Source organism: Melitaea cinxia, chromosome 6 (assembly GCF_905220565.1).
Source record: "Melitaea cinxia chromosome 6, ilMelCinx1.1, whole genome shotgun sequence".
Classification (NCBI taxonomy): domain Eukaryota; kingdom Metazoa; phylum Arthropoda; class Insecta; order Lepidoptera; family Nymphalidae; genus Melitaea; species Melitaea cinxia.
Window position 1 is genome coordinate 8,401,076 of NC_059399.1, and position 134,641 is coordinate 8,535,716.

The 134,641-nt window shown below is 33.4% G+C and overlaps 8 protein-coding genes across 8 annotated transcripts; 4 read left to right on the forward strand and 4 right to left on the reverse strand.

Annotated features, from left to right (window-relative positions):
• Positions 1–287: 287 nt before the first annotated feature.
• On the forward strand, positions 288–68,427 carry LOC123654550 (synapsin). The gene is made up of 14 exons (XM_045590449.1): positions 288–306; positions 784–910; positions 2,265–2,401; positions 3,420–3,626; positions 4,909–5,069; positions 9,964–10,049; positions 10,266–10,392; positions 11,785–11,889; positions 62,021–62,113; positions 62,806–62,918; positions 63,666–63,762; positions 64,228–64,395; positions 66,320–66,578; positions 67,764–68,427. Exons 1-14 carry the CDS (start codon positions 288–290, stop codon positions 67,952–67,954), a joined length of 1,890 nt encoding a protein of 629 aa, XP_045446405.1. The 3' UTR covers positions 67,955–68,427.
• On the reverse strand, positions 11,984–52,113 carry LOC123654317 (tissue inhibitor of metalloproteinase). The gene is made up of 7 exons (XM_045590228.1): positions 51,785–52,113; positions 17,380–17,500; positions 15,779–15,861; positions 15,568–15,676; positions 15,121–15,242; positions 12,994–13,112; positions 11,984–12,625 (listed from the first exon to the last, which is right to left on the reverse strand). The coding sequence occupies exons 2-7, from the start codon at positions 17,489–17,491 to the stop codon at positions 12,568–12,570; spliced, it is 603 nt and encodes a 200-aa protein (XP_045446184.1). The 5' UTR covers positions 17,492–17,500; positions 51,785–52,113; the 3' UTR covers positions 11,984–12,567.
• Positions 68,428–71,047: 2,620 nt separating the features above from the next.
• LOC123654551 (UPF0691 protein C9orf116) lies at positions 71,048–72,933 on the reverse strand. Its single transcript, XM_045590450.1, has 3 exons — positions 72,765–72,933; positions 72,088–72,174; positions 71,048–71,234 (listed from the first exon to the last, which is right to left on the reverse strand). The coding sequence occupies exons 1-3, from the start codon at positions 72,931–72,933 to the stop codon at positions 71,110–71,112; spliced, it is 381 nt and encodes a 126-aa protein (XP_045446406.1). The 3' UTR covers positions 71,048–71,109.
• Positions 72,934–74,267: 1,334 nt separating this feature from the next.
• Positions 74,268–90,294, forward strand: LOC123654318. The gene is made up of 14 exons (XM_045590229.1): positions 74,268–74,642; positions 74,755–74,858; positions 75,675–75,760; positions 76,646–76,798; positions 79,237–79,373; positions 80,551–80,676; positions 81,480–81,571; positions 81,645–81,738; positions 81,824–81,980; positions 83,177–83,348; positions 85,714–85,927; positions 86,367–86,459; positions 86,695–86,837; positions 86,918–90,294. Exons 1-14 carry the CDS (start codon positions 74,448–74,450, stop codon positions 89,709–89,711), a joined length of 4,560 nt encoding a protein of 1,519 aa, XP_045446185.1. The 5' UTR covers positions 74,268–74,447; the 3' UTR covers positions 89,712–90,294.
• LOC123654552 (glycine dehydrogenase (decarboxylating), mitochondrial) lies at positions 90,238–100,643 on the reverse strand. Its single transcript, XM_045590451.1, has 19 exons — positions 100,625–100,643; positions 100,066–100,181; positions 99,405–99,483; positions 99,152–99,287; positions 98,119–98,283; positions 97,814–98,042; positions 97,514–97,737; positions 96,832–97,007; positions 96,525–96,754; positions 96,253–96,429; positions 95,333–95,517; positions 94,665–94,866; positions 93,228–93,377; positions 92,950–93,062; positions 92,593–92,740; positions 91,400–91,607; positions 90,838–91,010; positions 90,688–90,768; positions 90,238–90,439 (listed from the first exon to the last, which is right to left on the reverse strand). The coding sequence occupies exons 1-19, from the start codon at positions 100,641–100,643 to the stop codon at positions 90,329–90,331; spliced, it is 2,922 nt and encodes a 973-aa protein (XP_045446407.1). The 3' UTR covers positions 90,238–90,328.
• A 4,339-nt stretch (positions 100,644–104,982) lies between these two features.
• LOC123654553 lies at positions 104,983–106,030 on the forward strand. The gene is made up of 2 exons (XM_045590452.1): positions 104,983–105,841; positions 105,960–106,030. The coding sequence occupies exons 1-2, from the start codon at positions 104,983–104,985 to the stop codon at positions 106,028–106,030; spliced, it is 930 nt and encodes a 309-aa protein (XP_045446408.1).
• Positions 106,031–109,106: 3,076 nt separating this feature from the next.
• LOC123654618 (fas-associated death domain protein) lies at positions 109,107–110,059 on the forward strand. The gene is made up of 2 exons (XM_045590512.1): positions 109,107–109,556; positions 109,672–110,059. Exons 1-2 carry the CDS (start codon positions 109,247–109,249, stop codon positions 110,028–110,030), a joined length of 669 nt encoding a protein of 222 aa, XP_045446468.1. The 5' UTR covers positions 109,107–109,246; the 3' UTR covers positions 110,031–110,059.
• Positions 110,060–112,606: 2,547 nt separating this feature from the next.
• LOC123654619 (phosphoribosylformylglycinamidine synthase) lies at positions 112,607–132,315 on the reverse strand. Its single transcript, XM_045590514.1, has 23 exons — positions 132,038–132,315; positions 131,579–131,892; positions 130,783–130,919; positions 130,591–130,703; positions 130,245–130,498; positions 130,018–130,149; positions 129,786–129,914; positions 127,495–127,623; positions 125,667–125,741; positions 125,394–125,585; positions 124,633–124,806; positions 124,410–124,558; positions 121,237–121,440; positions 119,903–120,098; positions 118,678–118,807; positions 117,144–117,259; positions 116,719–116,987; positions 116,313–116,445; positions 115,908–116,009; positions 115,508–115,654; positions 114,439–114,649; positions 113,322–113,557; positions 112,607–112,952 (listed from the first exon to the last, which is right to left on the reverse strand). The coding sequence occupies exons 1-23, from the start codon at positions 132,313–132,315 to the stop codon at positions 112,783–112,785; spliced, it is 3,990 nt and encodes a 1,329-aa protein (XP_045446470.1). The 3' UTR covers positions 112,607–112,782.
• Positions 132,316–134,641: the final 2,326 nt, after the last annotated feature.

Sequence of the window (134,641 nt, forward strand, 5' to 3'; positions counted from 1 at the left end):
ACTCAAAAAGTGGTTGTTAGATCTCAAATTAATTTTAATGGGACCAAATGACACACACCACCTTTCGATTAAAATTTTTTTTGTCGAAATCGGTCTATCAAAAGTCAAAAGTCGTCAAAAGTTCTGATGTAACATACTTAAAAAACAATATGGTTGAATTGAGAACCTCCTCCTTTTTTGGAAGTCGGTTAATAAAGTAAATAAGGAAAAAAAATCATCAGTAATTTATTTTTATTTGAATTTAAATTTAAATTGTGGTACAATATTTTATGATGATTTTATATAAAATGTTTTATATAATAATAGGTTATATATCATGAGATAGCTGTGCCCGCGACTTCGTCTGCGTGGAATTTAACAAAATGGTTACTATTTAGTTCGCAGAGTTATTAAAAAATCTAAAATAAAAGTAGCCTAAATTACTCCCTTTTACATCAGCTATCTGCCAGCGAAAGTCCTGTCAAAATCGGTCCAACTGTTTCAGAGATTAGCCGGAACAAACAGACGGAAAGACAGACTAAAATTATAAAAAGATGTTATTTTAGTATATGTACCGTGTATACATACATATGAATTTAGTAAAAAGCGGTTATTTTAATATTACAAACAGACACTCCAATTTTATTTATTTGTATAGAATATCAACTATCATGAATATCTTTACGAAATTTTATTTTTTTCAATAATACATTATTTCTTACAGGAAATAATTTTAACTTGGTTTATTTTGTTGAAACCGGTAATAATGAAGTATTAAGCAAATAATAAATATCCTTGTACTAGGAGCGGTCAAAATAGATCGTTCAGGGTGCCCTGGAATCTGTGGCCCGCAGGCCGCGACCACATCAACCCTGTCTTTCTCAAGCTTCCGGAATTCATTCACTTCCAATGTCAATTACCTGAAAAGAAGGTAAGTTTCGTGTTTATAAAATGATCCAGGTATCATCAAGGGAGTCATTAATTTCATCAGAGGCATTTACAGAGGTCGTACTTTACAGCCAAAAGCAATTTTACACAAATCTTAATAAGGCATAATTTGGGTCTCGAGAAATGACTCATTCGAGCCGTCATTTCGTCTTTTGTTTAAAATTTGACGATGTTTTGTTAATGCTTTGTACCCTTGATATTTTTCGTTTTTTGCACGATTCAAAGCACAATTATGTTTTTTACATTATTGTTATCCTTTATATTTTGTAATCATTTATTGTACTACAGATGTTTAGTAAATTTTAAAATGTAAATTAAACGGAAATAAATAATATGCATTTGAAAAATAGTTGATTTATAAAGATTTCTTAAATCGTGCTGCTCTGAAAGTGAATGTATTTTTCAATTGTGATTACTTACCATCATTCATCATCAGATTAGATTTAACTTTATGGTAACAACTGATTCATAATATCGAGAAACAATTTTGTTTTATTTGTAAAGATTAATTTAATATGTAATACTTATATAAAATAAGATATAACTTTATACTTTACGAATATTAAGTTTATCTACTGTGATCTACTTAAGTTTAATCAGTAATATTTTAATTAATTTTTTTTTATAAATTTGAGAAAAATTAGTTTACTGTGATTTTTTATGGCTGGATTATCAAGTGTACTGCACGCTTGATAATGCTTTCACCATCAGCTTAGATCCTGTGCCCCAAATAACGTAACTATTAAGAAATCACATCCAACTCCATTCCTATCCATTAGTTCTTCTGTTACATGAAGTGTGATTTCTAGATAGTTATGATATACCTTTCGATTCCTTGTACCGCATACCGTGTAGCACTCTTAAACTCTCGATGATCAACAAACGCCCTAGCGCTCCCGACGTGGTTATTTTGATGTATTAAATAAATATTCTTTCATCAGTGCATGGCGCTTAATTCCCCGTCTTTGACGTCATTTTTTTTTCCAATTATACAGTTCTCAATGAAATTATATAGTGCGTTAGTCTTTATTTGCATTTGCTTTAAATAAAATAATTAAATATAATAATATATCTGTGGTCTGTGAAATATAATAAAAATGAAATGAATGTATATATATGGATGTTTTAAACTTTGATTTGATATGAAATTATTATTTTGCAAAATTCATAATTTGAGAACATACCCTCTTATTTTAATAACTAGAGTCGTTTAAATTTAATAAAAAATCAGACAGACTCATTGGTTAGTAGATATATAAGAGAGAGGGCGTGGGTGGCTACATTGTGTGTGTCGGTTTCGTTTCCCCGCCCGTCCCTGTCCCGGCGGTGGCGCGTAGCTCAGCGGAGGCGTTGCGTAGATTCAGCTCGGGGGACCTGCAGTCCGAGTGTGATGAAGGCGAGGTGGACCCCTACACCGGCCGGCCGGCCACCACCAGCCAGCCGAAACCACAGAATCAGAGGCCAGTTTCGCAGGGTAAGAAAGTTTTATGATACGTATTACGAGTATAACTAAGGCATATTGTACGCCTCCAAGGAGGCTGTGCTTTACTCTCACAAAATGAAAAATATGGGAAGCGTTTACTTTTAAGCCTCTATATTTTTACTATTACAATTCATACCAACCTGATATTAAATACAAAATTTTATATAGACTACACATACAATTACAAATTAAATGTTTTATAAATACTATTACAGTAAAAATAATTAATTTAATAAATATTATGTTAGACGTCAAGAATTTGATGTACGGATGCGCAAAAGAACGCAAGATCCACTTGTATCGACGAAATAAGCTGGTTTTCAAAAGTCAGGAAATATTGACTAAGAAGCCTATTGGATATGGAGGCTGAAAAATTCTTCAATTTATTACAATAAATATTTTTAGTTTCTACCATTATAAAATATCGTGTGACGTGAATGGGTCAGAGAAATGTGTGTATTCGCAAGATCCAAATTAACTAATCGAACTTAAAATCGTTGTATGGTCGATCATTAGTTCCTAAATAAGCTACAAGCGGGCGCTGCTAAGTATAAGCTGCAAACAATAGTTTAAAAAGGATCGCATGGAGGCGTGCACTTTTGGATTTTCCAAATATTTTTATTTTTTAATAAATATGCAAATCATTAATTTCTACCTGACATTTTCCAAATTATGCAAGTACTTTAGACTAGATTAGATTTAGTAATTACTGTCTGACCCCTGCATCGTAGTACCTAACCCTGAGAAAGCAACGAATACGAGTATTAATAATTTAATATGTAATAACAACCGAGACTAACACTTTTAATTGCTCTTTTTGCTTTTTTGGGGTGACTAAAAAAGATAAGCGCTTAAATTGTTTATATAACAAACAACACATACAAGTTGTAAACAGCGCCACAATAATTACCCGTAAAATTTAGTAGTTCCACCACTAATAGTAGTCTATAGAAATTCACGACACTAATGTCATGAAAATTTGTGATCATTTCAACTTATGCTTGTTTAGCGACGGGCGGTAGCATCGGTAGTGGATCAGTACCACCAGCTCCTAGCGCTGGAAGCGCAGGAGCTAGTGGAGACTTATCCTTGAACCTTCGCGGCGGGTCTCGAGGCACCTCTGCTCCTTCTTCACCCGCTAAGTCAAGAGAATCGCTGCTGCAACGCGTACAATCTCTCACAGGCGCTGCACGTGACCAGGGAGCTAACTTGTTGGGTATACAGAGACACTAAAATAATATTTACTTATTTGACAAATTTCCTACAACAAATCTCGGTAAAGCTTTAGATTAGGTAAAACCGAATTTCGGGACCGTGGGGGGATGGGGGGGGGAGAGGGTGGGGAACGCTACCCCTGGTACCACTGTCACACCTCGGAACCCCATGGTTATGGAGATATCCATGGTTAAAGTTTTGAGGTTAGAAGAAGAATTTCGAAAGTTAGAGGAACGCTTGGCTCCGGCGCTGCGGGAAGTGCAGCCCTTCCGCCCTTGCGTGCGAAAGCACGCTCACTCATGCTCCGTTCCGCAGCAGAGGCTGGTCGCCTTCGGCGACCAGCCTCAGCCGCTCCTCTACGCATTCGTTCGCGCGCTTTCGCACGGCGGGCGAGGGCTGCCCTCCCTCCGCGCCTCCGCGGCACAAAAAAAAACACTCTAGGGGTAGGACAGACCAAGACCACGTGGACAGTGGGGTGCTCCGATTCGGTTTTGGGTATTTTTCGAATTTCTAAACCTATATTCTAGCACGCAATGTTACTAATTTTATTAGAATATTATGTCTGACGCGTTATTTTGTTTAAAAATGTCGATTTGTCAGTCGTTAAGCGTCAGTTCGTATCGTTTGTTGATCTTGCAATCGAGATCGTTTTTACGTAAATTTGTTCGAAAATAAAATGTGAAAGTTGGTGAATGGAGCATATGAGTGCACTTCCCGCTGCACCGGAGTTAAGGTGGAGTCAGACACGGAGCTCTAAGGTATTGTAATATCTCTGAATCACGTAAAGTTAACCCCACAACTTCAAACACGATATCTTCGAAACCAGGGGGTTTACGCGAAACGCACACTACGGGGGGCTAAAAAACCCACCCTCCCCACCACCCTTTACCCTCCCACCCCATTTCACCTCATAAATTGGAGGCCACTTAACTAACAAATGACCAATTCTTCTTCTAACCTCAAAACTTTAACCATCGATATCTCCATAACCATGGGGTTAAGAGGTGTGATAGTGGTACCAGGGGTAGTGTTCCCCACCCTCCCCTCCCCCATCCCCCCACGGTCCCGAAATTCGGTTTTACCTAATCTAGATCTTAGCCCAAATCTCTTCTTAGAGGTGTGTTTGTAAAATATAAAATATCGACATGTGATCAAAGCAATTAAATTTAAAAAACGAACTTTTAAATATTAACGTTTTTAGAATGTCTTGACATTTTCCCATATACATGTATATAGGTCACTGTGAACTTGTTTTATAAGTTATTTTATTACTTTTGAAACAGGAAGCGTGACATCTGTAGCATCGGTAGGACGTGGCTACAACCGCGACCGTTGCGTTACCCTGTTAGTTGTCGACGATCAAAACACCGACTGGTCAAAGTATTTCCGTGGACGACGCTTGCCCGGTGAATGGGATATTCGCGTTGAACAAGCTGAATTCCGTGTAAGTAATAAGCAAGCCATACGAGTAGGTACATTAATCACAGCGCGAGGGTTAAGTTAGAGTGGGTTTAGTTTCTTAGTTGAGTTTGTGGATTTTGAGCTAAACGCATACTAGGAAATTGTTGTTAATCCTAATCATTTACAAAATATAACAAATTGTATATAGTATTTATCATCAGACTTTCAGGCTTACACTGAGCATTAATGACAAGCTACTTAGCACGCCTTAAAACCGCATAATGGGTGAAAGTTATGTTATAGCTTGAAAGATTTATTGCGCACGTATTTACTATTATCTAACACACGCTAGCCTGAGCTAATTTTTGCTGCCTTCTTTATTCGACTAATTTAGCCCTGATCAAATGATAACAATTCAGCGATATATTATAAATTATACGTTTGAATGGTTCATAACTTTTTATCGTTCATAATCTAAAGTGCCGTGTTGATTGATGTATTTGCCTCTCCCACATTGAAATGATTATAGATATAGTAGGAATTGTAATAGTAGTTAACTATGTTAAATATAACTATTTTGTAACATTCTTCATAATAAGCGCATTCTACGCTACGAAGTCATAAATCGATACCTTCTTTTAACTAGTGTTTATTTTCGATAAATATTAGGTTTCTTTACATGCGTCATGTTATTATTAGTTACCAATCGATTACTTTATATGACATTACGTTTACGTATCTGTGTTGTATAATTGAAACCAAACAAGTACGATTCAATCAACAATCCTATCGTAGTCATTTCCAGTATCATGTAATAACAACAAAATACTTATTATTAATATAAAATTTAACTGAGGTAGAGCATAGCAGGGAATATCCTGCTCAAATCTGGAGCAATCTAAAATATATAATACTGTTTTCAAGCAGTGTTTCGTTCCTGTGGTGATTAAGGTAACCAGAGGTTAGAGGTAGGGTTCGTAATGCGCTTGCGATGCTTCTGTGATGCAGGCGTCTATAAGCTACGGTAATCACTTACCATCAGATGAGCCGTACGCTTGTTTGCCGACTTAGTTGTATAAATATATATATTATAAAATTTTAGACATACATAAGATCTATTTTTTGTAATATAGTTCCAGTTAAAGCATAAATGAAAGTAAGTGTACCATTGTAATTTATTAAAAAAATGCGACTCATTTTTGCAGGCAATATTGTTAGACCATATTCATACTTCTGAGCAATTTCTTTTTTTCACTTCGTTAAAATATAAAATGATGATATTTAAATTGTATTGGTATTTACAGTTTAATACAAGTACAATACAATAGGTGCGTGTGATAAGTGTATGTATGTACTGCATACTGTATTTTACTATCTTCGTTTCATTGAGTTATTACATGGTCATTAAACGTTAAATTTCAGTAGCACATCAGGAATAACCATCACTTTCCATAACAATTATTAGTCCCATGCCAATCATTTATTAACATGGTTTTATAAATGCATTATCCTATCTAAAAGTGACTAATGTTTTATTGTCAGTAAAATATGTAAACGCGAGCGTATAAATGTTATTAAACTAACATTTCCTATACTCGTAGTACATAGGTATGTATACATGTAGATGTGCGGATACACGGAACACGTTGGCATTAAACAGATTTATTTATTTGTTTGGTCTACCCATATCAATAAAATCATAAATAAATAAACTTTTTCTTGACTTACATTTGAAATATTATTTTGTCTAAGAAAATTATGTAAATTTATTTACAAAAAGCTCTAATTCTTTTCTTTTTTTTTTTGGAGTTCGTATCACAAATTCACGATTAAAGTCACGTATTTTTAGAAACTTAATCCATGGTAAAGATTTTGTTGTACATATTATATGTTGATACTAAATTAGATCTTTGTTACTAGTCATTATAGGTGCTTAGAAATGATTCAGGTCTCACTCTATAACTATTGTAATTTAATATAGCACTATTAAAATAAAAAAAAAATTGACAAGTTGGCATTAAGATTATCTCTGATTTTTGTACATTTTTTTCTTTTTTAAAGTTACTTGTCAATTCACAATAATACTTTTTAGCAAATCAGCTCTGGAGAAAGAATGTTTTTCTTGCTGCGTATTGCGCTGCCTAAATAGTCAAAAAGAGTCAGATTTGTAATGGAGGTTATCATATCATCGTACAATGTTTAACACTAAATGCTTAACATATGTAACATGCTCATTTTTCTATTTTTATAATCTCAGCCGTATAATAAAAATACATTATCTGTATCGTATCTACATGTCACGATTCCAGATATATAGCTCTTTACGCATAGCGGAGTTTTAATAATAGGGTTTCGTTGGCACCCTAAAAGTATTGTTGATTTAGGTACGAAACCCTAAAACTGTTAAAGTTTAATTTGCTACGTGTTAAAAAATTGCTTGCTGGGTTAGAGAGACACCCACAACTCCTAACACGAGACACAAGAGAGAGAGTAAAAAAAAATCCTACAGAAACTTAATCTTCTTTTTCAACAACTCACAAAATCAACTTACACTTCAGCAAAGCTTAAACCTATAAGAACTACAATGACTCACCCACACTCAGATCTTAAGACGGCGAGAGAATCCAACCCAAAAAAGAAAAGAGCAAAAAGGGCCGCAAACACTCGCCCTGAGGCTTATATACAGCCAACCCAGCGCGTCGCGACACTACTACCCCCTAAGGTGAACCGCGACGTAATACAATACGAGGGTATTCCAAAATTAAATCAGTCGCCTAGAAAAAGTAAATAGCAACGCCAATGCACAACTGCGCTATTATACATCAGCAGGAACGAAACCAGGCGCTATTAAAAATATATGCTACAAATTAGATACAAAATTGGATGTATTATTTATATTAATGTAATCATTTACAATACGCGATGATTACTCAAGTGGCTCCCGATTCGTCTTCGCAGGAATACCCACGTACTTACTCTACTCTACTGTGTTCTTTTTAATCCTAATGCCCCTCATTACCTCAAAGAACGGCTTACGTTTCTTTGCGATTCCCATGAACGTTCCCTTAGATCTGAATCCAATTTGTTTCTGAAAATTCCTCCCCATTCTACTTCCTTTTACTCCAATTCCTTTACTCTTAATGCTGTCCGTCTGTGGAATTCTCTTCCGCTTTCAATAAGACAAGCACCAACGCAAGCTTGTTTAAAGCAACGCCTTAAAAAGCATTATACGTCGCTCATTAAGTCACAACTGTCGTGATTTGTAGTTTATATGTATGTATATATTTATATATGTTTATGTATATATGTATACGTATGTATATGTGTTTTATACATTATATACTAAAATCTTTACTTATTTATATATAAGTTTTTTATATTTATGTAAGTCTATCATATCGTAGTTTATTCTACGTATGTCTGATAATGCCTCGTATTTTTAGTTACCTTATTTAGTATTGATTTTTCCTCCTTAATATGTGCACACTTCTAACCGCTGCTACTGTATCGTGTCCAGTACCCAAAGGTTATCTGGAAGAAATCGCTATTTAGCGATAAGATCGCCTTTGTACATCTTATATTGTATCTTTCTTTATATGCGTCAGTATTTTAGTGTACATTAAGAATAAATAAATAAATAAATAGATAATTATTACGTAAACATAGTTAAACATTTAGGTACAAAAAATGATATTAATTGAGATATAATTATACCTATCTGTTATAAGTATCACGTGGGTTTGACCAAATCCAAATGAGATCATACTAAATAAAATACTTAAAGCTAGAAGTGTTAAATACTGTCAAATCAAACTAAGTATTATGGATGACAAATAATAAACTTAGTACCTTGGGTGACCGAGCTTAGCTCGGTATTCTTAGTAAATCGTGTTTTTTGGAAATCATATTTAAGTACAAATTACATATTTAAAAAATATGAATAATTTTTTGTTTTACCGACAATAATAAAAAATATAAATAAAAATAAAAAATCAAAATAAAAAAAAAATAACTAAAAAATAATAATGATAAAATATGAAAATAATATTTTTTGATTTTACATACATTATTAAAATAAAAAATAAGGAGTGTAATTAGAAAAAGAAAAGAAAATATGATAATTGAACTGGATATTGAATGAATTGATCCGTGGTGTTTTCGGTCGATCGCGACAGGCCGAATTCCCACCTGAGCTATTACAACTTTATTGACAAGTGCGAAATTTACTTTCGTATTCTAACGATATTGTAGCCATTTTTTCACTGTCTAAGAACTGGGATAAAACGACATTTTCTAAAAATGAATCGTAGCTAGATTTATTTATCTCCCCCGAAACCCCCGCATACTAAATTTCATAAAAATCGTTGGAGCCGTTTCCGAGATTCAGATTATATATATACATATATACAAGAATTGCTTGTTTAATAGTATAAGATTAGAAAGGTAACGTAATCGCATACCATCAGGTGAGCCGTACGCTTGTTTGCTGATCTAGTTGTGCATAAAAGAAATAACTTCATTTGAACAGGACATATAAGAAAAATCTATTTCGGATTTTATCTTACTAACTGGTACAATATTCATAAAGATGTTTTCAAAGTTGTTTAGAAAATAAGGAATTTGTATATCTGAAAGTGATGTTTAAAGAACATAGCTACTAATTCAAATTTTGGTTTAGCTATGACTTATATTATTTTTTTTCTCTCGTCGTCCTTATAGATTTGTGGTCACTCTTGTCCCGGGTTCCGTGGTATTCTGTCTGTCTGTCTGTCACCTATAACTTGCTTATATACCACCACTCATTATTTCACCTTACCTTCGCAGACAACATCTACTAGCAAATCAGGAAGCGTTAATCTCCACTAATCCGGAGAGTATCAATACTGTGTCAAACAATAAAAAATTAAAGAAATTATTGAAATAATATTATCCCGCAGGAATTGTCTGTGACGGCGAGTTCCGACGGCGCTAATGTGTCTATGTCGGTTTACCGCAGCGGAACGAAAGTAACCCGTTGCTTTAAGTAAGTAAATATATAGCCATGCATTATATAATTTGACGCTTAAGCATTATCTGCTTGACCATTGATAGCTTATAGTAAAAACAAAAGTATATTTACTTAGAGAAAACTAAAAACGAAAAAAAAAAATAGCTACTCTTGCATATCATTTTGTTCTGTAAATGTTAATCCGAAAAATATGCAGGAAATCATTTTTACGTTTGAAAAAATTTGAACTAGGCCGGACTTCGTGCTGGTGAGACAAAACGTGCGAGACGCCGGCGCTGACCACCGTGCACTGCTTCTGGGACTTAAGTTCGGCGGAGTGCCTTCTATTAACAGTCTTAATTCAATCTATCATTTCCAGGTAAGAAATTAAAATAATAGAGCAGACTAATATATACACTATCGTTTTTTTATACTTGTACATTTACAATTTGTTGAGATTTATGCCGCTGTGGCAGATTAACATATTTCCGTTATCAGAAAAACGAAGGGTGCATATACTATTAATACATATCTGACGCGGTCTAGTACCTATTTCTTTGTGACTGACTACACGTTCGACTAGCTCGTTAGCCGTCGTATCGTTAGCGCGGGTTGCGGGTTCGATCCCGCCTGTAACTGTGTGTTAAACATTTGTATTTATATATTTATAGTTATATGTAATATTTGTATGTATATTTATCAAAAAAAGCATTTAGCTATATCAGCCGGATGTTGCCTATAACACAAGCATTAAGTTTCTTACCATAGGAACAAACGACCGTGTGTGTATGTTATAAAAAGGAAAAGAAAAGAACGTTCTCCCCAACGCTAGAATATAATACATCATATAATCTATTTTGTCTATAGCATCTAATCTTCTCAATCCAATAGGTCCCCACAACTTTCGAATAAATTAAAATTTAGCTTTCTTGCCTCCACTACCATAATGTATTTGTTTTTCTTAATAACTGATATTTTAAGTTAGGTACGAAACTTACTTTTAAAATTAAAAGTCCTGATATTATACTTACTTTAAATGTGCAGCCCTATTATTTACCACAAGAATTTAATAAAACGAGTAAGTAAGTCGAGTTATAAATCAGGCGCTATAATGGTTGTAGTTGATATTGTTAAAAGTAGAAAAAATAACCAAATTTACATAGTGATAAATTGCAGTGCTCCCTGGGGCAAGGTAAAAATGTCAGAGCCACGACCACTGAGTTCTTATGTAAACGAGTTTGTTAGAAGTGCTGACAAATGACCAAGTTTTTGTGTTCCCTCTACAAAAATGTCTACTTTGTTTTATTAGAAATTATATAATCGTCAATAAGTATGTTGTTTATAAAACATTTTAAAAAAATTTTTTACACATTTCGTTACAAATAATTAAGTTTTATTTCATTTGTTATTGCGAGTAAATAATTTTATATTCTAACACCATGAGTATTACAGCCTTTCTGGTATAGTGTGACACAGTGGTAAAGTTCAATAAAACCAACGGTAGGAGATACGATTCTCGCTCTGAACAGATATTTGCATTTGCAGAAATATTTATTTCTGCTATGCTTGTAGTCCTCCTAATCAGTCTCCTAAAAGTGCTTCGGAAAAGATTAACGTCTATCTAACCAGATATATGTTGCTGTCGTAAGTATATGATGACGACTGTTATTCTACTCACAACTCTTATCCTATACTGACAGTTCTTTGGCCAGCGGTAGGAAGCTACTTCTGTTTAGTTCATATGCTAAAATAGACATTTATTTTTTGTAAGGACCGGCCATGGGTGTTTGGACATTTGCTGCAACTGCAACGGCGTCTCGGCAGAGAAAACTTTCCTTTGATAGAGCAAACCTACTACCATAACCACACAGACATGGTAAGTTTAAATTTTAAAAATGTATGTAGTATAAAACGCGCGATAAAATAACGCTACTTAAAATTATTGCTATGTTATCGTAAAAGGCGTTGAATGAACAGTATTTTGGTTTCAAGTCTTTATTTTAATTACTTACATCACTATTTTTTGTTAATTTACAATATTTAACTTAAATATAAATATAACTTAAATAAATAATACAAAATAACATCAAATTTACTTTTGTCAATGAGACAAAACAACAATTTAGAACCGCCAAAATATTTTAAAAGAATAACAATTGGTAATGATTCACAGTAAATTCGTCACTAAAGTCTTACGTAGTCATAATTTCGTCGAATCGCGTAACAATCTCTCACAAAATCATAGCCATACACTTGCTGCCTGATTTGGGTCTTAGTTATTTTGTTAGACATCACCATGACTAGCCGGAACGTTAATCATTCAACTTTGAAACAATTTATACACAAACACTCTGTTACTGTGTGTAATTAACCACAATTACGAGAACTAACCTAAAGGCGTGTTAGGATAAAGATTTTGGCTTAGTAACTCATTGCGTTTCTACAAATTATTATTAGTAACAGTTTAAGGTAACCGGAAAATCTATGGATTCGATTCAAATATACAAATGTTTAATACGATTTATGTTTACGTTTGATCGAGTCGTTTGATGAATCAAGTCATTGTGCTGTTGAAGTGTTGTTTCTGCAGACATCTCGTGAGAGCCGGGGCCCTGGAACATAAAACATTGTTGAATCGATTGATAACCACCGAAGCACCGCGCGAAACATCAAAGAGCTTTATATTTAGGATCGTAAAGAACATGAACTCTGCTCTATAATGAAGTTGCACAGTTTCATGTAGATAATTTACCTTTTATTTGCTCTTTGTCGCATAATGTAAACCATTTACAATAACAAGGTAACAGCGTATACTTGATTTTATATTAAGGCGAATATTATATTTTAAATACTAGAAAGTTTTTATTTTCAACATAAATTAAAAAGCAAACTTTCAATAGTAGAGGCGTTTTCTCCGTCATTTCGCCGCTTTTTACGTGACTTCGCGCATAAAGTTTGTTATTAGAACATTGTAAGTCACCTGGTCCAACGGCAGCGCCGTTCGCGGTCGTGCAGGCAGATGCCGTGTCGGTCGTAGCATTCGTCGTAGCCCGTCACGCAAGTGTTAGGCGACTTCGTACTGCGTCGGTTTACGTGAACCTGCAAAAACACAGTTTTTACATTACTGTAGCTGCAATCGCTGTAATTTATACGAAATGTATTAAAATAAAAAATAAGCTACATTTTATCTATAAATTATAATAAGTAAATTTAATTATGACTAGATCGTTTTTCTATTAAATTGCTTAGTGATGTTAATTTTAATTGGTTTTAAATGTTAATGTTTTAAGTTTTTACGAAATTAACTTTTTACTGTACGTCTGGTACAGATAAGAACTATTAGCGACTTATTTAATTTATACAAAAAAAAAAGTGGAATCAGAGTCCGTGCAGTGGGTTTTTTGTTATACAACTAAGTCAGCAACCAAGCCTTACGATTACCGTAGCTTATAGACGTCTGTAACATTACAATTATCGCAAGCGCGTTGCCGACCCAATCCCCGCAGGAGCTCTGGTCACCTTACTTACCACAGAACCACAATACTGCTTGAGAGCAGTATTATTTAGATGAGATCTTCTGTAGGATCGAGGTACTACCCCAGTCGGGCTGCTCCAGATTTTGAGCAGGATGTTTCCTGCTGTGCCCTACCTCAGTTAAGTCTTTAATATTGTAGACACATATAATGTGTAATATTTTCAATATATTTTAAGTATGCTTTTGTTTAATACCTTAAGTAGAGAACACAAGCCTAAAGTTAAAATCAAACAATGGAAGCACGTAATGTGAGCAAGGCAGAGGGCCGAACAAGGCCTTATTTTATTTAAAAGTTGTATAAACGGAAGGAAAACGTGCCTCGTTTACTTAAAAACTTTACAAAATATTGTCTACGCTAAACATATATAGCATTAACTCTTAAGTAAATCTAATAAGCTTAGTAGAGTTAAGCGTCGCCTGTTACGTTCATGCTTTTTACGGGCTCTTTCTTTCCCATGGTGCACTTGTAAAACATTCACATTTAAAAAATTCTAAACACGTTTTAGTTTTCGTGTCGTAACTTATTATATCTAATAAAGTTGTCTGCATTTGAAAAACATTGTTGTCCTTCGATGTGTGAGAATTTTAAGATAAACAAATACAACATTAGCGGCTAGCCCGTTGGCGCAGTTTGTAGTTACCCTGCTTTCTGTTCCGCGGGTATCGGGTTCGATTCCCGCCTTAGTATGGGCGTAATGTTTGTATTTATATATTTATATATGTATTTATTCTATGTATCAAAAAATAATATATTGAGCTTTAACAGTCGGCTGTTACCTATAACAAGCATTAAATTCTTTCCGTATGAACAGACGGACTGTGTGTATACTATAAGATATTACATTATTATTATTATTTTAAAATGGTGATGGATCTATCAACAAAATCTCCACTTTTCTATCTGTCTTTATACTTTCACACCATACTAAAATTATAATACAAATTTAGATGCGGTTTTATGTGTTTGTGTTTATAGGATGTAGATTATAGGTATATCTAGACACTGACACGAAGTTTAGTGGTTAAATGAGTAATTAATAATACGTCTAACTTAAAATTCCTTGTAGTCAAGTATATAATAAATAAAATCATAATCACAATATAAATATCATATAAATCCTACAAATAACGTCATGTAATAAAACTGTAATTTTTTTTCAAAAACAGTTTTTCGTCTTATTTTTGCTCTTATGACTTGCACTCCCACAAAGCCTTACACAAAGCAGGCCTAACTTAACAATTTTTATAGCGTAAACTAAGCTTCTTCAAAATTTAATTTGCCAATATCTGAGTGAAGCTTCTTCTTGAATTGGCAAATCCTTCAGGGAGCCAAAGTAAAAGAAGAAGTAGTTTTTTGTCCTTGTTGTAAACAATAATTCTTAAGGATACGGTACTATTGTTTAACATACTGTAAGTATAATATAATAATATTAAAAATTAAATTATTCATTAATGTTGTATATCGCTAATATCGATTATTAAATTCCCAAACAAAGATCTTTTCATAGTGAAAAAAGTTCCAAATGACCATTGTTTAAAAATACTATACGACTATATTATTATATCGCCTACCTTGCACGTGCAGCCTTGTTTATAGAGCAGTCTGAATCCTTTCCGTTGTCGTGGAGTAACTTCGCGCCATTTACTGACGTAACCGCAGAGGTGTATGTGTGCCTGCAGGTGCACGATGCGGCCTAAAAGTTTTAGCTGTATTTATAAACTATATCATCAGAAATATAAATAGATAATTAAGCGGCATAGCTACTTAAATTGTGTTTGAAAATTAATAAAAGTTGAGGTAAAAATGTACAGAAGTATAAATATTTTCAATATGGGCTACAATTTTTGAGGTTTCGATTTTCAAAAATCCCTCTTATCTCAGTTATATTAGAAAAAATGTATGTAAAATATTACGTATCTAGTCAAAGTTGAATCGGTACACATATACTTCAATCAAGTAACAAGCTATCCTTATAAATAATTAGATTGAAAATTCTATTACAACTTACAACTGCTTACCTGTTATGATATATGTTTCTCGAGGCTGAAGTGCGACTCCACACAAGGAATCTTGTGAAGGCGTTAATATTCGCCCAGCTTTAAGCGCTAATGCTGCCTTCGGGGTTGCCTATAAAATAAATGTTCAATTTGTAACAAAAGCAGGTATTGATAAAGTACTGGTTAGGCCAATATTTTATGTCATTACTTAAATATATGCTAAATGACTTACTTTAAAAACATTTCTGATTTTAACTTTGTACGCATCATAGAAATCACTTCCCTTGAATAATTTCTGTACTCTACCAACGATCACTGAAATAAAATAGGAAAAGGATTATTGTTATAGAATATATAACTTATTTAGTTACAAACATAATTTTTATTTAACAATTTTTCTTATAATGGAACGTGTTAATAGAAACACATCTAGTAGTGGTGGTCTAGAGTGTAGTAATTAAAAGTTTTAACTTAATAATGTTAAAACTTTTAATTTAAATTAATTATGGTCGAAATTCGACCTCTGAGCGATCACTAGTATTTTTAAATACCCATCACTAATGTAGCACCAATAAAATATGAAAAAACAAGTTGGGTATCATTATTGGAAGAAAAAGCAGGAGACTATAAAAATATTTATTCACATAGCCCTGCTTGAGGGCAGTATTATTTAGATCTATGATATTCTGTAAGGTTCCCCAGTCGGGCCTCTCCAGACTTGGAGCCAGGATATTACTTGCTAGATGGCGAATGCCAGCGCAACCCCATCTCGCCCCACCCAGGGATGACTGCTCACACGTGATGTTTTTTTTGTCAGTAGGATTCTGATACAACCCTCCGGCGCCCGCGCGCTGGAGGGTTATATCAGTCAATTTCCAGGGGTTATCCATGATGGATTTTCCCCACGTAAAAAAAATGAATATTACCTGCTGTGCCCTACCTCAATAAACACTCCATAAACACTATTGCAAAAGCCATAAAAAATAGTATGAATTAAAATAAAAAGGGTGTATACTTATGTACGCACGTAAGAAGTTATACTTCATAGGCTAGCTAACTTAAGGTGTCGGTTTTTTTTTCGTGATCGTAAAAATTTACCGTCATAATTTTTCCATAACGCGTCAAAAGAAGTAGGTAGGTATAACTTAATAAATACTTCCATAGATTACAGCGCAAGATATATCGTGTTCAAACATTAATCTAAGATGATTAATTGTAATTGATATTTATCTCTTGTAACATATAAGGAATAACATTGTACACAATTCATATACGTTGTGGTGACATATCATAGATCATCTTACTAAATATGATAAAATGAACATTCTGCCGGAAGTAAAAGAATATATTATTAAATATGTTACGAGTATATTGTCAAGGGATGCTTTTGACGTGGTTCTGAGGTGCACGTTTTTATAGGTTTTAAGTGAGTAATCTTCATATCGGACTATAGTATAATATTGAAAAAGTCAAGAATGTATTTAATGTGTGGTAAAACGCTACGTATATAAATTTATAAAATTTAACTTATTGTAGCAAAGTTTTTGCTTAGTAAGCCCCCTGAATAAGCGGTTGCTAATTACGTGGTAATAACAAAATTACAAATGTATTTTTTCATCGACTAATAATTATGATTCTTTGTTATAATTTTAATAATACATACAAAATTACGAAATTACGTTTACCTACAGGTTGTTCCAAGAGATATTTATTAAAATTATCACCATTGTGCACTTAAAGTGGTAGCTCTCAATAAATAAATAAAATAAATTGCTAGCAACTAGTTAAATATATTAATTATTGTAAATAATATATGAGTACTGTATGACATACCAAAATCACTTTTGCAAAAGTGTGTCTGTGGGTGGTCGAGAGAGCAGGTGCAGGCGTCGATAGCGTGCCAGCTCGCCGCCACCAGTGCTAGGGTCAGCAACCTAGTCAGCATGTTCTTCTTCTGTTAAAAAATAAATAAATTTAATAACAGCCTGTACACATCCGCAAGAGAAAGACTTAGTATCACGAGCGTAATGCTCAACACTCTAATTTACTTCAAGATACAAACTAAAAAAAATAAGCATGTCAAGGTTAATAAGTTGTATCTTGTTTTTAAATTGAAAACGCGAAAAATTCACACATTGCTTACTTATAGTTTTATTTTAACATATTTTTATTATAGAAGGGCTATTTAAAGTTTAATCAAGATATTTGTATTTTCCTACATCAGTTTTTACGATACATTGATAGGTACCTAATGCAAAGATAATTACGATTTATAACATTTATGACGCCGTGTTGGCGCAGCGGTCACAGCCATGGATTGTACCTGTTGCGCTGGCGGTTGCGGGTTCGATCCCCGCACATGACAAACATTTTTATTGGGCATACGGGTGTTTGCCGTGGTCTGGGTGTTTGTGCAGTCCTAGTGGGTCTCCCCACCGTGCCTCGGAGAGCATGTTAAGCCGTCGGTCTCGGTTGTTATCACGTACACCTAATAGGGATCGTTACTCATAGTAGGGAATATATCCGCCAACCCGCATTGGAGCAGCGTGATGGATTAGGCTATGATCCTTCTCCTACATGGGGAAAGACGCCTATGCCCAGTAATGGCATATTACAGGCTGAAGCGATATAACATTTATAATACAGGTTAACTTATACTACAAATTACAAACAAGTCCTGGCGGGTAATAAAATTCGACCGTGAACATTTTCGCATTAAAATTGCCTGCAGTTGTTGAGAGCGCAATATCAAAGACGCGAAGAAATATTAATTTGTTGATGCAAAACGGTGTGCTAAAGCACTTGTTTACTCGAGGGTGGTCTGTCTACGCTTTCCATTAACTAACCCGACGTTTACGAGCAGGTGTCATCATCTCGATTTAAGTTTATTAAACTTATGATTTCATCATAATAACTTTACTTAAATAGTAAGTATGTGTTTTTAAACGGTTTTATTTAGCTCACCCCGTTTGTTTTTAATAATATTTTTTTTAATAACATAATATTGAAACAGTTGTGTTTGAGTCCTTCAACCTTGTTTTGTGATCATACACAAATACATTTTGGTATAAACGTGATTAAGAAGACAATGTCATCATAAAATTGGAAACCAACGACCCAAAGCAGAAATAAATTGGTGATTGTCCATTATGAACCGAAAATTTAATCATGAAGCTCCTAATATACCGAGTGCAGCGGCGCATTAAGGTAACGAGGCATTCATTTGCCAAAAATAGTGCGTCAATGGAGATGATGTCTGATCGTTTGATTTGTTTTTTGTTTGGTGCAACTGGTTTTGAATGCCTCTAATTATAATGCAGCTTGCATTTCTTCTCTACAGTTCGTGATCGGATCAGATGGCGTACAACAAAATTACCATTGTGAAAACAATTTGAACTTACTTTTAAAGAGCTATTTTGAAATCCTAATTTGATAATTGGACTCTAATTTCTTTGTGAAATACTTTTTGTATTCGTAAATTTTCTTTATTTTAGATGGTCTCAATAAGGTCATTATTACAGCCTATACAGTCCACTGCTGGATATAGGCCTCCACAAGTTTACGCCAAAAATAACGTGAACTCATGTGTTTTGCCCATAGTCACCACGCTGGGCAGTCGGGTTGGTGACCGCAGTACTGGCTTTGTCGCACCGAAGACGCTGCTGCCCGTCTTCGGCCTGTATAACAAATTGCATGTAGTGAAATTCAAGATTATATCTTTGATCTTTGTAGGCAGTACCTAATTAAAAATTAGATGTCAAATCATTGATGCCTTGAAAATATTGGTATCGAAATATTTAATTCTAGTTGATGTTCGCTAGTATTTTTATTCGGATTGTTTAATCTTTACAGGAAGATGAAATAGGTAGTTAAAGTTTATGATCATTTATTTAAATATGGTGTCTCCATAGTTAAGTTTTTATTGTCACGGCCCTTTGTAAAGATTTGATTATTTTACGCGTCAAAGCTTGACAAAGAATAATGATACCTTTATTAGTGACAAAAGAAAATTTTCAAAAGCGCAAATGAGTAAATAAATTACATGCCGTCGTGAGACCTGTCTTAATCCGATTTACTCGTTTTATCTCACGTCCATTGATATTTACATTTTAATATTTATCTCGAGCAGCCTAGAGAGCCTGCTCTTAAATTTTTTTTTGCTGTACCATAAAAGCACATTCTCAGGTGTTGAACAACAAGGGCTCGTCGCCTTCTTATATTAAGGAAATAATGATGCTGGCTTTTTAATCTTTTTCCTTCAATAGGCTGATGAGCTATGCGAGATTAAAAAACCCAACGATTTTATAGCAGTGCCTCAAAGACTTTTTCGTCACGATGTCGTGACAACTGGAATAAAAGACGGATTAACGTTTTGTTATCGATAACATCAACATTCCTGATTAAATCGGATACTTTTAAAATAGTTATTGTAATAAGACGCCTACATATGAATACTTTAGACGAAATTAAAAAATTCGGAGAAACGAAGTCAATTTCATTACGTTCTATTTAGTACAACACACAATTTAAAAGTTTTGCCCTAATCTAGATTTTGTTTATGAAAGCATAAGTTAGTTACTTAGAATCTGAAATTATATATGTATTTTTTTTTGTAATACCACAATACATTTTCAATTAATTTAATTCGCTCATTTTGCTATGGTAACTGGACAACCGACAACTACAATCTTCCTCAATAAACCACTTGATTTTTGAGAAAGTATGTACTGCTTGTTATTCCCGATCCGTACCTACCAAATACCAATACTTTCGAATAATTGCGTTTAGCTATTTTGGCACTTATTAGATACCTTGTTTAAAGCATAGTGATAAGTAGCGCTTAAAATAATGAAAAGCGTAATTATTTTTATAAGTACACTTTACACAATTAGAATGTATGTTTATTTTTTCATATCGTTACTAAACACTATTGCATAGACTTTCTCTAGTACAATTTGTAATGGTGTGTTATATTCAAACACACTAACAGTATTAGAGAACAATAAGCAAGCTATTAAGCCCGGAAGGGCGTAGGTGTACTTGCAGTACCTCTTTACAAAGGCAATACACCAAGTTCTCATAAAGGTTTTTACGGGTGTTATTGACGTTTAAAATTCATATACATTGTGGAATAGAAGTTTGAATTTCAATTCGATTAAATGTGAAACGAATACACCATGTGATTTTATAAAATTTATATTTTATTTGTCACCCTACATTTGATTATTACTCAAGCTGTATTGGTAACATAAAAACGAAAATAAAACAGATTTTTTTAATAAATAAGAATATTATCATGGAACTTTATGTAGCTTTTTATGGATAAATTTGAGTCATAACGTGAGAACGAGTGAGAAAAATTTCTCGAAAAAAAATAAGATTATGTTATCAATAAATTTACTTTTTAACCGGCTCGAAAAAAGGAGGAGGTTCTCAATTCGATTGTGACTGTTTTTTTAAATATATGTTACCTTTCTGATGCTTTTGACTGGGTGGACCGATTTGATGATTTTTTATTTAAATCGAAAGGTGGTGTGTTTCATGTGGTCCTATTTAAATTTAACTGCGATCTAACAACTACTTTTCGAGTTATATCTAATAATGCGTATTTAATTTAGTATTTTTTCGTCGACCTACGTTGTATTATACCGCATAACTTTTTAATGGGTGTACCCATTTTGATGATTGTTATTTTAATCGAAAGCTAATGCTTGTCCTGTGGTTCCATAAAAATGTGATCGAGATCTGATGACCAATTGTTGTGTAATCTTTGATAAAGCGCATTTACTTGCCTATTTTTTCGTCTACTTATGTAATTGAAGTCGGATTTGTTTTCATTTGCGAGCAAACACAATTAAAGTATGTCAAAACATCAATACCACATATATATACATTGTACAATATTTAACTTAATCATATCTAACTCATGTGTATTTTTTAATACAAATAGTTTCATATTAACAAAATAAAAATATTATTGACGTAACAACCAATTTCTTAAGACAATTATTGCTTTCGAATAAATTATTAAGGTTCTGCACGTCTGTGGGTGTCATGATATTTAATATCTCGTTTCGCTTTAAATGCAGACGATGTAAGGCAGAGACGAAATTATCCAAAATGAGACTGACAAGACGTGAGATTGACACCAGGGATGTGATAAAATATTAGCATAATTTAATCACGATTCCTTTTACGGGCTACTGAAAAATAGAAAACGGTGATCGATTTATCCACGTATAGTATATAATTATATAAGTATAAAATAAATCGCTAAAAGTGTTGCTGCTGAGTACAAAACCCAAAAATGACTGGAACAATTCTACCCGAATTTGTTTTCTATACATAGTTTATTTCTTGTAAATTATTTGTACAAAGTTCTTTTGGAATGAAAACTTAAGAAAATTTCAGCAAACGTAAGGATTATTTCAAATGCACGCGTTTACAGTTCACAAGATATTACAACGTTGATCGAATTAGCCAGTAAATAAATATTTAAACTCGATTGTTTATGGAAAAAACATAGTCTCACCAATCGCGAAGCTCCAAATATTATTTACTTAAGTTGAACGGTTAGTTTAAATGCAATAGTCGGTTCAGTTACAATGCCGGTGAGCTCCATATAATTGGAACACATCCCTACACAGAATCCTACAATGCGGTTAATGGAGTTCTAACTGCATATAGTTGTCACGTTTTTTATGCAATCCTTTTTAAAGAACACGCAACGATTTAAATAATGCATGTATTTCTGAACAGCGAAAATAAATTTAGTTACTCAAATAAGGAAAAGAAATGCGTTTATATTTTTTCGTTTAAATATATAGTTTATAAAATATTGAAGATTATATGTTACTCAGCAAGAATGAAAATATGTTTATTTTTACTTGGACAAATTCTGAACGTAATCATTACAAAGTAATTTTAAAGGCACGTAGTCTCTATTAATGCTTATAATAGAGGATACAACGCATAATTTGCGGTTTGTCAAAGCATTAGGTTTTCCGAATTGTTGTGGCGACAGATAAAGCACTGAATGGTTTTATTGTTTGTTATTTGAATGAATCCAACAAATAAATTTATGTAATTAACCACATTTTCAATTGAAATATATATTTTGTGAAGCGATAATCTTAGAAAATTAATAATGAATAAGGTTTACAATTGATTCTAAAAAGTATCCAACAATATACAATTTTTCCAATAAAAAAAATTATTCATTTAATTAGTCAGAGGAAAAATATGATGCTAAGAATGTGTTTTGTATGAATTATTGAGTTTATTACAAGGTTACGTGCACTTTTAAAACACTATTTAGTCTTAGAAACTAGTTTGCTATTTTATGGCTTCGAAATTTACCTCTAAGTGAATGTTTAACTCTTGCATAATCTTTTGATGGCAGGCATCAAATACGTTACATATACAGTTTCGTTTAAGTATTCGTAACAAAAAAATTAGCGATCGAAGTATTTCAAAATTTAAAAATAATAAATCTTTTGTAGAATATAAAATAGCAAAATACATAATGAATAAAATGGACGCTAACAATCTTTGGCGACGCCGTCAGTTCTGTCAGAGTAGCGGTCTCGTTAAATAAATCTTTGCTTGCTACGTGACACATCAATCATTACCTTAAATAAATCAATCAATCCAGCCAGTTAAAACTATACATCAATTAACTGAAATGTTGGATAGGTGTGTCCATGGGAAGCAGATTCTGTAGCTTACGTGAAATTTGTTTTTAAATTATGTTGCCATAATGTATCTATGTAATTACTAAATTTTTGTTTTAGCGATTGTTTTTATTAAAAGTCATTACATTTTCATAAAATTTTTGACTGGATAGCATGGCTTTGTTATAATAAAACTTCTTAATTAAATAGCACACGACAACAGATTGATGTTCTCTGAATTGTAATTCGTCAAAGTGTAAACGCCACGACATGCTTTTTGGAACAATTACTTTGCATATTTTATATAACAATGTAGATGCACACGTGTTTAAAATCTGTTGGTATTTAAGTTCAACGTGCTGACAGATGCAACACCACCAACTCAATCGTGTATAATTGTTTGTGTATATAGATAGTTACTTATAATGAATAATTGCAGCAATGTAAATAAACACCGTTTTGTTTAACGATGTCTGCAAATAAAAATCATAAATATATTTTTAAGTACGTTCTAAAACCACTTACGATTGGTCATTTTATAATTTAACTATTTAGTGCTTAATAAATTAATTACAATAATAGTGAAGCTTCTACTTCTCTCTGCGAATCCAAATGCTGTGCTGAAAAAACCTGCTTACAATCACAAATTTAAAACTACAATATTTATAAATGTAAATAAATTATGATGACAAAATTTGCTAATGTTTCAAAAAACACATACATATATTTATTACTTTACCTAATAGCTTAATAGCATTAAAGAATATAGCCAGCCCCTCTCTTCCCGTGGGTGTCGTAACAGGCAACTAAGGGATAACACAGTTCCACTACTACCTTGGAACCTAAAAAGCCAAAAAGCCAATCGATGGCGGGATAGCCATCCAGCTGCTGGCTTTGAAATACACAGGCCGAAGACGGGCAGCAGCGTCTTCGGTGTGACAAAGCCAGCCCTGCGGTCACCAACCCGTCTGCCCAGCGTGGTGACTATGGGCAACACACATGAGTTCACGCCATTTTTGGCGTCAGCTTGTGGAGGCCTATGTCCAGTAGTGGACTGCGAAAGGCTGATGTGATGAACTAAACTAGTAATTGGAATTTTTTGGGCTCTTACTTTATTTATTTATTTATTTATTTAACAATTTATGTACACTAGGAAAGCAAAAGGAAATAGCTCTTATAAACAATGCTGGTACAAAGGCACTACTTATCCCATGATGGAATCTCTTCCAGTAGTCCTGCTACAGGAAACTTATAAAACAGTCTTTATTTATAGACAAAATAAAATCATATACAAATTAAACAGCATTTCAAGCACATAACACTCATTGTTAAGTAAATAACTGCTAAAATTATTTTATTGTTGAGGACAACTAAGAACAACTTGATTGGTTGTTGCCAGTATAAAATGAATTTCCCTGTTTATTTGACCTACACGGAACAGTAATCAATGGTACTTATAATACGCGATTGTAACAAAATTATTTAAGGACACGTTAAACTAATATATAGATGCGGTATGTTTTCTTTTTCCCGATAGCATGATGTTCACATTCCACGGTTATGACAGCGCGCGGGTTTCAAACAATAATGACAATAATTTTTAATGAATCAGATATTCGAAGGCGGTAACTTTGTAATTATTTGTTCATCTTGAACTCTTAATATTTATGATTAATTCACTAACGAGATAGTATCGATGGTATTTATTTTGATAATTTTCAATTTGATTAAATTATAATAAGCAAAAAATTAATTTTAATTAAATTGAGAACGAATTGATCCAATTAAAGTTAATTTCGCAAAAAGCAATCAAATTTTTTTGTCACTTAAAAAGCTGAAAATCGCTTACACAACAAGATAAAGAAATTATTATTGGTAAAATAATTACAGACACATTGAAATATTCAAAAACCTCAAAACATTAACATAATATGTTAATTAGATTTTAGAATACTTTCTATTAGCAGTGTGCAAACATTTCGAGTTTATAACATTTTGTATGCATGCATTATAAAAATTTGTATGCATGTTGTTCAAAATTAAAAACAAATAGTCAGTTGGATGCGAATTCATAGAAATAGTACATTTGTACTTTTTGTACAAAAATACGTACATAATTCAATTTCATTCGATTTTGCCATTTGACATCTGAGATTTGAGTTAATTTTCCAAAGCACAAGTTATCAGAGTAATCCATATAGGATAGGAAGTATATAACTTTAGTGTAAGATATTATTTGAAAATTTGTATTCACTATTGTGCTCTTTTTTATTTAAGGAGTATTTGACGAAAATGAAGTATAAAATTAAATTAGCTGATACGTAAGACATAACTAACTCTTCTACTCCTACTAAGAAAAGATTACGATACGACAAAAAACTAATAAAATATTCTAATATGGTAAACAATATTAACAATACTAAATAGAAATAGTAAATATATAAAATGTCATATTAGTCGAATTAGAAAAGTCAAATATGCCATTTAATTTGTATGCAATGTGGACATGTTCAGATAATATATCCACGTACATCTGAGAATGTTGGAGCCATGAAAGTTTGCAAAAGTACATAAACTTGTACGTTTTGTGCAATGTTTTGTCAAGCAATGAGTTTATTATGAGTGTACTTGGTGTTCGGCCAACTCACGTTTAATCTAGTGACGTTTAGATCTTCGAAATTTCCTGATCAGCACACATAAAAACTCTTCGTCATGAATCACTTATATTGTTTGTAATAGATTTTTACAAACTTAAAAAAAAATAAATTAAGCAAATTAATTTAATAGTGTTGAAAACAGTAGCGATGTTGGTTTCCTTTTTTACACTAATGAGGTTTAATTTCGCGAAACTATTTTATATTATTGATTTATTTTTACCTCAATTTAACCGCATCGAGTTTAACCAATTACTAGGAAATGCGACAATATAAACAACCTGTTAGTTAAGGAATAATTTTATGAGTCATGTCGGTCTCTCTGTTGTCTAAGAGGCAGTGAACTGCTGACCCCACAGTGTTACAGCAGACTAAGAAAAGGAACTCGACCGCCCACATGTATACACTTTCCTTAGCAGATAAAGCAATAACCATTTGTTTTAAGAAGATCCAAATACTACTGTGACTAAGCGGAAAGTTTCAAAACAAACTTGTACATTTGTATGATTACAAATAAATGTTATATACCTCTATAGTTAATTTCTAATGTCACACGTAATATAATTGTCGTATAGCAGTTGTTCATGTTGTTATACGCGAGTACGTTCATGTACATATACCTTTTGTACGTACATAGTAGGTACATACATTACCTTAGCTTAAGTTCTATTCAAGTATCGTTAAAGGTTTGATCCTATTTTGAAAACTTTATATACGTAAAACAATGTTAAACAATGCAAGAGTAAATGTATTAAATAATATATATTCTTAATAATTATTATAAATAAATTATTTTTCCAAACAAATAATATTATATGGTAACGAGGAAATGAACAACAAATGAAATCAATAATTACAAGCCAAAAAAGTTTCAATTACGAAAACTGTCAATGTGTGATACGAAATATAGCACGATTCATTCATTGTAATAGCTCCTCAATATTAATAAAACCCTATCGGTTCTTGATTTAGAACACAGCTTTATGTGAAGCTATCAGTGATAACTATTGTGCATCTACACATCGAATTAATTTCGGCACTCACATTCACAATAAGTACAGTAAAAACGTTTAGCTATTATTATTTTTTTTCGATTAATTTTAGTGAAAAATATATATATCGTCTGTAGGTATATATTTCTGTTTTTTTTTTTAAAGTTTGAATATCGAAATACTCTGTTTAATTTTAATTAATTTATCCGTGATTTATCTCTATATTTATAGATCAGATTTAAAAAAAAAAACTATTGTTGAATGATAATTCATTAAAAACATTACGTAAATGTCTATTATAAAATCAACGTCAGGTCAACTTATATAATTTGTAATAAATACTCTTTGAACTGTTCTACGTTTGTAATTATTTTTTAATCATCAGTCACGTTTATAGAGAACGATCATAGATAAGTACCTATATTAATAATTGGAGAATTAAAGAGTAATCGCAAGATATAAATAAATTTTAATTACAAATGGGATATAAAGTAGCATTGACTACTTTCATCATCATCATCATCATCACTTCAGCCTATCGCAGTACACTCCTGGACATAGGCCGCCGCAAGTTCCCGTCAAAAACGGCGTGAATTCAGTGTTTTGCCCATAGTCAACATGTTGGGCAGGCGGGTTGGTGACCGCAGGGCTGACTGTGTCGCACCGAAGACGTTGTTGCCCGTCTTCGACCTGTGTATTTAAAAGCCAGCAGTTGGATGGTTATCCCGCCATCGATCGGCTTTCGGTGGTAGTGGAACTATGTTATCCCTTAGTCGCCTCTTACGACACCCACGGGAAGAGAGGGGGTGGCTATATTCTTTACTGACGTAACCACACAGCATTGACTACTAACTTATAAAGTAGTTGTTCAAATATCTAAGGGGTATCTCAGGGGAATTGAGGTAAATTTTATTATACTAATCTAATTGTTGCCACATTTTACACGTACATATATGAAAGTTATAAAATGAATTTGTTGTTTTATAAATGTAAGGTAATAAGTTATCAATCAATACCGTAAGTTATATAATTTCCATTTCAATATATAAATAAGTCATATTAACGTCTATATTTAAATATTAAATATGAGTAATCGTTAAATTAATTAACTATGCAAATTTTTATTTTTCAAGACAACTTTTTATTTTTTAGCATGGAATATGCACATCTATTTGACTGTCATGGTCAACTAAGTACATCGTTAGCGAAAGCAGTATTAACAGTAACATTTGCGCCTAACTTAATCTTTCCAATACCGACGATACTGCAACATAGTTTTTAAACTATTACTAAATGTCATTTTAAACATAACTTTAATATCTTTTATTTTAATATTTAAAAAAGGATAAATTTAATTAAACTTACGTTAGTATGGATACAATATTTACCGATAAGGAGCTGTAAAAAGTTGATATAAATTATTATTTTATACAAATTTTCTTCTTTCTTTGTATGATATCCTCTGATATTCCTACGAATGAATATATAATTATTTACATGAAAGACAAAAAGTCATCCGCCTTCAATAGGTTACCTACAAACTGTAATAAATATCGATATCTCGTGAACAAAAAATATGACAAAATCTATAAACAAAATTAACATACATCAATGTCACCACACCATGCTTGATGCAGTCATAATATTTACAAATAATAAATTTAGAAAGCGGCAATACCTGCTCATAACTTTTTTCTTTGTGACTGTTGTACAAGTACAGATTATGCAAAAGTTTATACAAAAAAAAAACAAAGCTTACAATTTTATTCAGTACTTTATATATTGAGTGTAAGATATGTTATATTAAAATTTAACACAAGAGAAACCGTAAAGGGTCGCCTAGTTTTAAAATATAAGCAAGCTAATTTCAAACTAGCGGGCGCCGTTTATTTCAATTTCGGTTAGTAAAAGGTTATCGTTGGTAATAAAAATCATAAACAGTAACAAAAAAAAAAACTTTTTTATGTTTTAAACGATTAATAAGTTACTTGTTTAAAACATATAATATATTTTACTTTATATTATCTGTTGCTGCCGTGGTTTCGCTCTTGCTGAGTTGCTTCATATATGTAGGTATGCACAAATTTTAAGAATTTCATTAGGTAAATTTTTTCTTGATGATGATGAAATTTATTTCAATTTTATATTATGCTAGCGACGCACCCCGGCTTCGCACGGGTACAATGCTGATGCTAAATACTATCTACAACAAAAGATACGTTAGAAACCTTTGAAATTATCAGTGTTTCTGTGCCATACATATTCATGTATTATACGTATAAACCTTTCGATTGAATCACTCTATCTATTAAAAAAAACCGCATCAAAATCCGTTGCGTAGTTTTAAAAATCATACATAGGGACAGTAAGCGGGAAGCGAATTTGTTTTATAATATGTAGCTAAAATAGGAAAGCTCTTCATAAAGTCTATTATTTACCCTATGCCTGATATGTTTTTACACTTCTAACTTGAGAAAAAACTTGTACGAATATTTACAATTCAATTTTACCTATAGAGTGTTATTTGTATATCTTAGAATTTATTAATTAAAATAAGTAATTATGTAAGTAAAACTGAATAAATATTACAATAACAAATAATTAATATTAATAATGAATTATTTTAGGAATAATCATAAACAATGCTTTATATAGAAAGTCGTCGACCTTGACATGTTCGTTTCTATAAATTTCCTGTAAAGTTGTCTCATTTTTAACCGACTTCCAAAAAAGGAGGAGGTTCATCAGAACTTTTGACTGGGTGGAGCGATTTCGACAAATTTTCTTTTAATCGAAAGGTGGTGTCTGCCAATTGGTCCTATTTAAATTTATTTGAGATCTAACAACTACTTTTGGAGCTATATCTAATAATGCGTTTTTACTTGACGCTTTTTTCGTCGACCTACGTCGTATTATACCGCATAACTTTCTACTGGATGTACCGATGTTGATAATTCTTTTTTTGTTGGAAAGGAGATATCCCATGTTTAGTACCATGATAAGGAAACCAGGATCTTATGATGGGATCCCAGAGAAATTGATGGAAATTCTTGAAAATCCGCAATAACTTTTTTAGGGTGTACCGATTTTGATAATTCTTTTTTTGTTGAAAAGAAGATATCCTTAGTTTAGTACCATGATAAGAAAACCAGGATCTGATGATGGGATCCCAGAGAAATCGAGGGAACTTCTTGAAAATCCGCTATAACTTTTTACTGGGTGTACCGATTTTAATAATTTTTAATTTAATCGAAAGCTGATGTTTGTCATGTGGTCACATATAAATTTTTTTGAGATCTGATAACTACTTTTTGAGTAATCTTTGATAACGCGCAGTTACTTGACTATTTTTTTGTCGATCTACGTTGTATTACTCGTCGATGTAATTGAAGTCGGTTTTTTTTCGTTTGCGAGCAAACACAATTATATAAAGTACAAATACTTATGAATTATCAATCTCCACATGTTAATAATTTAGTATGTATCTGCATACATATTTCACAAATATAATTTTAACGAAAATACAATAATATTTATGTTTACATAATTATATTATCCACTAATCATAATATGAGGAATCCCGCGAAGTAAAATTGATGTGTATCCAACGTAATTCGTAGAAATGTCCTTTTATCGTGGCGGTGTGCCGTAAAGCTGCGTCATTCCAGTCCCTCACTGAATGGGCTATGATTCATTGTCATATATTTTTAGTATGATGCGGTATTCGTGTTATTTACTACGGAATACGATAATTCCCACGCCCGTTTTTATTTTTAATTAATATGCTAATAGTTTATATTAACACGACTGGTATAATTTCTTACTGACGCATATTAACTTGAAAAAGTTACAATAATATATGGATATTGTATTTCGAGCACGCGGTTCAATATTGAACGCGTAAAAATTACGTGTGGTGTCGTATATGTGTTAAAAAATAATTTATGGATTACTATCTCATTACCTTAATATTGGTTTCGTACAAAACAATATAATTATCATAAATTGTTTCCTTGTTGTTCCAAAAAAGGATCTTGTTTAAAAAAACGATACTACTGCCCATTATACTTCGAGGTCTCTAAAAAATGTAGACTCTTTCCACATAGCTTACATTCAAGTGCCATTTTCGTAGGACATATAATATTGTGAATTTAAACAAAAGGCTATTTTTATTTATTTCTTATCGTCTGGGAGCCTGAGTTAACCCTGAAAGCTTGGACGAAGTAAAAATAAAATCGTGCCCTATCTTGCATGAGAACCCTCTATCTGCTGGAAGTATCGTTCAGTTTTTACATCTTTTATTCATGGGGTCCCGCTCTCACTTGTTCTTGTATTGTCTACGTGTCTGCAATTATGAAATTTATGCTTTAGACCTTTAGGCAGAACACATTAATGGAGCTGAGTCATCGTCGTGCTTGAATAATCAAGGCTGTCCACTTGTTCAACGGACTGATGCTGATTTATCGGACTCCTATCAATGTTGATCGATGTGTCTGGAAGTACGATCCAGCAGTCAAAAAATTACAAATTACTTATAATGACAATAGTGTAATTAGCTTCGGAAGTGACAGTCTTGACCACATGCCGTCTACATATTATGTTGCCATTGGTAAAGCTTCCTTTCTTTGACAAATTATAGAAATTAAAAATAAGAAGTAAGTTTCAAATATCGTTGAGTGCATTGCAGTGTCAGCTTTTAGTAAGTTCATAAGATACGCGTCGCCTCCTGCTTACTATACGAGTATAAAACAAAAAAAGGAAACACCATGTTTATTTATTTAGTTTAAGATGGATTAAAAATGAATAGCATTGATTTCGAAAAATTAAGTATACTCACATTATTCTCAATTATTTTGTCAGCGAAGTCGACAACCGCTATACCTCTTCTATTGAATTTGACACACCTTTTAAGCGTTTATGTATTAAGTTAGATAATGGTTTCTTGAATCATCAACCATGGCAATTATGATTTGAAAGAACAAAAATAACAAATAAAAAATCATTTTTAGTAAGGAAAAATAAAAACATTTTAATATTGAAGTTGTAAAATTACGGAATACGTTTGCTTCTTGTCGTCTCCTTCAAGTCATAGATCAAACATTTAATAAACGAATGTGATGTCAAGTCAATAAACTAGTATTGGTCGTACATGTGAATCGCACTTGCAAAACGAATAGTGTCCACTATCAAACGTATCTATGCGAAACATATCCGCATTTCGATTCGTAAATATTTCGTTTGATGTCGACTAAGCAGTCGTCAACTTTGGTGATTTGTTACATTTATGTAGTTCAATTATATTCGTGAAAGGATTTGTATCGCTCAAGCCATATTGGCATTTAAAAATATTTGTGATATGATGTATGTATTGTAACTTTTTATGGAACAACACATCGTTATGTTTTTGAAGTAAAACTTCTTTACGCACGCTTGACTTGGGGAGGATGCATTGACATGCATTACGAAAAGTGTGATCGGGCGAGGCGAACGGAAGTTGAGAGGGATATATAAGTTAGTGAAGATAGAAAGAAAGAGAGTTAAGTTTCTTAAATTTTACTTCAGTCGTGTGGTCTAAAGCACACTCGTTTTTTTTTTACTTTTTTTTTGTATCAATTGAATAAATATCTGCCAAACCGTAGTGGGGAAAGAGGCCCAGCAGTAAGATGTTACAGGATGAATCCTATTAAAACAAATATATCTTAATTTTTCCAATAAGAATTTATCACGCAATAAGTTTAATACACTTCACAGAGAAGAAAATTATTATAAAATCTATTACACGTATGTTAAAAGCATTAAAAATCTTGTAATATCAGGATGCATAAACTAATTAGTGTGTCAGTTACAAAAATTGAGTGTGAACGAGCGCTGTCAACAAATTTTATCAGCTCATCAAAAATTGTATTAGATCTGGTCGTACCACTGCTTAAAGTAGAAGCGTCTTCGTTATTTATAATAAGATTTTATAGTCATTTTCTGCATTACTCGAATAACGTGAATATTGTATAATAAATAACCAATTATATATATATATATATATATATATATATATATATATATATATATATATATATTGTTATAATATTGACGAGAAAAATAATAATACTTAACTTTTTTGCACTAGCATAAAATTGTTTTAGTTTTAAATTCTAGAAATGCTTGTTTACGTAACATCTATATTAAGAGCGATGACTTCGAAATCTGCCGACATAAACTGAAGTTTATGATAGCTTGAGTCTTTAAAACGAAATTTAGTTTATGAAAGAGTGTTCGAAACTATAAGAAATGCGCCTGCACATAAAACCAGGTGGGAATAGAAATAAACGACGATGTTGAAGCTCTTGGTTTATTTGTGATGTTTGACGTCGGAAAGAAAAGTGAACGTTAGACCCCACAGTGACGCGACTTGACCTGTTCAAAATGCTGATTTTAAGATGTATTGCCCTTTGTTAGACGGTCAGGCCTTTGAGATGTTTTGTACAGAATTTGAGAGACTGCAAATGCGGTGGCAACCTGTTATTGTATGTGTGAATGAATACCATTGAAGTATAAAGAATGACTTCATTTTTGTATACACTGGCGGTTCAACTCGTTTAATTTTTTGTAAAAATTACAATAATTATGGTTAAAACACTGCAAGAATATAGTACAATACGCCCTGTATTGTAAATAATACATAGCTTGTCACATGTTGTATAGAGCGTATCCTTTTTAAATTTCATTCATAATGACTCACTGTTTTTCCGCTTTCCCAAGTGTCTCATATTCATATAGCATTAGCATAGTTTCACCAATTCGCAACGCTTGCGTTAGGTGGTAGGGCGTAGTTACGACGTGTCGTTTAGTCGTTCGCTAAATGACTAGGTACTCGTTGTTGCAGAAATTCATAGATACCCCTTATACGGTTCTAGAGTAGATATCTATTATAACTTTATCGTAATTATTTGTTAAAGAGGCTTTAGAAAAACTGTAAGATTATTAAAAAAAATGTGTATAATAATATTAATTTATTTTTAAATAGTAAACAATATATTTCATTATTACTTTTCAATTATTGAGATTATAATGTAAATTAAATGGAATATTGAAATAATTATTATTAGATAGGCATCACAAAACAAAACTATTATTTAACTTTAAGCAAGCAAGTCAGCTGCGATGTAATGTGCTGAATATATTACATCGATCCTTGACTTTCACCTTAGCGAAAGAGGATAAAGAGATGTTTGCACCTGTGGAGTGAAATTAATAATTCGTTACAACGCTTCGTACGTTAATAATAACGTGGATTTTTTTCACACTACCGTAGAAAAACAGGAAAGTAAATCTCACACATTTTCTGAACGCCTCGATGAGTCAGACGTTTATTACTGTAAAAACTAAGAATAATATTCCTAATTACCGCCTACAACAACACGTAAAAGAACTTACGCAGTATTTTGTTTACATTTCACTATCTGTCTGTTTGCGTTACGTGAATCTAATTCCAAACAGTAACGTTTCTCTAGGTCGTAATGGACTCGACCTCGACCCAATTTATTAACAGACACCTCGTTTAGATATTGAGAGCATTCAATATTTTGAATAATAAATTAGGCGAATGAGGCGAAGACCATTAATAAAGATGCGTAAACCAGTCGAGACTTGAAACGAATGCGCATCCCTTGCATTGTGTACAACCAATATTAATAAAAAAAAAAAAAAAAAAAAAAAATTAGTCATCAACACATTTAATATTTTTAGCACTCACGTTTTATTGTAATAACTGAGTTCAATTCAATAATATATGGTAAGAGTTAGCATACAGAGTTTTAATATTTACTTGCAATCTCTTTCTCTTTCGTATAATGGCAATAAGGAATGTGAAACCCGTGTTGCGTGACCGGTCGACACCTGGCTAATGTAAAGTAATCTGTTTCACGTCTGTTCTATGTCAAGGCTCGGTCGCCTTTGATTAGGGTTATACCTTAATGTATAATCTAATTGCCATTGTAATTAGCTACAGCAGAATATTGTGCACTGTTACATCCATCAAACGAATGTATTTTTTTATATTATGATAGGCTTGCGTTTAACCACTATTTCGCCTGATGTTAAGTAAAAATGCGGTCTAAGATGGAGCACGCTTACCTAGAAGTAACCTATTCACTCGTGACTTAAAGATCCCCAGGTTGTATTTATCCGGAAACAGACATTAATTTTAATGATGTATGTAAAATACACCATTAAATTAATGAATCGATAAAATCCGCAATGGTTAAGTTTTTCATTAAACTTTGTATACGATGACAAAATTCATATAGGTGCTACAGTGATAGTTTAAGCAACATAAATCTGTTTTATGTTACGGCTGCTATTTTGTCTAAGATCAAATCTCAATGGAAGCAAATGATTCATGTTACAAATTATTACACAGTTACTTTGGTCTGCAAATGAATCCAAGAATTTCTATGAATGATGTTTTAACGGTTCGAGGAAGTTTAGCTCAGGGCGACAAATTGTTCGATATGAATCACGAACCTTTTATAATTTTATTATATTATTGCGTTACGCCTATTGTGTAAAAGATAAACTAAAAACTGAAAGTGCCGAAACATAAAAAAAACTCATACATGATATCTATTAATAGCAATAAAATATTCAACTATAACGAATTCAATTTTTAAGTTTGAATATTAAGTGTGTTGTTTTTATTTTTTTTATACATAATATATCAATGTCAAGTAATCGATGATTTAATCATAATCCTTGATATTAAAAGAACACTGGTTACCCGTTTCAGAAGTTAATTACAAAAGGGTGACGTAACCTGTAGTTGTGACATTTTGTTCTTTATATTGTAGTAAACGTACTAAAATACTAACGCCAGCAAGACATATGAACCGATATTGTGATATCTCGTTGGCTGGTCCGTGTCAGAAATCATGTCTCTCGAGAATTGGTGCCAATTTATCTGAAAATAGTGATTATTACTGACGTAACATTACGCAGAACCGTCTATTGGATCTTCGTTTTGTACAACACATTGTTAATCAAATAAAATCTAACATTAAGGCAATGACTTCATACACCGCTGCACCTAGTGCATTTGCTGCACACAATAACGCAGTTCGTTATTTTGCGATTGATGACTCGATAGTGTATTTCAATTTATGGCGCCATTGAATACTTAAAGCGTACGATCATTACCCCAGTTTCTATGCGACCATGTAGAATAATGTTGCTAGATACGGTTAGCTCGAGGAATCAGTAATGAATTTCACTCTTCAATAAAAATATGTCAAAGTTATAATTGAACGTGATTCATTATTGTTTTTGTTTTTTGTACGGTAAATAACTAGTATATTTGTACAGATTTTGAAGCAAAAATAATTCTTCGTCATAAATCTAATAATTAATATATGAGGTAACAGTCATGATGATAAATTTCATCATGGAACTTCCTCTAAACGTATCCTGAGACAGATTAGCTAAGCGATTGTTATCATGTTAATCTTATGCACGTCGAATTGCTTCTATCGCTCTTGCGTTGCCTCGCTCGGTCGCCACGTATTTTGCTTATCTTAACTCGATTACAGGTAAGGTTAGCGAACAATAAGATGTCAATATAGTTAACATTATGAAGATGAAGAACGTTTCACGGTAGAATGAATAATTTGTATGCATAGATGAGTATGCAACTTCACTGATGTTCTGTTATCAAATTACATTTTGAAATGTTTAAAAAAAATATGTTAAGAAACATTGAAGCAAGGAAATTAATTATAATAAATTCAGTTATATTTATTGAAATCTTTGACTGAGCTTTTATTTCTGTCTTTTCAAAATGTATTGAAATCAAGGTCTTAATATTGCTGGTAATTTACTACAATGAAGCTTATTTAGGTATTAGCTATTACTAAGTTTTGGCAACTGTTTGTTGTAAGCACAAACGATTCTTTTTAAGTCGGTACATAAATATCGTTAGTTAATGGCACGCTACGTTGACGTATCGGTTTAACGCAGAAAATTAAATTCGTGGATAATTTCCGGTCTTTTAATATGACTTGTTTGTTTGTAGGAGTTGTGTTGGTGGCAGTGCCCTACATTCCACCTAATCAGTGTCATAAACTAAAACAAACTACCTTAAAATTATAATTACAAACATTTTGAAAGATACATAAATCTTTAGAAAAATATTTTGTAACACTTCAAAATATTTAGTGGCAGTAAAATTAATTCGAAACTAAACATCACAGTAATTGTACAGTAATTTAAAATTAATTGAAACATATTTACTGACATTGTCCAAGAAGGTCTAACTATTTTTATTTTGTATTTGAATATTTCAATTTTAGTCTTTATAAATTAATTTGCCATGACGGATTAACCGATTACGTCTCTTACAGATTTGTTATCGTCAAGATACTTAGTTATATGTAATGATTACAAGTTAATCTAGATATTAAAATTAAAAGTAACAAATATTTTTATAACATACTTACTTTTTTTCTGAACGTATTTTTTCATTAATTTTATTGAAAATTTTACGCTTCAGTCTGTAATATCCCACTACTGGGCATAGGTCTCTTTCCCCATGTAGGAGAAGGATCAGAGCTTAATCCACCACGCTGCTCCAATGCGGGTTGGCTGATATATTCCCTACTATGAGTAACGATCGCTATCAGGTGGGAATTGAAAAATTCTGTGGGAAATTTGGAAATTAAATGGGAGTAATATCCGAGGTATGAGTAACAGTTTGTAATGTGTATATCGCGTATTACGTATGGACATATTAGCGTAAACTATGATACTGTTCTGAACTATTTTAAGACGGTTTTTATAAGGTCGAAATATTATTTATTTTAGAGAAGTTTCGATAACAATTTTATTTATAAATATATTACAAATTTGTTAGTAACACGTTTAGATCGTTGCATAAATCAAGTGTAGTTAGTATGTGCATCTATACTCAAAGTAAGACAAACAAATCTAGTTCTGTAGTTTGAATTTACCTACATTAAAGAAAAATTACGAATCCACATATTACATAAGAAGACTTTATGACGTTAATGGTTATTAAATAAGACATAAACTTAAACAGTTCACGTCATAAAACTGTCGCGTTCACTCGAACGACTTCTATTGATTCATGGCTGGAACCGCATTCTTGCGCCTTTTATCTTGTACCTATGTTTTATTATAAACTTGAAAAGATGCAAAACATAACCAAAGTCTTTAAAAAGTATAAAGTCTGAATATAAAAATAAATTCCGAATGTCTGTATTAATTTAAAATTGCTTTTTCAGATATATTTCATAGAGTACATAAGAAGAAAAAATGTAAAAAGCAGTTTCCTTTTACGTGTGTGTAATTAGATGCTGATAAAACTTCCATAAAGAAACTAATATAAAACATTAAAATAGATGTTGATAGTTTTATGGTCTATAACTACTAATATCACCGGTAAGCGCATTGCTTTTTGAAGTGATAATAATAATACGCATATTCATTGAAATATATGGGCCAAGTATGCAGTAACGGTGCGTATAAGCAATCTGAGTCGTGGTCTAATTATAGTGCAGTAGTAAGTTGTGACGCGTCATTTGATGCTCAATGAATTAATTATTATTTTTAATTTACGAATCATTGAAAGATTGCAATATAAATTTCTATAAATATTGTTCTATATTTTAACTCGCATGACGTGTAAGTTACATTCAGAATGACGTAGGTACATAAAGTTGTAGACTTTGCCGTCTCTTTCACTACATCTTCTTTGCATTCATTATGCAGGTTATTTAAAGTCAGTTACAATTAGATTGCATCGAATAGGATCGCAAGCTTTTAAGATAAAATCTGGTCTACAATATAAACACAGTTTATATTAAAATTAAAAGGTAAGTGGTCATAAATTTATTTCTTGTTAAAAATACTTATAAATAATATGAATGCATTTGAGGCATAATTTGTTATCTTTTGATTACTGTATCAATACTTGATAAAGAAGATAAATATATGTGCTTCAAATATGAAGTGCATTTCTTTTTTAAAACTTATCAAGATATACAACAGAGTAGGTTTTACATAATATATCTATTTATGTTTGATAAAACGTGACAAGCCACTTGGTCACGATCATATTGTTATCGATTGAAAATATTTGTTTAAAAAACGTGTTAGACAAGAATCTGTTAAAGCAATACCCAAAACAGTCTCGTTGGCTTCGATTAGCACGTCAGTATTTCGTCTTATATTACATCTGACGTAATATTGACGTGCTAATTAAAATCTAAAAACGACTTTTAGACTTTTTTGTTGCTGTTGCTTTGTATTATGTTTTAAACTATGATTAAAGATACTTATATTAAGAACTATATTATGTTTTAAACTATGATTAAAGATACTTATATTAAAAACTTGTTTGAAAAACTGCCAATTTCTAAGTAAACAAGAGGCTTAACGTTTGATTACTTATGAGTTATTTTTGTAAAAGAAAACATCGTCAAGTTTATTATTAACGACTTATGAAAAATATAAATCGTTTTTAATTTAACAATTACGCCGAGAACATAAATCATCTTCATAATTAGCAGACGCTGTTTATTTGGGCGAGGTTTTAAAATCGCTTACTGCATCTTCTCACGGACCATGGCTCATCGAATTGTCCAACACTTAGATAGTTGTGTTAAATCGAAACATTGCAGCTAACCCGTTTTTAGAAAGTTTTGGAAGAGTGCCAACGGTCGTTGTTCTGTATTGAACACTTGCATGAATTTTTGGTTCAGTACTAAGGTCAAGGTTAATCAAGTGGACGATTAGGTCCACTGCGCTTTATTATAATTTCACTTTACTTGTCATTGTATAAGTTGTAGGCTCATCTTATATATGACTTAATGTTTAGTTTTTATACTTTTTTACTATGGCGGGATTATATTATTTTCTATATCGAAATATTTTTGTAAATCTTACTAACAAACGTGAAAAAAGTATTAGATTTCTGAAAATTAGCATTAGGATAGAAATATCTATCTATATCAGTAAAGGCTAAAAAATAATAGAGAAAAGTTATTTTACCTACGACTGGTACAAGTACCTACCTACCTACCTACCTACAAGCCGAAAAGTTACGGTCATTTTATATGTTTTATTAAAGAAACAATATTAAAAGCATCAAAAAAAATTCAATTACATAATAATATGTTAATTCCGAAGTATCTTGATAAATTTTGATGGTTAAGTTTATCGTCTCGAGAACATTACGATATAATTGAACGGATACACGAATATTAATTACGTGTATGGTAAATTGGCTGAACAGTAGTAGGATAGTCTTCCTCAATATCAATAGATTTGTTACATTTTTAATTAAATATATTTATGCTTGTGTTTTATATTAAGTGAAACCGTAACAGCTTACTTGTATTATTTCATAGGACTAAAACAATGATAAGGCGATATAAATTGTCATAATATGTATTATAACAGTTTTTATCAACATGATATGAATAGGTGTATCTATAAAATTTACATGACATAGGTACTTTCGCGTTGATAACAATGGCATTTCTAATATAAAAGTAATTTTATGCGTACTATAAACAAATGGGAAAAATAATACTAGCTTATCTTTCTAAAACGTGCATTCCCAAGATGTGCCAGATATTAAATCATACATCGTCCAATCTATTCGTGATCAGGGGTAAATTAATTATTGTTGCATATAAAATATTATGGTGGCTATCATTGACAGTCTTGTAAGTATTGATTTTATTTTACTAAATACACTAAAACTCGAAAATAATAAATTAAACCTTGAAATATCTAAAAAATATTTAAAGAAAACAACAAACAAAGTTCGAAATACTGTGACCATAAAATTAATGTGTTCAAGTTAAATAAATCATCCATATTTAAAGACAATATTCGAAGCTAAATGCTCAATGTAAACTAGCCTATAAAATGCAGGTAATCAGTATACTATGCCAAAAATCAACAGAGCTCAACCTTGGCCGACTGGAGCAACATAAATTGTGTTTTTCACAGGATGTTTACACAAGATATCATTTGGATAGGATGACGTTTATAACATATTTTATGGAATAACCAATAGCATTATTTAATAAAATAAAGTTTAGTTTTTCATCGGAATCCGGGTGTTCCTCATATTTATAATATGTAAATGTTGGCAAAGGGGAAATTATGTAAACAATAGCAATAGCGATCTCGACCTTGAACGTTGTAGCAAAAACGTACGAAGTAAAGAACTGTGCTTATCTCGGAATCAACCTGTAATTATTACATCATGCTACTTGAATGTAGTGACCACACTTTTTTTACCTTTGACAAGGCTATAAATGGGATTTTGCGTATAAATATGTTATGAAATCATTTTCTTTTTTGCTTACTGAGTAAAATGTGCGCTAACGTACAAATGTATTAAAACATTTTATTTGATTCTTCGTAATACTTGTGAAATAAACTCATAACATAATTGTATATCGTCCGCTTTCTTAAAATTACATTATTTTATATTCGCAGAATGTTATGTAATTGTTACCTATATATTACAGGTTGCTTCATATGGGATGACTGTACATTTACAAAATAAAGATGAGCAATAAAAGCGAAAAGAAGTCGTAAAAAATACGTCGGGGTCGATACGAAACGACTCCGAATTCGTTTATTAATTAAGCGTATAGTAATCGAGCTTAAATGAAAAAAATGTTCGTCATTTAATCCGACTACTGTTTATTTATGAGACCCAGTCAACATTATCGTTTAGTGTGTCGTCTTTCCTGAAATCTTCATCGGTCATGTTTATTTCTGGAATGACTGTGTTATTTATAACACAAGTCTAAATTAACTGTTGTAATTAGTGTACACTATATAGACAAGAGACTGCAGCTATATGTTCGATATCTACCAGGAATCAAAAGAATTCATAGATCAAAAATTTATTTGAAGCATCTTTCTCAAGTTTTACAATAAAAACAGTTAAATAATAATTGTTATGATATATTAAACCAGGAATGTAACCTTAACGAATATATCGAGAAATGACTATTGATATGTTGCAAGGATCAATTTCTGAACCTGGCCATTATATGATATCACAGCCCACAATATCGGTAAACACAGCATGCAGCGGTAAATAAGCGTAAAATATGGAGGCATATTAAAAATACACTTGGCTCTGTACTTCGCAGACGATTTGGCAAACACTGCACTCATAACTTACCTACCCTAAAGAATGAGGATTCAATGTAATATTTTTTTATGAAATGATATCAGTATTTTTTAGCTACGTTTTCGAAATTTCAATAGTCATAATATTATGTTTTGTATTATAAAACGGTGTTTACGTTTTATTAAAAAAATGGCATAAACCTGTGATAGGGGTCTAATATAGATGTAATTTAGATAGTATTCATGATCGTTATATAACCATTACATGTGTACGTCTCTAAGAATAAAAAAATGCAAAAATGCAGTAAACATATTATGTTTCTTTTAAAACCACCTTTAAAGCCTCGTAGTTTAAAGTAAAGCCCTGTTTATTCTCATTCATACTTTATATATTATACTATGTACAAGTTACAAAATAGCTACAACTTATAAAGTGTGCAATAAGTGTTTTATTGGTATAAATTGCTTAATTGATCCAGTACTACCAAGACAGGATTTTTAAAAAGATTTGCACCCAAAAAGGAAATGTAACTTGTCACAAAATTGATCTTTTAAAATCCGCTATAAAATAAATTATAAAATGAACGTAATGCGGAGATTAAAATGCAAGAGTCGTAACGCCCCGGATTCATTGTGATTACAAAATAAAGGTGTCTGATGCTTAACGAATATAAGAATTTCCGACTATTTAATGACGACTAACTTTAACATTATTGACGAGAACTTAGTGACAAATTGACATTATTTTCATTTCCTTGATAGACTGATTATAATCAGTATTATAATCAGTATAGTAGTATTTATAATACGTAAATAAATTGTGTATTTGCGGACTTTGAAAAAGATAAGCTGTGTATTTAAGCGAATTTTCATTCTAAAATATTGAAATTTTATTTCAGTATACCAGTAATGTTTTTGTGCTGTTATTATCGCGTTAATAAAGGTAAACAACAAAGTTGTGTGAAGCATGATTTAATTGCAAACGCAGCTGTGACGCGCTCCTGCGCAGAATCGTTTCACAATGCGTTCAGCTTAAAATATGCATGATTTTGGTCGTGATTCAACTCCTGGTTATACTTTAATCACAAAACTTTTAACAGCACTATTGAGAATTTCCATTGAATTTTTTTTCCTTGTCATTATAACTTTTTCTTAACTTTATTTCAGTTCTTTGATTTGCATAAACAGTGCTTTAGATTTTATTGCGTTAAATTTATTCCACATTTTAAATAAATGATAAAACCAATTAGCTTTATCAAAAATTAGAACTAATGTTTTAATTTTACTACAGGATAAATGTCGGATTCATGTTACATTTGAATTTTTATACGTAGGTACACGAAATAAAAATATAAACGTATGATACTAAATGTAATTTCATGGTTCAGATAAAGAAGTGTTAAGTTACCTTACTCATCGTCACATTCTGTGTTATTTATATTAATAATGCATCTTGCTTTATGTCTAATTGTGCACCTCAGCACCTTCGTCGGTCTAGCAGCTCTCATACTAGCGCAGCACAAGATGGTCTCGAGTGAACTCGAGTTAGGCTTCTCGTATTACCGTTACCGTCGAAGCGGCGCCAGCTACACGCTATGGCGCTAGTTCATGTGTACTCATAATATAAATACTCATATTTTATATCATAAGCGATATTTGATATAACACACCTGAATATTTCTTACGTGTTTGCAGACGGCCAAAGGTTGTACAAGAAGTACTGAACTTTACACAGAAATACATGTGTTTTATATTGAACCTTGTTTATACATGCTTTTTACTATAATTTTTATTTTTAAAGTTTTTACGTATAATAAGCAAATAAAATCTCAATTTAACAAGTAATTTTATATTATATCCCAGTTTTAACAAGCAATAAAGATATAGCAGAAGGATAGGCGCCAGCCGCTGATCTCTCATTAATAAATCGTAGGTTGGCGTGGGTTGCTATTGTCGGTTAAAGATAAATTCCAAAGATGGCCCCGCACGATGAGTAGGTAACAAATAGAAATGTAATTATAAAATTTTATTTAAAAAAAAGGGAGAGAGAATTTTGTTAGTCAGTAACACTATTCAACTAATAAAAATACTGACTTATTTTTCAAAATCCGGTTAAAAAGTGAGAACGTAATGCTTAATGCCATTACAGTTTAGTAGTTTTATTTTATTTTCTCTTATATGTTTTAAATAGAAATTCGCATACAACCACTCTGCGAGTAGTTGCTTAAAACAGCGACGGTTTGCGGGTTCGATTCCGATTCGGGATGGATATTTGTATTTGTACAAAATTTCTTTCCGGTTTGTATGTCTGTCCTTGTGGGTTTCCTCACCTTGCTTCGAAGAGTATGTTAAGCCGTATGTCCCGGTTATTATCATAAATACCTGATAGCAATCGTTATTCATAGTAGGGAGCATATCCGCCAACCCGTAGTAGAGTGGCGTGTGGATTAAGCACCAATCCTTCTATACGGAGAAAGAGGCCTATACCCAACAGGGTGATGGTACAGGCTGAATGTGAATTCGATATATTTTAAAAATCTTTATAAATTGCTTGATAACATTTGATTTACCGCAGGGAAAAATTCGAGTTACAAATGGCTTTTAATGCTAGCATTCTCCACGATAGTTGGAGCGTTTGAAGTAATCAGAGACGCTCGCTGTGCTCAATGCAATGATGCGTTACATGCCGTTTGAATATCTGTTTTTTTTTTAAAATAAAACATAGTTTTTTTTGCATTTCTCATATAAAATTGTAATAAAAATTAAATTATATAAAATACTTAATGTATGTCATAATAAATAGGAGTTATTTTGTAATCTAAAGCAACCAAGATTAAATAACAATGTCTCATAAGTGCGCGCTCCAGTTCCCTTTTAGGAATAGTCGTATTGCTTTGAAATGTAAATGACATTTAAATATACATAGTATCAAAATGCAATCATAATACCATTGTTTATGCCTTTACTGTTATAATGATTAATTAAAATATATTAAGCTATAATATATCTTTCCCCAAGAATATATCGTATTAAAATCCACGAGTGTTATTTAATACTTAATTAGTAGGTATGGTATATTTTGATGCAACAGAAAGTTAGACGTCGGTCTGTTACCTAAGTGTCGATGAATCCATTGTTTTCATTCCAGAAAAGTAATGCGAGTCGTGCGCACTTGCGGCTGAGTCTAGACCAGCGTAATATCAAAGTACACGCATAAATATTGCCTCTATCATATCAAACGTACATGTAATGTTAGCTAATACTTGGTTTCTATAACACATATCAATTTCAACTTCAATAATTTCAATTCAAAGATTGTGATTGATGTTAAAAAAAAAGGGATTTATCAGTGATTTACAATTATTTAAAATGTTCTGCTTATCTTTTAATAAAATTATAGTAAATGCTTCCTTTAGTAGCCGTAAAAAATATTATAGGGATCGATTTAGAAGTGAACTAGGCTCTTGTTGGTATATTTAATTGTGAAAGTCTCGCTTTGAAATCGTCGTATCCAATTTAATTTTTAATCATTTATTTTCAGTTTTTATCTATTATTTTATTAATTTTTATGTATATTTTTATCCTCGTGTTTGTTCATATGAAAGAAGCGGAAAAAAATTAGAGACTTAAAATAAATTTGTATACCATATTATATTTATGGGTAAACTGGTAGAAATCTCTTTAGAGATAAGTTCGTAGACCATTGTACTAATATTTTTGTATGTGTCTTTTAAGTGCAATAAAGAATATGTATTCTACTTATATATTTATTGTTCCCTAAAGTATTAATTTTTATTAAAGACAGAAAACATACTTTTAAATAAAGTTCAATATTGCAGCCGTTTGTCGTTGTTGGTCGTGTGGTCTTATCGAAGTTTTAGAAAGCAACATGAACCTGAATAAACACGCTTTCCAGTCTATAGTTAATTTACTAGAAAAAAAATTCAAGATTGGAACAAATAATCCACAGCTGAATATATAAATGTTTCGGTAATCATAGATTTGAGAAGCAGAAACATAATGTTAAAACTTGTGTTATTTTAAGCTTATTTTTGACTGAAATATACAACATAAATTGAAAAGCAGTAATTAATTTTAAATATCTAAAAATAGCAATACACCTTCGCCAGATATTCTGCAAACAGAACTTTAATGTGTTCTTTAAGTGGACGCTCGATCCTTATCTGTCTTCTGCGTACTTACAATATTTTAAAACACAAGATTACAGTGTTCACGCGGACTCGATATTCTATTCTTTCGATTAAAAAATGTTATGTAAAACTAGAAAATCTTACACAACAGAATATAGTCTGCTGTTTATTTTTATGAGGCCAGTCATAAATTTTGTAATGATTTATATTTAATAAATAATAATTAAAATGTCTACTTAATAATACGTTTCGATATCCGACTCACTCGGTTTTTACACATTTATGACTGTGAGCTCAATTGAAAAACGTCGCCCGCAGCATTGAATTAAGATAACAGTTTTATTAGGCTCTCATTCAATTTGTAAAATGTTTTCCTCTATCTCGACTACTTATGCGCGCTTTCTCCATAGATTTTACATATTTCTCGAAAAGAATGCATGTAATCGATTTGTTTCCATTAAAGCTTATCAAACCTGCTTATGTTGTGTAATGTGTTAAGAAAATATACAATAATAAAGAAGAGTAAACATTTTCAATTTAAGTGCATGAAAACTATTTGGTTTACATTTCATACGTGTTTTTTTTATATATAACTAGCTGTGCCCGCGGCTTCGCCCGCGTTGAAATCAGTGTTTGACGCAAATTATTTTTTTTATTTCAGTCACTTGAAACTTTTTAAGAAACACAATTTTAATTTAATAGTTATTTTTATAAAACCTCTCTATACACCACATTTTTAGTTTATTTTTAGGCTGCAGTATAAATAACCTATCAGGCGAACTTATAGCTGCTGTATATGTTTCATACAAAGTATCAACCCCAATCAAACCCCTTAGCGGTGGAAAATCACAAAATCCGTTCTTAGCGGACGTTTACTAACTATGATCTACCTCCCTGCCAAATTTCATCTTTGTCCAGTGTGACCATCCAGCGGTTTTTGAGTTCTCGTGATGAGTGAGTCAGTGACCTTTCTCTTTTATAAATATTCTTTCTCTTATATATATATATATATATATATATATTTCGTAATAAATTATTTCGTAATTTCGTAATTTTTTTCGTATTATTATTTCGTAATATATATATATATATATATATATATATATATATATATATATATATATATATATATTACGATGCATTATTTGGACACTCCCTCACCATTTATAGAGCATATATTTTAAATTTCAAGTCTTTTACTTCAAAAACATATGACTTTCATACAAACTTCCAACCCCCGTTTTACCCCCTTAGGGGTCGAGTTTTGTAAAATCCGTTCTTAGCGGATGCCTACGTCTTATAAGGAGCCTACCTGCCAAATTTCAAGTTTGTAGGTGTTACAGTTTCGGAGATTTCTCGATGAGTGAGTCAACCCAACATCACCCGTTTTAACCCTAAAAGGGAGTTGATTTCTAAAGAAACATTATTTGGACACCTTCTCATTATCTATAAGACATACATTTTAAATTTCAAGTCTCTTACTTCAAAAACATGGGACTTTCACACAAACTTTCAACCACCGTTTTACCTCCTTAGGGGTCGAGTTTCGTAAAATCCGTTCTCAGCGAATGTTTTCGCTCTAGAAGGAACCTACTTGCCAAATTTCAAGTTTGTAGCTGTTACAGTCAACCTACCATCACTCGTTTTAACCCCAAAAGGGAGTTGATTTCAACAGATACATTATTTGAACACCTTCTCATTATCTATAGAGCATACATTTTAAGTTTCAAGTCTCTTACTTCAAAAACATAGGACTTTCATACAAACTTCCAACCCCCGTTTTATCCCCTTAGGGGTCGAATTTCGTAAAATCCGTTCTTAGCGAATGTCTACGACCTATAAGGAACCTATCTGCCAAATTTCAAGTTTGTAGATGTTATACTTTCGAAGATTTCGTGATGAGTGAGTGACCTTTCGCTTTTATATATATATATAGACAAAAACATAGGACTTTCATACAAACTTCCAACTCCCGTTTTATCCCCTTAGGAGTCGAGTTTCGTAAAATCCGTTCTCAGCTGATGTCTACGCCCTAAAAGGAACCTACTTGCGAAACTTCAAGTTTGTAGCTGTTACAGTTTCGGAGATTTCGTAATGAGTGAGTCAACCTACCATCACCCATTTTAACCCCAAAAGGGAGTTAATTTCTACAGATACATTATTTGAACACCTTCTCACTATCTATAGAGCATACATTTTAAGTTTCAAGTCTCTCTTATATATATATTACGATGCATTATTTGGACACTCCCTCACCATTTATAGAGCATATATTTTAAATTTCAAGTCTTTTACTTCAAAAACATAGGACTTTCATACAAACTTCCAACCCCCGTTTTACCCCCTTAGGGGTCGAGTTTTGTAAAATCCGTTCTTAGCGGATGCCTACGTCTTATAAGGAGCCTACCTGCCAAATTTCAAGTTTGTAGGTGTTATAGTTTCGGAGATTTCGTGATGAGTGAGTGACCTTTCGCTTTTATATATATTATAGATTTATCAAGAATCTTATAAATATTTGATAATTTTAAATAGTACAAAATTCTAGTGAGAATATAAAAATAATACCTAAAACTTAAATAATTTAATTAGTATCTTAAAACTCAAATTATTTTTATAAAAGTGAATATTAAAAAAATAATAAAACTCAAATAGGTAATTTTTTAATATTTAATCAGTATCTTGCATCTCACGTTGTCGTTATCTATATAAACAGACAAATCACCGTGTAATCTATTACGTCGTGACATTAAAATTTCGGCGCGATAAGAGGAAATTTGTTTACTTTGAATACTATTTGAAAAATAGTTTCCGTGTCTACGCTCTTAACTCGTACATGAACTTGGCCTCTGGGAATTGTCGAGATTGGGTCAAGAAGATATTATGGACGATTGCTCCACGTTCTATGTTCTATATTCATTGAAACAATTAATATTATAGCGTAATAAATCTAACTTGTGTACTCAACTTGCTTGCTTTAATAAGGATGTGAATTGAAGGAATTAAGGTTTATTTTGTATAGATTGTTTTAATGCAGTATCTACACAACAATTTGAATACAGTGGTAATATTATATAAAAATATTTACGTGCTCGTATAAATTCCTTTTCACAGAATGTATAGTGGACATTTATTGGTCCCGAATTACTCATACCATATTCAAAACATCTTACTACTTAGAGAAAAAGGGTTGCTCTTTCTTAATTTTTTTGTACGTATAATTTGATGTATAAGTCGCATTTGCCACACGTTTTTTTTAGAGAGGACTTTCTAATAGCAGGATTATTAAAATAAAATATTAACATATACCTTATATACATTACAGTAGGAAAGGGATGTGAAACAGTATCGATGTCATCGTAATTCATAGTTACGTCGGAGAGGAGTGCGGGCCTAGTTCACGATTAACTTCTTCCGTGTACAGGGTCAAAATCAGGGGTCACGGCGATCGGTGGGTCCGAGGAATATTCGAAATACCGTTAATATATATGCTACGACTTTCACTATCCGGGAATAAATTGAATACTGAGCCTATCAAAGTTAATTTTACATTAGATTTCTTGTCATATGTAGAATAAATTTTTCTCCTATTTTGATTCTCTTCAGGTTTATAAATAATTTTTGCTATAACTTTATTAAATATGTTCGAAATAATACAAAAAATCAGGGTCATTACAAAAATATGAATTTCAACTACAGTTTTTGTATTTCTACGTTTTTACGTGCTTGGTCATATTTTTTCCACGTGACATAACATTGTGAAGTCTTCACACACAGTAATTTTCATAAGCGTTGTGGGAAGGTTTTGGTACTAAACATTTTAATTATTTAGTAGAATGAACATACCACAATTTATTTACCTATGATAGATTTTTATAAAAATACAAATTTAAATACACTTAACAAACATATATAAAAGTGATAGAAAGACTTATATATTTGTTGTAATTTTATTTAATTAAAGATAATAAACAAATGAAGAGATTTAATACCGGATATTTCAAATGTATACTTTTAATCGAAGCACCTCACTATAAATATAGGGTTCTGTTAAAATGGGTCTCATGAATTTTTACATTAAACATATTTTACGAAGTACAGTAATTGGCACTATTACGGTAAAAAACTGGTATTAAACGTAAAATATATCGAATAAATTTTGACTCTACATTGTATGAGATAAAATACTTTCGCAGGAACTTAAAAACGATATGTTTCTTTATTGCTTGTACCGCTTTATAAAGGCATAAAAGGTAAAAGTATAAATTTATAAAGGCTTTTAGGCTTAATAAAAATAGAGCAACTAGACGAAGAGACCGTGGCTTGTCGGAGCTTTGTGTAGGGCCACTTTTATAATTTGTAACGCCTGTCTGACTATCTTTTCGTTGTTAAGTTGACAACCGCTTCATGTATTTTATAAAAAAGCAGTGTTATAATTGTATAAAATGCTTATCCTAAGAACATATTGCCCGATTTTTTCTTCCTATAAATAAACAAAAATAAAATTTTTAACGTCTCGTATACATTTTTAATAATTATTCATTTCTTTCAACGTTTAGAAAAGCTTTACGTATTTTTTCTTTACAAATTACTTTTAGATATTCTTATGAGCAAAATTGAAAAATTAAAACTTTTTGATTTTTCTTAAATTCGGATTTTTTAGAGATAAAATTATTAATAAACTATAACGAATTTTTAATACTAAGGTTTAATAAAAAATATACACTAATAGTTTTTTTTTTTCTAATAATGAAAAGATAAATTTTAAGTTTAATTTTTACGCGAAAACTTAGTTTTTAATGAAACTTTTTCAAATTTATATATTTGTTTATATCTGCAGTCATAAATATATAGTACCTATATCCCCGAAAACTACACGAGAAGATTCCACTCAACAAGTCGACAACAATATCATTATGCAATAAAGTCGTTTTATTAATCAATAGAGCACAGTGGGTACTGCAGTGTGTTAACGACACTCTTCCTTCACCTCTATTGCCTCTGGTCTTTGCACTTTTGCCGATTTGATACTATTTTACTCATAATTGATTTACTCAAAAGTTCTTATTGATAAATATATTTTTTAAATCAAACAGTTTCATATTATAAAAGATTTTTGTACATTCATATGTAAAAGTAGCTAACAAGTACGATTTTGTTGACTTATTATTTAAAATGGAAGTTTCATTTTGAAAATTTGTATTAAAATTATTTTTATAACTGAACACATAAATACAATTTTTACGTCAGTGTCCCAATAATTATTGTTATTGGCAGGTCTAACCTACTTAACGCTAGAGCTATTCTAAACCTGGACGCAGTAAACCCGCAGTTATCGTATGGGGACGCTAACTAAACGCTAACGATGTTTACAAAATGTGTCACGTTTGTTATACAAGCAATACATAGTCGTTATTAAGTACTCAGCAAAATGTTTTGAAGACACTAACTCAAACGTCCGTCGGGAAATTACCTAATATTAAACTATGAACACCGGCCCAACATTTAGTACTATTGAGAATTCTGAGTAACTTTAATTCGCAAATATGATCATGGGAATAACAAATACAAAATAAACAAGACATAATAAGTAAACATTGCACCTGCACTCGGCGGTATTTTAGTTTCACTTTCAGTCTTTAGAACTGTGACTATCCAAATCTTTAGGATACACACTGTAACTCACAATCAAAGGTCCAGTTTATATCGAACTATTGTAAACTAGATAATAAAATGTTTATCGTATAAGCTCCCGCGCAATACCGGCTTCGCATTGACAACGACACGCGCTCTGCGTTGCGGGCAATCAGTGACTGAACGTTTCGTTGAGCCGGACCAGTTATTATGCGCCCACTGTTGCCATCAATAACTTCAGTAACACGTGGGACTCAGTGCGCTGAGGGACTCGCCGTGATATCACACACGCAGGATACATCGCTTATCGGTGCATCGCGGTAAAAGCAGATGAATCATCATAATTAGATTTCGCGCATGACATCAACGGATTGCATTCCATGTAAACTAGAGATTCTACCCGGGTCGGCACTTCGAAGTACCTACATGCTTGTAATCTAAGCCGCTCGCGGTCTACACCGGTCTCGATAGCTATCAGTATAAAACAATTTGCAACGACCGTTACTTGGAATACCGCTGAAGTACGTGGATGCGAACTGGCAGAAAAGGATTTTTTATTATAGCGACTTAAAAATCGTCGACGTTTAAATCGTCCTTACAGCATGATATCAACATGAAATATTGAAGTTACTGATGAAGTCCCTTAAAGATATAATAGGAATACATAAAACATTAATATTAATTTCTTATCTTGAAGATTTTACACTTAACATATTTTAACCGCAATATCACTTATACTTTTAAATTGAACAGCTTTATTACTATTTATTTGGCATTAAAATTTCAATATTACATTTCGTGTACTAAATAAAACATATTTTTATGTACAATTTCAAATTAAAAGGCTATGTGCGATTTTGATTGGCATATGAAAGGTCGGTTTAATTTTAAAATATCATATTTAACGTTAAATGTTAAATAAGACAAATTTGTAGAGACGAAAATCGAGTTAACCAACTTCGCAATACGTTTCGTTTAAATTTCATTTCTATTTTATTGCTGTTCTTTGTCTTTGAAGTGACCGCAGTACTATATAATTATTCTTTGAGAATTTTAAATATCCATCTATTACGGAATAGAGGTACCGACAGCAGAGTTATAGTAAGAAGGAACCGTTTACATCCGTCAGTACTCTGAAAACGTTAATTAGAACTCTGCCTCGGGGTACCACACGCGTATATTAAATTAAAAAGGCCTTCTTAATATAAATTTTTAAGTTGTTGTAACTAATTGGTGGCTTAGTGGTAAATTTGCAATGTTAATATACCACTAAGTAACAATAATTAATTTAATACAGTACGGTGTAAACATTACCAATTAATTTTCTTGTACATAGCACGTGTGTTTATAGATGCTTCTTGTCCTTATCAATGTGGGTCGACTGCGCTGGTGCAATGTTTTCTTTTAAAGTCAAACACTTCAAAGAATTAGCTCCATAATGACATTTAATTTCCTCACTTTTGTCCTTTAAAAAAACTACTAGATACTAAGTTTATTTTAGTTGTTTCAAATACTTTTATAAATTCGCTATGAAAACATTAGTATCATTGCATAAGCGGATAACTCGAAATTTGTGTTATCATTTATATAATACCTAATGTTGTACCTTCCATTTTTTCGTGTGAAAAAGAATATTTAATGAGAACGTATTTAAAATAAGACTCAAAACGAGTGCTCATAAAAAACGCATCGGGAAAATGTATAACAGATTTGGAAAGTATAAAATAATACAATGAAAACGTTAAGTAGATTATAAAACAATTAATTTGTATTGTACAAGTGATTATGATGGACGTCTAACTGATAAATACTAACTACCCAAATTTGAGATTTTTCGAACCTCTAAAAATTCATATCTCTAAAAATATTAATCTTATCGTGAAAGGTTATAGGACCTTTTTTATTTGTATTTTAATAAATTATATAAAAAAATTGTCTGGTTGAAAAATAACAATCCCTCGTAATTGTTTAACAATTTCGGTTTAAACAATATGGCACGGGATTGCATCATGGCAACATGCATTTATATCATCAATAGTCAGGCAATTTGAATAGGATTGCATAAAAAAATGGAGGTGGAATAGTTTTCGGAACTCATGCACCGATTTCTCCTGGACTACCTATATAGCAAACATACTTTTGATGCTTTGTACAAAATTACATAAAATTAATTTTTATAATATTATTTACCGAACATATTTTTGGTACTATTATAAAATAAAAACAAAAACTATTATAAAAATCTCAAGTCAGTGTTAAAACATAATTTTACTATCAACGAAAAAATAAATAAATAAATATAATAAATCTGTATTGATGATAAGCTAAAATCTTATAGATTTGACACCAAAAAAAAAGGATTAAATCCTAGGGTTGACTCGTAGTTTAGTAATAGGAGAGAACTCGTTATTAGGACACATTCACTATCAAACCATAGCATCTAAACCATGTAGAGTAAATCCGCGTTTTTCATAGTTACCTCACAATAACCTCACACATTACCAATTTTTAACCGACTTCAAAAAAAGGAGGAGGTTACTCAATTCGACCGTATATATATATATATATTTTTTTATGTATGTTCGGAGATAACTTCTTCGTTTATGAACCGATTTGGATAATTCTTTTTTTGTTGGAAAGGAGATATTCATAGTTTGGTACCATGATAAGGAAACCAGGATCTGATGATGGGATCCCAGAGAAATCGAGAGAAACGGGACTGAAAGGGTGACTAGTAAATTTAATCATGTTTTCATTAAGTACTATAAAGCACTACTATTTAATAAAGGTCTGGAGTCGATCTGATGATGGAGAAGAAAGATAGTCGAGGGAACTCTTCAACAATTTATAGCAATTACCTGCTATTTGAACTTAATTCGTTTCTATTGATGAGAACTTTGCACCTATATGAGTTACAAGTGCCATTAAAGACTGATGATGGAGACGAAAGATAGTCGAGGGAACTCTTTAACGATTTATAGCAATTACCTGCTGTTTGAACTTAATTTGTTTCTAGTGATGAGAACTTTGCATATATATGAGTTATAAGTGCCATTTCAGTCTGACGATGGAGACGAAAGATAGTCGAGGGTACTCTTCAATGACTTATAACAATTACCTGCTGTTTGAACTTAATTCGTTTCTATTGATGAGAACTTTGCACCTGTATGAGTTATAAGTGCCATTACAGTCTGATGATGGAGACAAAAGTTAGTCGAGGGAACTCTTTAACGATTTATAGCAATTACCTGCTGTTTGAACTTAATTCGTTTCTATTGATGAGAACTTTGCATATATATGAGTTATAAGTGCCATTTCAGTCTGATGATGGAGACGAAAGCTAGTCGAGGGTACTCTTCAACGACTTATAGCAATTACCTGCTGTTTGAACTTAATTCGTTTCTATTGATGAGAACTTTGCATATATATGAGTTATAAGTGCCATTTCAGTCTGATGATGGAGAGGAAAGATAGTCGAGGGAACTTTTCAACGATTTATAGCAATTACCTGCTGTGTGATCATCTGTGTCGCAAGACCAGGTTTGATGATGGAGCCCATAAACACTCGAGGGAATTTCTCAACAATTTACAGCAGTTACCTTTTGCTGTTTGACGACCGCTTTGATATAATAGTCCATGTGCCGTGTCGGCGGCGCCTAAACACCGACGGTCGCGGGTTCTATTCCCGCTCGGAGTGGATATTTATGTTTACACAAATATTTATTTTCGGTCTAGTTGTTAATCCTTGTGGTTCTCCCAACCTAGCCTCGGAGAACACGCTAGGCTGTCAGTCCCGGTTGTTATTACGTACACCCAATAGCGAATTTTACTCATAGTATGTCGACGCGTTAGCGCAGCGGTCACAGCACCGGCTGTTGCGCTGGCGTTAGTGGGTTCAATCCCCGCGCACGACAGACATTTGTATTGGCCATATAGATGTTTGTCATGATCTGGGTGTTTGTGCTTGTGTATTGTGTATGTTTCCGAACCCCCGACATAAGAGAAAAAGCATCCTTGTTAGGTCTACCCATCACTAAAAATTGTAAAATAAAATAATTTTTAACAAAAAAAAAAACCGACTTCAAAAAGGAAACTAAAAAGTGAAAAATAAATTTACTTAGTACAAAGTAATTCGTATTTTGATTTAGTTAATCAGAAATGATTAAATAAATATTTTATAATTTTGAAGTTGGTGCCAAGTAAATACTACAACAACCTGGCTACAATAACAAATACAAACAACACACACACACACACACAACAAACAAATACAAAAAATATTATTAGATATGTCATAACAATAACAGAATAATAACAGTATTCAACCTAATAGTCAATGAAACAAATTATGAAAGAAAACTGAATACAACTTACGAGTAGATACTAGAGTAGTTATTGTTTTACTTGGCACCGACTTCAAAATTATAAAATATTTATTTAATCATTTCTGATTAACTAAATCAAAATACGAATTACTTTGTACTGAGTAAATTTATTTTTCACTTTTTAGTTTCCTTTTTGAAGTCGGTTTTTTTTTGTTAAAAATTATTTTTTAATACTCGCGTTTGGAGCATGGTCAACTTAAAAATTGTTCCGCTTAGAATATTTAGATAAATAAGAAACTTACCTGTAACTTGTATGACGAACTTATAGCTTTACTATCAAGTTAGTTACTTATTTCTTAATTTAAAGGAATCGATTATGAGGTTCGGTCACCAACCCGCCTGCCCAGCGTGGTGACTATGGGCAAAACACATGAGTTCACGCCATTTTTGGCGCGACCTCGTGGAGTCCTATGTCCAGCAGTGGACTACGATAGGCTGAAATGTGTGTATGTGTGTGTGTGTGTGTGTGTGTGTGTGTGTGTGTGTGTGTGTGTGTGTGTGTGTGATTATGAGGTTACTCTGGGAATACGGCCATTGCCGTGGGTATTTCCAATCGCCGACTCTACAGAATCCTAAATGTTATCCACTTTTATTTTAATAATATTTCAGCATTTATTTTACCTCTGAGAGACAAAAATTAAAACACCATGTACATACCTTTTTTTTATTTATAAAAAAACATTTTTCTACATTGTGAATAAAAAATAATTTGACCATTATTACCTATTAATTACATTATATTTGTATATATACTATGTTAAATCTCGTGACATATTTATTAAAACGAAACATTTAGAACTAACTTTTAAGCTCTTAGCTATTTAATTACTTGGTGTATGTTGAGTTTTTTCTTAATATAATTGCTTAATAAACATGTTACGTTGCATGATTATTTTTTGTATTTCTTTTTTACATGCCACATTCATATAATTTATGCAATTATTTCAATGACACGTCTTATAACTTCTTTCAAAAATAAACTTAATTAATTATCTATTAAATACAGGACAGTAGTGCCTTCATAAATATTATTATACCGTCACGATAATTTCCCTGCAATATTTAGACTTATGTAACAAGGCAACATACTCCAATAATTGCATATTGGGAGAATTCGTGAAAGAAGTTGTAAAATATATCAATGTACAATCCTACACGACTCGTACGACTTTCAGTCGTAGTCGGGATGTTACCTGTATGCAACTTTTGAGTTTTATAGCCTGTGTTATCACCTAAAGTAAAATGACAAACTAACACATATTAATATTGTTTCTATCTTTCCATTACATTTTTAAACTAGGATAAAGTATAGACTTCGTTAACGTTAGGTATATAAAATTTCAAATTATTAAAAAAAATTATGTGTTTTGTATCTCAATTTACGTTAAAAGAAATAACATGGACCATTAGTTGTATTATTTACTAATATATATAATATATACATATAATATGATAATTTCATCGAAAGCGATTAAGTGCTCATTCTCCGAGAGTGAAATCAACAGCTTTAAAATTAATTTAACTTAATACTTTGGACGCTGCAGTATAAAACACAACTTTAATAAGTAAAGGCTGTTTTGGATTTCTTTTAAAACACATTCATTTTATGTTTAAATTAAGACTGCAGATTAAGTACACTCGTACTTTAGTATTGGCGCCTAATGTATTGGATTATTATTATCACATCATGCACGGATTGGATACGTATGCGTAAAGGTGTTAATTTTGTCGATGAATATACCACTCGCCTTGGTTAAGGTCAATAGCAGTGGTAATGAGTTCACATTCTTATTATACTGGCAAACTTACTCATTTAACTTGTGTGATTAGATAACGCCTACATAACTATTAGGTATAGTGTGAATTTATCAAGTGTCAATTTATAATTGTACGCTCTTATTATATCTTGCCACTCGTATGGCGGAAAGATAACATCAAAGGCAGTCATTATAGTGATAAATGACAATTGTCTTGTCCTTTGAACACAATGTATGCCATCGAGACTTGTGCAATACTATTCTTCGCCTGCTTATAGTCATTAAGAATTATTGTCAGCGAAGGTATTGATATTTGAATTGAATGCTTCCATAGACGCCGCAAAGTTATCATAGAGATTGATCAGTAGATAAATATTCTTGTTATGGTGCAAATTATTACCGGTCAGCACCATGGCGCCAATCAGTTAAATTGCCTTTCTGTAAAATTCACGTAGAGAATACCGTCTGACTTCATTACAGAAATATGTGGTTAAGTGTTTTAAAAAAGTTACTCATCAATCTTTGCATGCAATGTACCTACATTCGAATACGTTTCAAGAGCGATGCGTCTGACACGTAACAATGCGTAAACACGAACTACGAACGCAAATTATATTACGATCGAGCTGACAGCGACGTTTAATCACTATATGTCTTATGCCTCGAGTTGTGGCCAACCATAAATAGTAATATACACAAAGCGATGATGCCTGTTTCTCGAAGTTGACAGGCGCTGATGCGTCATCAGCACATGCTGTGAAGTACGTCTTACGGAATCTAACACTTGGTCCAGAGCCACCCACGATCGCGCCTCCATTGCTCCAAAACATCGCCATAAAATATTTAATTCATAGCAAACTTGAGTCAGTCAAGGTTTAAAATACAAATGATTACATGAAAATTTTACAAAATCTATTTAATCGAGTAATCGATAATTTAAATTGATTTTTAAATTGTTTGTGTATCTGTTTCTTCAACCCTTTGACTTATTTTGATGTAGTAATAATATTTATAGACTTTTCCACATTAAACCTATTTTGCGTCTCTTATATTAGCTTAATCTATTCTACTTAGTCATTTAGCAAACTGCAACGTTACGTGTAAATACAGCAAACGAACATGAACTTCTTTCTATTTTTTTGAATTTCGTTGAATTTCGTTTTGTTTATTTCCATATTATTAAAAAAATTAAGATTATTGACTCTACTCTATTCCACTCCACTCCACTCTACATTATCCTACTCTACATTCCGTTCTTTTCTGTTTTATTCTGTTCTTCCGTTTCGTTTCTATTCCGTTCTATTTCGTCCTATGCCGTCCTATTCCGTCTTATTCCGTTCTATGTCGTTCTATTCTGTTCTATTCCATTCTATTCTATTATTTAATCTATACAAATAAAAAAATTGGAGTGTCTGTTTGTAATATTAAAATGATTGTTTTTACTCAATGCATATGGATGTATACACGGTACATACACCAAAATAACATTTTTTTTACAATTTTTGTCTGTCTATTTATCTGTCTGTCTGTTTGTCTCTCTGTTTTGTTCCGGCTAATCTCTGAAACGGCTGGATCGATTTGATGGGGCTTTCACTGTTAGATAGCTGATGTAATAAGGAGTAATTTAAGCTACTTTTATTTTAGAAATTTATTTATATTATGATTACGAATTGAATAATAACTTTTTTGTTAAATCCCACGCGGATAAAGTCGCTGGCACAGTTAGTTCAGCATATGACGACACATTTACATTTGTGTATCAATGTTAACCTGTAAAATCTGGATTCTAGGAAAATCTTACATCACAGTATTAAAAATTCTAGCGCCATAACAATAAAATGATTATAAACACATCCAGTCATTTTTATTCGAAATTTATCGATCATCAACAGTCTGAACTTAGGAAATGATAGATATTGAATCAGTGCCAATATTGCCCAACTTTCTGACACATGCACGCGGATGAAATTCACTCGAAACGATTATTAGATATGACTACTTTACATCTGCTCAATTATAATGCTTCAAAAATATTATTTTGAAAAAAACATTGACTTAGAGACTTGAGATTAATAATCCTCATTATAATTCGAGTTTAAAGTTTATTTCGGGTTTTTCCTTGCAAATATTTGTATATGGCATAGTTAAGTAAAGTCAATCTGACTAATTCTTATTAAAATATGAACTAAACATTAAATTATTTAATACATTTAATAATAATATCATTTTTCTCAGTTAAAATAATACATAAAACAAAACGTTTAATGATTCTCCCTAAACCATGATACCAGGAAAGCTGACACAATTTCCTTTACGATAAGTGGGACTAAGTCATAGGCAGATGCTAATCTAAGTCGTATCACTAATATGCAAAAAAAAAGTTTGTATAAGAACCTATCAAATACATATTTAATATTATTAAGTTTTAAGACTTAGTCATAAATATATATAAACTGTATGTAATAAATGGATTGTGCCTGTTGCGCTGGCGGTTGCAGGTTCGATCCCCGCACATGACAAACATTTGTGTTGGCCATACAGATGTTCTCCATAGTCTGGGTGTTTGTGCAGTCCTTGTGGGTCTCCCCGCCGTGCTTCGGAGAGCACGTTAAGCCGTCGGTCCCGGTTGTTATCATGTACACCTGATAGCGATACTCATAGTAGGGAATATACCCGCCAACCCGCATTGGAGCAGCGTGGTGGATTAAGCTCTGATCCTTCTCCTACACGGGGAAAGAGGCTTATGCCCAGTAGTGGGATATTACAGGCTGAAGCGATATGTAAACTCCCGCAAAAATTTTGACACAGACATACACTGAATTTAAAATAGCTATGGACAGGAAAACTCAAAACATGTATTAAAATGTAATACATATTTACAAAGTATTAATATATATGCACATTGTTTCGAATAAATTAATTCATATCACTATTTTTAAGTAGAGAATATATTATGTACTTATGTTTAGTTTCACGTGCTTTTTTTACATTATAGTTATATATTTCATCAAAAGTCACAAAGGATATTATCATGTTCTTCTACAAGGTAGAAACAATATCTGCACCGACATTAACTAAAATTACTTAAGGTGCTAGGAAGTGAAAACAAATAAAGACTCACATTATGTACACATAGTTTTGCAGTTGTGATTGTAAAATGAGCATGTATTTTGTGATGACAATTTTTTTATTATTTTTTAATTTGACACGAACAGTAACAATACAATTTAAAATTCTACTCCAAAGAGAAATTATAAATGATATATTTATAGAAGAAATAATGTTTTTAATAAGAACCCCTGCCTGAAATATCTTAAGCTGATAAGAAAAGAAGAAAGTAAATAACTGCGAATTAATATTTTTACAAGACAAAATTTTAAAAATATTAATAAAATATACAATTAATATTATTAATTAAATAAACTAAAGTTAAGTAACTGGGCACTAATGGCTTATAAAATAATTACAGTACCTACCAATTAATGAAGTTTAAGTCCATCACTATTGATCATGAAGTAATGACTATTAAATGACTTTGATTATAGTCTACTTGTATTGTGTGAATGTTAGTGTTAGCGATATATATATACAGTTTAATACAAACAAAAACACCCCATGTAAACTTTGCTTATACTCCTAAATAAATACCTCTTGCTTTTATAAACAATGATATATTCAAATATTTACATAATTTCCTGTGACTTACTTTTTTAATATACTTACGACTTTATGTAAACTTCTTATGAACATATTTTTTTTTTTTTATTTTCTTTCTCACAAATTGAATTCAGAACGTTATCACTATACTATTAGTCTAGTCTATAGAAGAAGCCTAGGTCCAGCATTGAAATGCTTAAAATCTTATAGTACTGTACAGTAAAAAATACTAATATCAGTATGACTAGATCGCAATATGAAATCAACTTCTATAAAATGACAACGTTAAAAGCGGTCACGCAAAACAGAATCCCTATGAACGGTTTGCATCACGATCGAAACATACGATGACCTTTAGTCTTCACAATAAGTGGAAATAGTAAAGGGAAATCTGATTGTCGAGCAGGTAATGGCGCCGAAGTTTCCAGTGGTGATCAAGATCGGGCATGCGCACAGCGGCGTGGCCAAGGTGAAAGTGGACTCTTTGGCCGACTTCCAGGTAACACTGCACATTTATAGCCATTATCTGCAAACTGCAGTTTCAGTTGCACCGAACAATGGATTGATAATGCACTATAGACGCTTTGTTTTGCGGTCACGTTTAAGATTAGATATTTCAAAAACAAATGTATTATTTTTGATTTTATTTTGTCGAACCCGTGTTTATTTAAGTTAACAATAAAATATTAACATCTTTGTCGTTATCAGTTAACTGGCGTTAAAGATTAAGAGAGTTTTAAATGGATAATATTTTTGAAACAATAAATGTTATAGTAAAAATAAAAAACCACTGATGAGAAGAATGAGAAGTGTCTTAGCAAAAACAAATGACGTATCTCTCCTTTGGTGTCTCTTTTGGCTTTTTGATTGTGTTGTTCATTGGAAAAAAAAAACAATCAATAAAACCCATGCGTTTGATCCTGATTCATCGCATACAGATGTTTGACGTCTAGGAGTTTGTGCTTACACAATCACAATACACAAGTTGTGTATTGTGTGTGTTGCTGGACTTCTGCAAAGCCTAGTTTCGTGTGAGTGTTAGTGTTAGTGACCGTTTATTGTAAGGCGTATATTTTATATATTTATTTCGTTCATTGAGTAATGATCGGTCAAACATACAAACAATATTTACTAATATTTTAGTTTATATGTAGAAATAAATTCTGATTATTAAAAATAATCGATTTTTAGGATATAGCAGGTGTCGTCGCTATGTTGGGAACGTACTGCACCGTGGAGCCGTATGTCGACGCTAAGTACGACATTCACATCCAAAAAATTGGTACTAATTACAAGGCTTTCATGTAAGTATGAAGGTTCAGAGACAAATTCATCGTTTAGCTTAAATAATTTATTTCTTTGGATCATCTTACTAACATGAGTGATTTTTGTTATTGTACGATATTTTACCAAGTTTACATAAAATATAATTGTTTGCTGGCAAACGAAAAAAATCGACTTTAATTACATCGACAAGTAAATGCAACGTAGGTAGACGAAAAAATAGTAAAGTAAATACGCATTATTAAAGATTACTCCGAAAATTGTGATCAGATCTCGATGAAATTTAAATGTGGACCACATGATTAAACATCGGCTTTCGATTAATTTAAAAATCATCAAAATTGGTACACCCAGTAAAAAGTTATGTAGACTTTAGAGGGTTTCATTCGATTTCTCTAGGATTCCATCATTAGTTCCTGGTGTCGTTATCGTGGTACCACACTTAGGATATGTACTTTCCAACAAAAAAAAAAGAATTATCAAAATCGGTTCATAAATGACGAAGTTATCCCCGAACATACATTAAAAATATACATACATAAATATATATATACGGTCGAATTTAGTAACCTCCTCCTTTTTTGAAGTCGGTTAAAAAGGTTGAAAAATGAAATATAAAAATATAAAATTTAATAAATCGCCTGACGGAATATCATAATCGTTTCATGTGTACTACAACCACACATTTCCCGCAGGCGCTACACGCGATTTATGCGAACGTACCTGTAACTGCCTATGTTTACTAATTATTACTGGAATTTTTGCAGGCGTAAATCCATTTCCGGAAATTGGAAAACTAATCAAGGATCGGCCATGCTTGAAGCTATCGGTATGAATGATAGATACAAAATGTGGATTGACGAGGTATTAAAATTTATAAACATTTTTCTTGCATTCCATTACTACACATCCAAAAAACTTTAATTTTTCTTTACAAAGGACCTCTTTCACTGGTTGTGGATAAAGTTTATCCTGCACATAAGCTACGAATACACTTAAACAGCAGGAAGTATAATCGGCCACTAAGACCTGTTTCACCTTAATTAAGAAACTACAACTTTTAGATTCACAATTGCGCATAGAAATATGCTACAAATATAGTGGAATTCGACAGTGAATAAGAATAATAAATCGTAAACTTTTATTCGTTGGATACCGTCATCTGTCAAATAGCTTCAACAGTAACCAGTAAAACAGGCCCTACGTAAATTATTGAATTAAAAAATAAACTTTCAAAGTGATTGAAATTTTGCATTTCATATTTTTGGCGAAGTATTAATCAATGATTTATTGATCTAAGCAAGGTGTTTGTGTGCAAAATATTTCCAGGTGAGTGAGATATTCGGAGGTCTGGAAGTTTGCGCTCTAGAGCTGGTAGTTGGGAAGGACGGTCGCGAGCACATTATAGAGCTGAATGATTCTGCAACTTCGTTTATGGGAGACACGCAGGAGGAGGACCGACGCCAACTCTCAGAACTTGTCTTCCAACGAATGCAGGTATGATTGTAATTTTAAGAATTGCCACACAATTAACAAACATTAGCAAAACCTATAAATAATGCGCTTGACTTTTTAGATGTCGCCGTTGCTTACATAGATATTTATTTATTTAATAAAAAGGTTTGCCAACGGTGTTTGCACTAATACATTCATAAAATTAAAAAAAAACTAAAAACTAACACTAAACACAAAAACCATTTAAAGGTAAACACAGCATGCAAGTATACAAAAAAAAAAAACGATTTTCCGAATATCAGTCTCTACCTATCTGTCACTGTATGCTTTCACTATAATCTTAAGTCACTATTGGTGAAACTTGGTCAAATAAAACAAGCTCTTCACGTGACTAAAATTTCGTGTTGAGTATGTCAATACTAGTGCTATAGGGGTTGACTATTCTACAGAGTCTAGGAATAGCGGAGTTGGCTCCTAGGACTGTACGCCGAAGTGGAGGGCAGAGTGGTGTTATAGGTTTTCGTGGGCACCTACGGGGAACTCTAAAATTATTTTTTTGTAACAGTGGCGGACAATCTATTTTATTTTTAACTAGCTTCTGGATGAAATTAAAATCTATGTACCTATTCAAATCTTATGACTAACAAACACTTTAATTTTTACGAGAATTACTGCGATTGACATTTTGTAATATCCGATATTTCGGCAATATTGTAGACGACATGACAAGGTTGACGCGTAAAATTATAATTGTGCTTGTAGGCAAACGAAGAAAAACCGCCTTCAATAATATCGACAAGTAATACAACGTAGGTAGACAAAAAAAAAGTCAAGTAAATACGCATTATCAAAGATTACTCCAAAAGTTGTTATCCGATATCGATGAAATTTAAATGTGACCACATGATAAGCATCGGCTTCCGATTAAATTAAAAATCATCAAATCGGTACACCCAGTAAAAAGTTATGCAGATTTTCGAGAGTTTCCCTCGATTTCTCTGGGATCCCATCATCAGATCCTGGTTTTCTTATCATGGTACCAAACTAGGGATATCTCCTTTCCAACGAAACAAGAAGAATCAAAATCGGTTCATAAACGACGGAGTTATCCCCGAACATACATTAAATATATATACATATATACGGTCGAATTGAGTAACTTCCTCCTTTTTTTGAAGTCGGTTAAAAAGTGTTCGTAATGCCTGTGCATGTTTAAAAACTAAATATTACGTATTTAATTAGTAGTTATAATTAAAATTCATTCTACGTATAGATATTTTAAGGCCTGTGTATTAAGATAAGTTTATTTGATACTAGCTGATCCGGTAAACGTTGTTTTGCCGCTAAATCCAATACTATTAAACGACCAATTCTTGTGTATATATACATATATAATCTGAATCTCGGAAACGGCTCCAACAATTTTCCTGAAATTTAGAATGCAGGGGATTTCGGGGGCGATAAATCGATATAGCAAGGATTCATTAAAAAATGTTATTTTATTCCTGATATTGTAGATATTGTTGCAATATTGCTGTTGTATGATTTTTGCCTTTAGGCAATGAAATAATTGCTTCAATATCGTTAGAATACGAAGGTAAATTTCGCAAGTACAAAATTTTTGCTTCACGTATTAATAGATCGATAAACTAAAAAAGTGTTTTTTTTTTATGTCACTAGGTCGGCAAACAAGCGTACGGCTCACCTGATGATAAGCGATTACCGTAGCTTATAGACACCTGCAACACCAGAAGCATCGCAAGCGCGTTGCCGACCCAATCCCAAATCCCCCAGGAGCTCTGGTCACCTTACTCACCAACAGGAACACAATACTGCTTGAAAACAGTATTACTTTGCTGTAATTTTCTGTAAGGTCGAGGTACTACCCCAGTCGGGCTACTCCATATTTTGAGCAGGAAATTCCCGCTGTGCCCTACCTCAGTTTAATCAATTTTTATCACTGCAGTCGGTGTGCCGGCCCGGCGTCACTAAGACCACGTCCCGGAGCTCGGTGGCCGGCAGTGGCGCGGCGTCGCCCGAGGAGCGCGCCGGCGCGCCGGGCGGGCCGCCCAGCGCGCCGCCCAGCGCCCCGCCTAGCGCGCCGCCCAGCGCGCCGCCGCCCGCGCCTCTCGCCGCCGCCACCAGCATCGACCGCCCGCTGCCGCCCATCCCCGCCGAACCCGCGCAGCCGCCTCCGCCGCCGCTCGTCCGCCGAGATTCTCAAGGTGAGTTAAATCATTGTGTTTGCTCGCAACGACCGCTCAGGTATAGTGGGACGTGTACCGTGTAGGTGCCTAAGGCCAACCCAGCAGTGGGATGTTACAGGCTAAAGTTTGCTTGCAAACGAGAAAAAAAAAAGTTTTACTTTAAAACCGAGTGTGCTTTAGGCCACACGACTGAAGTAGTACCTACCTAAAACTTCTTTAGCTCCATCTAACATATCTCCCTCTCAATTTCCATTCACCTTGCCCGATCACAATTGTCGTAACGCTCTCGTTACGCACTCACCAGCTTACTCCCCAAGTCAAGCGTTCGTAAAGAAGTTTTCCTTCAATAAAACACTAAACTTAACCTAAACATTTTTGAATATCATATCAAAAATTGACCGTTCCAGCGGGGATCGAACCTGCGTCTCCGATTGACCGTGTTGGCGCTCTAGTCAATTAAGCTAGGGAACGTAGTACCCGCTAGATCAAAACTCTTGATATGATGATTTTATTTTCGGTTTAAGCGAACCAAAAATAAAATCGTACATATTAAAAATAGCATGGTGTCGTCTCCTGTCAAAGATTTTCATTGTAATATGAAACTTTGAATAGTTACGGGTTTCTGTAAAGAACTCACTATAGACGGCGCCACGGTTCGCTTAAACCGAATTTTTGATATGATATTCAAAAATGTTTAGAATTCCTAATGTGGGTAGCACAAAAATAAAATCGTACATATTAAACTGAACCTATTCTAAAATTTGTTGATTTTCTGCCGATCTGTTCGCTAATTGGCAAAGGTCTCCTTCAATCTTTTCCATGAATGTCTCTTGAGCCACTGTTCCACACGATGCCCGCCACGTGACCCACCCTTATCCCATAGTCGGTCCGCTTCTCTTAATTAAAGGCCTTCTATACGGTTGGGATCGACCGCCGACCGACGTGTCCTTGGTCGGGTCAACCAATTTTTGTATTCATTCTACACGGTCGGTGGTTGACTCAACTTGTCAGTTCTTCTTTGATGAGATGCGCTCGCGACCAAGGCCGTTGACATCAACCAAATATTGGTCGAGTCAACCGTTTTCCACACTGTCCATTTTTATATCAACCCGACCAAGGACACGATGGTCGGCGGTCGATCCCGACCGTGTATTACCGGCACACGCGGCCTTTTATTACCGGCACACGCGGCCGTGCCCCCAGCGTCCCAGTCGTCGTCGGTGTCGTCGGCGGGCGCGGCGGGCGCGCCCAGCTCGGCACAGCCCGCGGCGGGCACAGGCGCGCGCGGCGGGTTCGCGCGGCAGGGCTCGCTCAGCGCCGCGCTCACCGAGGACGCGGAGGACACCATGAAGAACTTGCGCAAGACCTTCGCGGGCATCTTCGGGGACATGTAACGCGCCGGCTCACTCCCAACCTGTTACATCCACTTTGTTACCTAGCGGTTATCCGATTTGGCATTTCAATGCTGACCGTTATTTTTAATATCTAATATCGTAAAATAAATAAATAAAAATATGCTCCGGGAAGTCGTCGGCGACACGAGGGGTCCGCTAGGCTTCCTCGAGGAGCTAGGCTGGCGTGAATGAGGCCCCCAGCCTACCACGCAAAATAGGCGCACTGAGACGTCGAGTTGCGGAGAATAGCCCGTGGAAAATCAATCAAAATCAAATCAAAATAAAAATATGCAATAGACACTAAATACACCAAAATGCAAACAGAAATGTGTGTTAAAAACAAAACTGTCAAACTATTGTATCTTAGAACTCTTTATTTTCATGAATGTATTTGTTTTATAAAGAGATAAAAATGCCAGGTACGATTTAAAGTGAAAGTAAAAGAGTTGTTAATAGATGAATAATTATACTGAGGTAGTCTTATTATTTACTTCCGTTTTCGTGTCTCGTAAAGTTGACTAAATTTGTACGTACTAATAATAAAGTTTACAATTTGAAATTCGTAGGGACGAGATTCCTTACAACAGATTCCGTAAGCATAGTTTAAATGTAATGTAATGATAGATTTTTTACAATAAGTTTATTATAAAAGTACGAATCAACTGAGCTACATTGTGATCGAACTCGTTCGATGCGTTGCGCGTCGCAACTCGCATCTTGCACTCTGTGTGTGTTAGAAAACTACTACTGTAACTAACTTGCAACTTTCTTACTAACATTAATGTGCGCTGTTGACGATATTTATTGTAACTTTAGTAGCATCATAATAGTGTATAGTTGTACGTTGTACTATTTTTCATACAGCTAAATATCAAATTATTTTAATTTTAAGTAATCGCTAGTTTCTGTAAAATTATGCAAAGTTATTTTAATGTCGGCGATATTGAAATAAAATGAATAAAAAAAAAATAACGACATCAAACAAAATAATCAAAATAAAACACTATTTACCATTGTATTGGATATACCATTAATACCGTAAATATGAAAAAAGAAAACATTTAAAATAACAAAATTCAACTATTACAAGTTACTGTTCTGTTTGTACTGTTCTTTACTACGCCACAAGTTCTTTACGGACTTTATAAAAGATATAGTATAAACAAAAACAAAGTGTGAGGTCATCGAAAAATGTTGCGATGGCTTTAAAACTGTTATAACAATAATTATGATATCATACTGTTTGTCTCCTAAAACAAATATTATTAAGTCACAAATTATTTAAACCAACGTTGAAAGGGTCAGTGGACGTTGACGAATGTTGAAGAAATGGTAAAAGCAATGCTATTTAAGACAATATTGTTGAATGCAAAAATTTATCCACATTTTATATATCTTATTACTAGTTGTATCTCGTAGTTATAAGGTTAGTACTGTTGTATTCGCGTGTTTCATTATGCAATAACTTTAGAACCAAGCTTAGTTAATATTTTAGAAGTGGTTAATTGTTTAAGCGTTGCGATATCATATTTCACGAATAGTTCAATGTAAAATTAATTTTAAAACAAATATGGTTTGTAAAACCTACTTAGTTTTGAGTTTATTAATTAGTTAATGTGCATGTCGTCATATCGAATGAAGTCTATGTTGTTGATGAGTTATCTCTTATCGCTTATATTGCGCTGCGATAGTAAAAACGACTATATTACATTTCAATATTGAGCTTTATATAGCAAATATCATTAGTTCATTAAGCTTATAATATTTAAGTATTATTATTTATTAGAAAAATAATATTGAATCAGCTCGAAAACTACAATCCTATAAAACAAAATATTCAAACAAACGTGTAATACTTTATCGTAACCGTTTTTCACTTGTTATCATACAACGAATATAATATATGTAGATGTATGTAGAACGAACGATCCGAAGGCGAGAAGGAAATGGTAATTGCAGAAATTTACGACGCAAAATAACTCTAAATAATTTTAAGCTCGCTAAAGGAATTTTTCCCTTTTAAAGTTGGATAATATATTGTACACTCGGTGTCATATATACGTAATTTATAAAAGCTTCGAGCTCATACATCCTGTAACGCTTAGACGATATCAATATATACGCACTAGTAGCAAAATTTAAACACGAATATTTTAGCTATAATATTAATATATGAAATGCGCAATTAGATGACTATAATAAAAATATTGATATCACGGTACGTTAAACGATTGAACGTTGATTTTTATGATGTATCGATTATGTTAATTTAATATTAGACTGTTCTGCGTTTAATACTATTAAGATAAATAATATAAACACTAATTATAATGCTGTTGTTGTTGTTGCTGAACAAGTTGTACAATGTATACTTACTCATATGAACGCGATCGTACGATTGTTCACGACGAATTATGACTAATAAATAATTACAAAATTAATGTAATAAAACTCCGCTTTGTACTCCTACATTAGCGTATTATTTCATTATTTATAAGACAAATCAGACTAAACGATCAAATACGAAATTGTGTTGTATAATTATTTTATATTACAAGACCTAAATTAATTATATTTATGTACAAAATAATTTCTTCCTGATGAATACAATGTGAAAATATATACAATAGATAAGTACGCACTTATTAAATGCAAATATTAGTAGTAGGAGATAGTCTTAAATTCGTCGTGATAATCTGCGGTTAAGGACATGGTGTGTCACATTTTTTTTCTCTCAACTTACTCTAGTTCTTCTTTTCTTTATAATTTATTAGCAATTTAACAGGTGATCAATCAACACTCTTTACAGTTATGTTTCTTTCATATAAAATAAAAATAAACTAATAATATCGTAATACTATTCACAACTTATTTTTAATATTTTTTATTTAACATGATGATGGTGACATCCATGTCCACTCGAATGTAAGATTATAATGGAATTTGAATGCATGTTAACCTATATTATAACGAATATAATATATTGAATAAATACCTCTTTTGGTAAGTCAATAATGTCTACGAATTTTATTTTAATCCCTTACCTCCCTAAAATAATCACAAATAAACTAATTACAATTTTAAACAAAAGCATATTTTTGTTCATTTATTTTTATAAAAACTAAATTAAAATGAAATAAGAAAATTGAATATGATTAACGATAGCCGACGGGATCCATGCCAGTGTTAAGGCTGTAGTTTCTGTACATTCCCGCGGCTGCGAGGCGGTTTGTAAATGTTTGGCCGGCGGGAAAGAACACTGAAGGCACAGAATAGAATCCTGTGGGAATATGATTTATTTTAATAATAGGTAATGGTTATTTTCAGTGAAAAAAAAAACAACAGATTTTTTTTTTATATATATTGATTTATTTCAGTTCATAACATTTTTTTGTTTATTTAATTACAAGTAAATTGTATTGTATGGATATTAATTCCTTAGTTCAGGTGACTTTTCTTGATGCGGTTATTTAATAATTTACAATAATATTGACTATTGAAATTATAATTATATAAATACAATTCGATTAGCAAAATGGAATATCAAATATTTTTTACTATTATATTAAAAATTAAATTCATGAATATATACGGAACTAATAAATAAAAAAAATCATATCATATCATGTTTATGAAAATGAAACATATCGTAATAACTCGTGTCTTTTATTTTTTAAGTTAAATTAATAACGATTAACATTAATGATTACACAACAAAATTAAACATAAAGAAAATTACATTTTTTCGTATATTATACTTAAAAATATAGAAAGTAAATATTATTTTCCCTTTATTTCATTTAAACCTTATTTCAACGGTGGCGGATCCCTGGCTGTGTTTAGCGAATAATTGCGGTACATGCCTGCACTCGCCAGTTGATTAGAAAATTGTTGGTTCTTTGGAAAATAAGCCGAAGGTATTGTGTGCCAGCCTATAAAATAGGGGTACAAGCACATTTCCTTTTAAAATCATGTAACATATAATTATATACATCTATAATGATTTGCCCTTCAAAGAAACGGTTTGGTAAAATATACAATATTGCAAAATCGTTTTTATCCGCGTTGAAATAGTTTGAAATAGTCAGTAACTTAATCAGACAATATGTAAAAATATATAAAAAAAATATTACCCGGTGGATAAAATCCGTATTCGCTCGATGACGTTCTATAAAATGGATGCTGCTTATTTACTTGACATCCGTAACCGTTGAACCAATCTGCATCAAGATGTACGCAAACATTTGCTTAGATGTGCTAAATATAACCTAGGTTTTTTTTATTGTAAACATATATTAATAAATTAAAAAGAGCATTGCCCCTAAGTTTAAGTCAATAAAACAGCCCGCATAGTGGGTATATAGTGTACTTACTGTACGCAGGTATATCTTTAACAGTAGTAAAACACATTACTTCTTTGTTAATAGAGACCAATGTATGGAAATCGGAATTTTAAGTGATTTCTAGCTACCTTTAATTTTTTTGTGTAAACTAATAAAAACATATTTTATTTTATTTAAACGAATTAATGTCATCAATGTTTCCTAATCTTAAAAAGTAAATAAAACTATTAGAAAGACTAAAGAACAAGCACCTAGTGATCCCTAAGTTCGTACTAATAGAAGAAAATTGCAATTTCCATTTCATAATAGTTTTATTTTATTTTATTATTTTTTATTATTATTATTTTTAGGAAAACTTAGACAATTATATTATAGTTTTGGAATTACTACTAAAAGGCCAATTACAAGTTTTCACTGTTAGGATAGGCAAAATAAATAAATAATTGTAGAAATTATGAGACACTTACGTGGATGTTCAAATCTTTTTGGTAAGTTACAAGTAGCAAACATATCTGAAGTCTTCAGTTCAGGTTTGTTTATTTCCTGCTGAAGACTAGTTCTGTCAATACATGTTGCAGAACAAAACCCCGGTGGAAGTTGTTTATTAGATGCACTTTGAGATTGTCCCTGATTCATCTTAAAAAATTAGCAAAAGCCATAAAAAATAAGTAAGATAATACGTGGAGCCATTACATATACGAAATCGTTGCCTCAGTAACAAAATAATCGAAACTTCGTCACCATGGTTACGATTAACAATATTTTTATAATAATTTGTCAATATTTATAAAAACATGGGAAGCTTAATCATTTAAAATTAAATTTTCTTCTAAAATATCTTTCTTCGCTTCATTAATAAAATTTAATTTGTATCTAACAAATATACCTTAATGCTAAAATAAAATGTATACATAGAGTAATTATTATTATAGAAGATACTTTATAATACTTTTGACTTAAAAATAAAAATTACAAAATAAGGATTATTTGAAATTGTTAAACGAAAAAAAAAGTATATCGCTTCTGCAAATCCACTGAATACGTCACAGTTATCTAAAGTAAATCTTACACTAAATTTTTATTTTTAAACATTATTGTACTTTTTGTTTTTCGCAAAGTAATTTAATCACGTTAAATTATTGTTAACTGACTTCAAAAAAGGTTAAAGGTTATCAATTCGACTGTATTTTTTACGTGGGTTGTTACCCTATAACTTTTTACTTTTTTTTTGATATCGCAGGGTAACCCATTTACGGGTGATATCCAGGATGCCCGGGTAGGCATTCCTAGACCGTATGTCGGCTTAGCACTTGGGGGTGCACTACCGACCAAAACCCCTGCGGGAGCCTTCAGACGCTTTAATTGGAGGGTCCCGGAACTGCAGGCAACAGGATCCCTCCAGCGACAGGCTGGCCTCGGCGAAAAGACCAGACTTCTCCTCCATGGGACTGTCCGGCTCAACCTATAACTTTTTACTAGACGAACGGATTTTAATGATTTTTTTTATTCTAAAGATATGTATATTGGTCCTAGTACATATCTATTAAAACAGTAGTGTACGTGTACGATCCCGATAGGATTCAGTACTAGCTACGAAACTCTTTTACTTACACCTGTACTTTGTTTGCTGTTCACCTGTCCGTCACTAGGCTTTTTTTGGATCCGGGTGTAGTAGTTTTTTTTCATTATTTTGCTACTAATGAAATTATGTTTAAATTATGAAATGGAATGACGAAAATTGGTTGAATTCTAATAATTATGTATTGTGTTTATCTGTTATCTGTACCTATGTCTTTATAATCCAGTGATGAAAAATTAACGAAAATAGACAGTAAAAACACAGAAAAAAAGTTCAAAACACTGACTGTAAAATATACAGTACTGTTGATATCTCAGCGTACGTCTACAATTAGATCATATGGCGTGCTTTCAAATGAATATATTACGTCCTTATCAGTGGTATCGTTACAAACAGGCAACAAACGAGTGGGTGACTATCGGGAGTCCCTGCCACCATTGCCTAGTTCAGCACGTTTCGTTGGATTGTTATGACACGTAAAATAATCACAAAAAATAAACCGTATCAAATATACGAAGAAATTCGAAAAAAGTAATCTGTCTTAATTTTAAAGTCATCTTGACATATTAGAATGAAAACTATAACAATTAATGAACCGATAAACTTGCGAGTAATAAAATTTGAACTTGACTTCTCATCATTGTATCAAGACAAACCAAGAACGCAGAAAGCATTGAATAAAATTAAAATACCAATACAAAAAGTAAATAATACAAAACAAACCAGAAATATACCACCGCCACCGCAGATCAAGAGTGCTAAGCAGGTATTGTATCACTCAATTATTATCATTTAATTCATAATTGTATGGTATACATTTTTGTATTTTTAAGTGACACAACTGACCTTTTTAGTGAAAGATGTTTATTTATTTTCAGAAGCGTGATGTTAAGGATTTAATAGAGGAATTATTAAATGATATTTATGCAGATCAACGGGGTTGGAGTACTCGTAGTAATAGCGTCACTGATTACACTCAAGAGTAAGAAGCTATAATTATTTCGCTTATTATATATTTTTTTCTACTATTCTGTTCTTCTACATTTATTTTATCTATCTTAAGTACTTTGAGTCTTAAAATAAGATCTTTAAAATAAACGAACACGTTTAATTTTGAACAGTTCAACATATTGATAATACTGCTGTGTATTATATACTATCATATGTATGTGCTTATTGTTAAATAATATAATAATATACATATAATTACAATAGAGCTTTAAATCAAAATTGAATACGCGTCTTCTAGGCAAACGCGAACCATCTTAGGCTGCATCTTCACTTACCATCAGGTGAGATCGCAGTCAATCGCAGGTCTATATATTTAAAAAAAAGAGAAATAAAAATATGAGCTTAAAGAGCAAATAATTTTTAATAGCCTATTTATAGTTTTGCAATTAAATATTGTTTTAAACTTTTATACGAATCGAGCATTTCTTTTTCGAATCGAATTTGATATCTAGTTTAAGAAGTCTTTTTCATTAGTGGGATACTTAGGGTGTTATAGGCCAATAAACTTTTTGGTTCAAAGATGAACTCATTATACAAGTATCGCTATTTAATTACTTTAAATTTTTACGTTTTTCATTACGAGTCCTTTTTCGGAGTTAGGACTAAACAGAAAATAAATCCCAATAAACACAAAATAAATTAATACTTGTTAAAATATACAATACATAAACCACCAGCCAAATATATAACACACAACATATAACAACATAATAACAGCCAATACATAAACCAGTGCAAACAAAAATATAGCTAAATATATTAAAGTAATTGTTTAATTTGTATTTAGATCCACAGCTGCATCCTTTACATCATCACATTCGAACTGCGGAGAACAAACAGACGCCATCGAACGGAGTTACCTAGAATCCTTAGGTAATATAAAATGTTACAAGATGAAAACAATTTCTGAGTAGACATTATTTATTGGTTTTCATTACTTCTGCGCCTCCTGTGCTAACTGATATAAGTCGAGTTCTACACTTTTTGTAATTTTACCGTAGGCATTATGAGAAAAAATTGCAAATTTTTTGGTCTAATTACAAATTCGTCTATCTGCTATAGTTACGGAAAGAACTTTTCTCCAAAGTGATATAACTCTATTAAAAAATTCCTGAAAATCGATATTGTCAAGTTTTTGTCAGTAATCAATCACTCGAAGTATTCAACACTATTTTTTGTGCTTTGTGGTGTAAATGCGATTGTATTGAATTTTACATTTAGTTTTCAGTACACTTATCATTTTAAACCTAAAACTTTCTTAAACAGGCAAATTATGTTATTTACACAGTATTTAGGTAAATTTTGTTATCAGGCGAGTGATAACAAAAAAAAAAAATTAAAGGGTAGATATTTATTATTTTTATCTCTGCTTGAGAAACATTCAGCTGTGATCATTATTTTAGAATTTACACAAATACAAGTTATATCTGTTAAGTAATTAAACTGTACAATTATCATTTGTTACATTATTTAAGCACTTAATAATTGTGAAAAAAGATACAACTCAAAAGTTTTTTTTCGTAAACTAACTTTAATATTAATTAATTACCAAAAAAAAAATTAATTGTTATTGGAACATGTGTCTCTACTCTACAAAAGAATTAGTTACAAACATGTTTTTTTTACGAAAAACCTTGTTTTTGCTTTCCTTAAAAAAGATGATTTTCGATTTGTATCACTTGTCACAGGAGGCACAGTTTTCATCTCTTTCTAATGTATTATTGTCTTAATTCTTAATATTTATTTTCTTTTTTGAAGATATCGAAGAGCTCCGTGAACAATACATTGACGGAAAAAACAATTTACAAATAGTTGGAGAAAGATTAACAAAATATTTGCGGATTCGAGATCGAATTCACCGTCAACAGAAGAAACTATGCGCAGCTTTCTCTGTGCTTCTCCGCCACATTAGTATGTACGAAAAAATTAATTAGTAATATATGTAGAGAATAAATGAATACATATCCAGAGCCAATTTGATACTTTAGGTCAAATTTTTTGCGTCCTTAATAAAATAAATCTAGTGTTTTGCTCGTTTTCTCGTAAGCTATTAAGTTCACTCACTCACTCACTTACTTCATCCTAATACAGTCCACTGCTGGACATAGGCCTCCACAAGTTCCAATAGTTATCACGCTGGGCAGGCGGGTTGGTGACCGCAGAGCTGGCTTTGTCGCACCGAAGACGGTGCTGCCCATCGTCAGCCTGTGTATTTCAAAGCCAACAGTTGGATGGTTATCCTGCCATCGGTCGGCCAAGTTCCAAGGTAGCAGTGGAATTGTGTTATCCCTTAGTCGCCTCTTACGACACCCACGGGAAGAGAGTTAAGAATAATTAAAAAGTAAAAAGACCGACTGACTAAAATATTATAATTAATATTTTTACTACATGGCTTATAACTAACATGACCAATATACTTTTTTCTTCCAATTAATTAATCGATAGATATAACATTTAGAATACAAAATAAATAATTAATAAAAATATAAATAAATTATGACTTAAAATATAAATAAATAATAATGAAGTAAATTATATGAGATTTTTTATAAGAGACTAAAAGTTTTAATGTTTATATTTTCACTTAATGAAATTAATCCATTGTTAGAAAATTCCATTGTTAGAATTAGAAATTAAATATTGCTGGGGATTTGTACGTCGATTCTATATTATTTTCTGTGAATGTTTGATATACTCGTAATCATTAAACCCAGTTATGATATCATATGAAAGATATATAATGAAAGGTATATAATAAAAGGAAATATGAATTAACTTAATAATACTAATCTTATATATAAAATTCTCATGTCACAATGTTAGTTAAAATACTCCTGAGAAACGGGTGGACAGATTTTTATGAAATTTAGTGTGCATATCGGGTAGGTCTGAGAATCGGCCAACATCTATTTTTATACCTCTAAGTTATAAGGGGAGGGGGATAAAGGGGGCTAATGATATATATGCAAAACAACGTTTGCGGGGTCAATTTGTTGATTAAAATAATAATTTTGTTTAAAAAATCATCCGTGAAGACTTTACAGTTATATTATATAACACTCTTCTTAGTGTTATTGCCATTGTCGGAGCATACTATTCATTTTATTATTACCCCTTTTTAATAATATCAGCCGTCAATCAAAATCAAATAATACTGATAAAGTAAATCTATTATAATGAGTTAAATACGCAATGTTACTGATATTACTACTGTCTCATCTTTTTATTTTATATGAAGAATGCGCCAAACAAACAACCATAGAAACATATTTATAAAAATGATAGCAAAGTAGTCACTAAATATTTACAGTTTTTTTTTATATTGCAAGAGAATAAAAAAGTTGTTTTATATAGACACATGATCTAAGTATATAATTTTTATATGAACGAGAATTACGTCACGCTTTCATTCAGAAGACTAAAATAATTTTACGCACATTGAAGTTCAGGCACTAGCTGCACAGGTGCTTATTTCAATACCGTCGTATCTCTAACTGACGTACACAATACTGCGAATCAATAGACGACGCACACAGATAAAGCTCTTTTTCTAAATTGCGCATGCTCTAAGCAGACATCTACCATGATACGCTACATAGGCATTTTGACCAGTTTTGCCTTTACTCCTATAGCAGAATCGATTTAAAATAAACCCCTTTGAAATGAAGTAGTAGAGGGTGAGCAACCCCACCACACTAGTCCGTGACTCGCCCGGTAAACACCGCATCAGCTGGTTTGAAACGCAGTACTTCATAAATGTTATGGACAAATGGCATATTTAAATTCGCGCAGTGTTTTTTCATCGCTCCGTTGTGTATATTTTATACTAATCATTAAAATTTCGATGTATCAAAAATAAAGATGTGCTGATATAATAATATTGACCGATCATCGACTCTATATTCAGTGCAGTGTAAAGATATGCAGTTAGCATCAAATGTACACGTTGTACGGAACAGATGAGTGCTATTCTGAACTCTCTCAGGAACCTTGCGAGTTCTTCAAGGACTGCGTCAGGTACAAATATTTGTGGCATGTGTTTCTGTGTAAGATTGCGTTGTAGTAATACAATAGTTCGCGGTTCATTGATAGTCGCATTATGTCTCATATTGATTTATACATTTCCTTGTCGTAAATTAAATTAATGATTGCTCCATACTTATAAATCACCACAACAAAACATTTAAAACACCTTATTACACACTAAACACAAAGTGACAATGAAACACCTAATTATTTACGAAAACTTGATTGTTATTTTGAAAACATATTTTAATTTATCAAATCAACTTTCTTTAAGTCATATTTGTAGGAAATAATGAAATAATTATTTATGGTGTATACATAAGCTGGCGATACAAGTGCTCGTTTTGGTGTCACACCTGGCAACGAAGGCCCCGGCGAGGGAGGCTTCGCGGAGTGGCTGCATGCGATGCGCCTCGTCGCACGCCTTCCTGCCGGGGTTCCACAACACTTTCGAAGAAAAGTTAGTATAAATATAAACATGCTTTATTACGTATTACAGTTGGAATATTGTAATACTACATTTTAACAGATGTTTATTTCATTAAAGATCGCGCCAGACATCCCGGTTTATTCAATATTATTAATTGTCAACTCTTCAACTTTTTATCTTTAATAATTTGTAGTTTAAATTGATACTAAGTTTATTTTCAATTTAAAAAGATGAAAGGAGTACTATTGGTTATTTTAAAATAGCGTCGGTGGTTATGGGTTCGATCCCCGCACAAGACGAACATTTGTATGGGCCATACAGATGTTTGCCATGGTCTGGGTTTTTGTGCAGTTCTCGTGGGTCTCCCCACCGTGCCTCGAAGAGCACGTTAAGCCGTCGGTACCGGTTTTTATCATGTACACTTTATAGCGATCATCACTCATAGTAGGAAATATATCCGCCAACCCGGTATTATCTTTTCTCAATAGACACGTTTTTTTTCGCAATTTTGGGATAAAAAGTAATCTATATGTTGCTCCACAACCTCCTCATCTCCTAGAAATGGTCCCTTAAAAATTAGTGCAGTCGTTCCGAAGATTAGCCCGGACAAACAGAAAGGCAGGCAAACAGACAAATATAAATTTTAAAATCGTTTGTTTGTGTTTTAGTGTCGTGTAAATAACCACGTGCGTTTGAAAAAAAAAACAGTTATTTTGAAATCACAGATAGATACTTCTATTTTGTTTATGGATATAGATAGTTATTATATGCGCAGATAACGACCTTGAAACCATAGGTTAGGTTAGGTTAGGACTAATTTATCAATCTAACATAGTTTAATTTGTAGGTGTAGGTTACTCGATTCGACCGTATATATATTGTTGACCTACGTTGTATTATACCGCATAACTTTTTACTGGGTGTACCGATTTTGATGATTTTCAATTTAATCGAAAGCCGTCGTTTATCATGTGGTCACATTTAAATTTCATCGAGATTTGATCACAACTTTTGGAGTAATCTTTGATAATGTGTATTTACTTAACTATTTTTGTCTACCTACGTTGTATTACTTGTCAGTGTAATTGAAGTCGGTTTTTTTCGTTTGCCAGCAAACATAATTATTCATTCTTTTTATGTATTTATAAGAATAAATTGAAATCCTTAATATCACTTGATAGTTAAAATTTAAAAAAAATAATTTCAGCTATGGCTGACGCTAGCGGATCGCCACTTGACCGCACGGGGTATCGACTGGCCGGTCGCCGAACGGGCTTGCTTCAGAGGGACTGCCCAGCCCGATGATACTGAACTTAGTGCTCAGATTCTAAAGGTACACTTTGCCAACCTACGAAAAGCTCATCATTACAGCCTATACAGTCCACTGCTAGACATAGGCCTCCACAAGTTTACGCCAAAAATAACGTGAACTCATGTGTTTTGCCCATAGTCACCACGCTGGGCAGGCGGGTTGGTGACCGCAGTACTGGCTTTGTCGCACCGAAGACGCTGCTGCCCGTCTTCGGCCTGTGTATTTCAAAGCCAGCAGTTGGATGGTTATCCCGCCATCGGTCGGCTTCTTAAGTTCCAAGATGGTTGTGGAACCTTGTTATCCCTTAGTCGCCTCTTACGACACCCACGGGAAGAGAGGCGGTGGCTAAATTCTTTAGTGCCGTAGCCACACAGCAGCTACGAAAAGCTCATTAGGAGCTAATCTTTAAGAAATGGAACTAAATTTGATCTGGTTATTGTTTTTATTTTCCCAAGTTGCTTATTCAATCCCCTTTTTTTTGGTGTATCAAACTCTTACTGCATATTTCGAGTTTATTGACTACTATAAAGATTCCGCTCAGCGGTGACATTCCCACGTTAACGAAATTATCTTCGCGTATCTCTTAGTTATCTACATTAGCAGTGACTTTTTAATGCCATTTGTACATATTATATTTCTTATAGCACACGAAACTACAAATCTAAATGTATCTATAAACATTAAATAATATATATAATAGAATATTTATTATTAAGATTGTCGTTGAAAGAACGTTAAAAAATAATATTCTTCATACTTTTCTTTATTTAAAATACAAAAATTTATTTGAGCCTTATATATGACAAAGTCTTATATTTTTTCAGGATCTTCACAGAACTGGCTGTTCTCTTTTCTGTGGAGCAGAAGGTCGAGAAAATCAAGCAATGCTTCGAAGAGTATTATTAGCTTATGCTAGGTACTTGCCGCTAGTTAATTGGTGTTTAGTAATTTTCTACTTTCGTTCAAAATATAATGATCATTAATTTCAGGTGGAACAAAGATGTCGGTTATTGTCAAGGTTTTAATATGTTAGCAGCCATTATTCTAGAAGTGATGGATAAGTCAGAGTCAGATTCTTTGAAGGTAAATTAAATGATTTTCAAATTTAATTTAACGTAGGTACTTTCAATATTTTATAACATAATAATTAATTCATCGAATATTTAAGGTGATGATATACCTAGTTGAAGCAGTACTACCAGAAGGGTATTTTGCCGACGATCTTCGAGGGCTATCAGCGGACATGGCTGCCTTCAGAGATCTCTTACGAATTCGACTACCGCGGCTTGCTCAACATATGGATCATTTACAAAGAATATCCGATGGTATTACCGTATTATTTATATATTAATGTATGTTCGGGGATAACTTTGTCGTTTATGAACCGATTTTGATAATTCTTTTGTTGTTGGAAAGGGGACTTCCCAAGTGTAGTACCATGATAAGGAAACCAGGATCTGATGATGGAATCCCAGAGAAATCGAGGGAAACCCTCGAAAATCGTAATTTCGACTAGTGCGTTTGTTAATTGTTTTCGTCTACTTACGTTGTATTACTATTGTCGATATAATTGGTCGGTTTTTTTTTTCGTTTGCGAGCAAACACTTCGAAGATTTCGCAATGCTTGAAGACAAAAGTCTTCGAGCAATGCGTCCTGCCTGTGTTAACATACAGAGCCGAGACGTGGACACTGACGAAGGGACTGGTCCACAAATTTAAAGTCGCTCAATGTGCAATGGAACGGGCTATGCTTGGGGTATCTCTCAAAGATAAGATTAGAAATGAGACTATCCGCGAGAGAACGAAAGTAACCGACATAGCTCATAGAATTAGCAAGTTGAAGTGGCAGTGGGCTTGGTCATCTGTGTCGCAGGACCGATGGCCGTTGGAGTAGACGGGTCCTGGAGTGGAGACCGCGTCTTGGCAAACGAAGTGTAGGACGTCCTCCGGCCCGTTGGACCGATGATTTACGGAAGATTGCCGGTGTAGGCTGGATGAGGATTGCGGAAAACCGGGATGTCTGACGCGAACTTGGGAAGGCCTATGTCCAGCAGTGGACTGCCATAGGCCGAAGTGATGAGCAAACACAATTATTATATCAATAGTGATGTATCAATATGTCTTTTGAGTACATATATGTAAGTTGCTTCTTAAATTATTCCTTAATCACTATCAGAAGAACCTAATCAAAGTCAATTATCACAACCTTGCAGACCATTAACAACTTTTTTACATTTAGTAAATACCCAGCCCTATAATAAGAGTTCACTAATTTCAACAAACGAAACTAATAACTACAACGCCTCCTAACTAGTTTAGTATCTACTATATGCCATAAAACGCACACTTATGAATTGCAAACCTGTGAACATAATTAATTAAATGGTTACTGCTGAAACGATTAAGCACAGATTAACAAAAGCTTTCTTAAGATTAAAATTACTTATAAATTGAAAATATTTTTTTTTATTAAAATTATATATAAATTAATACAAGACTAATTTATATATAATTTTAATAGGTGGAGGAGTAGAACCTCCATTACCAGATGTGTTCACGATGCAATGGTTCCTGACACTGTACGCCACGTGGCTGCCACGCGACTCATTGTTGAGAATCTGGGATTTAATCCTCCTGGATGGCAACGAAATACTACTACTGACGGCGCTAGCCATCTGGGACATGCTTCAAGAGTAAGTGGAGTGACATTATGCCCATTGTTATAAGAATGGTGGTCTTGTCATTATTTTACATACATATATTTCCTCAACTATTTGTGATCTTTTCCCCGATTATTTCTCATTAGTATATACCAATGATAATTTTTATTCTATTCAGCATCTTTATAAATGATTTGCCAGAATGTCTTCATTTCTCCGATTTATTCTTGTATGCCGATAATATGAAGTTTGCTAGAAAAATTGAGTCCCCGCAAGATACCGAACCGTTGCAGGAACACTTAAACCGAGAGTACTGAAAAATGTTATCACCAAAAGTTTACCAAAAAACGGCATAAATTCGAAATACTTCATTAATAACATCATGATCCAAGAAGTAATAATCATTAGGGAAGGGGATTTCTTCCTAGAATTCTAGGAAGCACCCTTGATAACAAACTTACTTTCGTTCGCCATACCGATGATATCATTAGAGGTCATCCAGAATATTTGGTTTTGACATGAGAAACTCTAGAGAGTTTAAGAGTAGCACGAAGATCTTATTGTATAATGGTCTTGTCCGAGGTATTCTTGACTATTATAGTGACCACACTACGTTGTCCACATACTACGAATTTAGAGAGTGCAAAAACGGTGTCTGTGGCATATCGCCTACTCGGAAGGTACAGCGATGCAACTTCTTTCCAATAACAGTCGACTTCAATACTTCAGTATGTATTCCCTATCATCTCGTAGAGAAGCATGTGATGCGCTATTTTTGTTTAAACTACTTAGAAATATGATTGACTGCCCTGATCTGCTCAGTCTGTAAGGATCTACGCTGCTCCAAGATGCCCCCGTAAGCCAATCACACCATTATGTCCACCAGGAGGACAGACCACGAGGACAGTCTACGGTGCTAACTCTAACTATAAATGGCTACAGTCATGTGATCGATGTTAACAACGACAGTATAAATCCATTTCGTAAAACTATTTTTAATAATTTGCACTAACAAATAATTGTAATGTATGTCTGTACATAGTATAGTTGTAATTGATATTATAATTTATTTTTTGTAATTATTATCTGATTTATTTCTGCAATGTAATTTATATTATTGATTTAATTTGGTTTAGTTTATTTAATTTCAATTTATCTGACTTGATTTAATATAATACGGCTTGCCTTATTTTCATTGTGTTTCATTTTATTTGGTTTATTTACTGGCTTTGTTTGATTTGATTTATGTTAGTTTTATTTTATTTTATTTAATCCAGTTTAATTTGATTAGGCTTGATTTAATCTTACTTAATTCAATTTTTAACCGACTTCCAAACAAGGAGGAAGTTCTCAATTCGACTGTATTTTTTTTATTATGTATGTTAATGCAGAACTTTTAACTGAGTGGACCAATTTCGACAAAAAAAAATTTAATCAAAAGGTGGTGCGTGTTATTTGGTCTCATTTTTCTTCGAGATCTACCGACTACTTTTCTAGTTATTAGATTATAATGCGTTTTTACTTGACTATTTTTTTGTCGACCTACGTTGTATTATACCGCACAACTTTTTACGGGTGTACCGATTTTGATGATTTTTAATTCAATCGAAAACTAATATTTATCATGTAGTCACATTTAAATAGCATCGAGATCTGATTACAGCTTTTTGAGTAATCTTTGATAACGCGTATTTACTTGACTATTTTTTTGTCTGCCTACGTTATACTCGTATTACTTGTCGATGTCATTGAAGTCGTTTTTTTTTTCGTTTGCGAGTAAACACTATTATTTATATTTTGCCTTAACCAATTTATTTTAACTTAATTGGCTTAAATTTTTTTAATAATAGATCAAGCTTGGCTTAATTTCATTCATTATTTGCACAGCGTCACAGTGTATTTAATTGTATAACCCCAAATGTAAAGTTTTAATATAATTAATGTTAATGTTGTTGTTTGGTTTATTTAGGCGTAACTTTTTATAAGGTAACAACTCCTTATATTTAAATTACATGGTGAAATAATTATCATTATGTGATACTTATGGTAAATAACATATTTAAGTTACTAAAGAATAATATTGTATCCGTCTGTGTAGCTTTCTAATTAATGTATTCTACTTAGAGAGTTTAATCCCGGAATCCCAAATCCCGAGATCTTGGCATAATGATTGTATTTCAGTTCCGAAAATTTCGACATTAAATTTTCCGGGATTCCGGGATTTTCAGTACTGACTAAAGTTAAAAAACTTCACGTACAAATTATACATACATGCGAAGTAGGCTGAGACGAAAGATTGGATGTCTTATTATTTGTGATTATTTTAGCATATAAAGATGTGTTGTATATCTATCTAATACCTTTAAGTTAGCAAATCTTGTTTAAATTCTTTTTGCAGTCGCATTCTATCAGCACGGTCAGCAGACGAGTTTTACAGTTGTATGGGTGGTGGTGTCGGTGCAGTATGGGAGGCAGGAGATGCTCTAGTTGTCAGAGTGGTCGCTTTTAATTCAGCCCCCGAGCTTCCACGATTACGCAATCTTCACAGGTACAGAGTCGCACCGCCTGCGCCAGCGAACGTTGCACCAGTACACCCTCCTTTACAATCAGCGGTATGTGTATTTATTTTGTAAGTATTCTTTCTTGTGTATTGTACTTTAACAGTCTTCTATAAAAAAATATTGATAAAGACAAGGTTCTTGTAAGTAGAAGGATTAAATACAAAGGGTTGGTGGCTGTCATTTTAATGTCTCAGCAGTTCTACGAAAAGTTCTACCGTTCGGTTGAAATTTCCGTACGATGTTTTCCTTTACAACGGGATCGAAATAAATATTAATTGAAATAAATAAATTATTTATAAACTCAAGTTAACCTGTTAGTGTGTTTAAATCCGTGTTCGGTTAGGATTTATACGATCCAGTGAGCCATTTCCTCCTTCGATTCTGTTTAATGTAAATTTATTCTTTTATAATGATATTGTTTATATTTAAATGCTGTCTGGGAAGACGTATGTAATAATATTTATTTACTAAATATTATAAACATTTTTAGGTACAGTCAATGACGAAACGGGGTCTACGTCTTTTTTACTCAGAAGACGAAGGAGACTCTAGTGATGATGGAAATAAAATGGCTTTGGCAACGGTATTTATATTATTAAAAAAATATATACGTATAAATGAAGCTTTCAGTTGGTTCCCATTATTTTATAGTATTATTCTCTCTCAATGCAGCATTATGAACTTAAATTATATTAATTATTATTTTTGTTTTTTTACCTCTTTCTCTTTTTCTTTAATTTGATTTGAATGTTTCAGTCAAAATATAGTTTCAATTACAATTCAAATTACCAGTATACTTATTATATAATTTTATATAGGTTATACCCAGACGGAATGATCGAGCCGGTGACCGACTTTCATTAGACATAGGAGCGCTTAAAAGGCAATATGCTCGACTTCGTGAACGACAACGTCAAGCTCATGTCATTTTAGCGGCTGCATGTGCTCGACACGCTGCAGGTTTAAATATACTCAAATGTCATATACTTAAAAGAATGTTAAAATATTTCAATTATATATAAAATAATCAATTATTTTCGTTTCAGTTGGTGTTCCTACTTCACCAACTTCACTCACAGTGAACAATTTACTACTGGGTAAAAGTGCTATCGTTAGTTCAAGAGGACGACGGTTAGGTCCACCACCGGGAGCTATACCACCATCTCGCCAAACAACATCTCTAGCTGAAATTACAAGTCAACGTCATAGCAGAATTACAAATGATACTATTAGCTGGGAAGAAGAAAAACATCGGAAATCGCAAAATAGAAGAAACTCCGTTAAATGGAAAGATATTAAAAAAGAAAAAACCGTAGAAATAGGAAGGAAAACATCAATTGATTTAGAAGAAGCTGGTGATGGTATTATAGTATCTGAATTGGAAGCTAATGCAATGATAGCTTCAATGCGATCGCGTAGTTCTAGCGAGACATCTTCGTATTCATCGCGATCTGAATCTAGTACAGATACAAGCCTTTGTGATGAAAATGAAAAAGCAAGTGATTCAGAACAAGATATTCCTATTGATGATATGGAATACAACAAATCAAACACTAAAAGTAAAAAGCAATCACCAAAATCAAATTTTCCAGACTGTAAAAATGTTAAAAGTAGTCCACTATCAGTTAGTAAGATACCTTCTATTGACTACTCTTACACACAAGATAAAAAAATAAATAAAACAGATATAAATGTTAAGAAGATATCTGAATATCTTGACTCTGCTGCTGGTGAATCATTACGTGTTTATATAGATGGATTTGAACTTAAACTAAAAGAACCTCATAATGAAAGCAATAAAAAAAAAGATAGACATACTACTAGCCCGCTTAAATGTATGCGTCATCATAGATTAATATATGACAAGAAGTTTCATAAACCAGAATACGATGAAAGGAAGAATTGTAAAAAGACAAATATATCAAAATCTAATACTTTAACAGATTATAGTCCTATCAATTCACCTCGCCACTGCGCCATCGAAATTGATACATTCTACAAAAAACTACCATACAAACAATACCCTACTTCAAAGTTGCAGAAAAATTCAAGACCACCCGATATTATCGACAGTTTTGTTATGAATCCAAATTTTGTGACTGATATAGATTTATCTGAAGGATTAATTCCAGATACTGAAAATCCAATCAAAAGTCCCGGTTCTGATAGTGTTATTATCAGTGAAGACGAACCGCCGATTCCATTAAAAATTGATAAATATTTTGAACATAGTCCAGAGTTTTTCGGGGCTAGATTGTCGGATCCTAATAATTCTGATATTCCAAGTCGACGTCCTACTAAAAGAAATTCACGTTTACCAAAAAAACCAGATTCGTTAACACTTCAAAGCAACATTAATGAAAATAATTTAAAAACTGAAGTGGAACGTGCCTCTTCATTACCGCAGAGTCATAGTTTTGTATGTAGAAAATCTGTAAGCCCCGGATTAAATGATGACAAAAACACTGAAACACAAACAGAAGATGTAATGGAAAATAAGAAATACAATAATGGTAAAAGTCTTCTTGAAAGTAAAAACGAATCTTTTATCGAGGATATACTTACAGATAGTGGACCAGCTTCATCAAAAGAATACATTTTGAAGTCTGGGAGGAAAAACAGTGAAAGAGCTTTACAAATTATACAAGAAAATTCACAAATTCTCAGTCGAATACTAACAAAACAGAATATTACTTCTGTAAGTAATCCATCACAAGAGAGTTTAAACGATAGTGTAAAAAAATCATTAAAAGACAATATAAATTGCTCGAAAACTGTTGAAACAAAATTACTAAACACATCTTTGCTTAAAGAATCTACCTCTGATTCATTGATCGGATGCCTAAAAAGGATTCCAAAGGAAATCACATCAGACAAAAGCGATATTCTGAAAGTAAGACCAATTTCAATTGATGATCCCTTTTCTTTGGATATACGTAACGTTGCAACGGGGAGTAATGAGTTTTCTTTTAAAAATATTAAAACACCTAGTACAGAATGTCTTGGCAATAAAACAGATTTATATGGGTGGGAAAATAAGGGTTTTTTTGCGAAATGTGATTATAAAAATAACTTAAGTCGAAACGACCATATTAACACTGATTATAAAAAAACAGGTAATGATATTTCCATTTCCAGTGATCACCGCCATAAAAATACGAGGCCTGTATCAGACGAATGGTCTCGATACTCACTCTCAAGCGAATCAAAAATATCGGTTACGTTACCATCTTCAGAAAACAAAGACACGTCTACTTACGAGCAACGATTAACTTCTGATGATTATAACTATCCACAGTCACATTCAACAAAATATAATGAATTATTACTGCTAAAAACAAGCGATGTTTGTAGTAAAACATTAGATCAAAGTCCAAAAACATGTGAAAATTTTTTAAAAACTGAAAACAGCTCACTTAGTGATTTTTCACAGAAAGTAACATCCTCTATTAGCTTTACTTGTGATCCGTCTGTAGATGATGATTCACCCATGGGTGCAAAAAGTAATTCAAGTGATACTTTATGCCAAATTACGTCATTAGACCAAGTGTCTACACCTATTTCGCCAAAAGTATTTCCAAATAGAGATACAATAACACTGTCAAGGGACTCAATGGAAATAAGTGATAAAGTCAAAACTGATCATGACGACACTTGCAGTACTATAACCTCGCTTTTAGACACAGATACGTTATCATCGTTATCGTTTCCACGGAGTCCTTCGACAGGATCATACCATCCATTTCCAACCCGACCACCAATACGTTTGCCTAAAGATATTGGAGTTAAATTAGGTATGTATCCAAAAGAATCGATAAATTCGCCTCAAAAATAAAACTGACCGAAAATAATAAAAATATAATTTATTTTATATTTGAATGTTGTTTTATAATTTTAATTGTTTTACATATATTTTATGTTAGCTTAATAATTAATTATATTTAGAGATATTTAGAAATTAAGTTTTTGATAGATTTACTTTATTGATTGTTATATCAGCCAATCTGTTATGACTTCGATAAGCAGTTACTTAAGTATTGTTTAATTGTAACGTAAAATATTAACTTTTAAGCTCTTAAAATTCGCTTAATAGCTAATTCAGAATATGATCAGCTGAGTTTTTAAATATTGTATAAAATAAACATCGCAGACAAACTAAAGCAATCCATTTTCTATTTGAGCTTTGTAAATTACTTATAGAACAAATATATTGCCTTCTTACGGACGTTAGAAAAAGGGTCTAATATAAAACACAGAATATTAAATGTCAATAATTCATGATTGAAATCAAAAAGTAAAATTTAAGGAAATAAGTTAAATATAAAACTATCTTCGACATATATTAAGAGAAATTACTGTTATATGGAGATAATATTTATTATACGACAATATGGACAATTAAACATTATGTGATCGCAGCTCAAGTATTATTATTTTATTCCTTCTCTTAAATCAAAAATCATCAATAACTGGTGGGCAAGTACAAACTAAATGTTTGTCTCCATACATGTCGTCAATTCTACTAACTGTTGGCCAAATTTTCGTTTCTGCTTTTACGAATGGCTGAAAACAGAAAACAAATTTTGATTAATTAAGTTTTGTTACTAAAAACTACTAAAGCCCCCATTAAACTTGAGAAAGTAGCATTACGGATGAAAATTAACGTGAATTACGAAGTCTAGGTATATTAAATATAGCAACTATATATGTATGTACAGAGTTTATTACTTTACGGGATTTTCTCATCAATCTTAGGTTAAGATTCTGATTTTAATACATAATAATAACCTTCAGGTCAAAAACATACTTACAGCTGGAAAAGCAGCTTGCTCTCTAGTATAGGGACGGTTCCAATCCTCCGTTATTACCTCTTGCTGGGTATGTGGCGCCATCTGTACAATTCATTTAAATATTTTTTATATTAGGTACTTTTGTTAAACTGTGTTAAAATTTTTGTTTACCTTTACTGGATTCAATCGTTTGTCAATAACGCCATCTTCAATATCCTTAATTTCTCTTCTTATTGTAATAAGTGAATCACAAAAACGGTCCATTTCCTGAAGATCTTCGGATTCTGTCGGTTCAATCATAAGCGTACCTGCGACTGGCCATGATATTGTCGGCGCATGGAAACCTGCAATACAGTTTTTACAATACTTTTTAGCTTTAAACATTTTTACAACTTTTACAAATATAATGTTGTTAAAATAATCGCCGAAATGTATGTATGCGCAAAACTTCTGAGCAGTCTTACTGACTTAGATAATTCTTTTTCGTTTATGTTTGCTATTGTCAGGGCCAGATTTGTATAAAATGAAATTTATAAATCGACATTTTCATGAAAAAAATGGCGGTACGAAGTGCGTCGGGTCAGCTAATATTTTTCTTATAATATACAACACAATTTTATGTTAATATTTATTTTGACGTTACATTAAACCTATTTTAAAAATTTATTTAGAAGAAATGTAATTTTTTTTTGTCATCAGAATATGCACTATTACTTAAATAGTGGTCACTAACCAAAGTCCATAAGTCGCTTTGCAATATCGCCAGGTTCAATGTTAGCAGTTTTCTTCATATCTCGTACGTCTATTATAAATTCATGTGCAACCAATCCCCTTTCACCTTTGTATAATGTTTTGTAGTGACCGTCCAGCCTTCGTGACATATAATTAGCATTAAGTATGGCCACTTGCGTCGCTCGCTTCAAACCTTTTGGTCCCATCATCTGCGTGATTTATAATTAGGTTACAGACCAAAGTCATTTCGTTTATAAAGTAAAGTAGGCTCTTATTCATGGTATAATATAAATTATGACAAAAAAATATTTCATTTTTTTATTGCTACATTTTAAAATTAATATTGCTATATACTATGCTATATATGTTATGTAATGCTCTAATGTATCGTGCATACACGATAAGTTTTGATAGTTGCCACATTGTTTTTTTTGTGGTGAACGCGAAATCTATCATATAAATATTATGAAATATACATTACGAAAAATATAAAAAAAAAAACATATCGCTGCAATTAAATATGCAGATATGAACAACGTCGCTACATTCATAAGCGCTTGACTGAGGAAGATGATCATTTTAAAGTCTTAAATTTTTACAAACGCTTGGAGTTATTTACTATAATAATAAACAAAAGAATATATATGCGTGTATGCGTTAAAGACATGGTAGTGTCTGTAATATTTTTTATATTGATTTATTTTTTTTATACATAATTTAAAAAAATATTCGCATTCTGCTCTCCTTCTCTATATATACTATAAGTGTGCAAAATTTCACACTCCTCTGTCCGCGCAATCTTCGTTAAAAGGGGTACAAAGTTTTTACTTCACGTATTAATTAATATATTGATATATGAAAATTGTTTATAGATATATATGTGTTTATGTATGTATATATATGAGCATATTATTTATTTATCTATTTATAAGGAATGGTATGTATATAAGTATATTCATTTCTATGTATATACAGGATTCTGTTACATAAAATTTTTGCCTCCATCCTACACTCCTTATGTTAGTCCTCTGGTCAAAGGTTGCCTGGAAGAGATCGCTGTAATAATAAGGCCTGTTGCAAATGATGCTATCTAACTCAAAATGCATTGATAGAATATAAGATAAACGTTTTAAAAATAAACAAAGAACGTATACCACTTCTTCGAATCCAATAAATGTAAAATAAAAGACTTACCTTAATATAAGCCCAAGAGATAGGCAAAATGGCTGAAGACCCGAAAGGCGCAGCGCTAACGGAGCCAAAGCTATGCGCTGCGTCTCCTAAGTCGGCGAGTGGGTTTATTACCGGGTGTGACGGTAAGAACGGTGCCAGGTGCGCTTTACTGGAATTTTAAAACAAGAGTTTACGTCAGTCCCCTTAGAAACCGAAATTTATTGTTAGTTCCAGTACTTGTCGTTGATCCTGAAAAGAAAATAGCGCTACGATTTCAAAAGAGTTTATTTTTATTTTTTGCTATCGGGTTGTTGAAAGAACTTAAGCAAAGAATATCATGTCTGAAAACTATTTTTTTTTTTAGAAAAACATACTTACACTCCGATAGGTCCCATTCCTGGACCTCCTCCTCCATGAGGTATACAGAAAGTTTTATGTAAATTGAGATGTGATACATCACTGCCGTAATCACCTGGACGACATAAACCAACCTGTTTAACAAAAATACATATTTCTTACTAAGTATATTCTTTACTCAAAGTGGAGTGTTAATTTAAAAATTAAGAAATAATGGAATTTCAAGATGGAACAATCTACTGCTAACGTTTCTATGCAATAGTTGGCGTAGTTTCGTGGGGTTACTCAGCAGTGGTTACCTGCGCGTTCATGTTGGCGCCATCCAGGTAGACCTGGCCCCCGTGCGCGTGCACCAGCGCGCACACGTCCGCGGCACGCTCCTCGAACACACCGAACGTGCTCGGATATGTGAGCATCAGACACGATAGCTTCTCGCTGTGCTCTTCTACCTGGATTTAATAAATATTTAATCAATAATTAATTAATAAATATCTTTAACGTGGATCGTCTGTTTCTAAGGTAACGTAGCTTAATGCTTTGTTTTTCAACACAAATAATGCATCTATAAATAAATACATATTTTACAGCCAGATTCGAGGCGGGAACCGAACCCACAACCTCCGAATAAGAAAGCAGGGTCATTGCACACTACGCCAACGCGCTAGTTAAATACTATATAACTATTTACTTTGTTTGAGTAGTATTAGAGTTTTCAGTATTTCAAATATACTTTAATTACAAGGTTAATCTATTATTCAACATCGTGTTGTTTTGACGACAAGTAGTCGCAGCGGTCACAGCACTGTTATACTTGCTGTCGCGGGTTCGATCTCCGCACATGGCAAGCATTTGTATAGACCATATCAATGCTTATCGTGATCTGGGCGTTTCAGTTTGTGAGAAAATCCTACTGGGGCCGTTAAGTTTGAAGCCTTCATTTATGTTTTACAAAAAAAAAAAAAATACACTCGTACATTTAGAATTTTAGTAAAACTTTTAAATCAGCACGAAGCCTAATCTGCCACTCTGCTCTACTGAGGATTGTCGTAAAAAAAAAATCTGATTTTTAACCGACTTAAAAAAATGCGGTTACTCAATTCGACCGTATATATATATATGTGTATATATAATGTATGTTCGGGGATAACTTCGTCGTGTATGAACCGATATTGATAATTCTTCTTTTGTTGGAAAGGAGATATCCCTGGTGTGGTACCATGATAAGGAAACCAGGATCTGACTATGGGGTCCCAGAGAAATCGAGGAAAACTCGAAAACCCCTATAACTTTTTACTGGGTGTACCGATTTTGATAATTTTTGATTTAATCAAAAGCCGATGTTTATCATGTAGTCACATTTAAATTTCATTAAGATCTGATTACCACTTTTGGAGTAATCTTTGATAATGCGTATTTACTTGACTACTTTTTCGTCTACCTACGTACATATTACTTGTCGATATAATTGAAGACGGTTTTTTTTCGTTTGCCTGCAAACACAATTATCTATCGTTATATCAGCAAAGTGTAAGTTAAAGTTGGAATAAAACAAGCGTTCAAAAAATTTAATGCATCGCCACTCATCTCGTATCTTCAAGTAACAAGAAAAGTGCGATAACATATAATGTTTTTCGAAAATCGGTAGTATCGTATATTTGACAATATTACTTTCTTTACAGTAGACATTTATAAAATTGCGTTTGTTTCGTAAATAAAGATTACTTTTGTGAAGTTACCTTCTCCTTAAGGTGTTCCATATCAATGTCGCCCGAGGGAGTAACTCGTATGGCGCAGACCCGCATGCCAGCCATGTGCGCGGACGCAGGGTTAGTGCCGTGAGCACTGACAGGTATAAGGCAGATGTTGCGCCCGGTATCGCCTCGAAACTCATGGTAGCGTTTGATTGTTCTCAAACCAGCATATTCGCCTTGAGCACCACTAAAAATTAAAGGATAAAAAAATTAAAACTACAGTATTATAAGAAAACAAATCAGTTCAGTTCATTTTCTACTGGAGATTCACGAGATCAATTTGATCAATTTTAAGAAATAAACGGAGTAAAAACTAAATGACTACGTGACTAAATAAATATATAAATCAGCTAACATGTTAGGCCAATATGTATACGTCCAACACAACAAGCCATCGAAGTGAAACGTAACAAAAAAAGTACTATAACGTGCAGCACATGATAGGGATCTGTCATCGAGCGCGATCCGCTCCCGGTAGCTAAACAAGGAACGCCCTGGTATGGTCGTGTATACCAGAAGGTCAGGGGTTATTTTTTGCGTGTTTAAAAATTCAGCTTTTTTATATGCTTAAATCGATGTCATACGAAACTACAACTTAGTAATATTTTTTTTAATTAGTGAAATGTGGAAATAGTATTTTATGTTATTATTACCTATTAGGTTGAAATGATACTCGATCATAACCAGTGATAGCGCATAGATCCTTAGCGAGTTCTTCAAATAATATGTGGTAGCCTTGGCATTGATCAAGAGGTGCAAATGGATGAATATCAGTAAAGTGCTTAAACGAGCAGGGCATCATTTCGGTTGTTGAATTCAACTTCATAGTACAGGAACCCTTTAAAAAGGAGAACACTTGTGAATGGATTAAAATACGTATTATCTGTATCTTTACTGACTTCCTATGTATTCCTGATAACAATGTAAAAGATCTGCTTGGCAAACCTGTCTTTTATGTAGGAAAATAATATTTAGCTTATTTTACCACGATACTCCATACGCTTGATTGGATATACAATTGCATATTTCAGAATTATTCTTAAATTTGTACTTCACTTCAGCCTATAATATCCCACAGCTGGGCTTAGGCCTCTTTCCCCATGTAGGAGAAGGAGCAGAGCTTAATCCACCACGCTGCTCCAATGTGGGCTACTATGTGTAACGATCGATATCAGTTGTCCATAATAACAACCACAACCGACAGCTTAACGTGCTCTCCAAGGCACGGTGGGGAGACGCACAAGGACTGCACAAACACGCAGACCACGGCAAACATCTGTGTGGTCAATACAAATGTTTCTCATATGCGGGGATCGAACTCGCAACCGCCTTATGTACTAGCACTTTTGATAAACAGTTCTTCTAAGGATGTTTCGTTTTATCGTCGAATATTAGATAAATTATTGGAAACTTATTACTTCACAAATTTTTAGCGATGCTATCTTGGATTTTAGAAAACACGATCTTTTTATTAAGTTCAGTACACCTCAGTTAAGGTTTATGAGGATAAATGTTAAACAGATGCATTTTACTAAGTTATGTCTTGTCCTTATGCTCCTCAATCTTATCTTACCAAAGGTATCATCGAATGGACCAGCGATATATCTTTATTTTCTAATCTTTTCATGTACCGAACTATTCTAGTTTCAGAATGGTGCATGTTAAAAACTGGATGTGTCAAATATGGAGAGGTGCGGCGAAAAGGTCCCCGTAGTACACTGCGAGATTTTGCGTCGCCAGTTTTTATAACCTGAAATAATAGCAGTTGTTTAAAGTACTGTGGTAATACTTTTAAAAGTAGAAAATTAAAAATGTAAATTTGTAGCTTTTCTTTTTATATTTTACCTCCTCAACGCTTTCGCAATCGAATATCCACAACAAATCATCAACATCCTGCATAGTAGTGGTTTCGTCTAAGGCAACACCTACTGCGCCATCCTCAAAATACCGCAAGTTAATCATCTTCTCCTGAGCCCGTGCTTTTATAGCGGAAGCATCGTGTTCGGAAACAGGAACTACATGAAGGGTATCGAAATATACGTCGTTCGATTGCTTGTGACCGCGATTTTGTATTCCTAAAATCATCTAACATGAAATTAATAAGCTCTATTAAAATAAATGTTCTCAAAATATTTCTTATATGGTTTCTTACCATGATCAAGAACTAATGTAGCATTATGAACCCTAGTTGCAATATCTCTAAGACCTTGTGGGCCATGATATACAGCATACATAGCTGATATGTTAGCCAGAAGTGCCTGAGCAGTACAAATATTTGATGTGGCTTTGTCGCGACGTATATGCTGTTCTCTAGTTTGTAAAGCTAACCTAAAAATTAATCATTTTGGCAATTACTTTTACTTACAAAAATTCAAAACTTTAAATAAATAAATATCTCTGACAAATATATAAATATTGTATATACGCTTCAGCCTGTAATATCCCACTGCTGGAAATAGGCCTCTTTCCCCATATAGGAGAAGGATCAGAGTAGATATTAATAAATATATATATCTGATAAATAAATATATCTGTAAGAAACTAATGCTTGTCTTATTAGTAATAGCCCACCGATATAGCTGTACTTTTTTTATTAACTTACTTGTAAATAAAATATAAAATAATATATATTCGTAATAAAACATACATAATAAATAGTTATATTACACCCAGATTAATGGTGGGATTCGAACCCACAACCCTAGGAACAGAAACCAGGGTCACTAGATACTGCGCCATCACGATAGCGATCAAAATCATATTATTATTAAAAATATGTAAAAATCGTAGATGTCAACATATGTCACCACTATCATAAAGTCCTTTCCATTTACCTGTAAGCATCTCTTCCAGCTGCATCTCTGGTAACGCCAACCATGCGGCCAGGCATCAAACGTACTAAAGGATGTTCGGCAGCAAAAAAACCAGCGTGTGGTCCACCGTAGCCAAGTGGAACACCTAACCTCTGAGATGTACCAACTGCCAAAGCTGCACCACATTCTGCTGGAGGTCTTAATAAGGCTAAAGCTAAGAGGTCTGTTGCTACGACAACTAAAGTCTGCAATAAAATGTTACTAATGTTTTAATACTCGTAATAGCTTTAACATTGCACAAGTTATTTGAATAATACATACCCCGTGCTCTTGAGCAGTTGCAGCTAATCCTGAATAGTCATAAACTAATCCCCGTGTATCAGGGCATTGCAGTAGCACGGCTGATATATCTCTTTGAGCAAAATCAACTTGACGGACATCTGGTACAACCATAACTTCTAGCCCCAGCGCATCCAATCGCGTTTGAACTACAGCTAATGTTTGAGGATGTAACCGTTCAGATACGACAAATTTAGATCTTTTATTATGCCTGAAATACAAATGTACATTACCAAAACATTTTTAACGACATTTAGTATATTAGTCGAAAATGACATAAGTTTTACCTGTGGCAAAGTGACAAAGCTTCGGCTGCAGCTGTTCCTTCATCCAAAAGTGAAGCATTTGCAACATCTAAACCAGTTAAGTCACTAACCATTGTCTGATAATTTAATAAACTTTCCAACCTGCCTTGCGCAACTTCTGGTTGGTAAGGAGTATATTGTGTTGTCCTTAAATAATTTTTCAATCATTACCAACGTTAGTTACTAGTTGAATTTTTATACATCGTGCTATTAAACTGACTACCTTTCCTTTAGGGCCATAAAGAGATAGAGGCATACTATTGCCGAAATTATGCGTGAAAAAATGAAGCACTAGTAAACAAATGTTGAGAAGACATGAAAAAATTGGTTATAAATAACTGACTTAACTTGGTAATTGACACGACACTAACGTACGCACGACGGTAATTTTGTAAATGTGCCGTGACGGCGGCGCCTAAACCCTGACGATCACGGGTTCGCACTTTAGTGACTATTTGTGTTTATACAAATATTTAAGTATATATATATATTTATATATATTTATGTATATTTATATATATTTCTCATCTGGTCGTTAGTCCTTGTGGGTCTCTCCTCACCGTGCCTCGGAGAGTTCGTTAAGGTGTCGGTCCCGGTTGTTATCATGCACACCTGATAGCGACCGTTACTTATAGTAGGGAATATATCCGCCAACCCGCATCGGAGCAGCGTTGTGGATTATGCTCTGATACTTCTCCTACATGGGGAAAGAGGCCTATACCCAGTAGTGGGTACAGGTACAGTACAGGCTGAAGCGCGACATAATTTCGTTACAAAAAAAAAACCCTAATCTATCTAACTACAAGCTGATGGCTCTTAATCTAAACTAACTAGCCGTGGGATATTACAGGCTGAAGCGCGTAGCGTAAATTTTATTATTTTTATTAAAGTGTTAGGGCAAGTAAGTTGCATATTTAGGTTATAGGTAATATCGATTCTGATATCGCAGTTAAATGGAAGGACGCCAGTTTTAATAACAAGTTCTATATACTCGTATAAAGAAATGAAATCATACCATCCAGGATTCTCAAACAAATTTCGCATGATGGTATGAGGAACACAGCAATTGTGATATCCCATACCAATATAAGAACGCCATATCTGATTTTTTTCAGCTATTTTACGTACTCTTTCAATTAAATCATATTCACCTAAAAAGTTAAATAGTTTCATAGATAAGTATATAAATATCATATCATATAGCATGGAATTATTTCGTTATAAAGTGTTTCATAAAATATTATTTTATTATTGTTAATTATACATACTTATTGGCGCATCAATTTCCATAAGTCTTGGTAACTGGATTTGCTTAGGCACTGCATCATTGGTCAACTGATCGAGGCTCTGTTCGTCAATAAGAAATTATTATAGTATGACGTGCTTTGTGGTTCCAACTACCATATAAATATATGTAAAATACTAAATTAATTAAACGAAAATTTTAAAAGCACTATAATTTTTATATGCTGTGTGGCAATAAAAAATATAGGCATCCCCTCTCTTCCCGTGGGTGTCGCAAGAGGCGACTAAAGGATAACACAGTTCCACTGCCAATGACGCGATAACCATTCAACTGCTGGCTTTGAAATACACAGGCCGAAGACGGACAGCAGCGTCTTCGGTGCGACAAAGCCAGCTCTGCGGTCACCAACCTGCCTACCCAGAGTGGTGACTATGGGCAACACACATGAGTTCACGCCATTTTTGGTGCGAACTTGTGGAGCCCTATGTACAGCAGTGGACTGCAATAGGTTGAAGTGATGTGATGAGTGTTAATTTTTAATACGCATTTGTACTGATTAATTATTTAATTATATAAAAAACATATATGACGCCTTTAATCAATATCCATATTATATGTAATTTTAAGTATTAAATATTACATACATAATACACATTAACAACCAATATTTATTGAAATCTTACCTTATATCCAAGAAGATCTAACATCGTAACAATATCATGATCTCTCGGACCTATGTGACGACTGGGAAAATCAACTCTCTCCGGAAACAAATTGTCCGATTTTGAAATCTGTGTAGCTATACAACATTTTGGTACTTTAAGTAGTTTCGTATTTTTAATTATTTGTAAATTTTCAAAACTTTTAATAAAATCACTGCGTCTTAATAATCTTAACATTTTTAAATAATTAAATGTCTAATCATATTATAGACTGTCTTGTTAAAGAAACGATGATAAACTAATAGGGGTCAAAGCTGTTGCAAGAATACATTAAAATTGATAAGAAAGTTCAATAACAATACTCGTATGGTTTGCCTTTACAAATAGTCATTATAAAGTGGGTACATAATAATATTATTACTGATCTTTGTATTTTTTGTCATAGTAATGTAGTACGCGTTTAATTAAATAATAACAATACAATTTCAGTTAATGTGTAGGTTATCAAATTATTTATTTAAAATGTTAGAAGCCGTCCATTAATCACGTGATATTTTTAGGAACCTTTTACCTTACCCACCACACCCTTGGTGATACATGGCGAAGTTTTAAAGTATAACAGTTCACGTGTTTTTTTTTTGTGTATATTGAAAATTTCAGTTCTTTTTTTATTTAGATCTTGCGTTCAACGATTAATTGCGTTTGATTGCAAACGAAGAAAAAAAAAACAGTAATACAAGGTCACGTAAATACACATTATAAGAAATAGTTCAATAAGTACTCGTCAGTTCTCAATTAAATTTAAAGAGGTGAAAAGCACTAGCTTTTGATTAATAAATGATTGTGTTTGCTCGCAAACGAAAAAAAACCGACTTCAATTACATCGACAAGTAATACAACGTAAGTTGTCGAAAAAAAAAATAACAAACACACTAGTCGTCACTACGATTTTCGAGGGACCCCTCGATTTCTTTGGGATTCCATCATCAGATCCTGGTTTCCTTATCACGGTACCACACTTGGGATATCTCCTTTCCAACAAAACAAAGAATTATCAAAATCGGTTCGATACATTCATACATGTGTGCCCCGACTCGGGGCGGGAATCCAACCCACAACCCTCGGAGCAGAAAGTAGGGTCACTACAAACTGCGCCAACGGGCTAGTCAAAGTATCCTCCTCTATTTTTGAAGTCGGTTAATAAAGTAGAAATTGGGGATGTGTGTGTAGTGTGTAGTGTGTAGTGCGTAGTGTGTAGTGTTTAGTTTGTAGTGTGTAGTGTTTAGTTTGTAGTGTGTAGTGTTTTTGTGTATAGTGGGTAATGTGCTTGCTGTATGCCGCTTGCTGCGCACCGGGGACAGGTTTCGAACACCTTTATATCTTACTGGACTTACCACGATTTTTATTTTTAAACTCCCACACGCGACTTGGTGCCAGCGTGACGCCGAAATATCGGGGAGTTCCAAATTAAAATTGTGGCTATGTTTCAATCTTTGGAAACTGTTTCAATGTTTGTAAATAATTGTGTTTGTTGGCAAACGACAAAAAACCTACTTCAATTACATCGACAAGTAATACAACGTAGGTAGACGAAAAAATAGTCAAGTAAATACGCATTATCAAAGATAACTCCAAAAGTTGTTATGAGATCTCGATGAAATTCATCAAACATCGACTTTCGATTAAATTAAAAATCATCAAAATCAGTAAACTCAGTAAAAAGTTATGCGGATTTTCGTGGGTTTCCCTCGATTTTTCTGGGATCCCATCATCAAATCCTGGTTTCCTTATATATATATATATATATATATATATATATATATATATATATATATATATATATATATATATATATATATATATGTAACAAGTTATGAGATAACACACTTAATCAAATATCGAATTGAGAAACTCACTACTTTTATTAACACTACTTTGTGGGCTAAAAAAAAAGCACGTTATATACCTATACCTCATTACAGCCCAATCACCCTTTGAACCTCACGTGATAAATGGTTGGCCGTTTAGATGTAGCTTTTAGTGTGTACTGAATACGTAGGTACTTGTAAGTATCCATTATATTCGTATTTTGTAAATATTTAATTGTTTTTCAATCTAGTGTTGTAAAATTTCGGTCTCCCTCAAAAACTGTATAAGTATTAAAAAGGTTATACGGTTACGTTACTTATTTTGTTTTTATTGGTATAATTTATTACATTAAGGGAATATTTTAAGTTTGTGAAGTCTTCCAATGAATATTGACGAAATAAAGAAAGTTCAGTAAAAACTTGAACTTGCAGTCATCATTACAGCCTATACAGTCCACTGCTGGACATAGGCCTCCACAAGTTTACGCCAAAAATAACGTGAACTCATGTGCTTTGCCCATAGTTACCACGCTGGGCAGGCGGGTTAGTGACCGCAGTACTGGTTTGTCGCACCGACGTCGCTGCTGAGCGTCTTCGGCCTGTGTATTTCAAAGCCAGCAGTTGGATGGTTATCCCGCCATCGGTCGGCTTTTTTTTAAGTTCCAAGGTGGTAGCGGAACTGTGTTATCCTTTAGTTGCCTCTTACGACACCCACGGGAAGAGAGGGGTTGGCTATATTCTTTAGTACCGTAGCCACACAGTACTTGCAGTGCCAACCGATGATAAAGAGGCGAACGATAAGTCTCCAATTGATAATAAAATATTACAGATATTACAATATATATATATATATTATTTATTTGTATCGATTAAATAATTTATGAGACAAATTTAAAAATAGAAATCTAATTTAAAAAAGTATTTCGACTCGATTTTTAATTTTAATATTGTTACGAACACACAAAGAAACTAGCGCCATCTAGCGGTAACCATCGAAACCACACAAAGACAGCGATAACATGAAATTCTCTACTCAATACTAGATGGCGTTAGAGGTACTATTGTGGAACTATATAGAAGTATAGTCTCGAAAACCGGGTACATGCGCGAACTTTCCAGAATGGTCTGGGCCTCGTCTCGGCCGATATAAATAGCCGCAGCGAGGCGAGCGACACAGTTCAGTTTGAGCGATCTTCGAGGCGACTTCAAGAGTGAAAAGTAGTGATCAAGAGTGGTACCAGCGAAACCTACGACATTGGCTACGACTGAGGACATTGTGAGTGCTTAGTGTTTGAACTTAGTGCTTAGTGTTTGAACCTAGTGCTTTGTGTTGGACCTAGTGCTAGTGAATAAAGTCTTGAAAAGAGTCAGCAGGTCTTTCTCTCCAAATCCTTCGAACCCTAACACGTAACAACTGGTGTCGGAAGTGAGATTTGGAGATGCCATTGACTCCGAGAGAAGACTCCAAGGACTTCAAGGGCGTCAGGACAAGGGCACAACGAGCTGCGGAGGCCACACCTACTGGGGACCAAGCTCCGCCCACCATGGACCAAGCCCCGCCCACTGACCCCATCTACCATGCCCCGCCCACTGACCACGCCCCCCTGGCCCCGCCCACTCGGGCTCAGGCCCCGCCCACTCGGGCTCAGGCCCCGCCCACTCGGGCTCAGGCCCCGCCCACTTTGTCTCAAGCTCCGCCCACTGGATCCGCCTACCTTACCACGTCCACCAGCGACACCGTAGCTTCTACAGACTCTCAAGTGGCTCTTCAATTAGGAAATTTAATTAAATTAATGGAGCTGCAAAGGGCTGAAATTCGTGCTTTGCAAGAATCACAAGAGCAGCAAAGGGTTGAAATTCGTAGTGCTTTGCAAGAATCACAAGAGCAAACAAGTTTCAAATTGCAAGAATCACAAGAGCAGCAAAGGGTTGAAATTCGTAGTGCTTTGCAAGAATCACAAGAGCAAACAAATTTCAAATTGCAAGAATTACAAGAGCAACAAAAAGAGCTCCAAGAAAAAACGCTTTGGGCTGTAAAAGATGTTAGCGACGCGGTGACTAAGCTTCGAAAAGACGTCGACGTAGTGGAAAAACGAGTTACCGGGTTAGGATTGGATCTTGAAAATGTGAAAACCGGCCTCGCTGAACTACAGAAGAGAGTAGTACGCCTTGAAACCATGAGAATCGCGATGTCTAGTGGAACTACCGGAGTGGGGCAAGGAGCAAAAGTGAAAGTGCCTCCATACGACGGCACTACTTCGTGGAACGCTTATCGTCGACAATTCCAGACTGTTGCTACTGCCAACGAATGGACGGAAGAACAATGCCTAACCGCTCTCACTGTTGCGCTCAGGGGGCAAGCTTTGTCGGTTCTGGAAGCACTGCCACATACGGAAAATGGGTTCCAAGACTTGATGGAGGCACTTGAATCCCGATACGGGGATAGACATCTGGAGCACGTGTTCCGTGCCCAACTGCGTGACAGAGTTCAACGCCCAGGAGAAGGACTACAACAATGGGCGTTGGAAATTGAGAAACTCGTCAGGAAGGCACACCCAGGAGCCGACACCAAGATGGTAGACACGAATATTGTTCAAGCATTTGTCGACGGAATCAAAGACCTGGAGGTCAGAGCTGCAGTGAGGCTTCGTCACCATACCTCGTTAAAGGAAGCATTGGCGCATGCTTTGGAGGTTGAGGCTGTTCGCCATGACATACGGCAGACCCATAAGATCCGCGAGGTCTCTGAGGAAGTCAAGGAGGTTAAGGCTCCTACAAAGAAAAGCTATGGAGTCATGTGCTACAAGTGCGGCGAAAGGGGCCATCTTCAGCTCAACTGCCCGCAGAAGGAGACCCAGATAGCAAGGATGAAAAGGATCGAGGAACAAATAGAGGAGCTGAAGAAACAAGGGGCTTCGTCCCCTGCTCGGGAGCAGGGAAACGAATAAAAGCCAGGACTAAGGGGCGAGTACTGGCTGACGCGGAGGAAGCCCCAATAACTGTTATCTCGCAGGCGTGCAGCGGGAATAGTCTTGCGATTCAGGGGACTATTAACGGGACGGATTGCAAAATGACTCTAGACACAGGAGCCTCTAGAACAATAGTGAACCCAAAGCTGGTAAAAGCCGCAAGGGGACACAAGAGGAGAATTAACTGTCGGCTTCTTACGGCCTCCGGTCAGCCAATACCCGTCCTGGGAGAAATGTCAGTTACGATGTATGTAGGGGGGTCCTCATACTCTCATAACGTTATCGTGGCTGAGATTATGGATGATTGCATCTTGGGTTTGGATTTTATGAAGAAACACAACTGCAGAATTAATGTCACTGACGGAGTTTTCAAGTGTGGTGAAGAAGAAATCTTCATTCTTGGTGGTGCTTGCGGGAAGGTTGCATGTGTAAAGAAAGTCATTATACCTGGAAGAGCGGAAGCTCGGGTGTTAGTGAAACTACCGACAACTGGAAAGAAAAAGTCAAACAGATGCGTGTTGATCAAAGACACACCTACCAAGACATCGGCGCAAAAACTGATGACGGCGAGAACCCTTGTTAGCGGAAGCAGTAACGCTGTGGTCAAGGTTTTGAACCTTGATGATCGCGAGATCTGCTTGAACAAAGGTGACGTCATTGGAAAATGTGAAGATGTTGTCTGGATGAAAAAGTGTAGTTCGATGACAGGCGCAGACTTGGCGAAGAGCAACAACTACGAATTAGTGACTGAGCTACTCGATGACTGCAAGAGTAATCTTACTTATTCGCAGAGCATGAAAGCCAAGAAGTTTTTACAGCGCTACGCGAATATCTTCTCCAGTCACGAAGGGGACCTTGGAAGAACGTCGGTGGTCCAGCACAGGATAGATACCGGAAGCGAGAGACCAATTCGTCAACGAGCAAGACGGATACCAATCGCAAAGGAAAAAGAAGTTGAAGGCCTTTTGGAGGACATGAGAAGGAATAAGATTATTGAACCGTCTGCAAGCCCGTGGTGCTCACCTGTTGTATTAGTGAAAAAGAAAGATGGTAGCACGAGATTTTGTGTGGACTATAGGCGTCTCAATGATGTCTCTAAGAAAGACAGCTACCCGTTACCTCGAATTGACGACACTTTGGATATCTTGAGTGGCATGAAATGGTTCTCAACCCTAGATCTAAAATCTGGATACTGGCAGGTGGAAATTCATCCAAAAGATAAGGAGAAGACAGCTTTCTCGACCGGTAAAGGTTTATGGCAATTTAAAGTCATGCCCTTCGGATTGTGCAATGCACCTGCCACATTCGAGCGACTCATGGAGTGTGTACTGGCAGGCTTAGTTGGAGAGGCTTGCTTAGTCTACTTAGATGACGTCATCATTGTCGGCCGTGACTTCGAGGACCATTTGCAAAACTTGGAGCGAGTTTTCGCTAAAATAGAGGGGGCCAAATTAAAGTTGAACCCGAAAAAGTGTCGTTTATTCAGGAATAAGGTCAGCTATCTCGGCCATGTTATCTCCAGTGATGGAATCCAGACAGACCCGGAGAAACTGGAAGCAGTCCAAAAATGGCCTACCCCTAAGGACAAAACCGAAGTGCGGGCATTCCTCGGACTGTGCTCATACTACAGGCGTTTTGTTAAGGGATTCTCAGAGATAGCCAAGCCATTACATCGGCAGACAGTTTTTACTGCGAACTGATCACGCAGCCTTGAAGTGGCTACTGCAATTCAAGAACCCAGAAGGTCAAGTAGCTCGATGGATTGAGCAGCTTCAGGAGTACGACTTCAAGGTGGAACACCGCAGCGGAAAGATGCATGGGAATGCCGATGCACTCTCACGAAGGCCGTGTTCGGAAGACTGCAAACATTGTGTTAAGCAAGAATCTAATGAAGTAACATTAAAGCTAACAAGAACAAGTCCTTTGGGTATCTGGGAGAGTGATGCTATGAGGGAGGCTCAAGAAAGAGATGACGACCTTCGGCACATCATCACATGGAAGAAACGGGGTGACGTAAAACCTATCTGGAGTGAGGTTGCACCCACTGGCGCTGTCACTAAGGCGTACTGGGCTCAATGGGACAGTCTGATACTTCAAAACGGAATACTCTACCGGAAATGGGAGAAGACTAACGACAGAGAGTTCCACCTTCAGATAATTGTCCCAAGAACGAGAGTACCAGATGTTCTCCGCGAAATACATGATGGCGTATCAGGAGGTCATCTAGGTGTCAAGAGGACGTTAATAAAAGTGCGAGAACGATTCTACTGGTTGCATTGTCGAGATGATGTACAGGATTGGTGCCGCAAATGTACTACATGCGCTGCTGTAAAAGGACCTCAGACCAGGAGCCGTGGGAACCTGCGGTTGTATAACGTCGGTGCACCGTGGGAACGAATTGCAGTTGACGTAGCGGGGCCATTTCCTGTAACGGAATCAGGAAACAAGTATTTTATGGTCGTCATGGACTACTTCACCAAATGGCCCGAAGTGTTCGCCATACCAAACCAAGAAGCTACAACAGTCGCTTCTAAGTTAGTCGAAGAAGTGATATGTCGCTTTGGTGTACCTCTAGAAATCCATTCTGATCAGGGCAGGAACTTCGAATCGCAAGTATTCCAGGAAGTGTGCAGAATTTTGGGTATGCATAAGACGAGGACTACCGCGTACCGTCCACAGTCTGATGGAATGGTTGAGAGATTTAACCAGACCCTTGAGAGGCATTTAGCGAAATTGGTAGACGACAAACAAAAAGATTGGGACAAGTATATACCGCTCTTCCTTCTGTCGTACCGAACCGCCGAGCATGAAAGCATAAAAGCTACCCCGGCGTATGTCAATTACGGTAGAGAATTACGAATACCAGTAGACCTATTGACTGGAGGGTCACCGGAGGAACCAAATACCGTACAAGACTATGTCAGCGATTTAAGGAAAAAAATGCGCTATATACACGCCTTGGTTCGGGAAAATGGTTTACAGTCAAGTGAGAACATGAAAACCCGATACGACCGGAAATCGAACACGAGCGGCTTCAAGGAAGGGTCACTGGTGTGGCTGCATAACCCGACCCGCCGGAAAGGGAAATCTCCAAAGTTGCAGACCAAGTGGGAGGGTCCATACAAAGTGGTTACCCGACTGAATGATGTGACTTACAGGATTCAAAAGCAACCAAGAGGGACATTCAAAGTGGTACACATAGACCGTCTGGCGCGTTACCATGGCAGTAACAACGATGCTCGGGACGAGCATCTCTAAGAGGGGAGTAGTGTTACGAACACACAAAGAAACTAGCGCCATCTAGCGGTAACCATCGAAACCACACAAAGACAGCGATAACATGAAATTCTCTACTCAATACTAGATGGCGTTAGAGGTACTATTGTGGAACTATATAGAAGTATAGTCTCGAAAACCGGGTACATGCGCGAACTTTCCAGAATGGTCTGGGCCTCGTCTCGGCCGATATAAATAGCCGCAGCGAGGCGAGCGACACAGTTCAGTTTGAGCGATCTTCGAGGCGACTTCAAGAGTGAAAACTAGTGATCAAGAGTGGTACCAGCGAAACCTACGACATTGGCTACGACTGAGGACATTGTGAGTGCTTAGTGTTTGAACTTAGTGCTTAGTGTTTGAACCTAGTGCTTTGTGTTGGACCTAGTGCTAGTGAATAAAGTCTTGAAAAGAGTCAGCAGGTCTTTCTCTCCAAATCCTTCGAACCCTAACACGTAACAATATCAAACTATTGATAAATCCTCCAACAATTAAAAATATTTTTTTTTATTGGGTTTACAAATTGATTGATACAATATAATAAAGTGTATGTAACAATTTGAAAGGTTTACAATGTTCATTCTTATTATAGTGTTAATAAAAACTATTAATTTTTCTAATTAATAATAATATTTTGATATAACGATATCTTATCAAAAGTCATACTCCATAAGAATACAATCCGTGTAAAATTGTCTACATCCCTGAAAAAAGTCCCATTCAAAAGCAATTGAAATTAAGTTCCGTTTAAAGCAATTTTTTTTAGCATCTTATAGATCTAGGACATAATACTTGCAAAATTTTTTGAAACCTAAACATACTTAACATACCATTATGAAATATAATTTTAATATAATTCAATTTTTAAAATAAAAAATGAAGTAGCTTTGTAAAAAATATTGTTTTCTTATTAGTTTGTAAATTATTGTTATGCGTAAAACGTTATGTTCTTCAAAAAAATGTCAATTTATCTGAATCACACAACAACACTACATACGCTTTTGTGAACCTAATTTCTAAATAAAAATTGCTCATTTTTCTTTAGTACTAGACTATTTAATGTTTATGTTTCTACTACTAGTCTATTAAATTATGACTTTATCTGAATATACCCATCTTAAACAACAAATTGTGATTAATGTCGGAAAAAGTGACAATCATAATCACTTACTAAATAAACTAAAAGAGTTTTATAAAGATGACATAGATTCTAATAGAAGGTTTGAACAAATAAATACAATAGGCCAGTTATTAAAGATTCTAGAAATAAGATGTATTTTATCAGAAGAAAATGTTGGACCCTTAAAAGAAATAGCTCGTCTACTAAACGATAACGAACTTTTAAAAAGAATTTGTAACTATGAAGTTAATCATATTGGTAAAGAATATGTTAATCAATACGGTAAGATATATTAAAATTCAATATTTTTATTCCTAATTGATTCGTAAAACCAAAAAAAAAAATCGTAAATCTTAAGTCATTTAATACTAACATAAAACTTACCTTTTTATTGTAGTTATTGATAATCTACCAACAGCAACAGTATTAGACAATAAAGAAAACAAAAAAAGTAATAATTATGCTATTAGTGAAGTAAGCTTAATGAAAAAAGACCGAATCAAAGAAACACTTGTGGAGGAAGTTGGGAGGTTTTGGCGAGACTTGGGCAGAAATCTTAAAATCCGAGAATGTAAGATTGATGAAATTGATACAAAATACAATACTGTAGAAGACAAAACGTCTGAGTTGATCAACTTGTTTCTGGAAAAGGCTGACAAACAAAGATGGTTTTTTGTGTTATGCGAAGCATTAGAAAAATCTCGGAGAAAGGACCTGAGTAAAACCTTACAGGAAATTATTACTATGAATTTGTAAATATTCTTTTAAATTTATTTTAATACAAATCTTTTTATGATTTTAAAGTAAAACTTCTTTACATATGCTAGACTTGATGAGTAATCTGGTGAATGTGTGACGAAAGAGTTACAAAAAGTATGATCGGGCAAGGTGAACGGATATTGAGCGGGAGATAGATAGTGAAGATAGAAAGATAGTTAATTTTGTATATTGCTGTAGGAGCTAAAGAAGTTTTACTTCAGTAGTGTGGTCTAAAGCACAATCGTTTTTTCTCCATGCTAGGTTTAATGAATTTTTCCACACTAACTTATTATAATGATGAGTGGTGTTTAATAACTAATGTCATGATTTTAATGATTGATTGATTTATTCCGCATGTAACATTCCACTGTTGGGTTTCTTACTCTATGTAGTTAAAGGGCTTGTTCCCATGATACGCTTCAGCCTGTAATATCTCACTACTGGGCATAGGCCTCTTTCCCCATGTAGGAGAAGGATCAGAGCTTAATCCATCACGCTGCTCTGCAATGCGGGTTGGTGGATATATATATCCCTACTATGAGTAACGACCGCTATCAGGTATACATGATAACAACCGGGACCGACCGCTTAACATGCTCTCTGAGGCACTTTGGGGAGACCCACAAGGACTACACAAACACCCAGACCACGGCAAACACCTGTATGGCCAATACAAATGTTTGTCATGTGCTGGGATTGAACCCGCAACCGCCAGCGCAACAGGTACAATCCATGGTTGTGACGGTTGCGCCGGCGCGGCGTTGTTCCTATCATGACTAATAAATAGTATTTAAAAATAATGCAGTACACTACTCTTTAAGCCCTGTAGTTCTTGGGTAATTGGGAAAAATTAATTGTGAAGTTTTAATTTTTTTTTTTTTAAATAGTATTTAAAAATAATGTAGTACACTACTCTTTAAGCCCTGTAGTTCTTGGATAATTAGGAAAAATTAATTGTATAGATAATTTTTTTTAATTTTGTTAACATCCTAGAGGCAGACTTTATTACTACAAGATTAATAATAATAATGTTATACTATGTGAATAATGTTACATATTTTATTTGTTTAGTGAGAGGAATTCTCATCAATAAAAAATACATATTATACTAGATTTATTCCAGTTAAAACTGACTTAATTTATAAAATATTTTTCTAATTAAGTGAAATAATATAAATATTTGTAAAATGTTTACTTTTTTTTTCTTGATGTTGTCTTTCGTTGTTTTATATAAATAAAAATCCTTTACAATAAATGTTTTATTAAAAACATATATATTTCTTAAAATATAAAAAATCTTTTTAAAAATATAACATGTATAATTAAATTTAAATATTCATATAGAATTCCTTATTTTCTAATACAATAAACTAATTACATTTGTATTACAAAATATATATCTTATTTATGAATATATTTTAATAACATGATTCACTTCAGAATTGTAATAGGTCGGGGAAAAGGTCTTTTCGTATTGTATTCGTACCTATTGTTCCAGTTGTATTTTTTGTAACGGTGACATTTTAAAAATGAAATAAAAAAATAAAAAACAGTTTCCTGCCATTTTTCATTTGCTTTTCTGTCCGCCAAAATGGGTGACAAAATTTATGCATTTTAAAGTTTTGCTTTAAAAAAGGGACAAATGCGACGCAAGCCGCGAAAAAACAAAGGTGTGACTTATGGACCAAATGCAGTGTCAGTAAGAGTAGCATAAAATTGGTTTAAGCTTTTTTCAGTCTATAGCCACCAAAATGGATGCAACTATAATTATATATTATATATAATAGTCTTAATGCATCCACCATATAACCCTGACCCTGCCCGGTTAGATTTCCATCTATGTTGGTCTCTGTGACACCACCTACGAGATGACACCAAGTTTATTTATTTATTTATTTAATATTTGGGAAACAAAAAGATATACCTACGTAATAAAAAAATATTAACACAAATTAATTTTACAATATCCAGCATTTCCACCAATTATAGTTTTTGAAGTTTTTGAATAAAATGGTACATATATATAATATATCTTATGAAATATAAATATATCTTATATATAAAATTCTCCTGTCACAATGTTAGTTAAAATACTCATCTGAAACGGCTGCACCGATTTTTATAAAATTTTGTGTTCATATTGGGTAGGTCTGAGAATCAGCCAACATCTAATTTTCATACAGCTAAGTTATAGGGGATTAAGGGGTTAAAACATATATGGCAAAACACAGTTTGCGGGGTCAGCTGGTATATATATATATATATAATTCATTAAAATAAATTTTGTAAAATCGTACCTTGAATTTCTATATTAAATACAAAGAAACTTTCCCCTGACCATATTAGGAATAAAATGTCGGTGATTTTTATATTCGAGACAGTTAATGGAATGTATATTATGCTAAATATTTTTAATAAAATATTTAATTAATGTTTCAATTATACTAATAACTTTCGATCCGCAAAACCACGCCTGTTTATTTATTTATTCTTAATGTACACCGAAATACAAACACATATAAAGAAAGATCCAATTTTATAATAACAATTCAGTACAATTAAATTCATTCATATAAATATCCTGAAAATATATTTTCTCAATTACAACCATAATATTATTTTAATATATATTTTTTTAAATAGTAGTTTCGCTCTGATAGTTGTTTTCATTAGTACACATTCTAAAAAAGCTTCAGCCATGACCAGCCAGCCGCTAGTGTATCAAGACTGTTGCATCAGTATAGACAGCTTAACACTGAGACGCCCAAGCATACGCGTTCTGGAACAGTCTCAGCCAGGGCGAGGCAAGGCCAGTAGTCGGCAGAGGCGAGGGGCACTGCCAACTCAACACGCAACGCTCGGGATGCGGCATCATGGCTAAGTGACGACCATCTGGAGAACGGACGCCTGCTATTCCATCTGTGAATATTGTATACTATTAGAATCTATGATAATATACAAAAAAAACCCTTAATTTAGGGCACTCCTTAGCTTTGAGATTAAGTTTCCATCAGCTAGCCTATAATAAGGTTTAATTCAGGGTATATTTTTTCATTCATTAATACTAAAAGTTGAAATATAGTTTAATTTTATATATATATATATATATATATATATATATATATATATATATATATATATATATATATAATTAGACTGATAAGACTTAAGAGACAACATGTACATAATATAGTGTCATTTATAAACCTTTAAGGTAACAAGTAGACTGACATTATTGATAATAAAATCAATTTGAAATATAAAGGTGTTTTTATTATGAAAACATACCAGGGCTTCCGTTAGGGTTCATAGGATATACTTCAGTTGGAAGACCATCATCATCAACATACTGCATGGCTACTTGCCCGTTAGACCATAACTTGCCAAATATTTCAGGTTCAGACACGGTAAACCGACCCTCCCCGTGTGCGACCCACACACCCAAAACACTGTCGCCCATTCCTTGGAACCAAACATCGTTTGATCGCTCATTGATCTTAACGGCGATCCATCGACATTCGTATCTATAAGTCATAAGTAAAGTTGTTTATTAATTTTCAGTTTACAGGCATAATATATTGAGCATCAAACTCTCTTGAAACTTGCATCTTTATAAGGTACAGTGATAAATGTTCAACAATTACATAATTCAGTGGTTGGTTAATGCCTAAAACTGCAGATTATATTTTTAACCGACTTCCAATAAAGTAGTTTCAATTCAACTGTATTTTTTTATGTATTTACCTCAAAACTTTTGACTGGGTGGACCGATTTTGATATTTTCTTTTTAATAAAAAGGAGGTCTTATCGATATCTATTATTAATGCGTATTTAGTTGATTTTTTTCGTCGACCTACGTTGTATTATACCGCATAACTTTTCACTGGGTATGCCGATTATATGATTCTCGTTTTATTCGAAAGCTGATACTTGTCTTGTAGTCTAATTTAAATATGATCGAGATCTGATAACTACTTTTTTAGTAATCTTTGATAAGACGTAGACTATTTTTTTCGTCTTTTTGCGTTTTATTACTTGTCGATGTAATTGGAGTTGTTTGATATTGTTAATTACCATATTACCTTACCACAGTCCAGTGTTTTAAAAAACATCGCATTATTTTAACATTGTACTTAAATCGGCTAAGATCTAGATTAGGTAAAACCGAATTTCGGGACCGTGGGGGGATGGGGGGGGGAGAGGGTGTGTAACCATGGATATCTCCATAACCATGGAGTTCCGAGGTGTGACAGTGGTACCAGGGGTAGCGTTCCCCACCCTCTCCCCCCCATCCCCCCACGGTCCCGAAATTCGGTTTTACCTAATCTAAAGCTTTACCCTTAAATCAAATATAAAACCAAAACATAGTTTTCACAGTAATTTCGATTCAAAATAAAAAGCTAACCTTTCAGATAAGTTATGGTCGAGGAATATCTGACTATTACTCTTAGTTTTATTGTCAGCGTCAATCCATCCCAAGATCGCCATTAACTGGCAACCGTTACACACACCAAGGGAGAATGTGTCGCTTCTACTCTTAAAGTTAGCAAACTGAGCTCTTAGAGATTCAGAGAAAAGAATAGCAGCCGCCCAACCCTTCGCTGAACCCAGTGTGTCTAAAATATAACATAAACGAATTATACACCACAATTAATACACATAAAGTATAGCATATAAATAAAGACGGCGTTATCGCTAAGAGCGATGTTTCGAGACAAATTTCAATCGACTAAAGGATGCTTCTTTATATCTCTCTTTTATTGACACGTTAGCTACGGTTTATTGTATATTTCGTTACTAGTTTTACCTACTCTAGTAGTACTTCAAAATTATTCCCTATGTAATTTACATAATAGGAGATCGGACAGTAATCAGATTAAAATCTGTAATATACTTAAGATAAAATAAATATACTGTTTAATCATTATTTATCGAATAATAATTTAATATAATTTATTTAAATATTTTTAAATGAAGAAATAAAATGTTGTCATTAACAATATTTTTAATCTGAACTGAAACACCAACTACAGTACGTGACGTCATTTGTAGAATCAAGCATTGGCCGCGTTCCACTAAGCGTCCGCATCGCCCGCATCATGTTTTCACTAAGCCGCGATATTACGAGCTGACGCCTGTCACTTAAAAGTGATCAAATATGCGTTCCACTTACAAAATTCGCCAAATTTTAGCGGTCGTGATCGATGGCGTTGTGGACCTTAGGTGGAATTGTTATTACTCCAAATGGCGCTACGCGCTCTCAGATGACATAACGTAACATTATGGCGGGATTTTTAAACAATATTAAAACATGATCTTGAGTACCTAAAAGGCTATAAATAAATAAAATTTTATTTTTTATCGAAATAAGTATCTATAAAGATTAATTTAAAACGCTTTCTAAAAATTTGTCCGATCCCCTTTTATATTTATTAATATTAAATTCAAATTAAGTTTTATGTAGTACGACTTACCAGCGTAACTGAAGCCACCGGGGAAGACTAATCCTTGAAAAGCATCCAAGGTAATCTTTTTAGCTTGCAAATCGCTCATTGTTACATCAAACACGTCGAAGTTTGCCATCATCAACGATGCAATCATTTCGCGATCACCATTTGTACCTAAATCATCATAATTGTATTTATATTTCTAAAAAAAAGTGATTTTAACATTTGTGTTTGAGATCTTCTTATAATTTATATGACCTAGCTAAGCTCCATCGATTTGGCCAAGTAACTGATTCTATGCCTAACTGGTAAAAATTAAAAAATAAATTTCAAATAGTATTTCAAGGTTTTGTAAATAAAAATTCTGTTTTACATCCATAAGGAATTTAAAAAAAAACATGCTAAATTCTAGTGTTTAATTTTTTACCTTCCTCTCTTAATACTGCCACCTTGATTGACTTTGTTTTCATCATTGCTGCAGATGGATCAAATGTGACATTATATTTTACTCCTTTACGTTTTGCGAGACCTATATAATAAAGATTCAGGATTAATACTCTTGAATAAAAGTTTATTTATTTATTTATTACACAATAATATTGTACAAATCGTTTTTATATCGAAGGCTGTAAACATAAACTCTAAAGAGTTTATTGTACACTCGCAATGAATTAAAAAATTAGGTATTTAAAAAAATCTACAATAAGAAAAATATTAAACAATATAAAAAAAGAAATCGTTTAGTTTAAATTAAGTAAAACTTGGATTTCTGATTCTTAATACTTTACTTTATATATATTATGTATCATAAGTATACGTTTTTTAGTCATACCTGTCCACTCTTGTTCGATACAGCTAGAATTAGCCTGAAGGCATTCTAGTCGATAGCTAGTTTCTTCCCACATCCTATATACGTTTATCAATTGTGTGTTTAAGACTGTCTCACCATTCACTTTCACATTCACCTATAGAAAAAAAAAATGTGTATATGGACTTTAGAAAAGTTTATGTCCAGCAGAGGGCCATTTATTTGTTGTTATAGTATGTACCTAAACTGCACAAAACGTTACAAATTACAGTTACAATGTTACAAGCTACAATCAGAGTCAACAAGAACAATTTCTGAGTTTCTGTCTGTAAATTATTGCAAAATCACAATTAAAAATATTATAAGTCCACTCGGATAAAAAAGTCATTTATAGTTTTTCGTTTTATAATATTTAACATGGCTTGCTTACCTGAGATTCCATACCATACTTTCCAGTTTTACCAATAACTTTAGGATATACACTCTGTTTCTTATATTCATTTAAAACGTAATCCACATTGCTTTGGTCTACTTCTATTACAATACCGAGTTCTTCATTGAATAGGGCCTCGATAACAGATACATTGTTTTCCACTTTCAAATCAATGTTTAGTCCGCGAATGCCACCTATACCCATTTCTAAGACAGTGGTAATAAAACCTCCTTCACTGATGTCATGACCAGAAATTAATTTGTTTTCTATGAAAAAAATAAATTTTAAAAAATTACTATTCAAATACGATTCTATCGATTTTTTAAAATATATTTATTATAATAACAAGTATGTTTATACATTTTTCATTAAAACATCGAAAATTAATTAGCTGCGGAGTTTTTTTTTTTGTATTAGCTTACCTTTGAGCAACTTTTGTGTAACTTTGAATAATGCTTTTAGTACAGTAGGATCGTCCAAGTCTGGCGGAGTTTGGCCGAGCTGTTTGTAGCATTGTGCTAGAGATGAACCTCCGAGCCTGTAAAATATACAGAAATATCCCAATATGTATATAAATAAATGAATTTGGGTAGTAACATAACAAAATTAACATCAAACATAATTACTGATGTCGAAGAGACTAAAATTATGCAACATTATTTAGTATTTATTTTTACTATTATTTTTTATATTTATAAATGCATAATATACATTTTATATATTAATTTAAACATTTTAAAGATCTTTAACCGGCGATCAACTTGAACTTTTGACATTTTATCTAATGATAAAATTAGGGTTACGACATTCTTATCAACATTAAACATTATTTAAACGATAAATTGAAATATAATTAGTAACGTAGTAAAGGTCACTTACAATGGAAATCTACTTTTTATACAATTGCAAAAGTTTGTTTGCACGCACTGATCCCGGGATCTACTTATCCGATTTTTAAAATTGTTTTTACATTAGAACGCCTGTTTCGCGGGAAAGGGGATAGGATATAAGACAACACGTCAAGACATATAGAAGTGGAGTCATCATTCATCATTTCAGCCTATCGCAGTCCACTGCCGGACCTAGGCCTCCACAAGTTCGTGCCAAAAATGGCATGTGTTTTGCCCATAGTCACCACGCTGGGCAGGCGGGTTGGTGACCGCAGAGCTGATTTTATCGCACCGAAAACGCTGCTGCACGTCTTCGGCCTGTGTATTTCAAAACCAGCAGTTGGATGGTTATCCCGCCATCGGTCGGCTTTTTAAGTTCCAAGGTGGTAGTGGAACTGTGTTATTCCTTAGTCGCCTCTTACGAAACCCACAGGAAGAGAGGGGGTGGCTATATTCTTACTGCCCTAGCCACACAGCGATAGAAGTGGAGTGATGAACATCAATTAATGTGTATGCGCGGCAGTACTGTTATGATGCGTCAGCGTCGCTTGTTTATTTACTTAAAATGTAAAATGATTGGCTGAATCCAAAATCTCCTTCTCTTTCTTTCTTTTTTTAAAAATCTAAATCAGAATCCGATAACTTATAGAAGATAGCTCACAGAAGACTCACAGAAGAACATTTCAAATGTTTGATCTTTTCTAGAGCTGCAGCTGTATTGATTCAAAATATTGTCCTGGTGCGTTAGAAGACGGCATAATAATGTAAACGCTAGCTATCACATCATGACACGATACGTGTCGTCACGTCAGTCAAATATAAATCGGCCTTTATTATTATATATATTTTTTAGTTCTTTTTTTAATTTATAATCAATAAAACTGCTAAAACCATTTTAATAGTTATTTCAGGGTATTGCCCAAAAGCAACATAGACTTTAAAGTCATACTGCGACTTTTGAGTCGTAGTATGACTTGAACTATGGAATGGAATGGCAGTTATAAATGTCAACTAATCAAGGATCAAAATTAAGTCGCTAGTGAAAATACATTGGAGTTTTAAGTACCTATATTTTCCTGGCGTCACTGGTACGTGTATTAGAGCTGCACCTTCTTGTAATAAAGCGGGTTCCACCTTCACTGTGATGTCAGGACACGGTGCATACGTTGACACTACTAGCGTGCCCGGAGACTGGACTATATAAAACAAATAAATGGCTTTATTTTTTACAAATTATGAAAATTCTTTGAAACCGAAGGATCAAATACCATCTGTTATACTTTTTTACAATCTCAATTGAATAGGCTAATTATTTGTAAGTTGATCAGTCAAGTCCCCATACATTTTTCTTACGATGAGCGATCAAACAAAAGAAAAAATGATTTGAAAGAATTAAAAAAAAAATCGGTTACATTTGTAAAAAAAAAAATTAGGCAACAGCACAAAAATAACATGATACATGAATGAAAAGTGGCCAATAATTAAAAAACCATGATACTTTTACTAAACATGAATTGTATTTTTCTGATTCGTTATAATATTTTCCAGCTGCAGGTGAAGGATTATCCTTTAATTACGCCACGCCCATTTGTAATCTTTATTTGTAGTGACGATTTAAAAGTTTTTTTGAAGCCTATTTGAATAAAGTAGTTTTTCTTATAAATCTTAATATATATAAATTACGCGTCACATTGTTTGTCCGCGTCACAATGATGGACTCCTAAACTACTTAGCCGAATTTAATCAAATCTGCACGTCGTGTGAGGTTTGATCCAACTTGAAAGGTAGGCTATATTTTATTTCAATGTAAATAATTATTATATTCACAAAAAAAGAAAAGAAATAGGCGGTACGAAGTTCGCCAAGCATCCATCTTATAATCTCGCGGTCGTCTGTCCCTATGGTAAGCAACTTAATGCTTGTGTTATAAGTAACAGCCGACTGTTATAGCTATTTTTTTAAAAATAATGATACATATCGACACCAGCAATTTATACTAAGCTAACTCTTAAAAGTGAACTTTACAATAGAGGCTTATAGAAGGGAAAAACGTGATACCTTTTATATTAATTAAGAAACCTTTTTGAAATTTGGTATCTTTAATAGTTAATTTATTCATTGCAATTTCACATTTTTTTATTACATATAAAAAACACATTTTATCAAGTTCGCATTAAAAAAACAAACTTATCGAAAAGTCGAATTGGCGTAGTATAAATTGTTGGTGTCGATATGACAGCCATAGTCAGGCGGGAATGGGAGCAGGGCACTACAAGTACTACGCTACGCACCGGCGCGGCCGCGCACGGCGGCGCTCATGGACAGCGAGTCCTTGCCGCCGTCGACGGCGACGCCCAGCGCGCGCAGGGCGCCGCACAGCGCGCCGCACGCGCGCACCAGCGCCGCGCCCGCCGCGCCCGCCTTGCCCGCCCACATCCAGTTGCCCGAGCACTTCACGTCCTCCAGCGCCGACACCCCCGCGAACACCTGCGCACGATCGCTGCTCACTTCGGTTTATATCACAAGTCTGTTTGGCTCGGAAACAAGATGGTGAAATTTTTCGAATCTCGCTAGCTCGAAATGAAAAATTCTTTTTATTTATTTATTTATACTTTATTGCACACAAGTACATTAAAAAGAAACAAACAAAAATACAAACTAAATAAAGTGAAAAGGCAGTCTTATCATTGATAGTGATTTCTTACATATTATGTCTGTCTATAAAGGAAACATTTGTAACAAGTAACAGGCACACATTATTACATACATAGTATAAGATTCATATACGCAGCATATACAAAACACTAAAAAATATATACACACATACATAAACGTACACATACACACATTTACATAATAATATGCATAAAAAATAATGACATACATATATAATACAAATAAATAATATATAAAAATCATACAAATAATTGTTATTGACGATATGTAGATAGATAATGGTTTTTGACACTTCACTTAAAAATACTTATCGACTACGCTTTTAAAGCTTTAACACAAAAAGATTCACTGGAGCATTGACTATGGGATATAGGATGTTTGAGTTTGTTGTCGACTTGAAAACGAAGGTTTAACGTACTAGGAACGTCCGAGCCAAAAAAAGTAAAGCATTTTTTTAGGTATGGAGGAGTACTGGGATGGAAAATCATAGAATAGAGAAAAGATAAAAGCTGTGCTCGATAATCTGAGATACGATCGTACTTTCTCAAGTCTAATATGAATCTGATGATCATGTTTTAAAGGCGTTCAAGTTTATTAAGGAAAGTTTCAGATAGGTCAAAATAGCGTGTGGGCAAGTGATCTTTGTTTTGATGGGCAAGAAATTTTTCCACTTTCTCAATGTGCCGATTGCTATGTAATATTTTAGTACGTTTGACCTCAAATTAACGCGGGTTCAAGCTAGTACATACATACACACACGCGCCTGTATCCACATCGAAACATCGTTATCCACACTCAACACTGACACAGCCCTTTTCCACACATCTGCATTTACTTACCAACACACCCTCCCATATTGTTTTCGGAAGACAGATTATAAACTAAAATCATTGACAAACAGTACTGACAACAGATATACTAAATCCCTGCAACCAGTTAGTTAACTCACCAAGTTGGTGAGCGACTCCCCGAGCGACAGGCGCGCGCCGGCGGCGGGGTCGAGCAACCCCTTGATATTCTGCGTGCCGATGGACGTCGCAGAGCCCACGAGGTCGTGGAAGCCCAGCGCGATGATGGCACAATCCGCTAGAGGCGTGTGTAGAGGACCCACGCACTGCTGCTGGGCCACTAGCCCTGTCACGCAGCGGTCCACCTGTGACATAAATATATACAAGTATTTTTAAAGGGAGGATCACGTTCCACGCCAAAAAAGAAATCCTATCTCGTTTTTAAATTTGAATTTTTAAATAGAAGAGCAACTTTGATAGACTCGTTCGTAACGAGTAAACACCTGTAAAAGGAAAATTATCACTAACTGACGAATACAACTAAAGAACTGCGTATTGGAAAAATTTTTTTTCTCGTAGAGTGTTATATAGTGTAAATTATAGTCGTGTTATACAGAAGTACCTTGCCAGAGTAGCTAGTATATTAAGACAATGTAAAATTTAAAAAAAACTAGGATATTTTTCTTGTGGAACGTGATCCGTAATAACTACAGAACCCCCCCACCCCATTTGAAGGAAAGTAGTTAGAAGTCGAACATAATTGTATTGATTTGAACGGATTTGTTTGTTTTAGCGGCTTTTTTGTTTGTTAAGTTTTCCTAATATAATTAAACATTTTTTTTTTTTTAATATAATTATTGTTATGCTCGATAAAATCTTATAATTTATATTATGATTATACACACTAAATTAATGTCACGAAAATATCTAGTGTTACAATACAATACAATACAAATATACTTTATTGTACAACCAAAAACAATACAAATAACATAAAAGAAAAAGAAACAAGCGAGAAATAATAATAATAATAATAACAAAAAAAAGGAATGTACAAAAGGCGGTCTTATCGCTAAAGAGCGATCTCTTCCAGACAACCTTTAGAAAAAGGAGATGAATAAGAATAAAGCGGCATAGAGGTGTACTTTAAAATAATATATGTAAACACATATAATTATATAACTATACATACACTTGAATAAGATATAATTACAGGCATGAAACTACATATAAGAGTACATACATAAACATACATATACATACTTATACATACATACATACATACATACATACATACATACATACATACATACATACATACATACATGCATAGATTCATACATACATACATACAATATAAACAACTAATAGATATTATAAATATAAACGACAGAGTACACGAGAAATATAGCACTAAATCAGTAACGATATTATAGCAACTTTATGTAATGGTTTTTCAAATGGCTCTTAAATGACTCTAATGATTGTGCACGCCGTATACTTACGGGTAAAGAATTCCATAGTCGGGCCGCTTGGACAGAGAATGAGTTAGAGTAAAAAGAAGAAGAATGAGATGGAATTTTAAGAAGGAGGTTACTATCAGAGCGGAGAGACCGATCGTGAGAATTCGATAATAATTCAAAGCGTTCTTTTAAGTATCAAGGCGTCTTCGGATTGAACAGTGAACAGTAGAGAAGCGATAGAGAGTGAGTATTTCGGCGGAACCTAATTGGGAGCCACCCGAGTTGCTTTCGAAAATCAGAGATGTGGTCATATTTCCTTAACCCAAAAATAAACCGAATAGAGAGATTTTGAATCCGCTCGAGTTTATTAAGTTGGTCTTCCCTTAGGTCAAGATAGCAGGTGTCGGCATAATCAAGGATAGGTAGAAGGATCGTTTTTGCTAACACAATCTTTGTGGGGATAGGTAAAATATTTCGTAACCTGCGCAAAGAACTGATCGCACAAAACATCTTACGGCTTAGTTCCTTTATTTGTGAATTCCAAGCCAAATTTCGGTCAAAAATGACGCCTAAGTTTTTCACTTCTGTACTGTAAGGAATGATATTGTTGTTAAAAATAAAAGGTGGCAGAAGTGATTCATCTAAGCGACGAACCAAACGAGAGCTACCAATAATAATAGCCTGACTTTTCACGGGGTTTACTTTCAATCCAAAAGAATTACTCCAGTTAACAATTTCATTTAAGTCTGAATTCAATGAACTAATTGTAGAAGGAATATCAGTTAACTTGGAGTGAGCATAAATCTGGAGATCGTCAGCGTACAAATGGTAGCGAGAAGTTATACGAGAAGTTATATTATTGATAAATATTGAAAATAGTAGAGGCGATAAAACGCCGCCTTGAGGTACACCGGCAAGTAACAACCAAAAACAAACAAGGGAACGACAAAAGGGTATCAAAAATAACAATCAATTTTAAATAATTGTGTTTGCTCGCAAACGAAAAAAAAAACCGACTTCAATTACATCGACGAGTAATACAACGTTGATCGACGAAAAAATAGTCAAGCAACTACGCGTTATCAAAGATTACTCAAAAAGTAGTAATCAGATCTCGATAATTAATTAATTTTACATTAAATAAATTTATATGTGACCACATGATAAACATCAGCTTTCGATTAAATTAAAAATTATCAAAATCGGTACACCCAGTAAAAAGTTATTGCAAATTTTCGAGAGTTTTCCTCGATTTCTTTTCAGGTATATTAGCAGCGGATGGAGCGAAATAAAAGGTTATAACATTGGATTATTTGCGTTGTTTTATTTTTTACTTTCGGCGCTACACAAAATGGATGATCGCCTTGACCGGCGGACACAGAGAGAGTTACCATACATAAAATTAAATTACCAACCACCAAAACTATTATAATTAAAATATTACTGTTGGCATATTCTTACAAATATTCAATAATTTCTCTAGGATCCCATCATCAGATCCTGGTTTCCTTATCATGGAAACTAGGGATATCCCCTTTCCAACAAAAAAAGAATTATCAAAATCGGTCCATAAGCGAAGGAGTTATCCCCGAATATACATAAAAATATATATATATACGGTCGAACTGAGTAACCTCCTCCTTTTTTTGAAGTCGGTTAAAAAAAGAAAAAGCATAATTGGCATAAAGTGGAACTAAACATAAAAATACATAATAGTATAATGACAACTGTGTCTGATGTTGACAAATGGATGAATGTACATATATTGTTCTTTTTACCCTAAAAACTTATAAACCGCTCGTGACTAAAGTTGGTATTTAAAACGACGAGGAGCCGGAAAAGATAGACACTGTAACAGGTTACTACTATACCTTGTTAGTTAAATATCTCTTGCTAGCAACATTGACAAGTCTTAGTACACGATTCAAAGCATTCTCTACAGAAATGTCTTTGGGCAATGACAGAGGCAATTTTGTTCTCTTATCTTGCTTCAAGTCGAAAGTTTTTCTTGGCATATTTCCTAAAAGTAGAAAGTTTAATTAATTACATAAATAAAAAGCTACTGTAACATCACAAAATTACTGAAATCATTACCCAATACAGCCTCTAAATGCAAATCATAGGGCAACTTTGGCTTTACATCAGGCTTAACCCTATTTGATCTATCTAAATACACTTCATTGTAACTATCTTCCACAAGACTCATATAGCCATCTCCAGTGACTTCCCCAACAAATGACACTGGACATCTTTCACGTTGACATATTCCTATAACAATTTGCACAAATAATTGTTTGCTGGCAAACGAAAAAAAAACCGACTTCAATTACATCGGCAAGTAATACAACGTAGGTAGACGAGAAAAAAAAAAAAGTAAATACACATTATCAAACATTACTCCAAAAGTTGTAATCAGATCTTGATGAAATTTAAATGTGACCACATGATAAACATCGGCTTTCGATTAAATTAAAAATCAGCAAAATTGGTACATCCAGTAAAAAGTTATGTAAATTTTTGAGGGTTTCCCTCGATTTCTCTGGGATTCCATCATCAGATCCTGGTGTCCTTATCGTGGTATCACACTTAGGATATGTACTTTCCAACAAAAAAAGAATTATCAAAATCGGTTCATAAACGACGAAGTTATCGCCGAACATACATTAAAAAAAAAAAAAAAAAAAAAAATATATATATATATATATATATATATATATATATATATATTTATACATATAATATATATATATATATACGGTCGAATTGAGTAAACTCCTCCTTTTTTGTTGTCGGTTAAAAATTAAAATTTATAAAAATCAAATTGAGTATTCAGCTTATGTATAAATAAGTATCACCTTCCAGAATTTTCCTGTTGTCTTTATAGCACAATAGCGCATCGTTTTCTTGATATTCTGCACCCCAAAGTTCTAGTGTAGTAATAGTTGGATCTCCAAGTTGAAATTCTTTTGTAAATACAACTGCACCTTCTGGCTCAACCAATTCCTTTAAAACATTACCATTACCCCCAGCTCCCTGGTCATGAATAGCTATAAAATTATAGATAATGCATAGAAACATATTATACTAACGAATAATATTATTTATACTTTTAAAATAAAACAACTTACATTCAATAGGATTTATATCTGCTTCTAAACATGCTCGTACGACTCTATTTAGGCGATTTCCCATTTCAGCATCACCTATTAAAAAAAATAACATATAATAACTTACTTAGATTAATGTAGGTACTATATCAAACGTTAATTGTTCCATAGCTGGTAAAAACATCATCTTCAAAGAGGATAATCAGTCAGACTGTTGGAGCATAATTTATACTACAGGCAGTCCTCGAGTTACGTAGTTTCAAGTTACGTCGAACATTGTTTTGACACTATTTCTTAAGCATACGTCAATTGTTTCGATTTCGATCGAAGTGAGTGAGACCACCAGTGTTACCAAGACCTGTATGATAGCAAGAAGAAAGAAGCGAAGCAATCTAGAATTGATAGTTTTTTGAAGCCAAAAGTTTAATTAATTTATTTCTCATATTTTGATAATTAAAGTTTTATCATTATTATTAAAATTAATAACACATAAATACCATAATTGTGTTTGCTGGCAAACGAAGAAAAACCGACTTCAATTATATCGACAAGTAAAATAACATAGGTAGACAAAAAAAAAATGTCAAATAAATACGCATTATCAAATATTACTCAAAAAGTTGTAATCAGATCTCGATGAAATTTAAATGTGACCACATGATAAACATCGGCTTTCGATTAAATTAAAAATCATCAAAATCGGTACACCCAGTAAAAAGTTATGGGGATTTTCGAGTTTCCCTCGATTTCTCTGGGATCCCATCATCAGATCCTGGTTTCCTTATCATAGTACCAAACTAGGGATATCTCCTTTCCAACAAAAAAAAAAAAAAAAGAATTATCGAAATCGGTCCATAAACGACGGAGTTATCCCCGAACATACATTAAATAATTGTGTTTGCTCGCAAACGAAAAAAAAACCGACTTCAATTACATCGACAAGTAATATAATGTAGATCGACGAAAAAATAGTCAAGCAACTACGCGTTATTAAAGATTACTCAAAAAGTAGTTATCAGATCTCGATAAAATTTATATGTGACCACATGATAAACATCAGCTTTCGATTAAATTAAAAATTATCAAAATCGGTACACCCAGTAAAAAGTTATTACGGATTTTCGAGAGTTTCCCTCGATTCCTCTGGGATCCCATCATCAGATCCTAGTTTCCTTATCACGGTACCAAACTAGGAATATCCCCTTTTCAACAAAAAAAGAATTATCAAAATCGGTATATCCAGTAGAAAGTTATGTGGTATAATACAACGTAGGTCGACGAAAAAAGCGTCAAGTAAAAACACATTATTAGATATAACTCGAAAAGTAGTTGTTAGATCTCAAATAAATTTAAATGGGACCAATTGGCACACACCACCTTTCGATTAAAACAAAATTTGTCGAAATCGGTCCACACGGGCAAAAGTTCTGATGTAACATACATTAAAAAAAAAAAAAAAAAAAAAAAAAATACAGTCGAATTGAGAACCTCCTCCTTTTTTGGAAGTCGGTTAAAAAAAACATATATACGGTCGAATTGAGTAACCTCCTCCTTTTTTTGAAGTCGGTTAAAAAATAACTAGCAATTCATATAATTATTTAAAGAACATACTTTTGGTATAAAGGCTCTATATATCCTTTGTTATAAAGGCAGTTTTTTTTTTTTTTAATTTTGAGTCCGTGTGAGATCCTAATCTTTGAGTTTTACATGTAAACATAATTATGAAAAAATATGTCTCGACTTACATCGTTTCGATTTACGTCGCATATGTCGAGAACCTAACATGCCGTAAGAACGAGGACTGCCTGTGTTATTTTGAATTCACACGTTATTTTTTATTTTTACTTACCTCTTTGTACTGCTCCGAAATCAAGGGCATGATCTCTAGAACCTCCACCTTGTACAGCTACCGAAGAGGCTGCTCCACCACCCACGCCAATACGATACACTGGACCTCCAACTTTTACGAGGAACATACCTGGAATAATATTAACAATGTACCTATTCATATTTATACTACATTGCTATTTAATACTACTTTAGCTATCAACGTTTAAAAGTTAAACTAAACACAAAAAAAAAAAATTGAGTGACCCTCTTCATCGCAAAAAGAAGCAACTGAGTTGACTGAGTTGACTTGAGGAGCAACTGAGTAGATTGGCTGTCGAACAGTAAACACGTATTGCTAAGTCGTCTTGCTATTAATTTAAATCATTAAGATTTGTGTTGTTATTAAGTGCTATACTTTATCAAATCGAGTTCAGTTCCAGAAACTCCAACTTTGTGTGTAATTTTGAATAGTTTGGTGTTTAATTTTATAAGAAATTTAACAAAAAAAGTCTTAAAACTGTTAGTGGTTTCAAATTCAAGTATTAGTTACTGTGTTAATGCGAGGGTATTTCGTGTGCCTTTTGTGCAAATTATAAGAGTTCATTGACATCTTTGCTGTAGTTGAATTTTTATCGTTTCAACTAATCAGTAATTTTAGCCACTTTCATAGCGCTCGCGCTAGCGTATCGTGCGGAGAGCGACCCGAGCGTTCGACAGTGTCTGGGTTCAAACCTCTATTGCTTCTGGGACAAAACTATTGTTGTTTTTTGCTTTAATCGTCTTTTATTTAGTTTATTTTTCTATTTTTTCTTTTCGCATTTATTATAAATAAAATTATAATATGGCCGAATGCGCCGGTTGTCCCGAACCACTAGATAAAAATTTATCATTACGGTGCAGTCATTGTAAGGACAGATATCTTGTCATTTGCACGAGAATTTAAATGCAGGATTTCACTTTTATGACATCTGAAACCAATGGATTTGTGATTTATGCCGGTGTTAACTGCCCAAGGATAGGAATAATTCTAACACTCCAGTACGCGGTTCCCCTGTACCAAAGGAGTTTGTTACTTAACGCGTCAAGAGTCGTGCCTCTGCTCTTGTTTATCAGCAAGCAGTATCAGTGTTACATCAGAACTTTTGACCGGGTAGACCGATTTCGACAAATTTTGTTTTAATCAAAAGGTGGTGTGTGTCGATTGGTCCCATTTAAATTTATTTGAGATTTAACAACTACTTTTCGAGTTATATCTAATAATGCGTTTTTACTTGACGCTTTTTTCGTCGACCTACGTTGTATTATACCGCATAACTTTCTATTGGATGTACCGATTTTGAAAATTCTTTTTTTGTTGGAAAGGGGATATCCCTAGTTTGGTACCATGATAAGGAAACCAGGATCTGATGATGGGATCCCAGAGAAATCGAGGGAAACTCTCGAAAATCCGCAATAACTTTTTACTGGGTGTACCGATTTTGATAATTTTTAATTTAATCGAAAGCTGATGTTTATCATGTGGTCACATATAAATTTTATCGAGATCTGATAACTACTTTTTGAGTAATCTTTGATAACGCGTAGTTGCTTGACTATTTTTTCGTCGATCTACGTTGTTATTACTTGTCGATTTAATTGAAGTCGATTTTTTTTCGTTTGCGAGCAAACACAATTATTAATCGCATGACATAGTTCCTTAATTTTTTTTTTTATTCTATAATAAATTATGATTATATATCATTTTTTTTTTAATATATGTAAATAGATTTTCAATTATCAATTTTAGATTACACATTTAGTTTTAAAATAACAGCGATTTATTCATTAATGTTAATTTAATTTTATAATCAAATCATATAAAATTGTTTATCATTTCAACTGTATGGTCAATTGATCGGGATTTTATTTAACTATGTTGGAATTGTTTTTTAAATGTATTTTAATTAATATTGCTTGTTATAATAATCTTTATGTATACGTGCTTAAATTAATAGAATGAGTGTAACACCTATAATTAAGATAACGCTTACCGTTTAAGATACTTTGTTTATGATTATGTCTGTCTATTGTCAGTGTCTATTTTGTTGGTGTTAAATAAATAAATAAATGAATAAACTGGAGAAATCTCACTTTTCTACCTGAACTAAAATTTCTTCTAAACATCTTCTCTTTTTTTCTAACCATTTTTTAAATATAATTATTTAAATAGATGGTAAGTGACAAAAACCTAGACACATTGCAACAGTACATTGAAGTTAAAAAGATAAGCAAAGTTAAAACTAAAATTATATAATGAAGTAACATTATTACCTTTATCTGGTTTATTTTTTTTAATCATGGAATGAGGCATATAACCAATACCTCCACTAAACATAATAGGTTTGACAAATTCCTCTCTCACATTATCCCCATTATTCAAGCCATAAGATTGGACAAATCCTGAAAAATAATTTTCATGTCAGTAAAAAAACACAAGGAAATAATGTTGCATAAAAAAATGTCAGTTACAATTTTGTTAAGTTAAATCTACAGAGGTTCATACCTGAGATGAGAGGTTCTCCAAATTTGTTACCATAGTCTGAAGCACCATTACTCGCTTCAATGATAATTTGCAAAGGCCTTGCAAAATTACTTGGATATTCCCAGCTCTTTTCTTCCCAAGGTAAATCATAACCTGCTCACATGTTGAACAACATATTAAGTCAGACTTTTTATACCTATCACTACTTATCAAATTAAAAATTTTTGTCATTGGTAAATAACAATAACCTGGTATTAATAAGTTCCCAACACTGTACCCTGCAGTTCCAGCAACTGTATAGCCTCCTCGGCCAACTCCTTGTACATCTCTAATACGTCCCCCAGTCCCTGTGGTTGCCCCACTAAAGGGTGCCACTGCTGTTGGCATGTTATGAGTCTCAGCAGTAAATATTATGTCAGACTCGGTGATTTCTTCAATCACTTGAGAAGGGACTTTCACATCGATAGGTTTCAGTTTTGTATGTTTAAAACCTTTGATGGCACTGTAAATAAATATTATTTAATTACTATTTAAATAATTTGTAGTTGAAAAAAAAAATAGAATAAAATTAAATAGAGTAAAACCTAATAATACCTGCTGTTATCGCCAAATTTAATTACATTATTATCATTTGACGATTTTTGAGTCGAAGCCACCATATCAATTAACGATTCATTTATTTCTTTACCATCTAAAATTATCTTACCCTTAAAAGAACATAGGAAGGAAATATTAATTACATATAAACATTATTTTAATAATTAATGCCGGCAACAATTTGCTCACCTTAAAAAACCAATGACGAGAATGTTCACTATTACTTTGTGCTAGGTCAAACAACTCTACACTTGTAGGATCTCTTTTCAGTTTATTGACAAATAAATCCATATAGAACTCCTTATCCCAAGAATCAAAAGCTAAACCTAAGAATCACAATACCAATTAAAATATCAGAAAAAAAAAAAACAATAAATCCTATAAATGAAAAATCCTAAATAGTATAAAACATTAAAAGAGAAATATGGCAGTACTTTATATAAACACCATTGGCAAAAAAATTAAATTGAATTTGGAGCTAAAGAAAAATATTAAAATAATTTTCCAATTATTGTATGTAGATTTCATTTTATATACAAAAAAATATGAAATTTTACTGGACTATGTTGTTGTTCCATGCCTAAAAATTATAAAGAAAAAAGTTTAAATAATAATTGGAAAATACTATATCATCATTACAGCCTATACAGTCCACTGCTGGACATAGGCCTCCACAAGTTTACGCCAAAAATAACGTGAACTCATGTGTCCTGCCCATAGTCACCACGCTGGGCAGGCGGGTTGGTGACCGCAGTACTGGCTTTGTCGCACCGAAGACGCTGCTGCCCGTCTTCGGCCTGTGTATTTCAAAGCCAGCAGTTGGATGGTTATCCCGCCATCGGTCGGCTTCGTAAGTTCCAAGGTGGTTGTGGAACCTTGTTATCTCTTAGTCGCCTCTTACGACACCCACGGGAAGAGAGGGGGTGGCTAAATTCTTTAGTGCCGTAGCCACACAGCACTACTGGAAAATACTATATAATCATACCTAATTCATTATTAACTTTCTCCATTGCTACCATTCCTTCAGCTTGCAATGGCACCACATACCACGGTTCTAAATTCTTTGGTAAGCTTTCATAGAAACTTTGACGAGGTAGATTTTCTGCTGTATAAATGCACTGTGTCATCCTATCGTGAATTGGGGCTGCCAACTTTTCAAATAACTCTGTATTAACTTTTTTGAATTGTTTAAATGTAATAACATATCTTGTGGAAACTTCAAGGCGTACAACATCATTGAGACCAACACTATGACATATTTGAACTGCATTACTTGAATCTGCTGTCGAAAAATTGAATCTGAAACAAATTATCATGAATTTAAAAAGAATATTTAAAGGAATCTCTATCTCTATTTTTTGTATAAATTTTCTTTACTTATTTGAATGTGCAACGCAATAAGTATAATATTTTTTACACCTTAAAAACTGGTTTATAAACTTACCGAGGTCCAATTTCGATGATAATCTGATCATCATTGATAAATTTGTAAGCAGATTCATTTCTCAAAGCATGAGGTTTGAGAGGAGAAGAAAGGAGCCATTGTAATATTTTAATTTGATTTAAATTAAGGTAATTACAACCTTCAGCAAGTTCCACATGGTAACATATTTCTGTTGATAAATCTTGCACCTCTTGATCCACATGTTTTAATTTGGAAAGAATTTCTTTAGTTTTATGAGCACTAAAGGCTTCGTGAGTAAAAAATCTTAATATACACATGATTTCTGCTATGAAGTATTAATCAAACTCGTCCATTACATACAATGACCAAATAATAAACTTAAAAGTACCGGTATTTCATCAATGAATATCTTGCATCAATGTCAAAGATCAAGATTTATCATTTAATGACGCTAGACGAAAATAAGTAAATACCAAAACAATTATACCTACTTATAATTTAGCTTACGCAACAAAGATATAGAAATCTAGTACGACAACGGTATCATCTTTCTTATTTAAATAAAGTAAATTTAACTTCAATAATCGTGTGTTATATCATTAATGTATGTAGACATTTTTTAACTCAGTTATCAAATCACATACAATTTTAACACAAAGTTTACTTTATTGATGAAATATAAGTAAATACATCCCTAAAAAATATGCATTAAGTTTTGAAGTAACTCTATAACATTAACTTGCGAAATCCTGAAACGATTTTGATAAAACTTTAACTAAAACTTTTTTTCGTTTCTAAATTAAAGACTGAATTAAGTAATTATTATTATATTATCTTTTCTATCTTATGATTAAAAACTATGTAATAAGATGCGTTTCATTATTCATTATCGTCATTTTGATAGCCGTGGGACGTCCTTTGGCCCGCTAGACCGACGATCTACGTAAGATTGTCGATGTAAGCTGGATGAGGATTACAGACTTGGGGAGGCCTATGTCCAGCAGTTTACTGTAATAAGCAGTGATGATGATGATGTCATATAAATGTCTACATTTATAGCTACAAAATTAGCAGTGCTATAAATACTGATGGTAGCCATTTCCAAAGAACCAATTTCATCATATGAAAAGATATATAGTCTTGAGTAGCACATGTACGATGTACTAAAAGATTACGTTACTTAGTAAGGTACGAAATGTAATAGTACCAAACGTCAATCGCTATTCGGACCTAATCGGACTAATCGTACACTGTGACAGTACTATCAACTATCACAGTTCACCACGGTCCGACCAGTTTGTATTGTACGTCTATGGGTTCGAGTATCACACTGTCCGACTGTCCGATTGCTGTCCGACTGTCCGATTGTACGACTGTCCGAGATGATGTTATTCGTACGGCGTTCGTTAAATCTGAAATGAAATACAGCAGAACGGTACGAAGGATTCATGTTGAGTTACATCACGTAGCGCATTTTATTCATTTCGCGTTTTAATGTCCCCTTTTTAACCGACTTCAAAAAAAGGAGGAGGTTACTCAATTCGATCGTATATATGTTTTTTTTATGTATGTTCGGGGATTACTCCGTCGTTTATGGACCGATTTTGATAATTCTTATTTTGTTGGAAAGGAGATATCCATAGTTTCGTACCATGATAAGGAAACCAGGATCTGATGATGGGATCCCAGAGAAATCGAAGGAAACTCTCGAAAATCCGCATAAATTTTTACTGGGTGTACCGATTTTAATGGGTTTTTATTTAATCGAAAGCCGATGTTTATCATGTGGTCACATTTAAATTTCATCGAGGTCTGATTACAACTTTTGGAGTAATCTTTGATAATGCGTATTTACTTGACTATTTTTTCGATTCCCTATGTTGTTTTACTTGTCGGTATAATTGAAGTCGGTTTTTCTTCGTTTGCCTGTAAACACAATTATAATTATTAATTAAAGTTTTATGAATATACATAAACTAATTTCTTTTACGTAAAAGTATTTTTTTCTTATAGTTTTTGTTTAGCGTAGGTAAGTAAGAATTGAGAATTTTAGTGATTTAAAAAACCTGGACAATCCTGGCCCGGGAAAGGCAAAGGATTGATGCATTCGAAATGTGGTGCTGGTGGCGAATGCTGAGAATACCTTGGACTGCGAAACGCACTAATGCGTCGATCCTGGCCCAGCTCCATATTAAAACCAGGTTGTCCACCATATGCCGACGGCGTATTTTGTCGTACTTCGGCCACACGATGCGCAGAGGCGATAAAAATCTGGAGAGACTGATTGTGGTTGGGAACACGGACGGCAAAAGATCGCGCGGTCGTTCACCAACGAGATGGGTAGACCAGGTCATGAACTCATCTGCCACTAAGTTATACACGGTCGTAAGAGACGCTATGGACAGAGACCGGTGGAGGCACATCATCCGCTCCAGATGCAACCCTGATGCTGACCACGATCCTCAGACATGAGGGACCGACAAGAGAGAGAGAAAAAAACCTTTTAAATACACTTTGATGTAAAAGGAATTTGTTTACGTTATATTTAAAGAAATCAAATAATGTGTATAATGAGGTTTGTTATTTCACAATCGTATCTTTGGTGCTAGAAGACAAAAAAATATCAAAATAATGAAAAAAAAA

Excerpts from the sequence above, each read along its gene's own strand:
- LOC123654550 (XM_045590449.1), top strand. Across the intron at positions 10,393-11,784 it reads ATTCAATCTATCATTTCCAG|GACCGGCCATGGGTGTTTGG; the intron begins GTAAGAAATTAA and ends ATTTTTTGTAAG. Across the intron at positions 62,114-62,805 it reads ACTCTTTGGCCGACTTCCAG|GATATAGCAGGTGTCGTCGC; the intron begins GTAACACTGCAC and ends ATCGATTTTTAG.
- LOC123654553 (XM_045590452.1), top strand. The coding sequence starts at position 104,983 with ATGACTCTAGACACAGGAGCCTCTAGAACAATAGTGAACCCAAAGCTG. Across the intron at positions 105,842-105,959 it reads AAAGGAAAAAGAAGTTGAAG|GCGTCTCAATGATGTCTCTA; the intron begins GCCTTTTGGAGG and ends TGTGGACTATAG.
- LOC123654318 (XM_045590229.1), top strand. The coding sequence starts at position 74,448 with ATGAAAACTATAACAATTAATGAACCGATAAACTTGCGAGTAATAAAA. Across the intron at positions 83,349-85,713 it reads ATCTGGGACATGCTTCAAGA|TCGCATTCTATCAGCACGGT; the intron begins GTAAGTGGAGTG and ends TTCTTTTTGCAG. Across the intron at positions 86,838-86,917 it reads TGTGCTCGACACGCTGCAGG|TTCAGTTGGTGTTCCTACTT; the intron begins TTTAAATATACT and ends AATTATTTTCGT.
- LOC123654552 (XM_045590451.1), bottom strand. Across the intron at positions 94,867-95,332 it reads GTATCATTTCAACCTAATAG|TGGTGCTCAAGGCGAATATG; the intron begins GTAATAATAACA and ends TTTAATTTTTAG. Across the intron at positions 91,608-92,592 it reads TCTCTTGGGCTTATATTAAG|ATGATGGGACCAAAAGGTTT; the intron begins GTAAGTCTTTTA and ends TAAATCACGCAG.
- LOC123654551 (XM_045590450.1), bottom strand. The coding sequence starts at position 72,933 with ATGAATCAGGGACAATCTCAAAGTGCATCTAATAAACAACTTCCACCG. Across the intron at positions 72,175-72,764 it reads AAAAAGATTTGAACATCCAC|ATTGGTTCAACGGTTACGGA; the intron begins GTAAGTGTCTCA and ends ATCTTGATGCAG. Across the intron at positions 71,235-72,087 it reads ATACGGATTTTATCCACCGG|GATTCTATTCTGTGCCTTCA; the intron begins GTAATATTTTTT and ends ATATTCCCACAG.
- LOC123654317 (XM_045590228.1), bottom strand. The coding sequence starts at position 17,491 with ATGCTGACTAGGTTGCTGACCCTAGCACTGGTGGCGGCGAGCTGGCAC. Across the intron at positions 15,677-15,778 it reads AAATCAGAAATGTTTTTAAA|GCAACCCCGAAGGCAGCATT; the intron begins GTAAGTCATTTA and ends TTTATTTTATAG. Across the intron at positions 13,113-15,120 it reads AACAAGGCTGCACGTGCAAG|GTTCACGTAAACCGACGCAG; the intron begins GTAGGCGATATA and ends GTGTTTTTGCAG.
- LOC123654619 (XM_045590514.1), bottom strand. The coding sequence starts at position 132,315 with ATGTGTATATTAAGATTTTTTACTCACGAAGCCTTTAGTGCTCATAAA. Across the intron at positions 116,446-116,718 it reads AGTATGGTATGGAATCTCAG|GTGAATGTGAAAGTGAATGG; the intron begins GTAAGCAAGCCA and ends TTTTTTCTATAG. Across the intron at positions 114,650-115,507 it reads CGGTGGCTTCAGTTACGCTG|ACACACTGGGTTCAGCGAAG; the intron begins GTAAGTCGTACT and ends GTTATATTTTAG.
- LOC123654618 (XM_045590512.1), top strand. The coding sequence starts at position 109,247 with ATGACTTTATCTGAATATACCCATCTTAAACAACAAATTGTGATTAAT. Across the intron at positions 109,557-109,671 it reads AGAATATGTTAATCAATACG|TTATTGATAATCTACCAACA; the intron begins GTAAGATATATT and ends TTTTTATTGTAG.